Raw genomic sequence first — 144,179 nt, forward strand, 5'->3', positions numbered from 1 at the left:
GCCCTTTGTTTGGTAAGGACTTTTCAGGCTTGAATCACCTGATTATCCGAAAAAGTAAGATGATTCCGTGCTTCGGAGGGCACGTTACGCCGTTGGTCCCGGCTATTAGCCGTAACAACACCTCCACCAACTCATGAATGCAAGTCCGGTACCCATGGACCGACCAAGGCGTGTTCCCTTTTGCTTAAAAATAAAATAAAAAAGCTGGTTAAGTGTGAGTGATTATCCCATCAAAAACATAAATGTGAAATGAGAGCCAAGTTCAATATTATGATATCCTTATGCCTTAGTTGTTAACTTCAACGACAAAAGAAGTGAGACCTAAATGGGTGCCAAGTTCAATGGTCAGTTCTGAAATTTATTTATAACAACATAAAATATAATTTCTTCTTATAACTTAAGATGATAATTATTATTATATTATTATTGTAGCCTAAGGTCTCGGCTAGATTTTACATACGAATTATTATGTTCGATAGTCTTAGGCTACAATGTATTATCTTAAGTCGTAAGAAGAAATTATATTTTATGTTGTTATAAATAAATTTCAGTCCACCCTCTTGGCAAACAGGCGTGATATTGAGTCTGTGTGTCAAATCCCCAATCCACAGCGAACATTACACAAACCAACCGGAATATTCGTAGCGTGCTGACGTTGAAGGCAATAACCATATTTTCCAATTACCAAAATGGAATCCATCTTCATATCTCGACTAAGCTCTCTTGGAGTGAACAGTCACTCAATTTTATGAATCGAGAATTTGCGTGCGTTGGTTGACGCAATGAGCTATTTACTATGTTGTTCCTCGTACTAATACAAATAGTTACGGAAGAGAAAAGACTGAACTGTTTTTTAAGGATGTTATAATTTTATTTAGGTGTAATAATATAAGATTGCTTCACGCCTATGTCTATTTCGTGCCGCGCATTAAAGCTATTGTAAAATAATTAAAACACATAATAACGGGTTCTTACCGCGTTTAAATGGGGATATGAGACTCCCGATATTTCGACACTGTTGCAAGTGCCATGATTACGGGATGACTGATGAAATTATGGATCTACCTACTCCACTCCAATCTCATCAGTCATCCCGTGATCATGGCACTTGCAACAGTGTCGAAATATCGGGAGTCTCATATCCCCATTTAAACGCGGTAAGAACCTGTTATTATGTGTTTTAATTATGATAATAACCGCGTAAACTTAAAACTATTGTAAAATGTTATATACCACACAAGGAATAAAAAATATACATAAAAAAGATTGCTGTTGCAGTGTCATTTCGTCTCCTCAGCCATAACACCTTGCGAAATGACGTACCTAGATTCAAAAATGTTAAATTGACCTTCAACACGTTTATACATGATAATTACGTTGAATAAATGATTGTGATTTCTTTGAAATATTATAATTACTAATTGTATTAAGGTTGTAGTAATTGTAGTAACGTACCTTCCGAAGCACGGATCATCTTACTCATCAGACTGTAATGTCCTAACCAAACTAGGGATCACAAAGTGATTTTCGTGATATGTCTCCACCGGGATTTGAACTCGGGACCTCCGGATCGTGAGCCCAACGCTCAACCACTGGTCCACGGAGGCCGTTGACCCGTTAAACGTAATTTACTATTTTTATATTTTTTCTGTCTTTCTTACTACAGAATAGCGTGTACCTAGACTATTCTGCATGGATGTTTATAAAAATAACACCTCTTTCTACAATCCCATTATAAAGATGTGTCGTGACTATGATGTTCTTAAGCATTGTAATGCTGATCTTGATCTTTTCTACAATAATATTGCGAAGTTTAAACGATTATTGTGGTCTCACTTGCTTCTTTAGCTATCTTACTTAGTTTTGTTTTGGCCTTATGGTAATGTTTTTAGTGTATTAATAAGTACTAAACATGTAATATTTATCCTTAGTTTCTGTTCTTTCTACTATTTTTTTATGCTGTGTACACTATTTTTTTTGGATAGTAGACTAATTCTTAACCTGTTTCGGGTTATGTCATATGTGTATTGTTTACAGCCTCCGTGGTCTAGTGGTTAGAGCGTTAGGCACACGATCTGGTGGTCCGGGTTCGATTCCCGATGGGGACATGGTCGAAATCACTTTGTGAGACTGTCCTTTGTTTGGTAAGGACTTTTCAGGCTTGAATCACCTGATTGTCCGAAAAAGTAAGATGATTCCGTGCTTCGGAGGGCACGTTAAGCCGTTGGTCCCGGCTATTAGCCGTACAAACACCTCCACCAATCCGCATTGGAGCAGCGTGGTGGAGTATGCTCCATACCCCCTCCGGTTGATTGAGGGGAGACCTGTGCCCAGCAGTGGGACGTATATAGGCTGTTGATGATGATGATGATGTATTGTTTACAATTTGTCTGTGTACCTTTTTAATAAAATAAAATAAAATAAGAATACCTAAGTGAGTTTTTCCTTTAGTAAATTGACTGCACTCTAGCCGCAGCATGTTCAAACCACGGCAGTGTCACTAACATTTGCACTAGGTACCTTTTCAAATGTGGTTCTAACAGTAGAACCAACTTTATCAACGACCAAAGCCGTAGACCGCTCAACCAATGTTTGCATGTCAAACGCAGCCAAATCCCGGATTTTAATCACACTTCTCCGCTTTACGTTTGCTCTCAGCACAAAGCGGAGACTGGTTTTAGCAAATTGGAACCTCATGCTCGTTTGTAACTAGTGATTGATTTGATTTGCTGATTTTGGGTTTGAGTGTCTACTTGGCTTGGTTTGGTTTTAAACCAATCTCTATGGATTGCGTAGGATTGGCTAGCCATCATGAGGTAGTATTAAAAACTTCGGTATATGGTTCTCTAGGAACACTATCTCATTATGAAGTCGCGCCACTAATGAAATGTACGCAGTTCGGTAAACGTAAATAAAAATGAAAGCAGTCTCTTCATACAAGTTCATTACTGACGCCAAAACTCACTCAAAACAAAACACAATCGCCGTAGCAAAATCATTGTACATTTAAATTTAAAAAAAAACTATTTGCCTAAAAGGCTTTTTATACCTTTACACCACAGCAATATAGGTTCTGACCTGATTTTGCGTCATTCTTTGTGCCACAAGAATGTTTCCACGTCTACTTCCGTTTACCGATGCAGTAGTATAAACGCTTTGGTGGAACTTTGGTACCACTTTAAGTACTAAATACTAGAGAAAGTTCTTTGGGGCCTACCTTTATAATTTATACAAGTTAGGGCGCTTACAGACCAACGACAATGATGGTGACGACGGCTTCGTCGCTCCATGGGGGGTTTAAAAAGCCACATCGAAACAATATTCCAATTTGACATTTGCGCATATAAAAGTAAGTGCGCAATGCGAACGAATGTCAAATAGCAATATTGCCTTTTTAGATGAATTCCTTCGGTGTGTCTTTTTTAACCCCCCATGACAACTTATGTACACCTCACATCAAGAAAGTTGTGTAACTGTGTACATACTAGCGAGATGTTTGGTTAATTTTCACGGGTTGTAATTGACTCAAGTCGGCATATAAATAATTATGAGTCAACCTGTCCAGAGTAATGTGTAAAGGTCTGTAATTTGATATGTGAAAGTGCATCGATTTGTTCTGTGTGGATTGACTATATTTAGTTGATTATTTGATTGAAACAGAGACATTGAAAGTAAATGGCGATGCTTTTTTGTCTATCATGTAAGTACACATTTAGTAATTAAAAACAATAATCTGAGCCATGGTAGCCCAGTTGGTAGAACGCGTGCCTCTCATTTTGAGGTCGCAGGTTCGAATCCAGCACAGGCCTAAACCAATGATTGTCGAATTTGTTTTCGAATTCATATTTGGATCACAAATTATTATCACGTTCAGCGATGAAGGAAAACATTTAATAAAAATTCAATTTCGGAATCATGTGTCCTAACCTGTATTGGGCTGGTTTTCCCTTCACGGGTTGAAAGGTGAGACCGGTAGTCGCTTACAAACCGGACTTGTCAAATCTTCAGGTTAGGTAAATGAACCCTGTGAAAAACCGTATAATGCGGGGATAAGTATCGTCCAATTCAAAAGTACAAGTTACATCAACTTCGGTTAAGAATTTATCAAGTAAAAATTCTCTCCCATTCCCAGTACGTAGTCAAAGTGGAATAAATTACAAACACAGTAACAATGTCGTAGTATACGTCATTAGATCCCATATAATAGCATAACTAACCTTAGACGTCACATGCAGCGTCCAAAATGATTTGTCACACACGCCATCCCATTCCCGGACGCGACATATGGCATGCAAATTCTATGGGACTTCATAACTACGTGATTTATCCGGTTTACCCCAACCGTTACATCTAAGGGCTAAAGGCATGACGGATTACCTTCATCATAAATTTACCAATGATTAAGTATGTTCAAATAAATGTTTCGTTTTTAAACCTATTCTAAGAGACTAATCACATCATAAATACAATTCATACGCATAAAAATAATTCACACAAAAACAACACATAGAATACACACAAACAAAAAACAATTTTTGCAATAATCATTATAATTTGTAGTTTCTAAGACTAACATTAATGAATATTATGTTTCAACAATATTACACACAAACGGGTCAAATTGATAACTTACTTATTTTTTGAAGTCACACGACACTGACACGAGGATTGATGAGGTTGGTATTCCACCGCACAACCCACACGATAAGAAGAAGAGAAGCCTATCACATAAAATATACATTGCCGGTAAAGTGGCTATGGAGTTTCAGAAGCAGAGCTATCGTTGTTATCTGTTTGCAGGAGTAGTAGTAAAAGAGTGTGAGTGGGGTAGGACGTTAGGACTTTGCCCTTTCTTCTATTCCATGTACAATCGAGAACAAAGAACAATCGATAGTATCGATATCGAGACTTTAATATTTCTTTGTGATGATAGTATTAACCTAAACGAGTTTTAAATACTATCCTTAGGCCGAGTTTCCACTGACGCGGAGATGGGCGGAGAAGAGCGGAGATGTGCGGATTTGCCCAATCACAGCGTTCGAGAGAGCGAAAAACGTAGACGCTCTGTCACTCTTTCCCTCACGGTGATTGGTCGATTCCTGCACATCTCCGCACAGCTCCGCTTCAATGGAAACGCAGCCTTAGTTGGGCCACACTAGCCTGTAAGATTTGCACCGTCTCGAAGCTTCCGAGGTATAATATATTAGATTTGTTCGTCCCTCCGTCAATAAAATCTGAATAATAACATGAATTTAAATAAAAATGTCTTCTAGAAAATAGGGCAGAATATAGAAAAGCGTACTCGTAAACATGTTATTACAAGTCTTAAAGATTTAGATGTGTCGTGGAGACGATAAATGAGCTATTTTCTATGGAAAAATATGATTATGTAAACCGTACTATTAGTATTTTAAGTTAGTATTATGTGGTACTTAATATATTGAAAGGAAAAATAAACATAAGTTCACAATAGCTTTCGTATGGAGTATAGCCCTCTATGGATGTGAAACTTCGACACTGACACAGAAGGACAGAGAAAGACTCGAGGCCTTTGAAATGTGGTGTTGGAGGAGGATAGAAAGAATAAGTTGGACAGAAAGGGTTACAAATGAGGAAATGCTAGTAAGGGAAAAAGACAAATACTGAGAATTATTGAGGACAGAAGAGGCAAGATGATTGGACACCTAATAAGATTATATTCCTACTTACTAAAGAGAAGAAAAAGAAGTTTCTAAAAAGTACTTCTGATGACTGCAGGTCTATAACGATTCTTGACTTAGTCAATAAGTAAGACGGAACCTTCTAAAATTTGCATTTCGTTTCTAACAGATATGAAATGTAATTTTATACACAGTTAACATGACAAGTTACTGTGGTCCTGTGTGTCACCGGTTTGCTTATGAAACGGGGAGCGTCGATTTGAACCCCAGTTCCGGAAGTGCACCAATGATTTATTCATTTGATCTATCACCATCTAGCACGTTGCTATAATAGAAAGTTTGATAAAGCGTGGATATTCAGTTCATCCAGCGATGGTTGTTCCTCCGACTAGCCCAATTGGGAGTATAGTCGTGGTTATCGAATAAATAACACTTTTTTTCTTATCCCACATAATCAATAAACCCGAAGCCAGTCTTGCGAATTTTGACGGAAAAACGACAAGATCCATCTCACAAAACATATTGAGAGTAATCATGTTTACATAACAGAAATAGGATCAGGAGAACTTTGTTTTATTCAGTCTTCTTAGCATTTCCACAGCTTCCAGCAATCCACTGTGATTGGCTTGAATTAAAAATGAACTTCGCTTCTTTAACTCCCTAAAGGTATTGGCAGAAGATTAGGTATAAATTCTACGAAGAAGCAAGAATTCCTTTGTCTAATCAATAGCAACTGGCTGCACAAAGGGTTGGATGAGAATTGCATTGCGACCGATTGTTAATGGGTAGAAATTCAGTCATTTTAGATTGTTCTTTGTAGAGAAAGACAGTGACCAGTAAAGTATTTATTCATTTATATTTATTACACTGTTTCTTCTGTTTTGAACAGCGTGGTGGCATAATTATGTTATGTCTACGACTCTTACGCGGTGTTAACTATTCTCAATCTCATCTTTAAGATCTAATAACAATTCAATTAATTAATGACTAAATTAATTATTAATTCAATTAATTTCATGCCACACGTGCTGGATCTATATTAGTCTAAAGTATTTTAGTAAATAGATTGCATACATGTTGGTTTGGATTATCTGTAATGAAATAAATAAATATGAATAATATAATATAGCATGGGTCCATCACAGCACAAGCTGAGCCATTGGCTTTTGCCCGTATTCGTAATATTTGCCCAGTTCTTATAGCAAACGTAAATTGTTACTGGCAATATTTTTTTTTATATAAATAAATATAAATATATTTTCGTTTCGTGCTCCTGTTACGTTTTGCGAATTTTTTTTCATCTTTAGTTAATGTTCATTTTCTGAACCTATGCGATTTTTAAAAGTTACTTCAGCGCTATCTTTTTGGTCTAAGTTATATTAGACAGAACAATTAGTTCAGTATACATATACATACATAAACAGCCTATATACGTCCCACTGCTGGGCACAAGCCTCCCCTCAATCAACCGGAGGGGGTATGGAGTATACTCCACCACGCTGCTCCACTGCGGGTCGGTGGAGGTGTTTTTACTGCTAATAGCCGGGACCAACGGCTTAACGTGCCCTCCGAAGCACGGAATCATATTACTTTTTCAGACAATCAGGTGATTTTAGCCTGAAAAGTACTTACCAAACAAAGGACAGTCTCACAACTGATTTCGACAATGTCCTCATCGGGAATCGAACCCGGACCTCCAGATCGTGAACCTTACGCTCTAACCACTAGACCACGGAGGCTGTTAGACCATAGACCACTAGTTCAGTATTACGTATTACGGTACGAATTAGAACTTTAAAAGTACGGAAGCCAGTGTTGTGACGTTCATTAGCATAATTATGTATCAGTCGAGACGTGGCCGATAGATTATTTTCTATCTAACAGTTGTGACGTATACAACTCCGAACAAAGAGAGCATTGTCTTGCGCTCGTTGAGGAACTCTTGTCTATATGTAAAATCACTGAATTGACGTATGACAGTAATTCATGTTTCTGATAATCTGCTATCGAATTTCAGTAGCCGCCTTAAGATACTAATTAATATAATCCTCACAGATGACGCCATGAGCCAAGGTTCACGGCCAACTCACCCTCAAGCCTGTCAGAGCCTTCAGCGCTCCCCATTTGTCCGGCCAAGTACTTAATTCCATCGATGCAAATCTGCAATAAATCACGTCGAACAAAATATTATTTTAGTTGGAATTTGATCACTCAAAACATGTGAGATGGAGTTCAAATACAACAGTAAGAAAAAATAATTACCTTTTTTGTACTGTCTATAAAAAGGACGTTAAAATTAATTAAGAAATTTTAACAAACCGTTTGATAGCACAAGCGTAAAATTTACGAGATCGACCCTTCAATTAGCTTTAATTATTATTCACGGCATCCACTGTGCTAACAGCACTTTGAAGTCGGAACGGACAGCATTCGCACTTTATTTTAGTGAATATTTCGATGCTATTTTTTAAGTTTGATTATTTTGGGAGTAAGGTCACGAGCATTAATATGTATACACTTTGGTACCATGTCATATTAACTTTTTTGACTGTAAGTCTCACTAAATGTCAAATATGTTATCTCCGTATTTATAATAGCTACAGTTACGAGAATTAGACAAAAAGAAAGAGAATTTTTTGAACATGAAGTGTGTGCTAATAACTCAAAAGTGATACAACTCGAGTTGTATTACTTTTCACCGACGGTACAGATTTATGAATTTTAATCAAGAAAACGTGATAATAAGTTCGACAGCAACCAGTTCAGGTCCCCGAAACAGCCCATTTCAGGCCGCGTATATATGGAAATACTACTTCAATACGTCCCAGCCTCGTTTTTTTAACGTCCTCGTTAAAAAAGACGTCCTAACCTGAACTAACTATATATAAGTCCAGAAATTCGCTGCAAGTCGTCTGAACTGGGCGCGAAAACAACATAGAATTCGATTAGCTGCTAAGTGTCCCGCATGCTATCACCAGCTGTCACTGACATACGTATGAAGTCCCGCGGATTTTATTGGAACTAAATGACAAGTCATAATAATTATATGCGGATACTGCGACATCAGCGCCGTGCGTGCGGGACGTCCTGAAGCGCTATTACATCTTTCAAACGCGATGCGACAAAGTTTGAACCGACGCAATTTAGGAAAAATCTACCTTATTATTACTGTACTGTGATCGTTATTTGTAAAATCATACAATACATATACACAATTCTTTATACACAATATAATTATTATGACATATTGTGGACTTTTCGGTAGACCTACAAAAAAGGAACAATTCAACCATACGTTGTTTATTCATTGTTATAAGTTTACGTGGTTATTATCTTATTTAATACACATAATAACGAGTTCTTACCGCGTTTAAATGGGGATATGAGACTCCCGATATTTCGACACTGTTGCAAGTGCCATATTACGTTGTTTTGTTATATCTCAATGGGCTCAGACAGCGTTTTCGCCGAAAGCTCCAAGTCGGCTATATTTGTAACGATAATTATGTTTGACATTCATCATCATTTTTGAACCATTTTATACAAAAAAAATTCTTGTATAAATTATATTATACCCTAAAGCACGCCCATGAATCACTCTACTCATTGGTGAAAACCGTATGAAAATCCGTTCAGTAGTTTTTTAGTTAGCCGCATGTTCACTGATGCGATTAATGCCTGTTAGAATTTTACAAAATAAAAAATACGGAAATTACGGAAGGTACTTTAGTGCAAAGTACATTATTGTATAATTATAATATTATTGGTAAAAGTGATACTTTTTGAAAATTCCGTAACAAATAGACGGGTTCGCCAAATTCAATTGTAAAAAAAAATACAAAAAGTAAAAAACAATTATTAAAACATGCACTTGGGTTTGAACCGTGAACCTTAAATATGGCGGCGACTGCTTTACCAAATGCGCCATTTAGAAGTTAGAAGTAGACTTCAAATTATGCATCTCTTTTAATAGCTACCCTAGTTCGCATGATGTGTGTGTGACAGCTTCGTGTTTGTACACAAATTGGAATGACACCAACTTTTGATGCAATGTTTCAATATGATATCTGCAGTAAATACTTCAAAATTGTAGCTTAACTTAAAGATAATGTATGTAAGATTTCGCCACCTAACATTTCACTGGGTCAGAACTCAACACTAAACGAATAAATGGAAAAAACTACGAAAACTGCAGAAGTAACGCCATCTGCTGACGCAGCGTTACCTAGCTGACTGAAACGCATCACCTTAAGATACTTTAATAACACATTGGTGCCAGTCCGGTACTGGGATTTGGACCGGCGCAAATAACACAGGTTGTTTTATCGTGAATCACTACATAGTATAAAACAAAGTCGCTTTTTCTGTCTCCATATCCCTATGTACGCTTAAATCTTTAAAACTACGCAACGGATTTTGATGCGGTTTCTTTTAATAGATAGAGTGATTTAAGTGGAAGGTTTATATGTATAATAACATTCATTAAATAGTGGAGATGTGATGTCGTATATAATTAAATTTTTTCCTCAGCATTGCACCCGAGCGAAGCCGGGAAGGGTCGCTAGTAACGTATATTTTATACAGGTATATTAACTTTCTAAATGGGTACTAAAGCCGTAAGGCATAAGGATGCCAGTAGTCTTCATATCGAATTTCTATGATGCATATGTTGAACCACTTAATTTTCATTAGTTAGGTAGGACGATAACGATATAGGCGAATTTTTAATGACGATAAAAAATAACTTGGAAAATAACTTGCAGGCATAACTTGGAAGTGATTTTCTTATTCTTCTTATAATGTATTATATTATATAAGCTATTTGTATGTATGTTTATGTATGTGTGTGTAAATATATGTGTGTATGTATGTTTGTGATTCTTTTTGCGATTAACGAAATAGCTCATGAAAACCCGGACACAGATTTATGTACATGTTTGTTGGCGGAATTTTCTAATATCAGTATTTTAGTAAATAGTTTGCATACATTGTCGATTTGGTTTATCTGTAATGACTATGTATATGTGAAATAAATAAATAATTGTGTATATATTTATATATTTTTGAAGTATTTTTAATTATGTTGGTATCATTATAATGTTTATTGCACCATCTCGTGCTCCAATGCATAAATTCGTTCAGCCTAAGGTTGCCTGGCAGAAATTGCTGTTTGGCAATAAGGCCGCCTATTGTGCTTATTTTGTTCGTATGTTTATGTTCTTTGTATATGTCGTTGTGCAATAAAGTTTTTATTGATTGATTGATTGAAAAATAGATCGAAAAAAGTCGCATGGACAGAAGAGTCGGAGGTGGCTTGACAAGAACTGTGGGTTCAAGTCCCGTTTGAGTCAGACTTTTTAGATTTAACTAGCTTTTGCCCGCGACTTCGTCTGCGTGGCGTATTAAAAAAGAGAGATCTTTGTGTGTGTGTGGGAGTGCATATCAAATGTCAAGCATCTAACTTATGCAGTTTAGATTTTTTCATACAAAATTAAATGTTTCTTCCCGCTAACTCCCATTTTTCAAAATACAGCCATAACTAAACTTAATATTTACTAAGGTATGCATGCATGCTAGATTGAAAACATCTATCTTACGCGGTTTCGATTTTTTCATACAAATGTTTTTTCGCGGTAACTCCCGTTCCCGGATATTTTGCAATATCCTGTTGCAACTAAGCTTAAAGTTAACTAAGGTACCTGCATGCCTCAAGCGTCAAAACTTAAGCGGTTTTGATTTTTCATACAAAAGGATTTTTTCGCTAATTCCTGTTCCCGTGGGAATACCGGGAATTCGTTTCTTAGTGCACCTCTACGGTACCTAAGCTACGTCCCTTCAAAATTTCAAGTGCCTACGTTTAGCCGTTTAGGCTGTGCGTTGATATGTCAGTCAGTCAGTTTCTTCTTTTATATATTTAATCAAATAAAGATGAAGCAGTGTACGCGCGCATATACTAAATCTATTACTCATATTAATTATGTATCTTTTTATATCTAAGACTGAACGATCTTCAGTCACATTAATAAACCGATCGTCTTGACAAATACACGTTTCATTTCTCTCATATCGAAACTACTTACCTCATGAACCTGCCATATAAGGGTTGCCTCTGGGTTGTAGGTTAGTTAAGGGTTGGGTTTTCTCTTTGTAATTTCAATTTGGTCAGGGCGGTCGTGTTTGGTAACCAGTGTTGGTCAAGAAGGGAGAATGATGATCTCTTACACGCCTGCGAGCTGTGAGATGGATAACCAACTTCTTGGAAGGATGATATTATGATGTGAGAATAAAGAATAGTTTCCAAGAATGCGGTCGCAACACATATAAAAAACATCCTTAACCTTCGATTCTCTATAAACTCGATATGACGAGCCCAATTTTTTTATAACAGAAAGGAAATGATTTCAATATAACGAGTGAAGTAAACGATCCGTGAAGGGTATTGCGATTGAACCGTTTTTTTATGGTTGAATCATAATATTATTAATATCCTTTTATAACGCGTTGGTATTATTATTTATTATTATATATATTATACATTATGGTGGACCGAGGAGCTCGGAGGCGCAGCGGTAAATGCGCTCGGTCTGCGATTGTCGAAGTTAAGCAACTTTCGCAAAGGCCGGTCATAGGATGGGTGACCACAAAAAAAGTTTTCATCTCGAGCTCCTCCGTGCTTCGGAAAGCACGTTAAGCCGTTGGTCCCGGTTGCATTAGCAGTCGTTAATAACCACCAATCCGCACTGGGCCCGCGTGGTGGTTTAAGGCCCGATCTCCCTATCCATCCATAGGGAAGGCCCGTGCCCCTGCAGTGGGAACGTTAATGGGCTGGTGATGATGAAGACTATTTCTGGTCTTCTATCTTATAGGTTGTGAGGTGGAGTACCAACCTCATCAACCCTGGTGTCAAGGTTACTATTGAACTGATTATATGAAACTATCCTGTGGACATGTATTTAATACCATCTGAGGCAAAGCAAGTCATTAATTATTCATGTCAAAGAAAAAAATAAGCCCTGTGACGTCATGGAATAGGTACGCAAAGTACGTATTCGTTACAAACATGAGCCCACTCACACACATAAGAATATAACACTACACACACGATGACCTTCAGTCATAGTAGTAGAAGTGTCTGTTTCGTTGTTTATAATTAATCAAACTAAGGATCACTAAGGCCGCGTTCAGAGATGCGCGGCGCGGGCTGCTGGAAAAACAAATCAAATCAAATCAAATCAAATATACTTTATTGCACACAACATACAAAACAAATACAAACGTATGATAATGTGCCAAGTGTTCACGGACAAGTGTTTTTACAGGCGTTTATATGAATTGTAGCGGCATATACATATTATGGCGGGGGAATTGTAGCGTCATATATTGAGGAGCTCGGTGGCGCAGCGGTAAACGAGCTCGGTCTGCGATTGTTGAAGTTAAGCAACTTTCGCAAAGGCCGGTCATAGATTGGGTGACCACAAAAAAAAGTTTTCATCTCGAGTTCCTCCGTGCTTCGGAAGACAAGTTAAGCCGTTGGTCCCGGCTGCATTAGCAGTCGTTAATAAGCATCAATCCGCACTGGGCCCGCGTGATGGTTTAAGGCCCGATCTCCCTATCTATCCATAGGGAAGGCGCGTGCCCCAGCAGTGGGGACGTTAATGGGCTGATGATGATGATTATTATGGCGGATGACGCCGCGGGCGACGCGGCGGGCAACGCGGCGGGCAACGCGGCGGGCATCGCGGCAGGCAACGTGGCATAAGTAACGTGCCGCTAACGCACTGCTTGACGAGTCGCTTAACGCGCCGCTAACGCGTTGCTTGACAAGTACCTTGGCGCGCCGCTTGACGCGCCACTAATGCGCTGCTTGACGAGTCGCTTGACGCGCTGCTTAACGAGTCGCTTGACGCGCCGCTTCACGCGCTGCTTAACGAGTCGCTTGACGCGCCGCTTCACGCGCTGCTTAACGAGTCGCTTGACGCGCCGCTTCACGCGCTACTTAACGAGTCGCTTGACGCGCCGCTTCACGCGCTGCTTAACGAGTCGCTTGACGCGCCGCTTGACGCGCTGCTTAACGAGTCGCTTGACGCGCCGCTTCACGCGCTACTTAACGAGTCGCTTGACGCGCCGCTTCACGCACTGCTTAACGAGTCGCTTGACGCGCCGCTTCACGCACTGCTTAACGAGTCGCTTGACGCGCCGCTAACGCGCTGCTTGACGCCCTATTTGACGTCCCGCACACCGCACCCTGTGACGCGCCGGGTGACACTCGGCGTGTCCCTGAATGCAACCTAATCAATTTTTTATATGTCCCCACAGGGAATCGAACCCGGGACTTCCACATCGAGAGACCAATGCTTTAACCACTGTCTACCTATATAATAGTATGCATGTATGTAAAATAATACTCGTAGTGCTAAGTCAAACACAGGTAAAGCAAACAGTTCCGAAGCGGCGTTAAGGATAGGTGTTTGTATTAGATGTCAAATGTTCAGGTAAATGTATCATAGGACGTGTCTGGGCTATGTGCACGTTCACATAAGATGACGTTTATTATAATTTATTCGTATTCATTCATTGCAAAGTCACAAGCAGATTAAATATTTTTCGTCAGCGGCGGTTGGTAATGGAGTTCTACAACAACTCTTCTTTTTTCGAGGCGATGGTAGACTTATATCGCGAGCTCCCAGAATTTGGCTACGGAAATGGCATTGTCAGTAGCCAATATCAAGACTTCCCGCGTGCAGGTGGTAGGGTAGGAAGAACACGACATGAGATGTTCCATGTTCATGGAACCGATCCACATTCACACTCCAAGTTGGAATATCCTATGAATTCCCACCTGGACTTTCCTTACTTGCTACGATACCACATTCAAACAAACAAACAAACATTCGTCTTGCCTTTTTATAATTGTTTTAGTGGAAATTTGATATGATGTTGTTGTCTTTTTTTTGTGTGTGACGTCCTTTTTCTATTCTATTCACTTTTTTCTGGCTCATCAAAATTTTCATTCATGTCATGTCATATTTGATTTGGCTTATCTTTAAAACATCCAGAATTTAATTACGGTACGACTTTTAATATTAATAAGCTATCCAAAGTAATGAAGAAACTTTCGTACATACAAAAACTACAGCACTTAATTGTTTCTCAAAAACTCTTCTCAACACTTGTCATGTCATCTTCAATGAATAAAGTCGAAAGCGCTCTTACTTCCTGGAAGTATAGACTTTTAACGACTTTGCTTTATCGGTTGTTCGGAGTACAACGTTTAATTCCACCAGAACAGCAATCGTAGGTGTAATTGAGTACCAAGTCGGGATTAATTGAAGCAGAAATGTATCACAAGTGCAGAACTGTGGCGCAAAGTAACGCACGCGCGATAGCGCCCCTACATCGCAGTGGTAGTCTCGCCGACGTGAAGGACACTCGTCGGCAAACCGACGGTTACTTTTCGAACGCACGAATTTGAATCGACGCGCATTTTCGTCCTAAAACCTCCATCAGTTCCCTCCAAAACTCTTTTGAAATTAAAAAGGACGCTGCAAGCTGGCCGGAAACAATTTTTCAAGTCAATTCGAAATTTCAAACTGCATTCTGTTTTCGCTAAAAACCCTGGTTCGTTACAAGTTTGAAAAGTTTATCAGAAAAACAATAGACGGAGTGACACAGCTTATCTCTTTTGTTTTTTAATCTTGCAAAGTGTTCTTTTTGAAGTGTTCCAAGTGACGTTGAGTTGAAACAGGACGGGTCGTGATTAATTTGACAACTTCGCAACAATTTTTAATTGTGAATCCTTTCTTTTGACTGTTTTGTGACAACGTATTTTTCTGTGAAAAAATATTTGAGGTAAGATTTGACTTCTTTTTTATTTCCTTTTTCCAGTTTCAATAAGTATCAGGGACAAGTATTTTTATTTTACGGTCTGATTTTATGAGGGTGAATTATGATTGAACGAAACAATTTGTACGTTTTATTTGCAGTTAAAATTCATGGAATTTAGTGTTTTCCGATAACGACTTGCTGTTATAAAAAATATTTACAGCTGATAAGGGATGAAACAAAGTGTTGCATAAAGGAATTTGGCTATATCTGAAAATGTAATATATTTTAGAAAGCTGCTGCTGTTATAAAAGCAGAATCATGTTTTTGGAAAATTCATTTTGTTGATATAAAATGCAATCCTGATTAAATTTTCAACTTTAAAATTATACGTACAATTAGGTACGCTCTCGCATGTATATTTTTTTATAAACTTTGTAATTTTGTCGTATTAACGTATCTGTCGTATTAAATTAATGCTACATAGGAACGTACTTCATAGTACTTATATACTTACACCATATTTTTTGACATGAATGTACGGTCACGAGCATTAATATGTATACACTTTGGTACCATGTCACATTAACTTTTTTGACAAATTGAACTGTAAGTCTCACTAAATGTCAAATATGTTAGTGCGACAGAGTCCTAAACTGGGTACATTATATTGCTCATGACTGTACTATTGATAGGCCAATATTAAGTAAAATATTATTTTATGCAGGGCTACAGTTTTCATCTGTGTCAAGGATGTGCCAATGATTCTGCAGAATTATAATATTTTTTAATGAATGTGTATTGAATATTTTATATTTTTATAGGTATTACTGTATTAAATAAGTAACACGGTCTAATAATTATCATAAAGGTCTTCTTTGTATAATTTGTTAGTTTGTGTGAATTCATGAATAGTCTCTCATGACAATGGCCAGAAATAATTTCGTTGACAATAGTCATGTGCTAAATCCTTTCCATGTGTAGGCATGTACAATCAATAAAAGTATAAAAAATGCGGTAGGTCATGTCATGGCACAGCTACTGTCATAACTCCGTTTTATAGCCGCACGTGTTTCGCCTATTTCGTTCTAGAAAATTCCTGAACGGAACACAATGTGAAACTTTTTGCGCGATTTTTCGTTTATGGCCCCATTGCGCTGTTATGATCGTTAGTGTTTTGTTTTTAGGGAGTAAAAGTCCGCCATTTTTGTAGGTGTGTTCTCTTTTAGAATTTTTGAATGTTATTACCTGTTGGATGTTAAAAAAATGCTATCCATAAGAGAGGGTGTAAACGAAGCGGTAGTACTTCAATAAACAATGTTTTTTTATCGTGTTTAGTAGGTAAATGGCACGACCCACGCATGTAAGTCATATAGCAGATTATAACAGTAGGCTAAATGACAACTTAGTCAAATGAGATATTTTTTAAAAACGTCCAAACGGTTTTTTTATGTCAGTAAACGGAGTTAAATTTGTAAAATTTTTTTAGTACATTCGTAAATATGTCAAAGTGGAAAATGGGATCGATTTTTGATGATTTTATACTAGCTTTCATATACGGATTAGCATTTTATAACTTATCTTTAACCCTGTCATCTAATATAACCTCCAAATGCCGAGATTTTCTGACACAATAGTTAAACAATGAAGTTTGGATTTTAAAAGGACATTCCGTCGTATTGTCATTAAAATTACGAAAAAAAGACATCAATTTATCAAAAGGCATTCCTTACGATAAGTTAAAAGCTATAAAGCCATTTCTTTAGAGCACACTCTACCAAAGTTGTTCCACGATGTTCAGAAGTCATTTCGGCTAGCTAACAACTCAGTTGAGGAAGTTTTCAAACTGTCCGTTAGTTTCTTACTCAGAGCTTGACATCAACAGACATGGGTCGATAGCAGGGACCAGTACTTGTCATGTAATTAATAATATTTAAAAACTCAAAGAGTTTGAGTTTTAATTCATGTTTGGATCACAGATAATAGTCTATTTTCCAACTAGTCAAATCTCTTACTTTTTACTAAACGTCAAAACACGAAATTGTTGTGGAATTTTTATGAAAAAGCACACTGTGACGTCATAGAAAAACGTGATAAAACGTCGGACTTGTTATGACGTTTTTCTTGAATAAAATTCATGAATAAGTTAAATAGAAAAAAGGAAATGTTTATCGGTAGTTTTAGATCTGTCTTTATTTAGTAATCAGAATTTCATAATTTATCTTGAACCTAGGACTCGACCTAATATCACGTGTTTTACAGGATTTGTGTCTGGTTAATGGCAGGAAGTACGCCCCCTATCACGTGGGACTTGAACATAGCTGGAAAGGAGTAGGTGTATAAATAATACTATACATCTCAGCCTACCAGTAAGACGTCAGGTGAGAGCCTTCAGCGCTCCCCATTTGTCCGGCCAAGTAGTTAATGCACTCTGCGGTAAGTCTACAATAAGTCACTTCAAAAAAAAAACAGTAGAACTAACATTCGCAACGTGATAAAGAAAACGGTCGCGGTCATTTTATCGATTCTGACGATATCATTATGTCGTTTAGTCGATAGATGCTAATATGTGAACCGAAATAAGTCGTGTTGTTCTGTCAAAATACGAACAAAATCACATGGCACGCATGTTAGGGAAAATAACAGACAAAATTTATTGAATCGATGGAAAATTTTATCATACTGCGCATGTTAGCCCTGCAGATCTCAGATACAGGAGTGGCACTATGTTGTGCCATGTCATGTAAAACTCAAACGCTTAACTCAAAAATACCCCTAATTATGTTGGCAATATAGTTACACTTTGAGCAGGTTTTTTTATATAACCAACCATCTCGCTCTCTTTATTTAAGAGCTGCGCTCTTGTCGGTGGTGTAATCGCCATTACTCCATAGATAGAGCGTGTAGAACGGTGGTTGCCCCAATCGCCTTCCATTCCGCAGTACACTGACCAATTTCTCAATCGGTGATGTTCTAGCTAGAGCCCTACCAAAATCCATTTCCTCGGCCTCCAACCAGTACTGATACCGCTGCTGCCCGGCATCAGGGGTGCGCCTTTGAAGTAGCGGCGCCTACTCGCTACGTCACAAGATCGTCATAGAACCTAAGTAGCATATATATAACCATATATTATATTTTTGTTGAACGTCTCATCTGCACGGCAGCCGAAATGTATAAAGTTCTCTGTTCATAACAATATGTTCACATTCGAAACTAACGGGTAGGCTTCACCCATTAAAAAGGTAATAATAAAATATGAATAATGTCAGATATTTATGGTAATTTATCATTTACTTAACGATAATTATGTATTTTTTTTAATAAGACCATTTTTAAATATTTTATGAAATAAGAATGCGATTTTTTCCTGTGTATTACAAGATCCGAAACACAGGCGGCCATTATTGAGAATAATGTGACGTCACATATCACAAAATAAACAAAAGCTATGTGTCCGATTACAAGTTTACAGTTTGACAGTTTACTGAAATGTAACGTGACTGGGCAAAATATCACGTAACGAACTGTTTTCGCGCGACATTTTAAATTAATGAAGAAAAATATGTTTTTTCTTTTATTTATTTTTAAGTATAGCTGTTTCGAGATAATAAAATATTTTAAAAGGTATAAATTAAGTGTTTGTAATTTTTCAAAAACGGACCCAAAAATTGACAAGTATCCAATTGTAAGATCTTTGTGAGCATTTCTGTTAGGTACTTATCTTAACATTAGTGTCAAGAACCACTTGGTGTCAGCATACCTCGGAGACTACATAGCAAATCCTATTTCTTAAGGAGACATTACAAAGGTGCAGTCTGTGCCACATTACTCCGTGCGTTCGATGAGACCGACAATCCGATTGCTCTTTACTCCTTACGTCTAAATATTTATTATTATTTATTTATTTATTATTATTAAGCCTTAAGTATAACATTAGTTTAAATGCAATGTCCTGCAAAATTGCATAAGCAATTTGTCTGCAGGATCACAGTCTCGCTCACTTGGTTAAATTACAATAATTAAGAATTAAAAAATAGACTAAGGTGGCCCGCAAAGGGGGTGAGGTAACCAAGCTCATATTTGTGCGGGGTGGAGTGTCTTTCCCAGTGTTATTGTTTACTCTATGGTGAGATTATCAGTAAATCGCAGTAAATCGTCGATAAATCCAAGAACATCGCGGGTATTTTTTATTGACGTGACTTATTGTAGATTTGCCGCAGATGGCATTAACTACTTGGCCGGACAAATGGGGAGCGCTGAAGGCTCTCACCCGAACATCGCGTCAAATAGTAAAGTGTAGTAAGTAAATAGTGTACGGTCACGAGTACTTATCTGTATACACTGTGAAACCATGTCACATTAACTTTTTTGACAAATTAAACCGTAAGTCTCATTAAAATGACAAATATGATAGTGCGACAGGGTGCTAAAGTGGGTACATTATATTGCTCATGACTGTACATAAAAATAATTAAGCACGTTTGCATGAACCATAACAACAATGGACAAAAAAGTGTTCGCCCAAAAAACAATCGTACAAATTCATGCAACAGACATTAAACAGCAAAAACGATTTACCTAGCAAGTTTATTTATTTATTAATCGGGCACAAGCAACGAAGTTATTCGTGTGCTTTCCATAAATTTTATGATGTCGAAATAAAGTTAGGCTGCGTTCAGACAGGACATAAATCCAGACCTTAATTTACGGTGTTGACGTACTGGTAGTACAAGTTGTTTTATTTTCGTTTAATGGAAAATAATTTCCTTGGACTTGTTTTGGTTATGGACAGTAATTTACGACATGGTTTTTCTGATTTAGTGTTAAACCGTTCTTCTATCGTGTGAGTTCTGAGCTGGATGACCAACCTCATCAAACCTGGTGTCAGGGTTATTAGTGACCCGTCAATGGCTTATGTCTCATGTAACGACTACTTATTTACATCAGTCAATAATAACCGGCACCAACGGCTTAACGTGCTTTCCGAAGCGGGATTCGAACCCGGGACATCCGGACCGTGAGCCCAACGGTCAACCACTGGACCACCGAGGCTGTTATACCGTTTATGGGCTAGGAAATTGTTATGAATGTAGGTCGGTACTTGTACAATAATAAGTTGTGTGGCTGCGTCCACCGCCTGTCAGTTTGACAATAAACGAGTGCGAATCGAACTGTCCGTCGTTTAACTTGTGTTCCTGTTCGCATACGTACCAGTGGCGACGTGTCGTTTTAGTACCCATTAACATTTTAGTAAAAATGTCTCGAAGTTTAAGTGCCAATTTCGGTATATTAACTAGTTATGACCATAATGTGCATACTTGGAAAACGTACAAGGGGCGAATAACACAATGGTTCATAGCTAACGACATTAACGAAACCAGTGACAGTACAGGAGAAAAACGACGTGATATTAAAATACGCGCGTTGTGCAGGTTGCACTTGAACATTGCGGTCTCTTTTGTATGTTATTTTGTATTTGTCTATTATTTTTTACTTCTTTGTATTTTGTTTTATTTTAGTTTACTTTTAGTTTAGTTATACTTTTACTTATGTCAGCCGCTCGTTTCGTTCTCCCAAATTTTCCCTATTTTAATTACTAGCTGTCGAAGGCTTAATCACACGTCACACCGCTCTCACGTGTAAAATACTACCTACTAGCGACCCGCCCCGGCTTCGCTCGCGTGCAATGCTGAGGAAAAAATGAAATTATTTACGAAATCACATTAAAAACCTCAAAAATAACAGTATTTCTTCACTATTTAATAAACCTTCATCTTAAATCACTCTATCTATGAAAAACCGCACCATAATCCGTTGCGTAGTTTTAAAGATTTAAGCGTACATAGAGATATAGGGACAGAAAAAGCTACTTTGTTTTATACTATGTAGTGATGTAGCTGGGGAGTGGAGACTTTTTAGCGATTTAAAAATATATTAAAGATTTAAATAAACCTCTTAAGTATAACTTAAGAAAGGTGAGATGATTCATGCGATGCGTTCTCACTCTGTAGCAAAAATGCATTACATGATACCTAATTTAAACACCATAATGGTGCTAATTCCTGTAAACACCATCTTATTTTATTTTCAGTTATATCTGTCATTTTCTTATCTACCGAAAAGGAAAGGCCGAAAATTGCCAAAAATTAAGAGGAATCGGGGCCAATACCGGGTTCTTACCGCGTTAAAATCGGGGATATGCGACTCCCGATATTTCAAAACTGTTGCAAGTGCCATGATCACGAGATGACTGATGAAATTGGAGTGGAGCAGATAGATCCATACTTAATTTTCTAAGGGCAAACATATCTGTCTATCCTCTTTCTTTGCTTCTTTTTAGCTCGATAATTATTTTATCACTGTGACTGTCGAGTGAGAATAAAAACTGCCTATTTCTCCCATCAGGTGTCGTTACTGTTAAGTGTTCTTAAATTTTGACAGTTCCCTATACTATTTGAGTAAACAAACACATAGTTTTGGTTATATTAATACACTTTAACCCTTTGCGTAACTCTTAACTACAAAATCATAGTGTTATATTTTTCCCTAAAGATCGAAAAGAGGAAAACTTAGAAAACTTTTTTCAATCAAAACTGCCCCTTTTCCAACTGGCTGATTTTCTTTTTCGTAACTCATACTTCTACGTTGCTTCACATTTCATAGCAATTAACACAAAGTATAGCTGGCCAGTATAGAGAACTGTCAAAATTTAGGAACACTCAACAGTGCTGCCGCCTACATTTTTAGCTTCTAGTTTTTATCCACATTGCAACTTGGCTATCAACCTGCAGGTATCCAAAGAAAACAAATCGATGTCTGGACTGGACTATGAATTTCGAATCGAAAGCGTACAAAAACAAATATTTTATTTTCCAATCCTACAGAGTGATAAAGTGGTACAATTTGCCAAATTGCTTAGCGTACGACTGCGTAGATAAAAGCAGGTTTACACTTCCAGGGTTACAACGAGAAAAACACTCGAATAATATTCTTGAAAATCCAGTGCGAATGAAAATAGGTTTATTCCAGTGGTAAAAGTACTTCAAAGAGTAAAAAATATAACTTTCTAGAACTTACTTCGTTTCAAAACGAGTTTTCGTACTTAAAAGCATTTTTTATTTCATTGCTTTTTGCGGAAATGAGTAAGCTAAGTGAAATTATTTAATTTTCTGATATGAAAGTTTTTAAATTGATTAAAAGTTGAGTACAAACTATGTTATGTGTGTGTTGTTGTTGTTGTTGCTAAGTATTATTGTATTTGTTTCCTGTTAAAGCTGAAACAACAACATATTCAAAAAATAAACAACACAAACAAAAAAAACAACAAAAACAAAAAACATATTCTTATTGAGGTAGTCACAGATAGTTTTTTTTTTTTAAAGTAAGAGGTACATATTATATCACAAGATGAACTAAGTACCTACCTACATAGCGCCGAGCTTAATGTTAGACCAACGTGATGGGTGGTGAGCCGTATCGCCGTCTTTAATGATCGAGACAACTTTTTCAGTGAAAACTGGACTTATAATAAATTAATAACTTATTTGTGTAAGTCCGGTACCGGAGTGCGAAAAAGCCTAAAATGCTTCAATATAGCAGTGCTAACGAATACTAAATAATATAATATTGCCCAGAAATTTATTCCAAAATAGAAAAAAATATTTTGTTCGCCGTATAAAAATGCGAAGTCAAAAAAAGTGCGGCCTTGTACAATATAACTGTGATTGTAAGCAACAGAGTATACGCAGAAGTCAACAAAATCCATTCATTTGAAGTCAACGCAACCCTCTTAGAGTAAGCTTCTTAGTTTTCAAAATGCACCTGATTTCTTGGACAAAGAGCTGCAAACAGAGGTCCATTTGTTGGGCAAGATAAGGACTACATTACAGAACCCCTTTGTGGGATAAAGCGTATCAAAATGGCTTGGCTTCGCCTTTATAGCGATGATATTTTTAGAACGCGATACGGTTATACCATACTTTTACTACTATGTGTCTTTATGCAAGTAGGTTCGGGCTGTGAGGAGGAAAATGAATACATTTTGGTTATGGAAATGTGTGACCCAGTTACCTACTGGTTGAAGTACCGTTTGAAGATGCATCAGTTGATTTTTAACATAACATAAACGTAAGACCCACGCCTCGCCAGTTATGTTTAAGTCTCATGTTTTTTTTTTTTTTGACGTGACTTATTGTAGATTTGATTAGACCCTAGTGGGTCGATAGCGATAAGCGCTGATTGAGGGAAGTCGTCGACCACGCCGGCGGGGTCGGTATAGGGGAGTTTCCAGAGTAAGCACACCTTTACGCAGGAGTAAAAATATGTTTTTCGGTAACAACGATGAGTAGGGTACTTCACATGTAAATTTTGTAGGAAATTCTGTATCTACACGAAAATGGCTAAATGGCTGTTACGTGCAAATCTTATATTCTATGAATATCGAGTGAGAATGGACTTTATGACTGGTGAGAAAGATCTAGATGTAAGTTTCAGGGGTTCGGTGGAATATTTCGCTATTTTAGCAAACGATATTCTGGACGTGATGCCGGATATATAATCTTAAAGCTGTAGAGATTCTATAGAATCTGTGACAAGTGTGTGTTTGTATGTGCAATTTAGTAATTCAATACTTGATTCATTATTATATCAAAAGAACACAGTTTCTTAACATGAAAAAGGAGGTAATTAGTTGATATCACGTGGTTTCCAGAATTTGTGTTCGGTAAATAATATTTAGACTCTCTCCTTTTATATGGCTTAAACATATCCGGCGAGGAGTTGGTGTAGATGTCGTGGCCAGGTCGTAGAATTGATCATTTCATGATGTGTTCGACCATTTCTTGAAATTTGCATATTTCATGAAATAGCCAACTTAAGTTGACCACATCGTTGAAACGTCAACGTTTAATGATATTTCAATTAAAGTTTGACCATATTATAGTTAATGTAGGCGGTGTCCATGCTATGTGGTGTAATAAAAACGCGAATAGTCGATTAATTTCTTAGGTTCAAAATTATGTACCTATTCGAATTATGGTAAATTGTACAATCGATACGATCGATTATAATATCAATCAACTTTTTATATATAATCGACACCAGCACCACTACCTGTGGATAATGTTACTAATTTTACGATACGATTGCCAACGTTTGACCATATCATGAAGTAATCATGCATTTAGTTACTCATATCGTTAAACGTTTTGTGTTCAATGATTTGGCCAAACTACATCATGATGTGGCCAACGTGTGATATTCTATTTCATGAAATAAGACCATTTCATGAAATGATCGAGCACATCATAAAATTACCAATTTTAAGATCTGGCCACGATATAAAATTATACAAACTACAAATACACCTCTGTCTACCTCTTAAAAGACAACAAAGTGAACACAAATTATTACGTTTACGCTAATCTAGTAATTAATACAGAGGTAACTTAAGTCAACTTATTTCATGAGACGAACATCAGAATATAAGTAACTAATAATTATCAGAGAAAACCTGGTGTATATCTTGAAATACGAGAAGCCTGATTAAGTGAATACACGCAAGACTATTGACCTATTCATCATAACAAAAAATCTTTTATATCTTTCGACAAATGACCAAACTACTTATATCTTTTGGTATATATCTTTCTTTTGTTCGATCTTGGCATCCCGCGAAAAGCTATTCTGGGAAACGTTCCAAGTGCTCTTTAAATATGTATAAAGTCATATAAAAGATACATGTTTTGTACGGTACTTTACAACTATCGCGAATTCGCTTAGATGTACCGTTGGGTTTCATTGCTGTTTAGAATAAACTTGCCTATATTGGCTGTTTCAAAGTTGGTATTGTGGTTTTAAAAGTTGAACCAACGTTTTATAACAACAGGCTTTTGTAAAATGGATCTCTTTGTTAAGTAAATATGTCCCTGAACAGACAGCAGCTTCAAAATGGCGGAACCAATAGCGTAATGTTAAAATTACGTATTTATTTATTATTACCGAGAAGACAGAGAAGGACTTACGATGATCAAATTGGAGATATCCTTAGAAAAGGTTCAATACGATCTACTCTGAACCGGCGTGCGTGTATGAAGCGATTGATGAATGTGGAGGAAGCAAGAGAAGTGTGTCAGGATCGAAGCAAATGGAATTCTATAGTCTCTGCTTACCCCGGTGGGAAATAGGCGCGAGTTTATGTATGTATGTATGTATTTATTATTACAAGTAATTATGGCTATTTTATGCCATTATCCAAATCATATTCAAGAGAGCGTTGATGCGACAAATTGATTTTAATGGAGTGTTACAGTAACAACCCAAAATAACCGAAGCCTGTGATAGGTTTAGCTACAAATTTCGTATTATTACAATGTCGTAAAATATTGTTAAAATATTTTTCTACTCCTCTACTTTAATCTGGCATTTAAATAACCAAAAAGTCTAATATAAGTACATACATAATTAAACTCTTTGAAAAAGTGTACGCTCTATGGCCTATAAAAGCATTGTTTACAAAGTGTAACTGTACTATAATGTCGCCAAAAAAGCATTGTTGTTGTTTTTTTTTTTTTTTTGACCTGGAAACTGGCACCTTTACTTTGTTTGGTGCCATAGATATACTATAAAAAAAAAAGTATACATTTGCCGCCATTTTCCCGCGCGTTGGAAAATAAATTGGAAATTTTTTGTGTTTTGTTTAAAATTACGTCGTCGTAGAAAAAGTATTGTATGCAACGTTGTATAACTAGGTCAAAAAATGCTCGTGGCGTCTCTTATTGCGATGTTCGCCAAGGCTCACATCGCAACTCACGCCACTCGCATTTTTTGACCCTTCTTATACAACTGTTGCATAAAATACTATATATTACTTATATAAATATTTATTGTTACATTTTTTTTAATATTATATTATATTTACTTTTAATATAATATTATATTATTTAAATATTATTATTATATTGTTAATCACACTATAATGATGATGTTATATTGTTACTCATTCATTCCTAATGAATAGTGTGTAATAGTGTTAGTGTTTTGTGAATGTGTGTGCAATAAAGTGTTTTATTATTATTATATAATACCGAAACTAAACGATCTAGTGCCTTTATCGTTCAAAAGATATAGGTACACGTTGAACTGTGTATCCGCCATTTTGACGCTAATGTCCAGGTCGAGATTTCTAGACACAATAGTTAAACAATGTTGTTTGGATTGGCGGTGAAATAAAAATGGGTATAAACTGTAGTTTACATATAAACTGTGCTGTAGTACAGATTTTCAATTGAATTAGGTACTTTCTTAATATTTCATTTGTGATATTTCAAATTTATAACTTTACAACCAAAGAGCTCTCGTCTATCTAACAAAAATTTAAGTCCAAAAATAGAACAAATTGAAGAATTGACAAGATCAGACAGATATCAGATTTTTTACCGAAAACTCATTACGATGCTAGAAATATCCCGGCTTCAAAGGATGTTGATTTTAAGAGAACCTTCTGGAAAGGAATAAAATATAAAGAAATAAGAGTCGTAAAAGATCCAATCAACATTTTTAATTACGTGGCATCGTTGTATTAAATAGTCCGCATTCATTGATTTTCGAAACGTCAGCGATTTAAAATAACGATAACAATTTTTGATATTCTGACGAAGACATTAAGTAATTCGTGACCCGTGAAAAAAATGTTATAATTTAGATAAAAAATTTTAGATCTTAAAAGACATTTTTGAATATTATCGATAAGTTCGCGTTTTTTTTTGGCATTAACTACTTGGCCATGAGGGTGCCTAGTTGGGCACGAACTTCGGCGCAGTGCGTCAAAATTAATCGACAAATATCGACCCGATAGCCATAACCGCTGAATGAGGAAAATCGTCAACCACACCGGCGAGGTCGGTATCGGAGTTCTGAAGTTCACGATTGACGACAATGCCAAATGAAGGTAAAGAGGATCTGGGCCATGGGAGGTTAAATAGAAAGAGTAGATACGGTTATTGCTTTGTATAAAACATAACATACGCTCACGACAGTATTCTAATTGGGGTAGTCAGAGGTACATCCATCGGAAGATGCACTAAGTTCCCACACTTCACCGAGCTTTATCTTAGAGCAACGTGATAGGTGGTGAGCCGTATTGCCGTATCGCGGTGTGTAAAAAATATGGATATATCTACTAAGTACCAGTACCTAACAGATAGTAGATTCATGTGAAAACATTAATCATTATCATCATCACAAGGTCCGCTTACCTAAACTGAAGATTTGACAGGTCCGGTTTTTTACAGAAGCGATGGGTATGATATTATTATGAACACATTAATATCATACCTAACAAGGAGATTGAAGGAATCACGTAGAGAAATGAAACATCGTCGGTACCTAAGCCACTTTCAGGCTATTACCAGCTTATTGCCTACAATACATCTACTGTGAGACTTAATCTCCTAATCGACTACTGCGATGTGCCTTGAATAATTACTAGCATTGTATATTACCACGAAATAGAAGTAAGTGGTTAAAAGGGCCAAGTGAAGCTCTGCGATAGTATATTAAAATGTCGTCTTGTGCATTATAGCTTGCAAGGCAAAACTACAAATATCGACTACCATACAAGGAGATCCCTCACAGGTTGAATAGTCAGACAGTCAGTCGCTTCTGTAAAAAACCGGACCTGTCAAATTTTTAGATTAGATAAACGGACCCTGTGAAAAACAGGATAATGCTACGGAGATGATGATACAAGGAGATCCCTCCATATCACAGGAAAGCTAAAAACCTTAGTGTGATCGGTTTCGTCGTGCATTTTTTCCGAATTCTTGTGAAGTTATGTGTATCTTGATTTTTGGACAAAATACTTATAATAAACTAGCTTTTGGCCGCGACTTCGTCCGCGTGGCGTGTTACAAAAGAGAGGTGCACTAAGAAAGGAATTCCCGGAATTCTCAAAGGAACGGGAATTAGCGGGAAGAAACATTTGTATGAAAAAATCGAAACCGCGTAAGATAGATCATGCATGCATACCTTAAATATAAAGACAAGTTATGGCTGTATTTTGAAAAATGGGGGTTAGCGGGAAAAAAATTGTATGAAGAAATCTAAACTGCATAAGTTAGATGTTTGAAATTTGATATGCACTCCCACACACACACAAATATCTCTTTTTTATAACACGCCACGCGGACGAAGTCGCGGGCAAAAGCTAGTTTATTATAAAAGGATACTACACGCAAAAACAAGACAATAACGTCACTTAAAATGTTCACAAAACACTTACAAAAAGCATAGAAGATGTTCATTAGAATGATCATAAGGTGGTGATGGATGTCCTGGGTTAAAGGGCCGCACTCAGCACAAGTCGCGACTTGAACCACGACGAAAAAAAATCGCTAATGCATTATTCGAATTTATCAACTACTTCCACAAATCAGTTCCTTGCACGCGATATTACCAATCAGGGAATTAAAGGGTCAATGATTACGAACCGTTGACAACGATATCACGCGAAATCAGTATTAAATCCCTTTTACGGTGTTTTTAGTAACGGCTTTTGGTCACGAATGTCGTATTATCAATTTTAAGAGATTTATAGATTGACGATCAACAAAATATTATTTTGATAGGCGATATAGCACACTCTGTTATGAATATATGCCTTGTGACTTCAACACGGTCTTCTCTTCTATCGTGTGGGCAGTGAGGCGAATTACCAACCTCATCTACCCTGGGGTCAGGGTTACTATTGAGCCGCCAAAAGCCCCTGACATGGCTCATGTAACGACTACATACTTACATCGGTAATTAGCAACCGGGACCAACAGCTTAACTTGCCTTCCGAAGCACGGATCATCTTACTTTCGGGCAATTAGGTGATCAGCCTGTAATGTCCTAACCAAACTAGAGATAACAAAGTGATTTTTGTGATATGTAGGTACCCACCGGGATTTGAACCCAGGACATCTGGATCGTGAGCCCAACGCTCAGCCACTGGACCACGGAGGCCGTTAACACAACACGGTAAGCACGGGTTACAAAGTCGCGCGCGGCACAATAAATCCCGATGTGATTTCATAGAATAGACACAGACTGACTGCGTTTGTATGGCGCGTCATTTGTGATTGTCACATACCAAAAACTACTATAATAACAACACGTTTGTAGTCTGTACATACACTTACTTATCGCCAGCTTTTTTAAAAGTCCTATTTAATAGTTGGCGAGGCTATCGACACCAGCCGGGCACAAAAACTGGAAACCCCGTGATCAACAATATATATGATCCAAATATGAAATCAAACTCATAAACATACATATATAAACTCATACCTATTTCCCACCGAGGTAAGAGAGAGACTATAGAATATCATTTGCTTCGATCCTGACTTTTCTTGCTTCGTCCACATTCATCAATCGCTTCATACACGCACGCCGGTTCAGAGTAGATCGTATTAAACCTTTTCTAAGGACATCTCCAATTTGGTCAATGTAAGTCCTTCGCGGTCTTCCTCTGCCAGCCCTACCGTCAACTTTCGCTTTATATACCGCTTTTGCAATTCAAACTCATAAAATTTAGTGTAATTCTAATTATGCATACCCCAGTATTATATGACTACCTATTTATACTAAACCAAGCAATAGTGAAGTAGGTACTTAACCTAAATGAAAGTTACAATTACGAACAAAAGGCATATTACATCAGAAGTGCCCATTGAATTAATTGATTATGTGAAAACTGATTAATGGGCTTACAGTTTGACATGGAACTTTGTGGTATAATTATTATCACTTACAACGAAGGCTTACATTGAAATTATATAAATCGGGTTGTTATGACATATTGAATATAATAACTTACGTAAGTAATTTGTTCATAAGTTATGTTTCGATATGAAGCCTGAGTATTTTTTTTTATATTGGCCAAGTATGTTGGCTCAACTATGCCTGATGGTAAAAATATAGAGAAGCCCTAATTGCAGTAGCAACTGAACGCAATGAGTCAGTTTCGAATTAGTTTCGACTACCATACTGGCCTACTAGGTGCTTCTTCACGCTTCGCTTAAAGGACTCCATATTATAAGAAGGATTACACTTGAGCCGGTAACCCGTTCCATTTTTCTTTTTTTTTGTTTTTAATGTTGAGGCAGTTATAGGAGTCAATCGTTGTAGGGAGTTAAATCCAAATAAATAAATTCAAATTCAAATTCAAAAATATCTTTATTCAGTTGGTAACATAGTTACACTTTGAATCGTCAATTTTTACATAGCGAACGTCTCATCCGCCTAAAACTACTGCAGCTTCTCACAACCTGTATAGCCGGGGAAAAGAAGCTGCAAGAAAAACCTCGGCACAGGGCCCTAGACGTTCTTTAAAAAAATAAAAATAAACAAAATATTGGTTTACAATTGAGTAATTTAGCTGCCTAATATCAGTTCTCAAACAGTTAATCCCATGCATTCATATCTTCTAAATAATCACTAACTTTATAATAACCTTTTTTGTAAAGTTTTTGTTTAACTACTGTTTTTGTAAAACAGTTGAAAGGCAAATTTTCTGAATGGCAATAAATACCACTTAGACTACAATCAATACAATCAACTCGACGTCCCCTATGAAAGAAGCGTTAGGTATGTGTGATTGACTTACTAGGGTCTATGAAATAATGGTAACGAATACCTGAGAAAACGGAACACATGACGGAACATAATTATGAAGAAATACTTCTTTAGTAGGGATTTTGCGAAATTCAATCCTTAAGTAGTAGTAACATTTGTATGCGATTTCTATAGTTTTAATAGTAGGATTTTACGCGAACTAAGTCGCAGTGCTCGCGACACCAAACACTTCAGGACCCCGATACCGACCCCGCCGGCGTGTTCGACGACTTTTCTCAATCAGCGCTTATCGCTATCGACCCACTAGGGTCGATTAATTCTTTCAAATATTTTTCCTCTCAGACGACGCTCTGAGCCGAGGTTCGCGCCCAACTGGGCACCCTCAGGCCTGTTGTCTTAAACGTTGTACCGGGTGAGAGCCTTCAGCGCTCCCCATTTGTCCGGCCAAGTACTTAACGCCATCTGCGGCAAATCTACAATAAGTCACGTCAAAAAAAAAAGTCGCAGATAACAGACATCTCCTTATTTAATTTTGACTTATACTCATTATTTTCTTATCCGCTTTAAAGGGACCGAAAATAAACAACTGTTAATTTTAAATGTATGAGTGAATAATATGCAACCCGACAGAAAATTCCACTTGCTATCACCTCAGAATCATGGTCTGAATCGTCCCCCTCAGTATTTGTTACGATGTCACTAACATCCTGTATAGGTAGTTTAATAGTAAGGTTTGACGCTAACTAAGTCGTGGGTAACAGATAGTGGCCCCGATTCCTGAAGGCACCTCCTAATTTTATTTTAAGTTATGCCCGTCACTCTTATCCGTCGGAAAGGAAAGGAACGAATGATTCATCATCATCAGCCCATCATCAGCCCATATCATAGTCGTTTGCAACTTTTCTATGGCTCCGGATAAGGTAACGTTTATACAAACTCAGACATTTTGTTGGTGGGGCCACAATAGTGTCCTGTCCTAGTGAGATATAGTGCATCATCACCATCATTCATCATCACCATCAGCCCATTAACGTCTCCACTGCTGGGGCACGGGCCTTCTCTATGGATGGATAGGGAGATCGGGCCTTAAACCATCACGCGGGCCCAGTGCGGATTGATGGTTATTAACGACTGCTAATGCAGCCGGGACCAACGGCTTAACGTGCCTTCCGAAGCACGGAGGAGCTCGAGATGAAAACTTTTTTTTTGTGGTCACCCATCCTATGACCGGCCTTTGCGAAAGTTGCTTAACTTCAACAATCGCAGACCAAGCGCGTTTACCGCTGCGCCACCGAGCTCTTCATCCGAACGAATGATTGACAACTGTTAATTTTAAAATGAATGAGTGACTGAATGAATAACCCGGGCGAATAAAATAGGCATATCGCTGATAATTATGCAATCCGTTTGACGTGTGCTGTCAACTTAAGTCTGTCGGGTTATTTGCCAATATATTTTTTAGGAGGTAAGTTTCAAGTCTCTGCATAAAAGTGAGGTGCATTCTTTGAATTTCATGCCTGTTGATTACTCGTCCCTTTCCTTTTTGGTGCATGAGAAAGTGACAGATATAACTTAAAATAAACTTAGATGGTGTGTACTGGAATCGACACCAATATTAGTATACAACACAAATTAATCTTGTCACATCGAAAACTATAGACAAAAGACTAAATCAGTACCTAACTACAGATCGTAGCCAACTAAATTGCTTGTGAAACGTTTTACGATCTCGCTATATTGATTGACCCTTGTTTTAGTGGTTTTTTGAAGCAAAGTTAATTCCAACCTTTGATGAAACTAGGGTTGGATAGTGTTTTGTCTGTGTCTTCTAGAATTCCGCAATTACAGTTTAGTCAATTGAGCTCTAAATTGATGTAATTTAGTGTTCATTTTCTAATCGACTTTTCTTACAGCGACATTTGATAGGTATCGCATTGTTCTGTAATTCTTAAGTCCTACTTACATGTATAGTGATCTCTACTTTGTTTTATAAACTTTTCTAAAAATATTATCTCTCCTTACATATTTATTACCAACTGCAATTGGCCTCATAAGTACAACATTAATTAAAAGTAACGCTTTAATTTTTGACGTGGTGTTATCCCAAGTACAGGGTGTTAGTGACATTGTAACGAAAACTTTGAGGGATTTTCCTGTCAGATAATTCATGATTTTTTATTGTGCTTTTTAATAATTATTTTCCGTTCCATACATGTGCGACGGTAAATTCGAATTGATATCAACTCAGAATCGTGGCCTGAAAAAAGTTTTCGTTACGATGTCACTAACACCTTGTATAGGATTGACATAAGGTGTCATACATCACATAAACAGCCTACATAATTTGGTCCTTTGCTGGGATAAGGTGTCCATTCTATATCATATCTGCCACTGTTACTGTCGATTGTCATTATCGTTTGCAACCTGGCTAAGCGCATAAGCACGCATTAGCATGTTGCCTTCAACGCTCCCCATTTGTCCGGCCAAGTTTTGATTGCCATCCGACGCAATACTACTGTTAGTTATGGTTTGATACGAAAGTGATATGTCTATCTTTTGTCTTGTCTAGTCATTTGTGTGTCTTAATTTATTATAATAATTTTACAAAAGGCGAACTTCGTTTTCATCTTCTAACCTAACGGCCTCCGAGGTGGTTGAGCGTTGGGTTCACGATCCGAAGGCCCCGGGTTCGAATCCCGGTGGGGAATTATCACAAGAATCACTTTGTGATGCCTGGTTTGGTTAGGACATTACAGGCTGATCACTTGATTGTCCGAAAGTAAGGTGACCCGTGCTTCGGAAGGCATGTTAAGCCGTTAGTCTCGGTTACTACTTTCTGATGTAAGTAAGTAGTCGTTACATGAGCCATGTCAGGGGCCTTTGGCGGCTCAATAACAACCCTGACACCAGGGTTGATGAGGTTGGTACTCTACCGCACAACCCACACAATAGAAGAAGAAGACAAAAGGCGAACTTCGTTATTATCTTCTAACCTGACCAGCGCTCGTTTCTAACTACTATAAATCTCGTTAAGGAAAAAAATATTGGAGATGAATTTGCAACACTTATAAAAGACTGTATATACCCTACCTTTACCAAAGGCTTTTTAGACCTTACTGTCCTTGAAAGCGTTGCTGATCATAACTGTATGCTTTGAAGTTTTTGGACGACTTAAGCTCCAGTAAGCTTCAGCTCAAAAGCCGTCTTTATGAAGGACAGGAAATACTTCAAAGAAATTTCCTTAATAATGCGACAAAGGTATAATTCTATTCGCCTAAATTTTGCTCTGGTCTGTGAGAAATGAAAAAGACAAAGATCCTCTTTCCCTCCAACTATGCGAATCAGCAAAAGCAACACCAGGTTTGCAAAGGTTAATAGTCCACCTCATAACCCACATGATAGAAGAAGAAAAGTCAAAATCAAAGTCAACGACGTAGATAGTCTAATCTCGGGGGTTAAAAAGGCCACATCGAAGCAAGAACTTATTTTTGAATTTGAATAAAGAAAAATGTAACAATTAGTTCGACATTTTGTCACATTTTTCTATGACGTCACAGGTTATCCAATTAGTCTAATCGGTCACTTTTTACTAAACGTCAAAACACGAAAATACTATGGAATCTGTATGAAAAAGCTCACTGTGACGTCATAGAGAAACGTGATAAAATTCGGACTTATTATTATTATTTCGGACGTATCTTTTGATCAAAATTAATAAATAAGTTAAATAGAAAAAGAAAATGTTTATCGTTAATTTTAGATCTGTCTTTATTTAGTAATCAGAATTTTATAATTTATCTAGAACCTAGTACAGTCATGAGCAATATAATGTACCCACTTTAGGTCTCTGTCACACTAACATATTTGACATTTAGTGAGACTTACAGTTCAATTTGTCAAAAAAGTTAATGTGACATGGTACCAAAGTGTATACATATTAATGCTCGTAACCGTACACAAGCCAATTGCAACAATGTGGCCGTTTTAGCCCACCAGGTCAGGTAATAAAGGTCTAGTAAACATTACTTTGAAAGGAGTCCATGCAGATACATCGTTGCAAAGGCTCGGTAGCCTTCAGTCGGGACTAAATTAGCTCCTAGAGTCATCTAGCTAAACGTTACCTTCTGTTTTATCTTGCGTTAAAACGTTAACGAAGGCATTACCTTTAAAAGAGAAGGAATGGCAAACGAACCGTGACCGGCTGTATAAGGTAAAAATACCGTTTTCAGTACATTACTGTTATTTCTATCTGCTTTTCATGCTTCGTGCTCTTAGACGAGATCCTTTAACAATTTCCGCGAAACATTTAGGAGACTCGGCGCTTAATTCACGGTTTCTTAGACAAAAGAAAGGAATCAAAGATGGAACGCTTTCCAAAAAAAAAAAAAATTTAGAGATGCTTTTATGGAGATTTTAAATTCGTCTTTTAATGGCGTTTTGAACCTTGTATATTTTTTTTTATATCAAAAGCAACGTTTTTATTTTATTTAACAGTTGAATTCTTCTCGTATATTACAATATCAATCATGAAAGTTTTAGTATTTTTTTAAATTATTTTCAGTTCTATACTTCTGCGACGGAAAATTCCACTTGATATCAACTCTGAATTTATTAAGGTATGAATCATCAAAGTTTCCGTTACAATGTCAACATCCTGTATAATTATTATAATTAAATAGGGTGTTAATGACATCCTAACGAACTCTTTGAGGGACGATTGAGACTATGATCCTGAGTTAATATAAAGTGGAATTTTCCGTCGCAAATGTAGGGAACTGAAAATAATTATAAAGACACTTAAATATTCCTGAATTTTCCGGCAGGTAATTCCACTTGATATCCACTTAGAATCATGGTCTTAATCATCCCCCAAAGTTTTTATTACGGTGTCACTAACACCCATACGTGTAAGTGACATCGTAATGAATACTGAGGGAGATGATTCGGCACATGAGTCAAAGTTAATGTCAAGTGAAATTTTCCATCGCTTATCTTAAAATCATGGCCTGAATCATCATATTCAGTATATAGAATCTATTGCCTCTAATTAATTGCAAAGTACATCGCAAGAAATTCAGTGTCTATGACTATTTTTTATCTGGATATCTTTCTACAAGTTTACACAAGGTAGTTTATGGTCCCTATATAATTATTCTCTATCGAAACATCAGATCGTTTATTTGAACAAACAATTTCTAACAATCTTAATAATCCGAGCTATTTTCAAGTCAAAGTCGTATAACTGGTATCGTCGAATTCTTACTGTTCACTTAGCTGATACTTACAAAACAAAAGAAGTATTTCTAAAAACACGCTTTGATTGACCTCGTTTTGTTACGACCAGCATACCTTCACAAATTCCCGTTAACTTTTAGAAGTTCCCTATGTTTTCTAACTTTGACAAAGTTCTACTTATTCTGTTGAGAGGAGAGAGTTTTAGCATCTTTCAAATATATTTCGGAATTGTTTGTTAGATTGCTCAAGGTACAAAGGTTGTCAAACGGCTTACTGCTTGTTTGACCTACCTTTTGTTTGGTTGTTGAGTGATTATGGCGTCTTCTTACTTTAAGAATTTACTGGAATCGGCGTTCGGTACTGTGACGCGTGGAAAAAGTCAACTTCCCAAACAGCATAACATCTGTATCCTTATATACTATAAAGGGTAGGCACAGGTGTTAAATGTATGTACACCTATTCTTCCCCAGGTATGTATAAGGCCCAACAAATAGGTGGCGAGTCTATTGCCATAACCGGGCACAGATCCTAGAAACCACGTGATATCAATTATCTGCGATTCAAACATGAATTCAAAATCATAAAGACGAATTCAGTGGTTGGCAGGGTTATTCGAACTCGAGACTCTACGACATGTAAGTCACCCATTCTCCGAAAAGGGCAAACATGGATTCAATATCAAAATTCAAAATGTTAAGCAATCAACATCATGCTTGGCGCACGGCGATGGAAACACTGTCATATTTAAATTAATATATTTATATAAAAATCGCACAACTCACCTTTTTTTTACGTGACTTATTGTAGATTTGGCGCGCTCAAGGTTCTCACCCGGTACAACGTTTAAGACAACAGGCCTGAGGGTGCCCAGTTGGGCGCGAACCTCGGCTCAGGACATCGTCTAAGAGGAAAAAATATTTTAAAGAATTAATCGACCCAAGCAGGTCGATAGCGATAAGCGCTAAAGATGATTCGGAAACTAACACATTGATATACTGAAAGATCATAACCGTCGTACTTAACGTGCTAAATCTGACAGAATTTATATGCACGACGTTTTAAATTTTGCAGTAAAGAAAGAAACATTTATTACTCCCAGAAACCACAGACACAGACAGACAGGTACATTATAACAGTAATGACAGAACGGTCAATACTGTCTCATCATCATCAGCCGTTCGACGCCCACTGCTGGGCATAGGCCTCCCCCAAGGATCTCCACGACGATCGGTCCTGCGTTGCCCGCATCCAGCGGCTTCCCGCGACCTTCACCAGATCGTCGGTCCACCTTGTAGCGGGCCTACCCACTGAGCGTTGCCCGACACGTGGTCGCCATTCTAGAACCTTTCCGCCCCATCGGCCATCGGTTCTCCTCGCCTGTCTAATAATACTGTCTTATAACACAGATATATTTCGGTGTAAAACGTCACTCATGCTATAGCCGTCAGCATCTATAGCCGTTTGTGTCACTGTGTCTTTACTTTGTTTTAGGTTTACGCGGTTATTATCATAATTAAAACACATAATAACGGGTTCTTACCGCGTTTAAAGCAGGGATATGAGACTCCCGATATTTCGACACTGTTGCAAGTGCCATGATCACTTTAAACGCGGTAAGAACCCGTTATTATGTGTTTTAATTATGTCTTTACTTATCGATACTTGAGCCGATATAACAGTTACATCCGTCTAAACAAAATACTTGTGTCAAAACACAGAGAAAAACTGACCATCAACGTGTTATATAACACACAATTTGCTTGGAATCCCGTTTACTTTTGTTCTATTTAGATTTCCTTTTAGTACTCGTTTTTTCCTTGAAATAAGTTTGTTTCTTAATAACAAGAACGTAGCGCTATAATTTATTTTAAATTAATGTAATGTATAATAATATTTCACGCGCCGTTTCTTGATCTATGTTTAGAAGATTTACGGGAATTACATTCGTGGGCGGGATAAAGAGGCTACTTAATTTAAAATATATTTTTACTTCTTTATTTTTAAACTTGACTTATGTGGCATAATCCGTCACGCTGCTCTTTTGCGGGTTAGTGGAATTGTTTGAGCTAGTAGCCCGGGGCCAACGGTTTAACGTGCATTTAAACGCACGAAATCATCTTACTTTTTCAGACAATCATGTTATTCATGCTGCAGTGTCCTAACCAAAGAATTTCCCAAACCGGAATTGAACTTAGACCTCAAGGACGTGAGCGCAACGCTCTGACCACTGGACCATGGAGCATTTTACCTTTCATTGCATGCTCTCTGTATGCGTGGACGCATCGCGCGCCGGAACTGCTAAAATAAATAAATGATAATTAAAAAAGCAAAAGTAATTTGTGATATATCTCTGTCAGGAATCGAACCCAAGATCAAACAATCTACACCACTAGACCCCAAAGGCAGTTATTTTAAACTTTATGTTTTTCCCTATAAGCGGTTTTCGTGGAATCATTGTTCTAAGATCCGCGTTAATTAAATGAAAGAAGCCTGTGTAAGAAGCTTCATCCTTAATAGGTGCTACTTTGGGAGTTAAAACGATTTTCGGGTTCAAAGGTTCAACACATTCTCACGTTCCGGTACGAGTATTGAACCGAAAAATACCTTGAATAAGTGAGGTACCGCTTAGGGAAATACAGTGAAGGAAATCCGTAAAATACCTACAACAAATACAAAAGAAGTTCAATGGCGTGAAAAATTAAAAATAAGGACAATTGGTATAATACGTATATTATACCAACAATTTGTATTTTACGCCACTCTATGATGTCGCCTTAAATAAATAATAGGTGTTAGTGACATCATCTCTTCTTCTATCGTGTGGGTTGTGAGGTGGATTACCAACCTCATCAACCCTGGTGTCAGGGTTACTATTGAGCCGCCAAAGGCCCCTGACATGGCTCATGTAACGTAACGTACAAGACTTACATCAGATAAGTAAAGTAACCGGGACCAACGGCTTAACGTGCCTTCCGAAGCACGGATCGTCTTACTTTCGGACAATCAGGTGATCAGCCTGTAATGTCTTAACCAAACTAGGGATCACAAAGTGATTTTTGACATGTCCCCACCGGGATTCGAAACCCGGGACCTCCGGATCGTGAGCCCAACGCTCAACCACTAGACCACAGAGGTCGTTACGGAGTAACATCATGATTCAGCTTATGATTGCGAGGTGATATCAAAAACAGCATTTGTTACAACGTCGTTTTATACTCGTAAGTACGTACAGGTGTTAGTGACACCGTAACGAGTAATGAGGGGGAGAATTCAGACATAATATTGAGTTGATACCACGTGGAATTTTCTGTCGGAAAATCCAGTAAAATTTTAGAGTTTTGAAATTATTTACAATTCTTTAGTACTTACTTTTGCGATGTAAAATTCCTCTTGATATCAGCACAAAATTATTTTCTGTATTATCCCTTACAGTTTTCGTCACGATGCCACTAAGACCCTGTATCGATTTAGAAATGATGTACCTACCTCCATATATATTCGTATATATAGTATTATTATAAAAATGAACCTTTGGTAAGTTTATGCTTAAATTACTACTAAGATATTACATAAAACATACATAAACAGCTTATAAACGTCCCACTGCTGGGCACAGGCCTCCCCTCAATCAACCGTAGATGGTATGGAGCGTACTCCACCACGCTGCTCCAATGCGGGTTGGTGGACGTGTTTTTACGGCTAATAGCCGGGGCCAACGGCTTAACGTCCCCTCCGAAGCACGGAATCATCTTACTCTTTCGGACAATCAGGTGATTCAAGCCTGAAAAGTACCAAACAAAGGACAATCTTAGAAAGTGATTTTGACTATCCCCATCGGGAATTGAACCCGGACCTCCAGATCGTGAGCCTAATGCTCTAACCACTAGACCACGGAGGCTGTTACTAGTCTTGCACTAAGATATTATATATTTTTTTAATATTTTCTTAATTGAAAGGCGATTTTCATGTAAAAATGTACCGAAAGTAGATAATATTTACGTACCTTTTCAAACTCCGTTCCCTTTTCTCGGTGCACAGTCTGTTACGGCAGATTGGCTAGGTGATAAATCCAAAAACAAATCATTTTGTCAAAAAGTAGCCGTGTGACGGCAGGATAGTTTATCAACTGTCTCGTTGTAAGCCTCACATACTTCTTTCTACTGTTTTTATATCACGCATTTTCCTCGTATTCAATGTCTATTATATAGTGAAATTGTAATATAATTGTAGTTTTGTGGTACATCGGCTTGCTTCTCAATCGAGGAGTGAGTTATTGAACATACACCTATGAAGCATCAATGTATCTAAAGTGTTGTTTTCATTAACACACTTTGCTCGACCATTATAAACGGCGATACGGCCCACCACCTATCACGTTGGTCTAAGAGAAAGCTCACTGGAGTGTGGGTACTTAGTTCATCTTGCGATGTATATACTCTAAATGAATTGGGCATATAGTCATAAGCTTATTGTTATGTTGGTACATACAACATGGACATATGATAGTTTCCAGTCTAGTTCTAGTCAAATCAGTTACTTTTTACGAAACGTCACAACATGAAATCACTATGGGTATGAAAAATCACACTGTGACGTCATAGAATAACGTGAGGAAATATCGCATTTATTATTACATTTTTCTTAATTTAAATTCATAAATAAGTTTAATAGAAAAATTAAACGGTTTTTAGTCAACTTTAGATCTGTCTTTATATAGTAATCAGAATTACATAATTTATATTTGACCTAAGAAACTACCCAATTGTCAAGAAATATTATATCATCTTTTTTGATCTGTAACACGCAACATGTTTTCTTCAGCCATAAAACAACCGCTAAGGAAAGTTTTTCTAGCCAGCGGAAGGAAGAGAACAACTTTTTTGTATTTGGGTAGCTGTGAACTTTTTCTATTGTTAAGTGTCCGAGTCTTTTGTCACGGAAAAAGAGATAGTAAACGGTGCTTGGTGTAGAGCGAACTTTATTCTGTAAGCGAATTTTATGTGTACAAAATTGTTTTTAACTTGTTGTGTAATAGTTTTATGCCCGCGTTTGACCACAATTTCACCTTACACCAGAGTCGTGCATGCATTCATGTAAGTTTTCACTACATTAATGTACTTATTTACATGCATGTATGCATAATTATAGGTATTCTGTAACAGTATTACTGTACGAGTATTAGGGTTTGTGATCGTCCTGGTAATTGCGGCTTCCGAATACATCCCGCTTAGGTACGATACTCAAAAGTGTCGGCGTCCGAAGGACGTAGTTTACGAGCACTCAGCGCCCCCTATTTGTCCGGCCAGTCAATGCCATTTTAATTGCTTCCATCGTGTAGGTTGGTCAATGACTAACCTCATCAACCCTAGTGTCATAGTTACTATTAAGTCACCAAAGGCCCTGTCGTCGCCCACGTAACAACTACATACCTACTAACATTAAGTAAATTGTAGCCTGGGCCGATTGCTTTACAGTGCCTTACAGTGCCTTCCGTGCCACGAAACTAGCTTACTTTTTTAATCAAGTGTCCTACCCGAATAAAATACATTCATAACACTAATTTTCGACAGTGTCTTGAGAATCGAACCCAGACACCCAGATTGCGAGCACTATGCTCTGACCACTAGACTTATATATACATACATAGATATATTATACTTTCATACATAAGCCTACACGCCAGTTACCGTAAAACATCCGAACACATTTTACCTTGACGGAACAACACTGAGCACGCCAAGAACTCATTACCTTTTCACACGAAATTCACTCAATTCCCAGGGAGTTCTTAAGCAAAACCCCTCATCATCCCAGAAGGAAGTGCACGACACCGTCCATTAAACAACAGTCCCATTCCGTTTCGAGTTGGGGAAATGAAACGATTTGTCCACGTCTCCTACGGTGTAAACAAGACGGATCGTACTGCGATATATCATACTTGGTCGATCTTTGTAAATAGAAACTACCCAATTTATCAATTATCAAGACTGTTCTGTTTTTCTTCTGCCGCATTTGCGGCTTTACCAAATATAATTTGTTTCGAAACGTACTTTGATTTGGTGAATTGAGGGTACTCGATTCATCTTACGATGGGCCATGGGTCATGGGTCATTACGTCAATGGGTCAACTTTGATTTGTGTTAAATTACTTATTTGTAATCTTTGTACTGACTATTCAGAAGACAGCATGGCAATAGCTGCCTGGAAACCAATATTCATCATTAATTTAAGAGCCACGCTCTTGTCGGTGAAGCATTTTCCATTCCTGTCTATTAAAGGCCAATTCTTTCACTTTCTTATAAGATACGACGTTCGCCTTTGAATTGGTGCTGAGAGTTACGGTTCTATACGTAAAATTATTCTTTATTCTATCCGTACCTGCTACCGGTATTTCTGACTGAAAATGTATTACTAAATTTCATAATTATAATTAATGTTTTTTTAAAGAACGTCTAGGGCCACCGAGGTTTTTCTTGCAGCTTCTTTGCTATACAGGATGTAAGAAACTGTTGCTGCTGATAAGTTTTGGGTGAATAAGATGTTCGTTATGTAAAAAAATACTCATTCAAAGTGTCATGTTACTTACTGAATAAAGATAATTTTGAATTTGAAATTTGATGTTGATATATTTTGACTGTAACACCGATACAAATTCAAGCAATATATTTTTGTGTCGTTACTTTCTAGCAAATGGCGTTTCTCTGGAACTTTCGAAAGATAGTATGTTACGGCTACGTTTACTACTTAAGTCGTTTAACATGTAGGATGCAGCGCTAAAAGTTTTGTTACATTGTACCGGAATAGCATCTGACAGGAATGTTTTAGAATAAATAAGAAACTGTATGTATATTGGAGAAGGGAGTTAAGTTGGTTTGGACACTTAGAGCGGATGAAGAATCATAGGATTACGAAAGCGGTATATAAAGCGAAGGTTGGTGGTGGATTGGCAGAGGATGACCCAGAAGGACCACCATTGATTGACCAAATTGGAGATGTCCTTAGAAAAGGTTTAGTAAACGATTAATGAATGTGGAGGAAGCAAGAAAAGTGTGTCAGGATCGAAGCAAATGGAATTCCATAATCTCTGCTTCCGGTGGGAAATAGGCGTAAGTATATGTAGGTAAACGCGCTCGGTCTGCAATTGTTGAAGTTAAGCAACTTTCGCAAAGGCCGGTCATAGGATGGGTGACCACAAAAAAAAAAAAGTTTTCATCTCCAGCTCCTCCGTGCTTCGGAAGGCACGTTAAGCCGTTGGTCTCGGCTGCATTAGCAGTCGTTAATAACCATCAATCCTCACTGGGCCCGCGTGATGGTTTAAGGCCCGATCTCCCTATCCATCCATAGGGAAGGCCCGTGCCCCAGCAGTGGGGACTTTAATGGGCTGATGATGATGATGATATGAAGGTATGTAATTGGAGAAAGGACAGGCTTTTAAAAACCTAATTTTCTGCCAATTTTAATCCTCTTGCACTAAACGTCAGACGTCATGTTAGAAAAGTTGTTCAGCAAATTGTGAGGCTCAAACGGTGGTTTTAGGCTTAAAAGCTTTACTAACAGGGTCAGCCTAGCGCCTATTACCTGTATTTAAGAGCCCGTGGTGACTTACCAAGAGTATATCCCGGACACTTTATACAGAACACCTCGTTTTTCATAGACATTACACATTGACGTTGTCATACTTGCGCATCTGTGAATATGACGTCTAATGCCATACGATTGGAGACTAAAGTAAAACCGGGCGGGTAGGTAATCCTATCTCTTGCCTATCTTTGGGGAGCAGAAAGTTGCCGTTCTATACGTAGTATAATATATTCACATTTAATTCGATAAAGCTCGAAATATTTTTTGTCGAAATAATTACGTGAAACTCTATAGAATTCCTTCTAGGCCGTGAACTAGAAAACTTTAAGTAAATAATTGTCCTTACAACTAAGTATTGTTTTGAGTTGATAAAGTTTTGATTAATTCTTAATTATTCCCCGGGAAGTCTGGGTTACGTTTACAGGTCAATAATAGATTTTCCGCGAATATGTCTATATTCGTTCTACTTCTAGACGCAATCTGTATGATTCTACGAAATAGGTTTTTTTTGTTTATCTGTAATTCTAGACTAAGTAAATTAAATTAATCTTTTTTGCGGTTACGTATACGTTTTTACAATGAAATACCTGACAGTATTTTGAATTCGCAGGAAACAAATTTAAACCTCACTTTATGTAAAAAAGCTTATTATAAGATTAATGATTACCTAAATGTTAAAATGCCTGGTATTAAATGTGTTCCTCTAGAAAATAACTTGTAAAGTATACCTATATTGATTTAAAAGGTGTGTTTCTGATGCAGTTTCTTGCCATTTCTTCTCCTTAGCCATAACACCTTCCGAAATAACGTAGATTCAAAAATGTTAACTCGACTTTCAACAAGTTTGTCTATAATTAAAGCACATAATAACCGCGTTTAAATGGGGATATGAGACTCCCGATATTTCAACATTGTTGCAAGTGCCATGCCAGCAGCAGTGCAGTGTGCAGTGTGTTGTGTGTGTCGAAATATCGGGAGTCTCATATCCCCATTTAAACGCGGTAAGAACCCGTTATTATGTGCTTTAATTATGATAATAACCGCGTAAACTTAAAACAAAGTTTATCTATGATAATTACGTTGAATAAATGATTCTGATTCTGTCACAATGTGACAGTGGGTGCAATCATTATCATCATAATCCTTGTCAGTCCACTGAAGATGATTTAACCAGTATCTGCGAGGCATTTTCGTTTGCGCCTGTATACTGTATAGTCAGATATGCGAGCGGCAAGGTCCGCTCGGCAGGAAAAAGTAAACAAATGAAAACTATCCCAGTAAAAGCCATTGTTTTTAATAGGATTTACGAATAAAAAAATAGCAACTGCAGTATTTAAATATGTTGGTGTTCAATGAAACTGCCATGTCTGACTTGACGTTTTTTTGCGCACCAATTAACGTAGTTTCAAGCGGATTTCCCTTTTGAATATTTTCGGCTAAAGAGCAAAAGCCAGGCCGGCAACGCATTTTTTTTTTCATAATTTGTTCCTTTTTTAAACGTGACTTGTTGTATATTTGCCGCAAATGGCATTAACTACTTGGCCGGATAAATGGGGAGCGCTGAAGGCTCGCCTGTTACAACGTTTAAGACAACAGGCCTGAGGGTGCCCAGTTGGGCGCGAACCTCGGCTCAGTATAATTTGTTCCCTGTACTGCCAAATGGGTACTACATACAAAAAACATAAATAACTTATACAAGGCACATCCCGCCAGGTTTCATGGTGCCTGGAAGAAATCGCTGCATGAGCAATAAAACCGTATGTTGGGCTTTTCTGTATTCGTTTATTTTTGTATCTTGTTGTGCCGTTATACTCATAACATAAATAGTCTATATACGTCCCACTGACGAGGAGCTCGGTGGTGCAGCGGTCAACGCGCTCAGTCTGCGATTGTTGAAGTTAAGCAACTTTCGCAAAGGCCGGTCATAGGATGGGTGACCACAAAAAAAGGTTTAATCTCGAACTCCTCCGTGCTTCGGAAGGCACGTTAAGCCGTTGGTCCCGGCTGCATTAGCAGTCGTTAATAACCACCAATCCGCACTGGGCCCGCGTGGTGGTTTAAGGCCCGATCTCCCTATCCATCCATAGGGAAGGCCCGTACCCCAGCAGTGGGGACGTTAATGGACTGATGATGATGATACGTCCCACTGCTAGGCACAGGCCTCCCCTCAATCAACCAGAGGGGAAATAATATTTAACATTTGACAGGTCCTGTTATTTTACTGAAACCAGTCGCCGGTCTGATCTTCCAATCCGAAAGTCAAACCTGAGCAAATCAGTTCAATTATAGGTTTTCTCACTTTTTTAAGGTCTTTCAGGTTTCCTCGCGATGTTTTCCTTCACTGCTGAACACATAATAATTAAGAAATATAAACAAACAAAATTATAGTCAAAACAAAATAACATTATACAGCGTTGTTTTGAAATATCACAATCTATTCTGATGAGATCAATTAAGTTGTGACCAGTGTGTTCTCACTTTGGGAATATACCCTGCAGTAAAAATGCGCAAAAGTTATGAAAAAATGTATTATCTAGCCTTTCGTAAGAAAGAATTCTTTCAAATATGCTTCCTCTCAGACGACGCCCTAAGCCGAGGTTCGCGCCCAACTGGGCACACTCAGGCCTGTTGTCTTAAACGTTGTACCGGGTGAGAGCCTTCAGCGCTGCCCATTTGTCCGGCCAAGAAGTTAATGCCATCTGCGGCAAATCTACAATAAGTCACGTCAAAGCCTGAGGGTGCTCAGTTGGGCGTGAACCTCGGGTCAGGGCGTCGTTTGAGAGGAAAAATATTTGAAAGAATTAATCGACCCTAGTGGGTCGATAGCGATAAGCGCTGAATGAGGGAAATCGTCGACCACACCGGGGGGGCGGTATCGGGGTCCTGAAGTGTTTGGTGTCGCGAGCTGATTGGCTGCCTCTATGGCTAGAGTAATCGGGTCGTCGGGATCGTATATTACGTCCTTCGGACGCCGATACTTTTCAGTACCGTCCCTAAGCGGAATGTACTCGGAAGCCGCTACTACCAGGGGATTTGGGTGATAGCGATAAGCTGGTGGTTGAGCAGGCTCACTATCTGGAAGTCTCATGTGAAGAAATAAAGCCGAAAAGTTTGTACATTTTGGTTTCTCTCTCTTTATTAAAGAGCTGCGCTCTTGTCGGTGGAGTAATGGCCGTCCCTCTCTTCTTCCCGCCAAATCTTCACCTCCTGATACGACACGTCCTGCAATTAAATTGATTACCAAAGAAAAATATTACGTGCGGTAAGTTATTGGACGGATAACCGTCTAAAACATCCTTTTAAGAGTGTTGGGACCCTCGCTATATTAGAATCTTCACCAGAAATATTTTTTTGTCATGAATAAACTAAGTTAAATGAGCTCTACACCTTTTTGCTATTACTTGGTCTAGAGAACCTACAAATAATGAGCCTCATAAATAATTATAAATTAGAAAAATACCAATTTATTCACGTTATACACTGAATCCGCTATACGTACGCCATCTAGGTAACGGATAGGAACTAGATTAGGGTCCCTACACCCTTAAGGTTCTTTGTGCTGCAGAAATCAAATAAGCCACCAATCTGTCTTATTCACTCGTTCCAGGAAAATCGAGGTTCTTAAATGCTATGGAAAGAAAATGGAGTAATTCGTCTGAAAGTTTCCAAAAACTCATTGTGAGCTACGGTGGTAGCTGATGAATATGAAGCGGACTGTATAACTAAATGAAACGAAGCAATAACAAATACTTAGCTTTGAGAGATATTTTAATATATTTTTACCAACGTCACCAAAAACGCAAATGAAAAGAAGAAAACAAAACCAACATACAAAACGTCAAAACAGAATAAATATAAAAAACAAAAAAATATTATAAAACCTGCGAAGAGTTCGCAACACTCATCATAATACCTTAACGACAAAATAACTTCTTAACGAAATTAATTGTATCCAGAAAGTACATTTACAACAAAGAAATAATGTCGTTATTATCTTCAGCGTAAATTATAACTACTTTTGAAGCAGTTATTTCTTAACCCAATGCAAGATATTTTAATTTTAAAACTTCAACATTGAATAAAATACATAACATAAAGGCAGGTACACTTGTAACTAACGCGACCACAGCTTTTTCCATTTGTTCGGACAAGTATTGAAAGTCATCCGAAGCAAACCTACGTTAAAAAAAATTGTAACTAACTTTATTTGATGGAGCGAACTCACAGCGATCTCAAGCCAATGTCAACATCCAAATTCAATTCTAATCCCGGCTCGTGTTGTATAGTAAACCACTGACGTTGTATTTTTTTAATTTATATTTTTATATTTGGATCATAGATAATTGAGTTGATTTGCAGGTGTAGTGCTGGGTTAATGCTGTTATATGAAAATTAAACTGACGAGGAGTGGGTGTATATACTATACACCTTTGCCTACTCCTTGCAGGGTGTTCTTATATTAAGTGAATATGTGCCCTTTTTGTGCAATAAACATTGATTCTACGTATAATTAGAAATGAGGTCCCATTCACCTCATTTTCGTCCCCAACATCTACCTAACACGATTATGCTAAGTCCAAAAGGAGGTTGGTTGTAAAAACAGAATACTAAGAGCTTTGTTTAAGTAAGTAAGTAAATACAAGGTGTTGGCGAACACGTTTAGGTACCTAAACTTCGTGACTTGCTTACTAAATATCTCATTGTGCGAAACTGTTCAGATAAGGCCGCGACTGGGCGTCAGCGATTAGCGAGCCGGCTATCGTAGCGATGGAAGTTTTGTTTTTTTTACAACACATAACATAACAAAGCATAACATATCACAGCATAGCATAACATAGCATAATATAGCATAACATAGCATAATTTAGCATAACATAGCATAACATAGCATAACATAGCATAACATAGCATAACATAGCATAACATAGCATAACATAGCATAACATAGCATAACATAGCATAACATAGCATAACATAGCATAACATAACATAGCAAAGCATAACATGCATAACATAGCATAACATAGCGTAACATAGCGTAACATAGCATAACATAGCATGTTATAGCATAACATAGCATCACTCCTGTATCGCAAAAGGTAAAGCCAGTGGTATAGCGTATACTATACTGCTCGCTAGCTTGGTTTCAGTCCCGTTACTTGTGGCCGAGCCTATTGCCATTAACCAGGCACAAAATTAAATCCTGGAAACCACGTGATATCAATTATATAAGATCCAAATATGAATTAAATTAGACGTGACTTATGGCAGGTTTGCCACAGATGGTATTAACTACTTGACCGGACAAGGGAAGTGCGATTAGATGTACTTAGTGCAAACTCTCCAGGATTCCGATGCTGGCCCCAGTAGCATGGTCGACGTTTCCCCTCTTTCCTTGACTTCGGACCTGGTTTCTCAGGCGACGCCCTCAGCTAAAGTTCACGCACACCTGAGCATTTAATATCTTCTATAATTTTACCGGTTTTGGAGCTCTCAGCGCTACCCATTTATTAAAAATCTATGGTTCGTCCAAATAGTGAATGCCATCGTCTCCCTATATCGTGCGCTTAATTAACCTGAAGATTTGATATGTCCGGCTTTTTACAGAGTCTTGCCTTCCAACATGCGAAAGAAAGCCAGTCCAATACAGTTTAGGTCACATATGTCCGAATCGCATTTTTCGAATCGGCTGTTAGTGAATACCATTCGAAAATATCTACAAATATGTCACATAGTAAAGAGGACTTAGAGTCTAATTCTGTGAGAAACAGAGATTCAATCGACAGAGATCCAGTAGTGCCGACCCCGCTACTCGCGTTGCTGTCACTGTCGCCTCGCTCATTGCGTCCAGTAGGTACTATAAAGTTAAAAAGCCAGAGTTATTTACAACCCTCCCTCTTAAAGTATTACGGGATAGCCGCACGTGAGAATACCTTTTTATGACTAACAAAAGGTTATTATTAGAGGGGGTATTTTTAAAACTACGTACATTTTATTATATAAAGACGCGTATTTCTTATTTGGTGGCATAAGGGGTTACCCTACTAGGATACTAATAACAAAATGTACACACATCGTTACCAATATCATAGTCAATTGACGTAGTCGTTTGCAACTTTTCTATGGCTCCGGATAAGGTAACATTTATACAAACTCATATATTTTGTTGGTGGCGCCACAATAGTGTCCTGTCCTAGTGAGATATGGTGCATACGAGTATCATTAGGCGTGAATATTAGTATAAACTTAGTTATTGTAGTATCTATCTGTATGTACAGTCATGCGGGATCTTCAAATACAAACAGCTTCAAGCAGTTCATTGAGTTCACTAGGTCACTTAGTTATTCAGTTATGAACAGATTCAATAAAATCAAAAATCAATAGATGGTATCGAGACGAACTTCTTTAGGTTTAACGATATTTGTAAACCACTATGAAAAAAAACACATGAAGTAAAGGAAAATGTGTAATGTGTAAAATTACAGAAATCAACATCGTGCTTGACGCCGTAGCCACTCCGTCATAAGACTTTTAATTTTATTTAGAAAATATTTTTTACAATAACGCGCGTGCAAGCCAAGATGATGAAGCTTTAGAAGAGGTCATATCGTCACTCCTACTTATTATAGATTGAGCGTAGTAGGGAATGCCGCAAGGCACACCTACAGTAGCGAGTACCATCTCTTTTGTCTAAATAGAAATAGAAATAGAAATAGAAATACTCTTTATTTGCTTTTGAAAAGGGTACATTAATAGATGGATGCTCATAAAAGTCTCTCCTTATCAGCTATCAACAATAGCATGCAAATATTGTTACAGAAACATTTCCAATAATTATCATTTATATAATTTACACCACATTTTTCCAATTCAATATTTTTGGGATAAAAATTCTTTAACGCTATAAAATTTATGGTAAAGAATAATTTATGAATTTATGGTAAATATGTCTTTTTATTATTCTTACTCCCAAAAACACTTACCGTTAAAAGCCTCCAACTTCACAATATAGATACCTTAATATCACCTGACATCAAAAGATAAACATCAGGCTTTGAAGGTTCGTAAAATCAAATCACCAAAAAGGGAATGCTACACTGTCGGTTATCGTACGAACACCGTGCCGTAAACAAAGTTAGTAATTTTACCCTGTCTGCCCATTGCCCTATTGACTGACCACGGATCCAATTTTGCAAAGGTTCTTTAGAGGATAGGATTTGGTCCAAGCCATTTACCCGGTTTGACCTAAAATAAATGTCTGGCGTGGTGATGGCGGTTTTTCGATAGATAATGCACGAAGGAGCTCTTTATTTTTTCAATGAACTTACTTTCTCCTGAATCAATTCAGGAGAAAGTAAAAAGATCTGAAGCAATTCTAGCAATATTTCAATCTAACATTTGCGCACATTAAAGTACTCGTACGTAAGTGCGTGACGCAAACAAATTAAGTCAAATAGCAAGTTTTCACTAACATGGATTGACCATACAGATGGCGATACGGCTCACCACTTAACACGTAGAAGTAACAGAAAGTTCAGGAAGGTGTGGGCACTTAGTTTATTTTGCGATGCATGTATCTCTCTGACTACCTCATAGATGAAGACGTGAGGTCATGTAATGAACTATGTGAGACAATATTTTATTTTATTTTCTTAAAAATAAATTATGTAATAGAAAAATAAATAATAGATTATGTTATATCTATGCAGTAAGCTAATTAAAGGTTTTCGCAAATAATAATTTAATATCTATTTGAGTTGAAAACAGCAAACTCGCAAAAAATTTCACGCCCTTGGAAACTGCTTAGACTACTCAAAAAATCCACAGCTCAGCTGTTGCCTATTTTTTTAGGTCTAATATTAAACAGATCCAAATCACTATCAGGTGACAACTCAAAGAGAGATTTACTTGCTCTGTATCTATAAGAATAACCGTATATCCTTCTACTATGGTGTGGGTTGTGAGGTGAATTACCAACCTCATCAAGCCTAGGGTCAGAGTGGGCTACAATAATCTATCATTGATTTTAGATGCTAAGGGCTAACGTAGAACAAGAGCAACTAGGATTGCTTTGTTAGATGAATTTAATTTTGATAGAGTACTACCGGGAAATAAAACAAAACATGATAAACATGAAACATGATGATTTTAGGAACTTATTTCTTGTTGCATCCCGCATCCTAGTTTGGTAAATGTTTGTTTCCTGGTAGTAGTTGCCTGGAAAAAATTGCTCTAGAGCAATAAGGTCGTCCAAATTGTACTGTATTCATGTGTTATGCCTGATTGTTGTGATTTAGTTCTGTGCAATAAAGTATATTTGATTTGATAAAACAAAAATATTCGATATCCAAACAAATAAAACTGAATTAGCATCCTGTGATAATCTCCTATCCAGAGAATTTATTATTGTTTTTATTGCAGCACCAATATTATAATTAACTATAATTAGCACTTAATGTACTATATGTGCAATTCGACAATATTATCAATTGTGGTTCTCAATTTTAATTGACTACGTTCACGTTACGTTTGTGTTTATGTTTTATCTTATTTTTCTCTATTTTGGTTATTGTTTATGTTTTTTTCTGTTGCTTTATTTATTTATTAATAAAATATATTTTTTTTTAACAAAAAACACCGACTTCAAACGCAAAACTAAAAAGCAATAAATAAATTTACTTCGCACAAAATAATAAGTACGTATTTTCAATTAGTTAATTAATTTTATAATTTTGAAGTCGGTGCCAAGTAAATGTAAATCAATAACCAATATATCAATTTGGGAAAAGGTTTGTAATTTCAACAATATTTCTATTTCATCGTCTATACAGTTGTTGCTTTATATGGAAGCGTTCATTTTGTATTGCTTGGGTTATTCTCGGTTCATTTGACCTGCTTTTTGGGGACCGACCCTTTTTTATTATATCTACTTTTCCGGTAAAAGTGGGTAAAAAGCCACCTTACCTACATTATTTATTGTTAATCATCAAAAATCCATCCAAGGTCGAATCCCGAGTGGTTTTCTTTCAATATTTGCGAATAGGTAAAATATATTTTCCTCCTATTGAATGCCAGATACTGAGAATTGAGGATCAATTTGTTTATTGGGATTCATTTTTAAGTGGTAGGTTTACCTTCTGGTAGGGTTATTCGGATACCATAAAAACAACCTTTTTAAGACACGTGAAATTTTGCCAAAAAAATACACCTAAAAATCATAATAAATATTTACGTATGTTGGTTCTTTAAAAAACAAACGAAAACGTTGATAAAGCTTACATTGCACTGTCATTAGTCATTTCTTGGTACAGCTTTTTCTACAGTTTGTATTTCATTTTTTATTTAGTATTTTTTTTTTATTTATTTGAAAGGAGAATGCTGATGCATCAATAAGAAGGAAATCCACAAAGGTAGTATTGTTTACTCCATAACGAACAGTCCATGCAATTTTTCAATCATTGGAAATCAAGATTAGTTATCTACGTTTACGTAGCAATCCTAGTTTACAATTCGTTTGAATCTCCTTTGTCCGTACTATCTTTGTTACCTTTTGCAACGACTTTGCCAATCTGATCTCATTTCTGGGCAAGCATCTCCTTTTGATTCACTTCTTGATTCCGTGTGAACTCCGGGCATCTCAACTAATACTCAGTGTGTTTGTCTACTATTTTACATAAACAATCATCTTTAGTGCCAACAGTAGCTTCAAAGGTAATTACAGTAAGTTAGCTAGAAGTAGTTTCAGTATATTCTCAATCTTGAAATACGGGACATTTGATCTAACAAGCTTGTGCTACGATTCCTCCACATTTGAATGTTGTTTTACTACCACTCCAAAGCGAAACACTATGTACCTATCCCAAAACGTTATTAGTCTGAGTAAGACTTCGAATAAAGTAGACATTGTTGTCTACAAACTTTGTAACACCTGACCTTTAACTTTATTCTCTTAAGGTAAAGGTCTGTGTAAATATACTTAATACTTGAACTACGCTTTGAAGTCTTGACGTGTCAATAAAGTAAAAATGTATGAATTGGAATAATAGGTTAGATACGTCTTCCATTGTCATAAAAATTGTGTTTTCTGATATAAGTATGTATTATTAATCATACAGTTACAAACGACTTTCTATAGTACTTATACCTATTGAAAATATGTTTTTGTCTCTAAAACATAATTATACCAAAGCAAGACATAAAATTTATGAAAGATAAATGTAAAAAATTACGTTTATTAGATTGAATTAAAAGACAGAGATATTAATTCATCAATTAATACAAAAGCTACTGAACCTCAATATAATGCGTGTTAAGTACGCAACTTACCAATTTTTATATTTTTCTCTTTTATTACTCTAGCACACTACCAACTTGGGAAAAAACTTTATTTTTGCGTTAACAACTATAATTCTTTAGGTTTTCATTTATTTAAACTTACGAAGTTTTGTGCTGGCACTTGTTTTTGTTTGTTGATGTCGACGGTCTTTTGGGTGTGCTTTTGAAATGTTAACTGTTTTATATTTCACTTACGAATTTCACAACATTTTCATAAATATTTGAATACGCAACGTCGAAACGCCTTGCTTGCTCTTGGAAGTATTTATTGTTCTAGGCTTTGAAAATCATTTTCCAGCGTCATAATAATATACCACATAAACACAATGAAGTTCATAAGAACAACATCAACCAGCCTTTGAATTTTGCGAAACTTTTCACATTTCTTCTTAAAACGTTTAACTGGTTAAATGAATTCTTTATTTGAAATTTTCTGGAAACTTCCAGTTCCGGTCAAAATTGTAACTCTCATAATTTTCCTTGACAACTTCTTCTGTTCTAAGGGTTAGGTCATTAACCGTTTCTTTGTTTTCAGGTGCGATGACCCGGAGGGGCAAGCTGTTATGAATGATGGGGAGAGCGGCGGCCTGTTTATTCACGGTTCATTTTCTCTCCTGCATTATTGGTGAGTCATCAACGCTTTTGCCAAGCGCGGCAAGTGGAAGCATTGAGTTTGTTTTTTTCTCAGATTTACCATGACGCAATTGCGTCTTTGATTTGTTTTCCATTTTTAGATTCAATGTCTACGAATCTATCATCTCTCTTGGAATGGTATTATTTTATTTATTGAATTTTTATTTGCAGACCCTATGTAAATATTGTATGTCAAATTATTCAAAAGAAAGAAATGGAGAAGATTTCATTATTCATTTGATGTTGTTTTCCCATCTTCTTTGCAAAACTATAAAATTTATTATAAAATATATAATTTTATTTTTTAAAAGGAGCGTTTTTAAAGCGTTTTACCTTTTGTTATTTGACGAGTCTTAAAATATTCCATCACCAACATAATCCTTTCCTATTAAAGTTACGGCTCAAAACAGAATTTCAATTACCTCTCTATTAAAAATTTTCGTGTTTAAAAATGAGCAATTTGGCAAAATTTTATTCGCGGCAATAAAACAGGCTAAACACGTCAATAAAAGTTGTTATCACAAAAACGCAGGCTGTGAAATTTGCCCATCGACGTGGGGACAAAGGACTGGGAACGGCCGGGATCATAATTTAAAATTTAACACTTAATCAAGCTTCGGCTGACAATCAAGATTTACGTCTCCTCGGAGGACGTTTTATTTTCCAAGCCATTTCTTCCCGCAGGTCTTTAGGGCGATAACACGATTAATTTTTAATCTGATCAGTAAGGGCCATTAATCTGCTGGTGGCGGATCTGACGACACACCCCTGCGAGGTCTGCTCCCGCTTTTCATTTTGGAAATGTGTTTCTGTCCTATATAGTAGAAGATCCTGTTTAAAATATACCTTATTTAGGCTTATTTAAAAAAATATGTACAATAACAACGCGATAGCTGTAACTGTAAAAAACAAAACTTGAGAAACGAAAGATAATCTGTTTTTTAATTACTACTCAGAAAAACTAAAACATTGATGACGTAGAAGACATAATTTAATAAGGTATTATTAATAAGTAAAAAATGCATATAACCTCTATTTATATAATCCTATCTACAAATAAAATGAGATTATTTCGTAGATCTTTGTGGGTATATTAAATTAATCACGTTTAGGTTGAAAAAACTTTTGAATAATTCAATGTTATATACCTTGAATGTGAAATTTCCAGCTTAAAATGAGCTTAGATGCAAAGTGACAGTTTCGTGGCGTCAGAAAGAAACGGGTCTGACGTAGGGTAACCTTAGGATGATTATTTGCAAATCCTACCGAGAATAAGCTGACATTGATTATAATTCAGTACGAAAGCTTCAAACACAAAACTGTTAGAGGTTTAAAATTACATACCTAACACATAAATAACGCTGCTCCTTTGCGGTCTGGTGGAGGCATTTGGACTACCAGCTAGAATAAGGAATAATACTACGTATAGAACTGCAACTTCCGCTCCCCCCCAGCGTCTGAGCTAGGTTTACCTCACCCCCTCGGACATAGTTTAGTCTTCAATCGTATGGCGTCAGACGTCACACACTCAGATGTGCGTGTACGATAACGTCAATTTGTCGTGTCTGTGTAAAACGAGGTTGTTTGTATGAAGTGTCTGGGGTGTGCTAGTAGCCCGGGAACCAACGCCATAACGTGCTTTTCGAAGCACAGATATGTTAATTTTTCGAGCAACTAGATGATTTAATCCAAAGAAAAAACAGCCTCACAAAGTAATTTTCGACTGTAGACCCACCGGGATTCGAACCCGGACTTCCAATTTAAAAGTTTAAATTACAATAATCTGTAAAAGTTTGTTATTATTATTTGTATTTTCGTCAGTGCCTGTTATAATCCAGTCATTTTGTGTAAGCTACCCACATTCCACCTGAGCTCTTTGTTAGACCATCATCATCTTTCATTCTAAAACATTAAAATGATGAAACCTTGAGAAGTTTGTACCTGAATCGTGCATTGTACAGAACCGGCACAGGAATTAATTTGAATGTGGGCGTCGCAAAAACCGAAACCTCAGCAAGCGGGAATAGGCCAGTTTGCTAAATTAATGAAGTTGTCGTTTGTTTATATCGTAGCACCGTCTGAATATTCACAATTACCAAGTGATTTACGATTACGTTTATACAGTGAGTTCGGCCCAAGTTAATTTTGTTTTAAGTTTTGTTTTGATTAAAATGTGTTGTTTTGTTTTCCACGCGCGGGCTGCGCAAGTTTTGAAGTTGCGTGAAATGCTGTGTTTTCTGCTCCGCCGAGTTGATATTCGGCTTGACTTGGTTTAAGAATTTGGTTTTTAAACGTTCCAGTCGATATTTAGTAAACATTTAAAAGGAAAATTGTTATTCAAATAGCATCATGCCTGTATCTACGAAGGCAAAGGTGTATACTATACTTACAGGGTGTTAGGTGTGAGTGAAGGCAAATGTGTATACTACACAGGGGTTTAGCGAGTTAATATCAAGTCGAATTTTCCGTCGCAAAATTCATGATGTTTTTTAGTTTTTTTTTAATTATTTTCAAATTATATACTTTTGCGATGGAAAATTCCACTTGATATTAAACCAGAATAATTAGCGGAATCACCTCTTCGGTATTCATTACGATGTCACTAACTAAACTAAACTCTGTATAGGTACACCCGTTCATCGGCAGCTGTTAACAGCAGTCCCACGTAATAGGGAGCCTATTGCCACTAAAGCACAAATCCTGGAAACCACGTGAAATCAATCATCTATTATGCTATCATGAATTCAACTTTATAAAGTCGCGATTCAAACCCGTGACACCGTAAGTTTCAATTAAATGAGTTCCTGACTTTGCAAACAGAACAGCAATAAGATTAAGAACAAAGGCAGCGTACTTATTTTTCGAAACTATTTCCATTAGCAGACTTTTTAAATGAAGCCTGCGCCTAGCCAGTCAAGTGCTTTGCTGGAAATAAAGAATTAAATAAGAAACTAAGGATCAAAGAGTTTTTACTTTAGTTTTGATAAAAAAGAGAGCCATGGTAGCCCAGTTAGTAGAACGCTTGCGTCTCACTTTGAGGTCGCAGGTTCCAATCCAGCACAGGCCTAAACCAATGATTGTGTGGACGTTACTTCATAAAATACAACAGCTATAAAAAATATTATTATAAAAAAATCGTTATGTCCTTTTACCGTCTTGTATTTATTTAACAATGACACGAATTTATTGCATTATGTTACCGTTGATCTATATATAATAAATAATAAAAATATAATGTAGGTTTTCAAATAAAATCCAAAATACCTTATTTTCCCAACTCTTCACTTTCACAGTTAGAAACCGTTATTTACAGTTTGCCGGCAAGATAGTGGCGGGAACACTAGACCTCGAGACCAGAGCACTGTATCCGAATCTTCCAGAAGATTCCGTGCGGAGTTCCTCGAAGACTGGCCGCAGACACCAGGGTCGCCATACTTCGACCCTAGCACTCCTGACAACGTGACCGGTTTAGTTGGACATCCAGTCACATTGCTCTGCAAAGTCAAAAATTTGCAGAATAGAACTGTAAGTATTCTTTAGTATTGTTTTTAGTTAAAGTAAGGTTTTTGTGTTGGAATTTTTCTTCGGTTCTTTGAACCATCCTTGTTTACATTCCACGCGGACCAAAAAAATATTACCAATTTCACCATTTCGAAATTTAATTCCGCCACTCATTCTCTAAATAATTAATTATTAAAATATGAATAGCCAAGTCGCAAGAAACTCAATTATTTGAATTGGCTTCGTTTAATATTTAAAACAAAATTCTAAATCAAATTATCAGTTAAATTTTTAATTTTGTCAACTTTCTTAATTGGTCCAATTGTAGTTACTTAACTGAAATCCAATACAAAACGTTGAATTGATTCGCTCAACGAAGAACCGAAGACTCGTTCAAAATTTCCAAGAAATAATGACGGCGCCCCAATTGGAAGTAAATTACATCGCGGTTGGCAAACAATTAATATTATAGAACGACAAATTGGACTTGGTCCAAATATCGATTCCAGTTGAAACGTCCTGATGGTTTATAGATAAAAGTTTCACTGTAAAAACCGTATTGGTCCCGAGGGTGTGGAGAACTGAAAACAAAGCGATAACGACAGTTGTTGTTCAATATCAGAAGTTGAAGCGGATCACAAACCGCATCCATGGATTGTACAAATCTGTTCAGATTACGCTGCGGTCATAAAAGTTTAATTTGAACAGGTGTCTCAAGATTCTGAACTCGGGTGTCTCATACCATATTGTGTGGGGAATGTAATACGTGTTGGTAATACGCTTGTTGACGCACTGCGGTTTACGACTCGAGATGTAACGATGGTGTCTTGTTATTTGTGTCACATTTCGTCGTTCATTTCTGTTATGAAGCCACTGAACCTCAACTTGGAGTCAATTATGCGAAGTCAACGGCTTCCACGCTTAAGTAGGTGAAATTTGAATTCAAGAGCTCACATTTATCGCATGATGTTCAGCTTATGTTGCTTGTTTGATTAGCGAATGGTTATTATGATTTGATGACGTATTTGTAATGGTAATAGATTATTGTTACAATAGGGCTGATTAAGCCTACAATAGACTTTATAGGAATATTATGTTATCAGGAATCACGGATGTGAATTTGATTTGTGTGTATGTAGTAAAATGCTACACCGACAAGAGCGTGGCTCTTAAATTGATGATGATGATGTATGTAGTAAGAGAATAAGACGTTCATGAAATTATTGATGCTAACTGCTGCTACACATTTTCAATTATAATAACTTTTTAGTAACAATAAAAACGTTACTAATACTAATATAGAGTTCAATAGTTATGAAGAAAGGTGATTAATTTACCTGTAAAACATTTTTTTTATTATTTTAAAGCTCTAATATCTGAAATTAGGAAAATTAATAAATTTTAAAAGTGTAGTACTTATTCTGTTTTGCAGGCCTGTGTATTTTATTTATCGTCTATATATTTTTGTTGTATGAGGAGCTCGGTGGCGCAGCGGTAAACGCGCTCGGTCTGCGATTGTTGAAGTTAAGCAACTTTCGCAAAGGCCGGTCTTAGGATGGGTGACCATAAAAAAAAGATTTCATCTCGAGCTCCTCCGTGCTTTGGAAGGCACGTTAAGCCGTTGGTCCCGGCTGCATTAGCAGTCGTTAATAACCATCAGTCCGCACTGAGCCCGCGTGATGGTTTAAGGCCTGATCTCCCTATCCGTCTATAGGGAAGGCCCGTGCCCTAGAGTGGGGACGTTAATGGGCTGGTGATGATGATATACCGTATATTTATTATGAAATGTCAATATGAAGCACGGAGGAGCTCGAGATGAAAACATTTTTTTTTGTGGTCACCCATCCTATGACCGGCCTTTGCGAAAGTTGCTTAACTTCAACAATCGCAGACCGAGCGCGTTTACCACTGCGCCACCGAGCTCCTCGACGGTATATACGCGTAATGAAAACACATCACAAGGTATATACGCGTTACAAAAATCTATCGACAGGTTTTTCTGTACACCGTAACTCATCGTCTGTGGTTACTTTTTTACCTAAAATGGGTAAGAAATTAAAAAGTATTTTTATTTTATTTTATATCAATGACGTCATCATGGGCAGGTATCATGGGTCCGCCACCGCGACATCCACCTGCTGACGGTGGGCCGCTACACGTACACCTCGGACCAGCGGTTCGAGGCGCAGCACAAGCCACGCTCCGAGGAGTGGGCGCTCCGCATACGCAGCCCGCAGCGCCGCGACTCCGGACAGTACGAGTGCCAGATCTCCACCACGCCGCCCATTGGACTCGCCGTCCATCTCAATATCGTAGGTAAGTCGGATATTTTACTTTTGTGTGCCTTAAAGTATTAATTGTTAGATGTGGCATATTCTAGATTTGTCGCAAATAACTTTAAGTACTTGGTCAAACAAATTGGGAGCGCAAGATCTTTCACCCGGTATAAAATTTAAGACAACAGGCCTGAGCGTGCCAAGTTAGGCGCGAACCTCAGCTCAGTGCGTCGTCTCAGAAGTTTATATTTGAAAAAAAGAATCGACCCTAGTGGGTCAATAGCGATAAGCGCTAAATGGAGGAAATCGTCGACCACCCAGGCGGCGTCGGTACCGAAGTTCTGAAGTGTTTGTTGTCGCGAGCTGAGTGGTGGCCTTCGTAGCTAGAGTAATCGGGTCGTCAGGACCTTATGTTATTACGTCCTTCGAGCGCCATTGTATCTACAGTGTATACAGGTTCTATTTGACTAGGTCACATCAGCCGAAGGTTGAATGAAGTGTGGTTATTTTTTATAAGTAATATACCTATTAATGCCGACGACTTTCTGAAAGAGGTCAACAAAAAGACAAAAGACAGACAAAATTAAACAATGGAACATGTTTTCGCAGTATTTTCATTATGACATTGTGCAGCAAAATATTTTACTTCAGCCACAAAGCCACTAACTAACACCAAAAATGTCTGCACGCGCTTTGATACTTGGCCTTTCGAAATCAAGACCACGACATTAAAGTGAAATAAATCTCAAAGAACAGACTCTCTCTATAGGTAGTCTCCGAAGAACAAAGAAGATTCATTAGTAGAACATTAACTTTGAAGAATAATTAAAAGTGATAAATAAATTAGGAGACAGCGAATTCAGCTCAATGTTTTGACACTTCAAAGGGGAGAGAATGAGACATTGAGTACTTTGAAGGCATTCGTATTCGGTTAAAGTTAAATAGAAAGTAGTACTGTGCCCAACTAGGATTGTTTGCACGCTTACAATGTCACGGCAACCCCAGTACGACCATGTTTGTTTACTGCTCTGCCAATATCAAAGAGCTAATCTAACTGCGAATATTTGCTTTCGTTATCCAAATACCAAATCCCTTTGGATACGACCGCGGATCTGAATTTGTTGGGAGAAGAAATATCGGGAAATCCCTCGCGTGGAAACTAAGTGATCGAACCACTGTCATGAGACCATCTTTTAGCACTTGAGAAATACTTTGGTCTTGGAAACTCGAAGTCCTATTTTTCTTTATTTGGCTACAAGCGAATAATAAAACGTAGAACAGGTTTAGCCCCTTATTTTCCTATTACTCATGTTTTCCTAAGTTGTTCAAATCGACAATAAGTAAGTAAAAATATGAAGCGATAATTCACAAGAAAACTGCTGAATTTATTTGTTAAGTAGATATAATAGATACCACTTTTTGGCGTTACTTATTGTAGTTTGATCGGAGTAGTTACTACTACAAAAACTTGATTAAATTTTCATCTCTTTCATACCTATTAAATGTCACATTTTAACATAAATAACGCGACGTTTGATGTCACGAAACCGTGATAGCTCAGTTGGTAGAACGCTTGCCTCTCACTTTGAGGTCGCAGGCTTACAGCATAGATCTAAACCAATGACTGACGAATTTGTTTTCGAATTCATGTTTGGATCATTAATGATTACTACTCTTGCACCTCTGCCTATTCTTTCGAGGATACAAGCGGGATGCTATCTGATGAGATGTTTTACGTGATATATTGTACATTTCTTTTGTTCACAGAACCAGAAACAGAAATTATGGGAGGCCCAGATTTGTTCATCTATGCTGGTTCGACGATAAACCTGACCTGCATTGTGCGTCACACGCCAGAACCACCAAACACTATAAACTGGACTCATAGGGGAAAGGTGAGTTTGTAGCAGCTTCAAACATTGCCATAAAAGAAAGAATATTAATACGTATAGAGCGGTAACCCTAAGCTAGGTTTATCTTGTAGCAGAGTACAAACTCTGCACATACTGGCCTTTCGTTCTGACCGTCAATCATTTTTAAATTACGAAATTCTCATTCCACATTTCCTTTCATTTTACACTGACTTATTGCATTCCCGACCTTCATAAGAACAACATAAATATTATTATACTGTTTAGCTCTGGCCGTGCCCTCTAGTTTTGGATTTGTTTGTGAAGTGTTATTAATAAACTATTATATTTTCCTGCTTCCTGCTTGCCTGTAATTTATCATCGTTATCACCAATCACTCCTCTACTCTGCCAGCACGTCGGGATACCATCCTCACCGCCCATCGGGCCGCACTATTAGTTTATCAACTGAGAATTAGCTTGTAGGCGCAAAAATATTTTTTTGATGGTTACCGTCAGTGTGTACCAATTATTGACGCTAAATATTTATAAAAACTCTGCGTGATATTTTATGCTAAACTAGTAGGTGACCAGTCAACCTGATATTAGAATAGCTGGTAAAAAAAATAGGCGGATACCTAAAAATCTATCACATGTAGTAGTTTTTTTTTATTATTTATTTAAATTAAAAACTTAAACGGTAGATTTATAAATCATCCCCGCCAAACTTATGAAGTTTGATGGCGAGTAGTATTTGTTGTATGAAGCAAATATAAGCAACTATGTAGCAATTTTATATTTAACTCTCACAGCTAAATGACAGGCAACCAGCCGTTCTGACGGTGACTTTTTTGAACAAGAAGTTTTCGAATATTTTCCTTTTCTTGCCACATGATTCTAGGTCTATGGAAAGTACCCCATATGTGTTGGCTGCAGATTGCTTTGTGTCCAAAGTTACATAATTGTGGCTCGCCCCATTTTAAAACCTGGAGTAAAATTTACATTATCTAGAAGAGCTTTTCTCTTATCCACTCGGCAAAGTGGAATCGGATCTAACAGGTTGCATTTTGGAGCAAGCGCAAAGGGACTTCATGACCCAATCCGTATGTCATCCTTTACCTTCCGGCGTCTAGGCGCAATGCGGTATTTCACCTTTATGTTGACACTAATGTAGCCTAAAGTATGACTTTATTGGAGAACGTATCGCAATGACAATACGGCTAATCGTTGAACCGCTGCATTACAAAACAGCCCTGTTTTTGAAAACAGCTAGCCGAAATGTAATACAGCGGATTATACAATCCGACTGCGACACATACACCTCTGCCTACGCCTTCGGGTTCGCCTATGCGTGATACTACGTTGTATTATGTTAAATAACAGTGTCATTGAATACCAACTGTTAGTTTATTTGTTTGTGTTAGTTGGTTTGGTTGGGTTTGTGGTTGTATAGCATATACAAGTATGCTGTCCCAGAGAATGTCCATACACTTATAGTAGTTCTCCATAGTATTACTACTGTTACTTTTTTTCTATGACAATATTCTGTCTATTCTCACATATTTACTTATGTAACACCTACCTATTTTCTTTCTATTAGTGTTGTCCATAGACATTACATGCACGTGTGTGTTTTTTTTCATTTTCGGAGGTATGTGACCTAACCTGTACGGGGCTGGTTTCCTTCGCGGTTTGGAAGGTCAAACAGGCAGTCGCTTCTGTAAAAAACCGGACCTGTCTAAATCTTCAGGTTAGGTAAGCGGATCCTGTGAAATACGGGATAATGCTAGGGAGATGATTTTTTGACAAAGACACGATCTAAGTCTAATTTACATCATAGAACTGCACGCAAATTCGCGGATGGAAAATTACTGAGTAAAAGTACGAACTCTACGTTAACAATTACTTACGAGCGACAAACATTTTCGGTGAAGCTCAGCCACGTATTTTACTTTACTTTTCCGTTAAAAAATTTAAGCCAAATCTCTGAGCACAAACGCGCAGAGCAAAAGCAAAATAACCATTGAACTGACAACTCGTGACAATTTGTGTCTACTCCTAACAATAGGTTTAAGCGTTTCTCTTCCTCTTGTTAATTATTTCAAATAACCCAATTGTCAGCTGTTCTCAAGCTCCTATCTAAACACTAACGGAATGCAATTCGGGATATCTCAATTTGATTGTAAACTCGGCTCGTCCCGTAGTCCTTTGGGAACGCATTAGTATTCTGATACAGGTCCAAAGCCAGGTTGGAAGATCCATTTTGAATATTGGCGGGAATTAAGTGAATGATATCGATTTCTGGTCAACTTTATATTGAGTCGCCCGAATATAATTTATATACGAGCAGACATATTTTTTCAAACAAAAATTACTTTTTCTATGCAAAATGGCAACCTATGCTGAATTAGTGTGAAGGCTAACTCTTCTAAAGCATTGAGTAATGTAATTCCAACTTTTAAATATCAAAAAATCTCTCAAATAATCTTATTTTTTTTTTCTAATTTTGAATCTAGAGTCTAAGTATGTATCTTTTATCGTTTCTTTATCGTCGCTTTATCGTCGTCATCTTTGAGAAATTGCAAAAATATTGATGATCTCACCAGACCACATTTTTAATATTTCCATTTCTTGCTTTGAAGCTCCGCTGGTGTAAGATCCTCCTCTCTTTAAAAAAGTCACAAAAGCATGGTCTACACTTTTCTTAGCCACATATATGTGGCCTTCTATTCTCTTCTTTCTTATATCCTTTTCCGTTTATCAATTTAAATTCCTTAAACAATGCTTTTATTTTGCAAAAGGGGTAAGTCCCCCTAAGTACACCCACGAACAATCCGGGAATTACAGTGTCGACGGCTCCCATATCGAGATATTGCCAAAGCTGTGCTGTATTTCGTTCATTGCGGCTTTGAATACGGCGCCCTTATTTTGTTTATTTGCAATTGAGACTTGGGGGACGCATATAAAAGGAAGTGCGCAATGCAAACAAATGTCAAATAGCAATATTGCTTTATTAGATGAATTGCTTCGATGTGGCCATTTTAAGCCCTCTGTTTTAAGCTGGTTATTTAGGTACGCTGATGGTAAGCGCGCTGATGACTCGGACAACTGGGAAACGGAACCACGCTGGTAATAAACTCGTTTGGCATCCGTAGGCGCCTATGTGAAAAGGTTATGTCTATGCTGCGTCTCAAGGTCACGGGCTTGGCGATCAGAATCGTGTTGTTTAATAGCAAATTGGTGGATCATCAGAAGCGCGATTTTGAGTGAGTCTAATAACGTCGAATTTCCCGAAAACGATGCGCGACCCCTGACCTTGACGCATAGGGCAGGATGGATTGGCCAGTATAATAAGATACAGATAAGACTAAGTTTATAATGCGTTACTTTTTGTTAAGTTTTATGTATGAACCCCATATAAAGTCAATAAAGCTATTAATATTAATAACCAATTCACTCTATAAGAGGCTACAAGAAACCGATCGAACGTGCATACTATCAGCGATCAGTGTTAGTAAATAATGACATTTAGCAGTTCGAGGATTTGTACTAGAACCGCATATTTCATTTATACTTCATGAAGAATTGTTTAATTTCCAGAAACATTATGATAAAGGCACATTTTTATTTAACTTAGAAACTTATATTTTCAAACAGAGTGGGGGTGGTTTTAAAACGGACACCTTTGTCTTTTATAAAATTACATTATAAAGGTCACAACTCACAAAAAGTCACAAAATCACAACATGGTTTTTTAAGAGGCTTAAAATATTAACAAAACGCCTGATCATCCATAAACAAGTTACCATTTTTTGACGATGAGGAAGCAACTGACTTGGTGGCCATTTCTTATTACTATACAATGTGTTAGTTACATCGTAACGAATACTGAGGGGATGATATCAACTGAATCACCCCCCTCAGAAGTCATATTCTTACACCCCGTAAAAGTACGTACAGGAAACAATATAAGTACGTATGGGTGTTAGTGGCACCGTAACAAATACTGAGGGGGATGATTCAGACCATGATTCTGAGTTGATATCAAGTGGAATCTCTTGTTGGATAATTTATGAATATTTTCAGTTCCATATTTTTGCGATGGAAAATTCCACTTAATAACTATTCAAACTCATGGTCCGTATCATCTCTCAAAATTTTCGTTACAATGTCACTAACACCCTGTATTTGCCGAAATACAATACGTATCTCTACCATTTCTGTATTATCATTTATCAATTTCTTATCAGCGGTTGCTCGCAAAAACAAAATTACTTTCCGAAACAAATCCAATATTCAGAGCTAATCCGCAATCAAGTGTATAAACGTACATAAGCCTCGATAACTTGACAGCTAACTGACTACTCGCTTTCAATGAAGGAAATTGTGTTTCTTTCTGCACGTGTAAAGGCCATTTACATCAAATAAAATGTCAGCAGTCTGGGCTTTATTTAATAAACATTGTAATAGGATAGTTCACACTACTACGTTATTTCTACAACATTAATCCTATTTTCCTTCTTTGTTTACCTTGTCTAATAACGACAAAAAGCGGGTCTATATAAAACTTCGCCCAAAAGTAATAACAAATTCTGATTCATCCGCTTAAAAACCCTTTATTTCATCGGTAAGTGCTGCACTGTTAAAAGTACTTACTTAATCCCGTGTCCGTCTCTGATAGAGTACAAAGCCGACCATTCAGTGGCAGATGAAAAACGATGAGCTGTTTAATTCGGGCACTTTGTTTTTGTTACCAATCGAGTGGTAAACAGGTTTAATGGATTCATTGATTTGGAATTTAGAGGTTCACAAGCATCTGTTTTTGGGGCAATAGGCCTTTCTTTTTAATCCAGGGGCTTTGTTATTTTGTGGGCCTTCTGGCGGAGTTTTAGGTCGATTATACTTCTTGCCTGTTTTATTTTTGGATTTTTGCTTGCCATCCTGAAAGGACAACAGGATTACCAGTTTGCTTAGGCAAAAAAAAATCGCTTTGAACCACAGAACGCTAAAGTAATTTAAAAAAAGTTTAAACTTTAGAAAATTGAGCTCAAAAATGAAACGAAAAATAATTATTATATTTATCGTGTATCAGAATTTGAATTCAGAACTGTTTTATTGTTGTTTTGGTTACCGTAAAATGTAGGCAGATAGTGTATAGTATGTACTTACATTCACTTCACCCCATCTATAGGTAAATCAAAACATAACAATAAAATATATAGTTCAGAATTCAAACGCTGTTACACGATAAATGTAATAATTGTATTTATGTTTTTTGAGCACAACTTTTTAAAGTTAACTTCTTTTAGTTGAAGAACATAGAAGCACTGAACCAACTCATCGTCTACAAATATTATCACCAACATTAGGTATATTATAATGATATTGTAATGTAACTTTGTATACGCATAATATATTCGGTTCTATTCACATTAATATTAATCATGCCTACATATTTATCAGTTGTTAGGAAACATGTTATTATTGATAACCCTTCATTCCTTCGAGAGTATTGGGGCATACCATATTATAGTTTAAAACCATGTTGTAAATACTGTGTTTCCGTTTGCATGATTTTTTGACGCCATATTTGAATATTCATTTTAGAATTAGAATTAAAAGTGGCTGTGTTCTGATTATTTTACTTTTGCTTCTGTGGTACGTGTTTGCCGTGGTAGCCCAGTTGGTAGAACGCTTGCCTTTCACTTTGAGGTCGCAGGTTCGAATCCAGCACAATCCTAAACCAATGATTGCCGAATTTGTTTTCTAATCATATTGTTTGGATCATTAATGATTATTACGTGCTTAAAATTCATAATCAAATCTTGAGTGCGCCGGATTATTTTTACATAAGTATTTATTAATTTATTTTGGTGCATCAACATCAGTTTATACAACGCCTGATGGTAAGTTACCTCTAAACGGTTTGTTTCTAAAATACGTCGAAAGCAATTTTGTCTATACTATTTTATCCATATGACGGGTAAACATTTTATTGATGTGTATATGCGAATAGAAATCTCTCTCTTTGATAGATTTATGGTCGGGACGCCTGTACAGCAGACCCTGGTTGAGTGGCACTTATTCGTTATTTTTTATTTATGTACTCACAAAATTTATTAACGTGTATACATAACCTACAAGTCGTGTAGGCAAATAATCTGAAATACGTTTGCTTCCTTTATGAATTTTAAACAAGAAAAACTTAATAATAATTCCGGCTTTTATCACGTGACCGAACGATTTTGCTCGAAATTTTAAATTAATGATGAAAACTACGTTTTTTCTATTATACAGGATGTTAGTGACATCGTGACGAAATCTTTGAGGGATGATTTAAGCCACGATTCTGAGTTGATATCAAGTGGAATTTTCCGTTGCAAAAGTGTGGAACGGAAAATAATTTAGAAAAACACTATTTATGATTTTCTGACCGGAAAATCCATTTGATATCAACTCAGAATGATGGTCTGAATCATCACGCTTAGTATTTGTTACGTTGTTACTAAAATCCCGTTTAAAGCTTTTTCGAGAAAATAAAATATTTTGAGAGATTTTTTAATGTTTAAAATACTTATTCGAAATACTATCAAGTAGGTACCTAATAGAGCACCATTCCAATTTTAAATGCATCGAGTGATCGTCGATTCGAACGCTTGTCGTAAATCGGTAACCGATTCTAATCTGTGGTATGCTTTAGGCTAAGTAAACCTGTAATTCAAATTAGTTTCATACTACGTGTTCCAGAATTGTTTTAGAACAGGACTTGTTACTAACAAGGCTAAATAGTGGACGTTAATGAATTGGTATCGTGACTAACTGCACAAGTTTGCTTGTTAGTAAAATATTCATATAAATTGGAAAGTAGATGCATACATTGCATGATCAGACATAAAAATAAAAACTATAGCGGTTTTATCATAAAACTGTATTTTAGTAGTTAGGCCAAAGAATTACGGTTAAGCAAAATTGAATCTAATTTTCTTTAAAGGTTTACCGTAAAAATAAATTACTTCCAATTTCTAACTTATTCCTGTCCTATACACAGGCTTCCCTTCATTTACTCGATCAGAAGGTTATAATAGTGCTTTGCTCTACAGTCTCCAGACCTCAAGATGTTCAAATACAGGCATGGTTCATTGAGCTATCACTTGCACTTTTTAAAAACAAAAGCAGAATAATTAGTACCTTCAAGCATTTGAAGAATATTGAATAAATTCTGGCTTACCTGAAATGACGCCGTAGCATAAAATCTCAGAGTTAATAAAAGTTCTATTTCCGGAGCAATCGGCAGAACTCTATTGTCCTGTGTTTCTAAGTCACTTCTCAGTAACGATGTTATAAACAATACATATAAGAACAGGTACAATAGATTCTTGGCAGAATCTGTACCTTTTCTGGAACTGATCCGCTCGCATTTCAAAGGAATTGTCGGCGTCGCGTCCCTGATATAAACTTTTAGCAATCGATACGCATCTTGCCATAACAAGTCGTTGTAATAATCGAATTCTTGCAAAATATTTTCCAATTCCATTATGGACTCGGCTGTTCTACGTCGCTTTACCGACTTACATGTTCATAAGCGCGTAAATCGGTAAAGGGGCCTAAACTTGTTTGATTGTCTTATTTACTCACTAACATAGATACTAAGTTTGTGTAACTACTAACATCTTATGGACAATCTTAGTCTGAAATAAAATATTTTTATTTTTATTTATTTATTTATTATCGCCAGATCACAAAATCCGCACTCAAGTCGCGGTTTGACTGCACTCAGAACACGATCTTAAAGCCAGGCGCGCATTACGTGTTTTTCGCCGCGTGGCAGAAAAAAGCAGCGGCATAATGTCGCACTGTAATACTGTACCAAACAGTTTTAAATTGTATTGCGCGCACTTGACGGCAGAGCCACCGCAGCGGCGCAGTATTACAGTGCGACATTATGCCGCTGCTCTATTCTGCCGCGCGGCGAAAAACTCGTAGTGCGCGCCTGGCCTAAGTGACATCTTGAGATCCGAGTTTCTTTTATTAACACGGCCATTCAATTGATATCGGAACTCTGAACGCGTATTTAAGTTCCGGTTTTTAATGAGAACGTCATCTTCAGAGCTAACTCAAGATAGATCTCAGAGAAGCAAGCCGGTGACTATGTAACACTAGCATACGGTCAAACGCTAATACCCTTGACTAACCACATCGGAAGTTATCCCAACTTTCTTAATAGTATCCACTTGTGAAGTAAAACTAAACACAGCTGCTTCACTGAATATTAACACACGGTTTCGAAATCCCGCCGTTAAAATTCAGGGTAGCGTCTCAGATCCACCGTTTTCCCAAGACAGCTTGGCTTAAACAAAGAACATTTTACTTCAGCACGAAATCCTTATAGTAAGACCGAAATTATTTTTCGTAAAGCTACGCAGCCTCATTCACAAAACTCCCTTTTGGCTAATTATTAAGGTCGTTAAAGGCATTATAAGGTCCCAATTATTTAAGTGCTTGTCTCCTTTTTAGAGAAATTTAAGGCCGTTAGTTTGAATTTTTAGATCCTAATGGGGTTTTAGGGGCAGCTACATAGCACATTTTTCATCAGTGTAAAGTATTTTACACTTTTTACTGTATTTTACACGTTGACTGGGGTGAGATCTGTTCCTAGCAATGGGACGTATAAAATTCGCGTATGGAGAAGCCATTTTGAAAGTGGAGCAGTAGCGATGTTTGTTTTACGACATATTTTATACGTCATTATGTCGTAATTTCATAATAATAATATGTGTAGTGGAGTATTATTCCTTATACTATGGTAGTGGTGGTATGGTATGGTGGTGATCTACTCTGAACCGGCGTGCGTGTATGAAGCGATTGATGAATGTGGAGGAAGCAAGAGAAGTGTGTCAGGATCGAAGCAAATGGAATTCTATAGTCTCTGCTTACCCCGGTGGGAAATAGGCGTGAGTTTATGTATGTATGTATGTACTATGGTAGTGGGTACCTCACTACATCGAATTTCTACGTCATTTCATCCCTAGAAAATAAAGTACTTCAGGCATTGTGTAAGAAAAGATCCCTTTTATAATAAATAACTAAAATAAATTAATACTCCTAATAAAGAATTAACAGTAATTGTTCTTGCTTAAAGCTAATATGTAAAAATATAATAAATAAATAAAGTAAAATTAAATTCATACCGACAAACAAACCCCACCTTACCTTATAGTATTATATAAATCATCCATTTCAATAAAAAGTAAAAATATTTTTGTCTATGACAATTCTGTGACAAGCTCTCGTAAATAAAACAACGCAACGTGATAACAAGTGGTTTAATTTCCGAAATACACTGTAATTCGTGCAAGAAACACCAACAACCCAACATATGGTCGATATCGAACCGGATTATGAAGAAGTATACAATCAGTTTGTGCGAATAAAACGGATTACAAAAGAAATACAGAACACGCGCCCGGCACCAAAAGTGAGGTTATGAAAAATTTGTTTACGAAAGTGAAATAACAATATTTACGACGATTGGAAGAAATAAACTACAAAAATGAGTTATACTAGTGAAGAAATATTAGCAATGTTAGAAGAAAAGGCGGAAATGTTAGTGAAAACGCAAGTTAATTTAAAAAAATGTCCGAAGCAAAGACTGACGAAAGGTTACATAGAAGTTCGAATTAAATCCATTGAAGAAGACTGGCAAGCTTTCAAATCATTACATCAATCCCTAATCAAATGTACAACAAAGGAAAAACGGGCAAATATAACCTATTTTGTGAATGAGGACTATTATCAATATGAAGAACTGTATTTAACATTATCAGGTGATTTAAGAGACATGCTTGAAACTAAAGTAAAAAACCCATTTGTAGAGCCCGAATTCACATCAGTGCCACGTGTCAATCTGCCAAGTATTCAACTTCCTACATTTTTAGGCCGCTATGAAGAATGGACAACTTTCAATGACTTATTTACATCACTAGTTCATAACAACACTTCACTTTCTAAAGTACAAAAATTACACTATCTGAAGACAAGTGTGGGTGGCGAAGCTGAGGTCCTACTGAGACACATTCCTGTAACGGAAGCCAACTATGAGAATGCATGGGAAATATTACAACAAAGGTATGGAAACAAAAGATTGATAATCAATTCTGTGTTAAAACGACTATTTGGACAGAAAAAGATTACAACACCTACTGCAAATTGGATAAAAAACCTATTAGATACAACGACAGAGTGCTTAAACAACTTAGAAAATCTAAAAGTATGTATAGACAAGTGGGATCCAGTAATAATCTATATAGTAGTACAGAAATTGGATGAAAACACACACAAAGCATGGGAAGATTTTGCATATACTACAAATAAAGATGAGTTACCTACCTGGGACCAATTGAAGAACTTTCTAGAGGCAAAATTCCGCACACTTGAATTAGTCACACCCATTATGTCAAGCACAAGAGAGAACAAAGCACCTGTAAAATCATTCCATGTGTCATCTGCAACCTCGGAGAGAACCTGTATCAGCTGTAACGGAAATCACACGTTGTGTCATTGTCCAGAATTCACCAAGCTAAGTCCTATGGAAAGGAGCGAGTTTGCCAAGAACAAAAGCTTATGCTACAATTGTCTGATCCCTGGGCATCCTGCAAACAAATGTAGACTACGAGTTTCATGTAGAGTATGCAATAGACGTCACCACTCGTTGCTACATCAAAATAAGAATTCAAATCAGTCAGACAATCCGCAAACTCATCACAGTCAAATCGAAGGAGAAGTAGAAGAAGACCCTATTGAAGAGAACAATTCATCACCTGCAATTCAATCATATATGGCAATGAAGAAGTCCACTGCACTGTTAGCTACAGCATTGATACCTGTGAAGGATAAGAATGGACAAACATTGATATTGCGGGCACTAATAGACCAAGGGTCACAAGCAAACTTTATAAGTGAAAGAGCCACACAACTTTTGAAGATTAAGAAGAAACCAACAAGTGGAACAGTATCAGGAGTGGGATCTACACAGACAGCAATACATCATGTAGTAGAAATACAATTGTTGTCACAATATGAAGAAGAATTCCAACTCACTCTAAAAGCTTATGTCATGCCTACACATTTATGTTCACAGCTACCATCCAAATCATTGGTGAACTTGCCGCACGCCTGGCCACATATTCAACCGCTCACTTTGGCCGACCCGACCTTCAATCAACCTGGTCGAGTAGATGTCCTGCTAGGTGTAGAAGTATATGCGCAAATATTGAAGAACAATATCATCAGAGGTCCTCCTGGCTCACCATGCGCACAAGAAACAAGCCTTGGATGGATACTTTTTGGTAATATACAGAGCGACACTTCAAATGAACCAATTATGGTAATGCATCACCAGATAGATTTCGACGACATTCTATACAAATTATGGGAAGTAGAGGCTGATGATAGAAACAAATACACAAAAGAAGAAGAAACATGTCAAACAATATATCAAGAAACAGTAAGAAGGAATCAAGAAGGAAGATACATCGTGAAACTACCCTTTAAAACAGAACCACCGAAAAGTACAGAAGGGAAAACAAGAGAAATAGCAATGAAAAGACTAAATCAAATGGAGAAACGACTAGAAAGGAATAAAGAGCTGCAAACAGAATACAACAAAGTCATGAAAGAATACATAGAACTGAATCACATGGAGCTAGTACCGAAAGAGGAAATAGAAAAACCATCTGTTTACCTACCACATCACGCAGTCGTGCGAGAAGCAAGTGACACGACGAAGGTCCGTGTTGTCTTCAATGCCTCTTCACCAGACATAAACAACATCTGTCTCAATGATGAAATGTTAGTTGGACCTCAACTACAAGAAGATATGAGAAGCATAGTCATGAGATGGCGTTTAAGAAAAATTGCATTTGTGTCCGATGTAGAGAAGATGTACCGACAAATTCTTGTCACGAAAGAAGATACAGACTATCAAAGAATATTATGGCGTGATGACCCTGAAGAACAAACAAAAGATTATAGACTGTTGAGAGTAACATTTGGGACCGCTTCCGCTCCATATCTCGCGGTAAGAACCCTGCAACAAGTAGCAGAAGATGAAGGAGAAGAACATCCTGAAGCTAAGAACATAATACAAAGAGATTTCTTTATGGACGACTTGATATCTGGACAAGATACTGTAGAAGAAGCGTTACAAGTAGCAAGAGACATTACAACCATTTTAAAGAAAGGAGGTTTCAAATTACAAAAATGGTCTTGTAACAATGCACAATTTTTAAAAGAATTTAGTCCTGAAGAAATAAGCACTCATATAAAGATGGATATGAATCTTGGTGGCACAGTCAGAACACTAGGTTTATCCTGGAACTTAGGTGAAGATGTCCTCCAATATAACATGAACTTACCACAGCCACAGAAGATAATTACAAAAAGAAGTATCCTAGCTGAAATGCAACATTATTTTGATCCACTAGGATGGCTTGCTCCTGGAATACTACCTGCAAAATTGCTCCTGCAAAAATTATGGTTGAAGAAAGTGACCTGGGATGAGAAAGTAGAACCTGAAATAGAAAAAGAATGGTTAGAAATACGACAAAATTTTGAAGACCTGAAAGTAATAAAAATAGATAGATGGTTACAAACAACAAAAGACAACTTACCTGAAGCAACAATACATGGTTTCTGCGATGCTTCTATGAAAGCATATGGAGCAGCTGCATACTTAAGAGTAATAGATGAGCATGGTGTATACAAAACTCAGCTAATAGCAGCCAGATGTCGTGTAGCACCTATAAAGCCCGTGTCTCTACCAAGGTTAGAGTTATGTGGAGCCGTTCTTCTATCGAAACTTCTAAACCAAATCAGTGAAGCAACTCACATACCTACCTCACAAATTTTCGCTTGGACTGACTCCACGATAGTCCTGTCCTGGTTGAAAGGAGATCCTGGAAGATGGCAAACATTTGTAAGGAATCGAGTAGTTACTATCCTAGACAACATTGGGGAAAAATGGTTTCATGTACAATCTCACGACAACCCCGCTGACATAGCCTCTCGTGGAATGTTACTGAAGGATTTGAAGAAAGAAAAGCTATGGTGGCAAGGGCCAGAATGGCTAAAACAAGGAAATGTAGAAATGCACCAACTCGAAGACACCGATGTAGACCTGGAAAAAAGAAAAAATATTAATGTAAACTTAAAAACTAAAGAAGAGAAAGAAAAAACAATACTTACTAATTTTGAAGACTTTGATACCTTAATGGATTTGACAAAAACAATTCTTTATTGTAGAAGATTCTTGAAATTTAAAAGAATAAACATTAGCGAAGAAAATAATTCAAACACCACAGGAATTAAATGAAGCATTAGAATGTTGTATAAAAATAGTTCAAGATAGTGAGTTCAAGCAAGAAATAATTAATTTGAGAATTGGAATAACTATTGATAAGAAGAATACTATAAGGAGTTTAAATCCATTTCTAAACTTTGTGAACTACCTATTAATAATTAGTTTATATTCATTAATTGTTTTTATAAATTGTGTTCCTTATTCAAATATTGTTTTCAATTTGTACTTAGTACTCACTGTTAGTTAAAAATAACTAAGTCTAATTTGGAGTTAGAAATTTGTTTTGTAATGTAAGTTAAAATTTTATTTTAAAACTTATGTTTAAATGTTGAAGTAAAAAAAAATGATTAATCATTCATAGAAATTAATGTAAAATGTTTCAATTTCTAGTAACTCTAAAAACGTTTGTAAACATAATTCAAATTTCATTTTGTAAACTCATGTAAATTGTTTCATAAATAGTACCAATAGTGTCTAGTAGCTTTTATAACTTTATAAAAATAACTTGATCTCAAATAATAACTGTAAAATGTAAAAGTAAATAAATGTAAGTTGTATAATTAGTATTGTTTAGCACACTTTGTAAGAATGTTAGTCTTGTTTAACAAACATAATTCATTGTATATCATTGTCTAAAAACTTCGTTTTTGGGGGGCGGTATGTTCTTGCTTAAAGCTAATATGTAAAAATATAATAAATAAATAAAGTAAAATTAAATTCATACCGACAAACAAACCCCACCTTACCTTATAGTATTATATAAATCATCCATTTCAATAAAAAGTAAAAATATTTTTGTCTATGACAATTCTGTGACAAGCTCTCGTAAATAAAACAACGCAACGTGATAACAAGTGGTTTAATTTCCGAAATACACTGTAATTCGTGCAAGAAACACCAACAACCCAACAGTAATTTAAATAACAATAATCGTATACTCCATGAAGTATAACGGCACTTCTTCACTTTTAAAATAATTAATAATAAGAATAAATTTTTAGGATAAATATTGTTTATTATGTTTAGAAAATTAAAAGCGAATCTAATTTCTCAGGAAAGAAGGTGAGTATAAAGAAAAAAGCACAAGGTTTTTTAATTTAGGCTGAATGACAGTTCACATTAAAAGATCTTTTGTGTTGGTACATCTTTTGTGAATAAAATGTACTTTTATTAATTTACGTATACGAGGTATATTATATTTACATTGTGGTTGAAGATTGATATAGCGTCGTACGAAAAACAATATTTTCAAGTTATTTTTGGTTCAGATTCTGGCAGACATAGTTTATTTTTATTTTATTTTGACATAGCAAATAAATTCAAATTCAAATTATTTATTTCAGATTAATATCCATAATTATAAGTACATTAATTTAGATTCCATTTTTAAAATTAATTTAAAATATTTTAAAATCAAATAAATTAAAATTATTAATGTTCTAGTAAAAAAAATATAATAAATAAAAATGAAATAAAATAAAATACAAATAAAACTCCTTATATCTCAACTATAACTTTTTTTTGATGCTATAAAGTGTATTTGTATTGTATTATATTGTAATTTATCGCTAATGAAAATCGCCTACTGTCGTGTTTAAAATTATCACACTAAATAAATATAATAGTAGAATTGAAACAATTTACTAGTTAAATAGTGCTTATAAACTTATCATATCCCCAGCGTTATACCGACAGCGTTATTTGACAGATCCGGATTTTTTACAGAAACGACTGCCTGTCTGACCTTCCATCACGCAAAGGGAAAACAGTACAGGTTACGTTGCATACCTCCGAAACGCATTTCTCGGGGATGAGGGTTTCCTCACATTGTTTTCTTCACCGCTGCGCACGTGATATACATTTATGATCCAAACATGAATACGAAAAGAAGGTCAATTTAATTCAGGTTCGTGGTGAGGATTCGAATGCGTGATTTTACAATGAGAGTAAGGCCCTAGACAGACGGACCGCATTTCAACTGCAATCCAACCGCAAATTTCAGTTCAGGTGCAGTTTGAATGCAGTTGACACGACTGCAATAGAACTGCAAACCAACTGTGCAGCACGACTGCAATTGAACTGCCGCTAGAGCCTTAAGCGTTCTTCCAACCGGAGTACCACGGTTGTATCTAGTTAGTTTACATAATACACTAACAATTACTAGAAACACGTGTGAAGTTTAATATTCTCGTAACTTAGTATATGAAACATTTCCCTATCAAAACAAAATGTTTGCGTTTGACCTTTATAACATAAACAGAAATACAAAACCGGTCACTTGTTTGTACAAATAGAGATGTATGTTAATAATGCGTACAAACTAGACGTTTACTTGCGAATAAACAACAGGATATGGCTCTATTTAATTGTTGCCGAACTGATTTTTGAACGCAAAAAAAAACTAGTTAATATATGTAAAAATCAGCGAATATATTCAAATTGAAATGTTTTTTTTTCTGCGAGCCATGTCAAGGGCCTGTGGCGGCTCAATAATAACCCTGACACCCAGGGTTGATGACGCTGGTATTCGACCTCACAACCCACACGATAGGAAGAAAGGATCTGCGATTTGCCGTGGTTTTGTTTATGGAAACTGAATTAAACATAATAATACTTACCGATACATATATGAGGAGCTCGGTGGCGCAGCGGTAAACGCGCTCGGTCTGCGATTGTTGAAGTTAAGCAACTTTCGCAAAGGCCGGTCATAGGATGGGTGACCAAAAAAAAAAGTTTTCATCTCGAGCTCCTCCGTGCTTCGGAAGGCACGTTAAGCCGTTGGTCCCGGCTGCATTAGCAGTCGTTAATAACCACCAATCCGCACTGGGCCCGCGTGGTGGTTTAAGGCCCGATCTCCCTATTCATCCATAGGGAAGGCCCGTGCCCCAGCAGTGGGGACGTTAATGGGCTGGTGATGATGATGATGACATACATATGTCACTAGCGCTGCCAAGGTCGTGCCACAAAATGTATGCAGCAAGGCTTGCATGAAAACCGCGCCACGTGCGCCAATTATATCGAGGGTTTCGACCATTGAACGCAGCGAATGTTATCTACTTAGATAAACGTCGAACGGCTATTGGTCGAAGCCTTCGATATTTCCGTGCCATGAGAGCTGGCGTAAGCATTAAGACAATCATGTAGTAAAAAAATCAAAATCTACTTGAAAGTGTAGACAAAATGGCATTTTATATAATTTTTCTTCTTTTTTCTTTTACCTTGCTTTTTTATATACTTACATACCTATATTTACAAAAACTTAACTATTAAAATGTTATTAAACTTAACAATTACAAATAATTAACACTTGTTCTTCTATCGTGTGGGTTGTGAGGTGAATTACCACCCCCATCAACCCTCGTGTCAGGGTCATTATTGAGCCGCCAAAGGCCCCTGACATGTCTCATGTAACGACTACTTACATCAGTAAGTTGTGACCGGGACCAACGGCTTAACGTGCCTTCCGAAGCACGGATCATCTTTCTTTTTGAACAATCAGGTGATCAGCCTATAATGTCCTAACCAAACTAGGGATTACAAAGTGATTTTTGTATATATCCCCACCGGGATTCGAACCCGGGACCTCCGGATCGTGAGCCCAATGCCCAACCACTGGACCACGGAGGCCGTTAAATTAAAACTAACTAGTAGCGCTAGTGACATATTTATGTATCGGTAAGTATATTATGTTTAATTCAGTTTCCATAAACAAAACCACGGCAAATCGCAGATCCTTTCTTCCTATCGTGTGGGTTGTGAGGTCGAATACCAGCGTCATCAACCCTGGTGTCAGGGTTGTTATTGAGCCGCCACAGGCCCTTGACATGGCTCGCAGATAAAAAAAAACATTTCAACTTGAATATATTCGCTGATTTTTACATATTATATTAACTAGTTTTTTTTTCGCGTTCAAAAATCAGTTCGGCAACAATTAAATAGAGCCATATCCTGTTGTTGATTTGCAAGTAAACGTCTAGTTAAAATAAAAAAAAGTACATAACAACAGACTCAATTCAAAATACTCCCTTTTACCACCTCTCAAATTAAATTATTTGTTTAAGAATTCCTATTTTTCCTCAATTTCACTCAGTATTTTTTAGTAATTCTTGGTTGCTCATTACGCTATTCTGTTTCAGACGATAAACTTCGACTCCTCACGTGGTGGCATATCGCTCGTGACAGAGAAGGGACTTCACAGTAGCAGTCGTCTTCTGGTGCAGTCTGCGCGCACGTCAGACGCCGGCGCATATCAATGCGTCCCGGACAACGCTCAGTCGGCCATTGCTAGAGTACATGTCCTCACAGGTAAGACAGTCTAAAGCGGATATTAGTCTACCAAATCCTTCTAGGTATCCCGATGTGTCTTCTTCTCCTATCGTGTGGGTTCTTAGGTTGAGTACCAACCTCATCAACCCAGGTGTCAGGGTTACTATTGAGCCGCCAAACGCCCCTGACATGGCTCATGTAACGACTACTTACTTACATCAGTAAGTAGTAACCGGGACCAACGGCTTAAGGTGCCTTCCGAAGCACGGATCGTCTTACTTTCGGACAATCAGGTGATCAGCCTGTAATGTCCTAACCAAACTAGGGACTACAAAGTAATTTTTGCGATATGTCCCCATCGGGAATCGAACCTGCCTCTGGATCGTGAGCCCAACGCTCAACCACTGGACCACGGAGGCCGATCCCGTTTCCGATGTGTCAATGTCACTGATGAGTCATGTCAGTCTTTGGCGGCTCAATAGTAACCACCACCAGGGCTGATGAGGTTCGTATTCCAGCTCACAACCCACACGATAGAAGGAGAATGTCACTAATATAATACATACATAAACGCGGTATATAAAGCGAAAGTTGATGGTAGGGCTGGCAGAGGAAGACCGAGAAGGACTTACGATGACCAAATTGGAGATGTCCTTAGAAAAGGTTCAATACGATCTACTCAATCCAATACGATTGATGAATGTGGAGGTTGCAAGAGAAGTGTGTCAGGATCGAAGCAAATGGAATTCTATAGTCTCTGCTTACCCCGGTGGGAAATAGGCGTGAGTTTATGTATAATATAAAATAAAATAAATAAATATTTTTTTAACGAGTAATAGTCTTCTGAATCGCTTAAAGTTACTTTTACCGACACGTTGAACATGTAAGCTTGCACCTACGAGTATAAACATGTTTTCAAGTATTTTTTTTTTGTAAACGCCAAATTTTATTAAAGCGGAAGCTACGCTTTATAAGTTCGACAGAATAAGCCAAGTTTTTTTCTTAGATATTATGCTTTGTCAGGCGCTTCGACAGGTGTGAAAATAGACGTATCTATATTGAAATCAGATGTAAATGGAATTGCAAGCACTTTTATAAGAAATAGGGAAATTCCACGTAAGACATCGTAAAGGCCAAAAAAGAGGCTTCTGAAGGTTTGCGAGACTGACTTGAATAGGTAAGGTATTTTTTTACCCGGCTTTGGCGTAGCAAAAAGGTGGGTTAAGTGTTTGAACGCTACGTATGTAAAGAAAGAAAGAAACATTTATTACTTCCGGACACCACAGACACAGACAGACAGGTACATTACATTTAACACAGGACAGAAACCACACGGAAATCAATAAGTACATAGACAAAAAAATAAATAAAAAAATACCAAAACAAAAAGAAAAACAAACCAAAACCATAAAAACAATAATAATAAAACTAAGTATTCTAAATGCAACGCACTATATGTATGTATTTATGTATGGATGTGTGTATGCACGTTTGTTCCAACCTAACTTCTAAACCACCTATCGGAATTCAACAAATGAGATATCATTAAAAGTGTCTTGACTTTTGGCTATGTGACGTCAGGCTTAATTCAATGTAACGCCCTCTAGAATGTCACTTTTATAATGTAAAATAAAATAAATAAATATTTTTTTAACGAGTAATGGTCTTCTGAATCGCTTAAAGTTACTTTTACCGACACGTTGAATATGTAAGCTTACGTCTATAAACAAGATTTCAAGTATTTTTTTTTCTAGAGGACATAAACTAAGTCCGAATAGTGATGTTTAGTATGATTTTAGTTTTTAACTTTTATAAAGCATAACAACTGTATCCGCGAAGAGGTAGGGAGAATCGTATAGTATACACACCCACCTCGCCAGACATGTATTGTTTAAATTCCATGTAATGCATGGGATTAACTGTCTGAGAACTGATATTAGGCAGCTAAATTACTCAATTGTATATCAATATTTTATGTTTATTTTTATTTTTTTAAAGAACGTCTAGAGCCCTGTGCCGAGGTTTTCCTTGCAGCTTCTTTTCCCCGGCTATACAGGTAGTGAGAAGCTGCAGTAGTTTTAGGCGGATGAGACGTTCGTTATGTAAAAATTGACGATTCAAAGTGTAACTATGTTACCTACTGAATAAAGATATCTTTGAATTTGAAAAATTTGAATTTAATAGGAGGTGAGCCTATTCCCACCCGGGCACCAATCCTTGAAACCACCTGATATTAATTGTAATGATCCAAACATGAATACAAACTCATTAAGTCGAATTCAGTGGTTTATTGCTCCAGCCGATATTCAAACCTGTGACACTATGATGTCAGCCATGCGAATATTAATATTCAAATTCAAAAATATCTTTATTCAGTAGGTACACTTTGAACCGCCAATTTTTACATAACGAACGTCTCATCCGCCTAAAACTAGTTATAGACTGTATAGTCGGGGACAAGAAGCTGCAAGATAAACCTCGGCACAGGGCCCTAGCATTTCTTTAAAAAAAAAAACAATATATTGTTATACAATTGAGTAATTTAGCTGCCTAATATCAGTTCTCAGACAGTTAATCTAATCGTATCTTCTAAATAATCACTAACCTTATACATATAATAACCTTTTTTGCAAAGTTTTCGTTTAACTACTGTCTTATAACAGTTGAAAGGCAAATTCTGAATATAAAAACGTATACATCAATATATTCCATAAGTAAGTCCTTACGACAATAGTAAAAAAAATATCGGTCGATCTTTTATAAATACTTACACGTGAACGTCTAATATCCTGAACTGTTCATGCTTTGATCTATGATTTCAATTTCAAATAATAGTTATTATTTTTTTCCAAGAATTATATTTTTGTGAAAAACTCAATAATGTCATAGTGAGTAGGTCAGCTTTATAGAATAGAAATAGAAAAATAGTCCCTTAAGTATTTGTCATCACGTCACCAATTTAAGAGCCACGCTTATGTCGGTGTAGCATCCTTCATGCTACTTTAAGTTTGTATTTATGTAAATTCAAATTCAAATTATTTATTTCAGATTAATATCCATAATTATAAGTATAAGTACATCAGATTAGATTAGATAAATTAAATTATATATAAAATCAAATAAAATTAATATTATTAATAAAAATGAAATTACACAAACTAAAATAAAATACACGAAGTAAAAAACGCTTGTAACAGTTTATAAATATGTTCCAAAAACTTCAAACAAAATCTGATGAGGCCATAAATATTTTATTTTCATCATAACTTTTGCTACATCGGACCCGTATTTGAATAGCGGACCAAAATCCGCGCCGGTCACTCGGCCACACGTTTCATTGAACAATATTTTTTTTTGCTGGCCACAATCATTTTTATTAACTTATACCCACTTTTGGACGTGTACTGAATCCGGTCTGGGTACGGGTCGGCAGAGAGTTGTGACAGGAATTTCATTGCATTAATATTGTGGCTGTAATAGTTATAGGCACTATTTCTAGGTGTATTTTTATCCGACTTCGGCGAAGAAAAAAAGGAGGGTTATGTGTTTGATCGCTATGTATGTATGTATGTGCGTATACACATCAGTTCCAGCCTAACTTCTAAACCACCTGTCAGAATTTAACAAATGAGGTGTCACCTGAAGCGTCTTGACTGTCCAGTGGTTACAGACTATGTGACGTAGTTTATCATCCTGTCTTCGTTTTATAATAACACTGTGATGTAGTCGAATTCATAATTTCGTTTAGCCCAAATAGAAAAGGACATTATGACAACTCCAACCTATACGTGTTAGCGATTGTGTAAATCTGATAATATTAAAAAAAAATTGGGACGTTGGCGCCATCCCGCGCAAAGGAGCATTATGTAGTTGTCGCATAGATTTACTACAACCGTAGATTGAACATCAGCGCTCAAAAAGTGGGACGCATAGTTACTGTTTATATAGCGACGTTGACAGTACTTTACCTAACCACACTGTCATTTTGAATCAGGCTTCTAATAATATGGCTTTTTTCTTTTATTCGGATTCCATTTTTAAAATTCCTTATCTGAAATCAGTCCGCGTTTAGATTCGTGACCAGAACTCGTAAAACGAACTTTGACGTGTGGTTTCAGAGTTAATTATATTATTTCGCTGGCACCCAGTCTTTATTTTTACGCTTTTGATTCGTGGTCCTATTATAACTATTCTATCAGCCTCTATTATTAATTTGGGACATAATTTCCATTCTGACTGCCGAACGAGTGATTGATAGGAAACTCAAATTTGTAATTTATAATCATGTTGGTTTAAAACCCTTTATCGCTTTACCCCAATAACAGGGGATAAATGAGTAATTAATGATAACGTTGATATACATCTAAAACTTAATGAATGGGGTGTGCGATGTTGTGGTAAACACAGGACCAAATTTTTTAACACAAATATGTTTGTCTGCCTACCCCAAGAGGTAGTAGGCGTGAGCTCTTAAATGTGTGTCTTTGAAATATCATCATCAGCCGTACGACGCCCACTGCTGGGCCTCCCCCAAGGGTCTCCACGACGATAGGTCCTGCGCTGCCCGCATACAGCGGTTCAGGGCTTTGAAATATATAGGTTACGTCGTACAGTCACGGATTTTAATCCCGGTTCGAGCTCTAAATCACTATTTTCCACTTTCTGAGTTTGAATCCATATGGATCATAATTATTGGTGATATACCTGGCCTATCTTTTGGTGAGGTGCGACACCCATATACCTTTATGTTTTCCAACTAAATATTAATGTGTGTAACTATATTTTAATGTTGTAAATGTATATGTGTGACGTAGGTTTTACCTAAATAAACTTTTTTATTCTTATGTCGTTTCCATATCTCGGGCCTATGGAGTCCCGGACTTTTGGAAGGCGTGCGTGGGGCCGAAGCTAACACGTAGAAGCCCCTTTAGACATTATTATTATTACATTACGTGATTTCCAGGATTTGTGCCCGGTTAATGGAAATAAGTTCGCCCCTCTGTCTACGCCTTTGGGGATATATAGTATTGATGGATATATAGTAGTGGTCATAATATAATTGACGATGTCACCTAAAGTAGAGCACACTTACTTTGTAACTTCTCTTGTTGATTGTTATACATTTGTCATAGTTTTTATTATTACAGGTAAGAAACCTCTAAAAACATAAACAGCCTATATACGTCCCACTGCTGGGCACAGGCCTCCCCGCAATCAACCGGAGGGGGTATGGAGCATACTCCCTCCATTGCGGGTTAGTGGAGCTGTTTTACGGCTAATAGCCGGGACCAACAGCTTAACGTGCCCTCCGAAGCACGGAATCACTTTTTCGGACTTAAAAACCAAACCAAAGAAACCTCTACTTAAGTTAAACAGTCTAACATGACTTCGTGCTATTGAGCAGTTAGTAAATAGTTCTTAAGATAAGTAGTAAGCTACTAGAAGTATTCTTCTTCTTCTATCGTGTGGGTTTTGAGGCGAATTACTAACCTCATCAACCCTGGTGTCAGGGTTACTATTGAGCCGCCAAAGGCCCCTGACATGACTCATTTATAACGACTACGCACTTACACAGTAAGTAGTAACCGGGACCAACGGCTTAACGTGCCTTCCGAAGCACGGATCGTCTTACTTTCGGACAATCAGGTGATCAGCCTGTAATGTCCTAACCAAACTAGGGACCACAAAGTAATTTTTGTGATATGTCCCCACTGGGAATCGAACCCAGGACCACTACAAGAAGACTACTAGAAGAACACTACTAGAAGTATTAATAGTATAGGACAATCTGCTCCCCTCCATTTCTCCTTAGCGCTATAAAAATGGCCACGACTCGCTTTGTCCCAATGATGTATAGTTCCATTTACGTTAGTCACAAAACAGATGACGATGTTTTACTGTCCTTGGCATTGCTCCAGGATCGTAGCTAATTGACGGAATAGGCTCTGACATGGAATGCTTTCATCACCACCCGAGGGTTCGCTGCCAACTATATTTGGCTGGATTCTTAGCTAATTTGCTCTTATTCTGAATTTTGTTTGTTTAAGTATGTAGCTTGGTTTAATTAGGGGATATTTTGATTGGTATTTGTAAAGGTGGATACAGACTGCCTCGCTACGTTAATATCGTCGTCTTGCAGTGAAAACCATGTACAGTCATGAGCAATATAATGTACCCACTTTAGGACTTTGTCGCACTAACATATTTGACATTTAGTGAGTCTTACAGTTCAATTTGTCACAAAAGTTAATGTGACATGGTACCAAAGTGTATACATATTAATGCTCGTGACCGTAACTGCCATGTTGAAAAATAACATTCGGATGTTATTTTTATGCATCTTTTTCTATCGTGTGGGTTGTGAGGTGGATTACCAACCCCATCAACCATGGTGTCAGGTTTATTATTGAGCCGCCATAGGTCCCTGACATGGCTCATGTAACGACTACATACTTACATCAGTAAGTAGTAACCGGGGCTAACGGCTTAACGTGCCTTCCGAAGCACCAATCTTACTTTTGGACAGTCAGGTGATGAGCCTGTAATATCCTAACCAAACTAGGGATCAAAAAGTGGTTTTTGACATTTATCCCCACTGGGATTCGAACCCGGGACCTCCGGATCGTGAACACAACGCTCAACCACTGGACCACAGAGGCCGTTATTTTTATTCATAAAACCTCGCAATGGACACGCTAGTTTGAATGTAGGTTAAAATTTTTGGTGTCAATTTAGAAATGAAATGATGGATTGAAATGAATTGATAGAAATCGAGCTTGTGTTGAAGAAAAGGACATCAGAGTACACATTGCAATTGACAACATTTCAAATTTTTAAGCCGTGGTTTTTTTTGTGCTATTTCGAAAGTACTTGTTTAAATAGAAGACACGTATTTTTTCTTTTCAAGATTTTTCCACCAGAAGTTACAAAACATATTTTTTGAAACTTGGATTCTGCCATTGATAGAATGAAGGCAGTATAATGTAATTTACCTTTGCATGCGTATTTAAAACAAGTCGCAAACAAAGTGTCATGTCATGTATGACATTTACTTTTTTAATAATAATAATAATAAACGTTTATTGCATGAAATCAGGTTAGGTACATTGCAGATTACAGTGCATAAAAATAGTATCACCAAATTCTACTTTTTCAAGCATACACAATGAAAGAACGGAACAAGTTACATTACGTTAACTACTGCCTATATAATAAATAACAATTAATAAAATATCTTAAGCTAACCATATTCATAAAATATTAAAACTAAAATAACAAAACACCAAAATAAAAAAATCTAAATTAAACATCAAAATTTACAATCTAAATATTCTTTGACGCTGTAAAAGCATTTCTCCACAAGCCAGTCTTTTAACTTAATTGTAAAATCTTTAAATTTTATAATTTTTATGTAAAGGTCTGAACTTATTATGCCTTCCTCTTCTGACCTCGTGGATTTTTCAATATATTTCTATTATTACTGAATTAAAAAATCTGAAAAAATGTGTTTTGTGTAAATCATAGAAATATCTCGAAATGGTTTTCGATTTAAGGCACCTTAGTAAAAATGAAATGTTGTCAATTGCGAGGCATGTGGCTCAAGGCGTGCGGGGCGAATGCTTTGAAACACAGAAGTCGGGTTTGAGAATGTACCTGAATACTTCCAAAACAGGCCAACTGAATTTGCAGCCAGTACAGAAACTTTGGCCAACTCTTAGTTAAGAGCGAAGTGGACTTTCGGTAGTTCCTTCGAACATGGAATACTGGTTGCGATTGTTAGACAGTATTATAACAAGTTTACTGTCCGGCAGCGGTTAAACTTGTTGCTTCTTCTTCAATTTCTAAAGATGTAAAGGAGAATGGGCGAAACTGGTCCAAGAACCTCCACTGATGAGACTTATATGTAATGAAAGCTTATACTTTCCCTATGATTCTGGCAAAGTTCTATCAGATTCTGTCCCGGGATTCTTTTTCTACGGCCGTGTTTGTCCTGGCTATGTAGATTTAGTTACTGAGCAACAAATCTTGAGTCGATTTTAGTCCCCCACTGTATTTTATCACATTTTTAGCCAGGACAAACATGGCTGTAGAAAAATAATCCCGAGACAGAATCTGATAGAACTTTGCCAGAATAATAGGGAAAGTATAAGCTTTCATTGCATATAAGTCTCATCAGTGGAGGTTCTTGGACCAAGTTTCATACAAATGTGCCCATTGTCATTTGTAATTTCAGCTGTTTCATGAGTGGTGATGAATAGTGATTCATGAGTGAGTATATTTCTCTCAAAGAGGAAATTCTGAAGGAAAATGTTATGATTAATACCTCCTATGCGATTTTTACAAGACACCATTAAGTACTTCTTCAACTTAAGTACCTACACGTTATTCGCAAAATACACATCTCTCGGCTAGACATCCAAACAAATCCAAACACCATTCAAGATCAGGAATATTCAATTTAACAAAACAAAATCAACCATACAGTCCACAGCGTAACGCACACGTTACTTCTGAGACTTTAAATACCTTAACTATTTTAACATTTTCTATTTTGCTCCACAGGAGAAACGCCAGCAGCGATGCAAGGCAGCGCAACTTGGGCTGCAAGCTTCAACTTCCCCACTCTCTTAGGTCTTACAACTGCTCTTCCTCTGTTCTTCTTATAAACCTGAGAAAATGGGATAGCTATCTCTTATTGAAGACCAAAACTTAGTAAAGACCTCAGATCATTTTTGGGGACATTTGAGTGACTCAAAGCTCGGACGCTCGCGTGACCTGTACATAGCTTAAGTGTGAGAAATATGTGGACGTTTCTTCGACACGCACTTCAACCGGATGGATGACTTGAAGTAGAGAAGATGGATGTCAAGCTTCTCAACCAAACTAATTGAAGAGTCGAAGAGTGCAATGTGCTGGTAAATCCTGGCTGTAGATCTGTAAACTCGATGGACATAAAGAGATTTCGGAGAAGCAAATTTTCCAGATGATAGAAATAGTCTAAACGAACTTTGAACTTTGAGGAGTTGGACAAAAAGGTTGAAAACCGAGTGATATGAAGTAATCTCAGTAAAGTGAAAGTTAAAAGACACTGCAAGTGCGTTGAAAGACAAGTTGTGTTTATCAAATTTTAATAATTATAGTGTAAATATGGATGTGAGACATCGAATGTAAAAGTCTGGACAGAAATGAAATGTAAAGACGATCTGTGCCAATAAGCATAGAATATATCCTAAGAATCAGGGTAAAGGTAACGTTAAGGGACGATCGTATTTGTACCAATAGATCTTTAAAATAAGAACCTTTTAAAGTCGTAAATCGGAATGTCCTTTTAAAATCTAAACCACATTGTTTAAATAAAATCAAATATACTTTATTGCACAGAACTAAATTACAACAATCAGATATAATACACGAATACAGTACAATTTTGGTGGCCTTATTGCTCTAGGGCAATTTCTTCCAGGCAACCACCAAAAGGAAACAAACATTTACAAACAACTTGGATGCGGGATGACTTGGACGAACTTGGATGTTTAATTGATTTGTCTGGAAATCTCGGCCTTAGGAAGTTAAATACGGACCTAATTAATTGAATAAGGAGATACTATAAGTACACGAATCTATTACATCCTTCATGGGAGGAAAGGCGATACACGGTGTCGATAAGTACTTTTAGTGGTAGTTTTGCTTCTGCATTGTCATTTGTTTGGAACAAGCAAACGGGATCGAATTTATAATAAAGTAATACATTTTCTTTATTCAAACTTTATTACATCCATATTTAGAATTGACACTTATAAATATATTTATATTACCTAAAAACATAAAGAGACTTGAGTTACTTTTGAAGTTTAATAAAGGTATATATTAATAATCTTTGAAATATATTTATACTTAGATCAAAGCGATTTTCGAGATTCATCGTTCAAAGCCGATACCTTCATTTAATTGAACAATTCAACAACCTGAGATTATTCTACGAATTAACGTACTTTATCAAATTGTTATTAAGTACAAAGTTTATAAAGACGCATTGAAGGTATATTTTGCAACAAAATATGCTCAAGCTCGTAACTTGGTTAAAAGCAGCAGACATATTTGTCTAGGCCTTTATTTATTACAGTCGTAAGACCATTCTTTTGAAATCTACGTATAAACCCCTTTAACTATTGTGTTTGGAAATCTCGGCCTTAGGAGGTTATGGTGGATACTAACTCGCGTTATGAGGCGTAATTTAGCCAGCGAGCTTGATAGGTTACGCTTTCTAATAAAGTGAGGGAGTTTCTTTTTATTTTTTAAATTCTGTTTCCTAGCTACTGGATAGATGGCGCTGAATTTGTTAGGTTACTTCAACGAACGGAACGTTATATTATTTCAGATTTTCTGCAGATGTATTTTTTTCTGACGTCATTTCGAAGTCATAAATCAAATGAAATCAAATACACTTTATAGCACAGAACTTAATAATGTTCCAAAAATGAACAAATGACAAGGAAAAAAGAAATCAAACTCTTATTACTTTGTGGCAACTTGGCAATAGCCCACTAACATAGACGCGGAAGCGCCATCTAACGAGTTCTTGAGAACTATTTAATTTTTTAATTCTAAAAAAGAAAATCTCCCGTTAGTGTTGGTGCTCATTACGAGCACCTTATTTCCCTGTACTGACTGCACGATAGCTTCTTGTGTGACATATTACAAAACGCCTCGTAACACCAGTCAGTACCCACCTTTAAAAAGAAACTGTTGGCACAGCCCAGACAATTCGAACAAAAAACCTCGTTTAACACAGACACTACACATTGACGTTATCGTACACGCGCATCTGTGTGTGTGTGTGACGTCTGAATAAAACGGGGGAGGTGAGGTAAACCTAGATCAACCACTGGTGGGGAGCGGAGAGTTGCCATTCTTTACGTAGTATTATTCCTAGTTCTATGCTATTGGTACAAATGACGATAAACTCGCATTAGAGTGAACACATCTAATGCCCCATTCAAATCTTAAAAAAAATGTTCAGACATGACAAAATGTAGCGAAACCATCATAGATAATACTAATCTAGTCACATTGTTTTTCTAATTCAAAGTTGGATTAAAAATAAAGAAATGTTTTATAAACTGTGTTTTAATTTATCTTCTTGAATGAAATTTACTTATCTAGCTACCACAAGTGTGGTTGGCATGAAGAAACGCATATTTTTTTACGAAATAATAGTGTCAGTAACGCAGACATACTAAAATAAAAATAAAAAATTGCGTTTGTACTCAATATAATTATATCCAGTACCCATTTCTCGCTTCTTATCTATAGGTGGCTGAAACAAAAAGTTTTCTACATTTTTTTTGTCACACTACCGTCACATGTCATGTAACGGTCAGTTGATTGTCGGACGCGCTCGAGTGCAGACGTTTGCATTTGCACTAGAGACTTTTTAACGCAATGATCTCGACGCAATGATCAGTGCCGCAATGGAGGCATACTGTGAACACAAACGTCGAGAACAGCTCAACTCTAAACTCGACGAGCTGAAGGCCCGACCACCTGCGGCCATAACTTTTAACTATATCAGAGGTGTGCTAACGTGCAGTGGATGTGACCGTACATTCACTGCTAAGATCGGTTACGTCAGCCATATAAGAGAGTCATATTATGTGCTCAAGCTGTGATAATATTGTGAACTCTGTGACCATCCAAGAACACTGTTATCCATGTTCAACCCTGTTGTAGTGCAGGATATTACCAATTACGTGCAGCCAGCGCCGTTCGTGACTTCGTTGAGCTGGTCTGCTGTCCATGCGAATTGTGGGTGGTAAAGGTAGGTGGATGTTTACTTATTCACGCATTTTAGGATACATAGCTTTCTTTTATATTTTGACTGTTCATAATATTATAAATACTTCGTCTTCATCTACCGTGTATGTTGTGAGGTGGATTACTAACGTCATCAACCCTGCTGTCAGGGTTATTATTGAGCTGCCAAAGGCCCCTGACATGTCTCATGTAACGACAACGTACTTACATCAATAAGTAATAACCGGGACCAACGGCTTAACGTGCCTTCTGAAACACGGATAATTTTACTTTCGGACAATCAAGCGATCAGCCTGTAATATTCTAAATAAACTAGGGATCACAAAGAAATTATTGTGATATGTTCACATCGGGATTCGAACTCGGGACCTCCGTATCGCGAGCTCGTGCTCGCGACCACTGGATCATAATGGTCGTTATATCATGGGATAAACAATACGGTACAACATCTTGATGGTGGTAACAGTGGCTGTGAAGCTGTCACGTTTTTCTGTAGTTTATCTTGTAGCTTGTCAAACCAATAGCAGCGCAGCGATATAAAATTATATCGCATTTCTCAAAAGTGAAACGAAAAATGTTTCATATATCGAAGGATTTCTCTCAGAATTAAATTTCTGCAAAGATTACGTCTACCTACACAGCACTTCGTAAATCGTAATTTACAATTTATTGCACAGAACTTACGGATCTAATTAACTTATTCTGCCGAGAACTGTGCTGGAAATTAATTAAAGAGGGGACCTCTGTTCACTTCCAGTGCATTCAATGAATAACAATTTTACAATCTTAATTCAAAGCCAACTACGTCCATTTTCCTTGAAAGATTTAATAATTAGTAATTTCATTTTATAAAATACTGACGACTTAGTCCAGGCTCGCCTAACATTCACCCTATAGTTTTCTTGGGAAATTTCAGATCGTTTATTTTCAATAACGTTACAATTATTGGTCAGCAAAAATTTAGCTTCGATCGCCATCGACTCGCAAAGAAGAAGAAGATACAACCTTTTTTTATAAGTAGTTCGAATTACGGGATTTCTGCCGATGTCTAGTCTCTTGTAAAGTTACATAATCTTGTCTGTTCATGCTCGAGAAGTAACTCTAATTGTACAGGGTGTTAGTGACATCGTAACGAGAACTTTCAGAGATGATTCAGACCAGGATTTTGAGTTATGAAATATAATTTTTCGTCGTAAAATTTATATTTTTTGGTGATTTTACACTCTGTATAAATATACAAGAGGGCAAAGAACTGCAGAAATTCCGTACTTCTATCTTTTATGTAATTCTATAAAGTGAACCACTCTCAAGATGGACTTAAGAGACACGCTTATGTCAAGATGTCTTTTCAGTCGGAGATATTTGTGGTTTAAATATTTTAAGGTACTTTACTTTGAAACGCCGGAAAATATCCAAATATAACTAGTTATTATAATAATATAATTATATTTGACAAAATATAATTATATTTCAATTTATTTTTTATTTTCAATTATATTTTATTTATAATTATTTTTTATAATTATATTTATATTTAACAAAATATAATTATATTTATTGCAGTAACATTTATTACATAGCATAAAGTAAGGGTTGGAGCCTCCTTTTAAGCAGACATTAGTGCTGATTCCTGTAGACACCAGGTAATCGACAGGCATAAAATTTATGGAACACACGTCAATTTTAGGCAGGAATTATAAAATCCCTCCCAAATTTATATATTGGCCAATAACCCAACAAAATAAAATTGACAGCACATGTCAAACAGGTTGCATACAAGCGAGATGCCCATCTTATTCGCCCGGGTTTTTCATTTCAAAATTAACAGTTATCAATCATTCGTCCCTCTCCTTTTCGGCGGATAAGAAAATGTCAGTTGTAACTTATAATAAAATTAGAAGGTGTCTGCAGGAATCGGGGCTATTATGCGTGTATTAGGTGGCTTCGCTCTTCTATATGTATATACCTGGTTTTCTTTTACCATGGACCCATTCGGGGATTCAGACGTGACGTTGATTCTGCTAAATCACGTATCTGCAATATTTGATATGCACCTCGGTATTGGTTTTCGCGGGCAGTTTCCCGCAACTCGACGTCTGAGCGCCTATTTTGCGTGATACCTGAATCGGCTGTATCCAGCCAGCCTAATTCCTCCAAGGAAATCTAACAAGCCTCTAATGGTGCTGACCACGTCGAGGAAGAACCCTGCCAGGCCAAGGTGCCTGGTCCAGTAGGCAACTCCTTCCACACTCCAGTTGCACGTGGGCTGCTGTCTCCTCTGTGACACCTAGTCATAGAATAAGGAATAATACTACTTATAGAACGGCAAATCTCCACTCCCCACCAGCAAACGACTTTTAGGCTTAAATCGTATGGCGTCAGACGTCACACACCAACTGTGTGTACGATAACGTCAATGTGTAGTGGCTGTGTAAAACGAGGCTGTTTGTATAAAGTGTCCAGGTGTGATCAAGAGTAAACAGATTTTTGTTAAAAGCACCGTGTCCAGTAATAACAGCTGTTGCCTGTGTTAGTTGAGATCTCTTCTTTAGAAGTCTCGTAAGACGCAAATTACTTAAGCGTCAAAATGCAGATAAGTACGTCAATTATCGAGATCAGCAAACTGACATAAAATTTGCGGTACGGTGCGGTACGTTTCGGACGATACGTATAATGATATATTTCTTAGATTAGAGAAGTGAAGCAGTGATTTTAGCGAAGCCAAGTTCAAATATTTGAACAACTCGTTTGTCCGCCGCTAGTGTTGACGGTTTTCTGCTCTCGTGGTCTGGTCAAATAATGTTGTTTTTCGGATGTGTGCTCTAGTGAGTGTTTATTGCTATACTGGCTATTAAGAGCTTTAGAAAAATGCGGACATATTGGACATTTTTAAATGTCGAACTTTGCAAAAGGTATGGGAATAGGTCGTTTGCTTGATTATGCTAAAACAATTTCAGGTGTTTTTCTTGTCCGAAATGTATAATTAAGATTTTGAATTTTTGTTGCGCGAAAATGTAAATCGAACAACGCGTATAGTCGTGTTGTGCGATTTATAGCGTTGTTGTTGTCAAAGTAATAGTCCGATCCACATATTTTTTCTCTTATTTCTCATTCGCGTCACCCCATTTACCTATACCAAAACTAGTATAAAAAGCAACTGAACCATTCCACAAAGCCGCACAACTCAGAGAAATCACAAAGAGACCTCGACTCAGCTCTATAGAACTGAGCTCGAACTAATTTTTAACCAGTTTTTTACTGAACGCTTTCCACCTCTGTCCTCACCACAACACCGTGCCAACGGCGATGCACGGTTGAAGGGAGCTAATCGAAAACAAGTCCAATGGAAAAGAGCTCAATAGCCGTAGTATGGTAGGCGCTACGCGACAAATATCGCTGACTCGATCGACTGATATAGTTCCATAGTTAAAAAAAAAAAAACATACATTTTCAATAGTACAACTAGGTATCTATTGCGTTACAAACAATATTCTAAAGCTATACTTTCTTTACATTATATTGAATTTCATTGGATGGAACTGATAGGCAACAATATGACTCAAAGCTACTAAAATATCAACTGTACTACATAAATATATACCTAAGTGGTTCATAACCTTGAAGAAGATATTTAACTATTAACTTTACAACAGCACGCACGTCAACGCTGCGCTGCGAATTAATATAATCGAACTCTGCGCTTGTCATGCTACGGCTATAGGGTTGTCTAGTTAGTCGCCTCACTGCGCTTAGCAGAGCTAGACGGATTAATGAAGGGGTTGTCAATGATATACTTCAACAAGGATGTATTTGCATAAACAGGGTGTTACAAAAATGGCCGTGGGGCAACGACCTTTTTCTAGCAATTGGATCATAGAAACTTAACAATATCGTGCAAAAAATATACTGTCACATTATAAAATGTTAAAAATTTAATTAATATGTGTATTGCGAGGAAATTAAATTGAGAAAAAAAGTGAGTAATCAGGCGTCTATTCATTTTTTAATGTGCTTTTATGAACAAATTTGCTTCGTACGCCGGATAAAAGGGAAGCTTTGCCCGAATCAACGAATCTCACTTCTGAAATATAATAAAACTCACCTTCTTTAATTTTATAACATATGTATTTTCCTCTACTTTTGACAATTAAAATGCTGGTAGTCATGGTGAAATGAAATTATAAAAAAAATAGTGCCGAGCCGACCCTAGCATTAAGTGCTGCGAGAAAGGTCTTTAAATTAGCGCACGGTAAGCAATTAGAACTCCGATGCAATAAAGCCGCATTTCCAGAACTGACGTAAGTTCTCATTTTTAAGTTCTCATTATCACGTCGACAGCTAAGTCCTTTTTTATTTTTTTTCATAATTCCGTTGCCCTAAGGGCTCGACCAAATTTCGCACGACATCGTAACGTGTAAATGCATGTTGACGTTATCGTAAAACTTCGTGATTTGGCCACGTTGCGGCACTGGGAATTTTGACGTTGGCTCTAAAGTGCCAGGAATTAAAAGTTCTTCAGCATAGTACGCGCTGTAAGAATTTTCAGTATTATATGGAATTATTTACAAAATCACGAAACACAGTGGTGAAATTGTGAACCATAATTGTCAAATTTATAAAATTGATATTTTTTTGGGTGTTTGTGGTCTATTACAGAAACGATACGCAATCAGAAGGTCTGAAGTGCAACCAGCATGCAAGAAACTGATTGGACATTAAGAGCCGTGGTAGCCCAGTTGGTAGAAAGCTTGACTCTCAATTTGAGGTTGCAGGTTCGAATCCCAGCTCAAGTCGAAACCAATGATTAGAATTTGTTATAGAATTTGTTTTCGAATTCACCATCGGATTTTAAATGATTATCACGTGCTCAGCGGTGAAAAAAAACATCGCGTTTCCACATTCCCGAGAAATGTATTTTGGAGGTATGTGACCTGACCTATATTGGGCTGGTTTTCCCTTCGCGGACTGGACGGTCAGACAGGTAGTCGCTTCTGTAAAAAACCAGGCTTGTGTTATCTACAAGTTAGGTAAGCGGACCCCGTGAAAAACGGAATGACGCTAGGGAGATGATGACGAGTACATTACGCTGTACATTAGTCTGTCTAAACGAAACGGATAACCGTCCAAATCAAGTTGAAATTGTCGCCTATAATAATACCTGAATTTCAGAAACTGACGTCGTAGAATTTCAAATTACCCCAAATATTGGCATAGATTTACGAGTTAGCTAAGACAGTTAGCACCTCATCTCCACGTAACTCTACCCTCCCTTGGTGGCAATTCAATATTTCACTTCACTCAGGACTTGAGGCAAGTAAGGTTCGAAAGTACGAATTTAGTTTAGCTATAGAAGACTGCTACTGGCCTTTGTTAGGTAAGGACTTTTCAGGCTTTGAGTCACCTGATTATCTGAAAAAGTAAGATGTTAAAAAAAAAGATTACTAAGGGGGATGAAAGAAAAAAGATTCAGGCCATAATTCTGAGTTGATATCAAGTGGATTTTTTAAATTGTTTTCTTGATAACTTAGAATCTTCGTTACTATGTCACTGACACCCTGTATAGGTAAGTATATTATTTAATTTTGTTTGTATAATATGTTTATAAATGTATATTATGTATTTATTTGTAAGTTATACTTAGCTTGCAGCTGCAATCTTTTATTTCCATATATTTACATATTTCCTTGCCCAATGGTTGGCTGGAGAAAATCACTGAGCGATAACGCCGCCTTATGCCATGTACCTAGTTTAGTCTCTTTTGTAACTATTTTGTTTTATTTTGGTGCTAATGTACTTAAATTAAAACCACTACATCGAGATTACCTAAACTAAAAAAGTTACCTCTACATTATTAAGTAAAATCTCGAAACAGAAAATACTAATAAGTACAAATGACATTCCCTAGTTGGCGTTCCTAATAAGAGCAAAATGTGGGTGGAACATCTGTGGCCATCCGATCTAGACAACTAACAGTGTTGATCCCTAGATTATTTTTTTCTACGTATGTAACGCCGTAACATAACAAAAAGTATTAAAAAAAGGATACATACATAATCTCACGCCCGTAATCCCTAATGGGGTGGGCAGAGCCACAAGTATCGCCCATAACATTAGTCCATCATGTTAGAGGACACAATCCCTCTGGCGGTTTTTACGACATGCCCGGAAAGACAAGCAGCTGAACGTTTTATACGTTTTTTTTTTTGCTCCCAGAACAGCATAGAAGCAAAAAAAAAGGATAATATCATAAGTATACTAGCTATTGCTTACGGCTTCGCCCGCGTTGAATGGGGGTAGCACAGTACCTTTTCCTAATGTACCCTTTTTTAGCTTCCTACCTTGAAAACTGCGAAAAGTCCCATATAAAATTTCCCCATATTATCAATTTTCGGGTAGAATTAAAAAATGACGTACGATTGCATTGTTAGTCACAAATAGCCCGCATACCAATGTTTAGCTTCCTACCTTGAAAATTGCGGAGGGAAGTGATAAGTTAGAAAGAGACAAAAAGTCGCCTATGTCACCCTCCATCCCGTCAACTATCTCCACTTAAAAATCACATCAATTCGTTGCTCCGTTTTGCCGTGAAAGACTGACAAACAAACAAAGAGACACACACATACTCTTTAAAATTGTATGTATTCGTTACATGAGCCATGTCACGGGGCCTTTGGCGGCTCAATAATAACTCTGACACCAGGGTAGATGAGGTTGGTATTCCTCCTCACAACCCACACGATACCAAGAAGACTTTCCCATTTATAATAATAGTATGTATCCAAAGTTTATTTACATCTAAAAGAGTCATGGGTTAATTAAGCGATCATAACCAGAAACTAAACTCTAAAGAGACATTGAAGGGCTATCGCTAACTTTGGAAGTTAGGCCAAGTTTATGACAACCAATTCCAGGACTATGTCGACCGTCATCACTGGCCGGATCCAGTCGCTATCTCACTTAGGCGTTTCGCAAACGATGGACAGCGGTCAAAAATAAATTACCTATACTACGGCGCAGCATCTTCGAGATTTACATTCACGATATAGCCCACTCATCAATGTACACAGGCACCGAACACATAGAGATAGAATTTAAAAAACAAGCGGGAACTCTCTTCTTTTTAGTATCCCTGGCACCCGCTAGGTGGTGCGCCCGCGCACCACCGTATATGATCCCGCGTCCCGCGCCCGGGCGCCCTCTTGTTGTCATTCGCATTTTGTGTTCAGGCATCGAAACGCCGCCGATAATAAATAAATACTTCTAACGAGAAATACTTACTAAATCATTATTATAACAGTGTTGTTAGTGTCCTGTGTTAGTGTGTGTTGATTTTTGAAGGGGATCTATGATGGGTTGACAAAAATGTAAACACAGGAGTAGTGACTCGGATAAAATACTATTATCACTACATAGTATAAAACAAAGTCGCTTTTTCTGTCCCTATATCCCTATGTACGCTTATATCTTTAAAACAACGCAACGGATTTTGATGTGTTTTTTTTTTTTGATAGAGTGATTCAAGAGGAAGGTTTATAATAATATGTATAATAACATCCTTTAAACAGTGGAGAAATACTGTTATTTTTGAGGTTTTTAATGTGATGTCGTAAATAATTTCATTTTCTCCTCAGCATTGCACCCGAGCGAAGCCGGGCGTGTCGCTTGTAAAATGATAATGGAGAAATAGAAGCTTTCTTTCAATTAATTTCAGTCCGGCTAAATTGAAACTGCATTTGAAATTTCTTTACCTGGATTGAAATTAGCGTGTTATGTACCCTAACAGTTAACCACCGGACCGAACTACATTTCTTTACCCGAATTGAAACTAGCGTATTCTGTGGGGTTAAAATGGCCACATCGAAGCAATTCATCTAAGAAAGCAATATTGCTGTTTGACATTTGTTTGCATTGCGCACTTACTTTTATATGCGCAAATGTCAAATTGCAATATTGCTTTCTTAGAATTGCTTCGATGTGGCCATTGTAACCCCCCTGTACCCTAACAGTTGACCACCACCGGACCGAATTGGTCGCTTCTATCATCCTCCGTGCCGCTATTTACGGTTATAAATGTTTTTGTCTTATATTGTTTTCTATACCCGTAGAAAATTACGATATTTTTCAATATTCCGAGGAGCAGTGGTAGCCAAGTTGGTAGAACACTTGCACAGGCCTAAACTAATGATTGTCCATTTTGTTTTGAATTCATGTTTGCTTCATAAATGATTATCACGTGTACAGCAGTAAGGGAAAACATCGTGAGGAAACCCACATTCCCGAGAAATGCATTTTCGGAGGTATGTAACCTAACGTGTATTGGGCTGATTTTCACTTCGCGGGTTGAAAGGTCAGACAGGCAGTCGCTTCTGTGAAAAGACCGGACCTGTCAAATCTTTAGGTTAAGTAAGCGGACCCTGTGGAAAACGGGACAATCCTAGGGAGATTATGAGTCGCAGGAAAATAATACCTACCTAACTTATTTAATAATACCTAATCTTTTCTTAATCGTATAAAATGTATCCATTACCAGACGAGCTGGAAGAGACCTGTGAGAAACGGGATAACGCTAGGATCACGAACAAGGTTAAAACGTATCTAAGAACAAATAACTAATATCGAGATGATTTTTCAATATTCTAATACTAAAACACTGAATTACTTAAGCTTTCAAAGCCGAAATTGGGATCGCATCATTAAATTTAATCTATATTCTAAGCCTTTTAGGCTCATCTGGGTGGCGTTTGTGCGGGGATTAACCGGGATTACCGCTAAGTGGTGCTAATTTTGCCAGGGAGCCCCCTTGACTGACGTTGACGGTGCTTTTGACAGCGGTTGGATTGGATTCGACGATTATGAAACGGATAAACAAGAGAAGTGAATGATATAGACCAGTCTGGAAGGATTTTGTCGGTTTCACGCGGTGTAGATTTTTTGTTTGAATTGGAAATTTAAATGTGCTGTTTTTGTTGTCAAATGGGTCGTTACTAAATAAAGACCTAATAGTCGGTGGATCTAAATGTGACAAAAACGTTTCCTTTTTTTTCTATTTAACTTATTTATGAATTTAAGTCCGGCCGGTCATAGGATGGATGACCAAAAAAAAAGAAAGTTTTCATCTCGAGCTCCTCCGTGCTTCGGAAGGCACGTTCAGCCGTTGGTCCCGGCTGCATTAGCAGTCGTTAATAACCACCAATCCGCACTGAGCCCGCGTGGTGGTTTAAGGCCCGATCTCCCTATCCATCCATAGGGAAGGCCCGTGCCCCAGCAGTGGGGACGTTAATAGGCTGGTGATGATGATGATGAATTTAAGTAATGAATTTAATAATAAGTGCGAAATTTTTTCACGTTTTTCTGTGACGTCTCAGGTTCGTTGTTTATACAAATTCCATAGTAATTTCGTGTTTTAACGATTAGTAAAAAGTAACTGATTTAACTAGTTGGAACCTACCCAATTGTTGGTTGTAATTAATAGATATCGGATGTATATTTACTTACTTAGGCAGTAATAATTAGATGTCGAATATTTTGATGTAACATCGGGTAGGTATATTGTATATAAAATATAATATTAAGTGCAATTAAAACACTGATTATTTTGTACACATAAGAAACATGCAAATAAGTGGTACTAAAGAGAGTCTTATGGCTAAGGTGACAATTTCTTCTAAGCAATCTTTAGATAAAGAGATAAGCTCAGAGCTCTTTGCTTAGAGATATTGCAAAGGTGGGCGCAGGAAAAGAAAACAACTTGCTCGTTTAACGAATTATTTTAAAGTGAAAAGAAAAATACAGTGTGACTGATGGAATGAATGATTGAGTTATGAACGAGTATTGAACAAGTGAATTTATGATTGAATGACAATGTTTGTTTTTAATAATATTTAGTAGGCTTGGATATTTGCAAATACCAATAAGAGATGAGCTTGCCTGTACTATCTGTTTTCTTTGTATGTTTCTTGTGTCTGTTTTATTGTGTACAAATAAATAAATAAATAAAGACATAATATCAATTAAAGCATAACGGGACGGACGGTACAAAAAAACAGATAAATAACTATACCTACATAAACTAAAATAAAGTTGATGAAACATTTTGTAACAATTTTAATCTTAGCAGGATTTTTGACGGTCCTTCATGTGGGTCAAATCCTTTCAGTGGTTTTCGAAATTAGCCTGAACATACATAATCTTCTGTTTGTATCTACTGTGTACAATCATGAGCAATATAATGTACCCACTTTAGGACTCTGTCGCACTAACATATTTGACATTTAGTGAGACTTACAGTTCAATTTGTCAAAAAAGGTAATGTGGCATGGTACCAAAGTGTATAATACATAATTAATCTCGTGACCGTATTGATGCTTGTTAAGTCAAGTTCATTGGCCGCCCATTCTAAACCCTAATTAATTCATTACAATAGAAACTATTCACTTGATAGTATATACTAATTAATTCTCATATTGCCGAAATACTAAAATACCTCTCCATTGAATGAAATGGAAACCTTACATTCCGTAATAAGTACAGCCCATTCATTATTCAAAAGGTTTTTGACCTAAGTACAATACAATAATACTAAGTTGTAAGTCGTTGTTCACAAGGACTTCTGAAAGTCTTATTATAAATATTGTGGGAGCGGTGAAGTTTTTAAAAAATATGAAATGCGAGAATAAATAAATTCAAACTTAAATTCTTAGTAAAGCACTGTTTCCCGCAGCCACCACCTAATTTTATTTTAATATGTACGTACACCTGTCAATTTCTTATACGCTGAAAAAGAAAGGGACGGGTTTATTTTTATTTCATTTATTTATTTGGTTCACAAACAGTTAGTACAATGTGCATTACAAAAACATGTACAAAATATAAAATAAAAATATAATATAATAATTATGATGTGTACAATCATACCGAATATATAAAACTCGCTTCTTTTACGATCATTGACCTCGTATGCAGTGTGTTAATGACATCGTAACGAAAAATTTATGAGATGATTCAGAACATAATTCTAAATTCATTATAAGTGGAACTTTTCGCCGCAAAAGTTATGAAACTGAAAATACTTAATTTACAAAAAAAAACAAAAGAAGACGAACATTCCGACAGGAAATTCACTTGATATATACACAAAATCGTGGTCTAAGTCATCCCCCTCAATATTCGTTACTGTGTCACTAACGCCCATACATACTTATAGCTACCAGTACGTACTTGTACGGGGTGTGTGTAAGGCTGCGTTTCCATTGACGCAGAGCTGTGCGGAGAGGATCAGAGAATCGACCAATCACCGTGAAGGAGAGAGTAACAGAGAGTCTTCGTTTTTCGCTCTCTCGAACGCTGTGATTGGTCAAATCCGCACATCTCCGCTCTTCTCCGTCCATCTCCGCGTCAGTGGAAACCCAGACTAAGTGTCATCGTAACGATTACTAAGGAGAATGATTCAGCTCATTATTCTGAGTGAATATCAAGTGAAATGTTCTATCGCACAAGTATAGAATTGAAAATACCAGAAAAAAAAAAACATGAATTTTGCGATGGAAAATTCCACTTGATAATATCTCAGAATCCTGAGCTGAATCATCGCCCTCAGTCAATTACCTGTATAAACAAGTATAGACTTCCACTTTCTGTAAAAAAGTGTTCACGGCGTGTCTTGTTACTAAGCAACGACGCGTCAAGATTGAATTAGTCGCAATGGGCATAATAACGACACTGAAAACCGATATTGTTCTTTATTTTAATAAACATAACATTTTAATTAAATAAAATAAAAAATAAATAAAATAAGCCTTTATTGCTGTAACTTGCAGTGTAAAAATTAATACTTATTTTTAAATATTTTTAAGGGGAACCGGTTTTTCTTTTACAGCTTGTCCTTCGACAAAGTCCTCCTCTAAGGATTTCCATTTCGTTCTGTCCTTTGCAGTGCGTGTCCACCCTGAACCAGCTATCTTTTTTATGTCGTCTTCCCATCGCTTGCTTTGTCTACCTTTGCTTCTTTTACTATGTCGCGGGTACCATTCTGTTACTATTCTCGTCCACTTCTCTTTTTCTTCCCTTAGCATGTGTCTTGCCCATCTCCATTTCAGCCGCTTATAGGTGGTGTGTATGTTTTTAAATTTAGTTTTGTTTTTTATATTTTGTAATTTCACTTTATGTTTTATTTTTACTCCGACATTTTAATTAGAGTGACCTAACTTATACTATCTACATAATTAAATATATTTGTACTTATTTACAACACGGTTATCTTTTTTAGAAAAACAAAACTTAGCGATTGTGAGTCTATTTCTTTATAGCATGTCAATGTTTACGATACCCAATTTCGGCGGAAAATTTTCTGGAACAAATTGAGTGGATCAAAATACGCTGTCAATTTATCAATGGAGTCTGATGATATAATTAGACGATGGATTAACGAAGTATTGTTGAGAAATGCTTTAATTTACTAAAAGAAAATAAATTGGGCGTTTCAATTTGCTTTAATGTAGGTACATTAAAGTATCATGAAGGATGCTACACCGACAAGAGCGTGGCTCTTAAATTAGAGATGTGTTTTTTATCGTGTGGGTTGTGTGGTCAAATACCAGACTCATCAACCCTGGGGCCTGTTTAATAAAACTTACAATTGTAGATTACAATGACAATTTGATGTACATTGTGGAGTTAGTGATCACAGATATTTTGCAGTTTCATATTAGCTACGTAATAAACAATTGTAAGTTTTATTAAACAGGCCCCTGGTGTCAGGGTTATGATTGAGTCGCCAAAGGCCCCTGACATAGCTCATGTAACGATTACTCACTTACATCAGTAAATAGTAACCGAGACCAACGTTTTAACGTGCCTTCTGAAGCACGGGTCATCTTACTTTCGGACAATCAGGTTATCAGCCTGTAATGTCCTAACCAAACTAGGGATCACAAAGTGATTTTGTGTGATATGTCCCCACCGGGAATCGAACCCAGGACCTCGGGATCGTGAGCCCAACGCTCGACCACTGGATCATGGAGGTCGTTTCTCGGTAATTACTCAGTATTATAATTTCGGATTTACTGCTCTTCCTGTTAGCACAGCAGTATATTTTCTCAAAATTTCAGTCAATTGGGTCGTGTACTAGGTTCAAGATAAATTATGAAATTCTGATTACTAAATAAAGACAGTATTAAAACCAACAAAAAACTTTTTTTTTTCTATTTAACTTCTTTATGAATTTTAATCACGAAAAACGTAAAAATAAGTCGGACATTTTATCACGTTTTTTATGACGTCACAATGTGCTGTTTCATACAAATTCCATAGTAATTTGGTGTTTTGACGTTTAGTAAAGAGTAACTGATTTGACTAGTTGGAAACTAGCCTATTGAACTGAACGAATAAGATTCTGAAGTCGGCCAAACGCCCGTGTGGCATTTAAAAAACATCAAAATCAAAAATACTTACTAAATAAAACTAAGTCGAATTTTGAACAGGAATATAAAACGCTTTAATCGCTCATCGAATAGAATTTTGAAATAATTCACAATATGTCTGTAATTTTGAATCCGCTTTTAAATTGTTTCCATTCCTTCCTTTAAAATTCCCGATTTCAAATTCTTACTTTCCACTTTTCAAATTATTTTATACCATCTTGTGTACGTGGGCGTTGAATCCAATTTTAAACCTTTTCTTTCCGGCAGAGCATAGAATAAACAAAAATACTTACATAGCTTATATTGTGTGGTATTCCCATGCAATTGGAAAAAAATTGTCTTCAGTTTATGTCCTCTAGAGGGCGCCACAGTCATTTTAGCCTTTAACCACCGGACAATCAAGACGTTGATGACAGCTAATTTGTTTTTTTTTTGATGATTAATCAAATGATGAAAGCCCCCACGCTCGGAACAGACTCAAAACAAACGAATTAACTCAAAAGTCCGCATAAACTTTCGGGTTATAAAGCGGCTTATTGCACGAAGCGAAAGTAAGTAGGTACTGTCACGAGCATTAATATGTACACTTTGGTACCATATCACATTAACTTTTTTGACAAATTGAACCGTAAGTCTCACTAAATGTCAAATATGTTAGTGCGACAGAGTCCTAAAGTGGGTACATTTATTGCTCATGGCATGGCTGTACACTGTAAACCATCTGCAAACTGTACCTACCATTTTTAAGGCGAATAAATGAATTATGAATTACACTTTGTTTATTGAAAGAAAACTTTAAAGAAAACTCGAGATGAACACTTTTTTTTGTGGTCACCCATCCTATAACCGGCCTTTGCGAAAGTTGCTTAACTTCAACAATCGCAGACCGACCGCGTTTACCGCTGCGCCACCGAGCAATGTCACTAACACCCTATATTTTATGTTTTCACGACAAAGATATCGCATTCTAACCACGAGTACAATCTACATGGCCAAATAAAAATAATTTGTATCCAACCTAACCTTTCGACCGACTTAGTCTATCGCGGTTCGTCAACCAATACGTGTCATTAACCTCAGGTTAGTGAACCTTGGATATATCGGAATTTACGAATGAAACGCAGGAGCTTTTATCCTGTTTTGTAAATTGAATTTCACGGAAAATCGTTAGACCGTGGTACTAAGTATGTCCATAAAACTGCGATTCTAAAAGAAATCTTCCTATACATACTTTTTCTTATCGTGTGGGTGGTGATGTGGAATACCAACCTCGTAAATTCTCGTGTCAGGGTTATTACTGAGCCGCCTGAGGCCCCTGACATGACTCATGTAGCGACTACATACTTACATCAGTGATTAGTAACTGGGACCAACAGCTTAACGTGCCTTCCGTAGTACGGATCACCTTACTTTCGGACAATCAGATGATCAGCCTGTAATGTCGTAACCAAACTAGGGATCACAAAGTGATTTTTGTGATATGTCCCCACCGGGATTCGGACCCGGGTCCTCCGGATCGTGAGCCCAACGCTCAACTACTGGACCACGGAGGCCTTAAAACATAGTACTGAAAGAAAGAAACATTTATTATTTAGGACACCACAGACACGGATTACATATATATTATATATACATTACAATGACATCACATCATGAAAAGACAAATAACGCACACGTGAAATATTTTCTATATAGAACATGGAGAACGAACACAGAAACTTATACCTAAATTAAATGTGACGTCGTGTCGGCTTACCCATGGGTAGCGGATGGTGTCCCGTATAAAAGGTCCTCACTCAGCTTATGACGCGGCGTGAGCCGCGACGCTGGTATCCTGTGAGACCTGTAGTACTGCTGGGCACATACCTCCCCTCAATCCCCTCAGCAGGGTAAACATAACATCAGCATCGTGGATCACGCTGCGACTTGTACTGAGTGAGGCACTTTTGTTTCAGTACATCCAACACTACCATTACGACCATTTCCACGATTATCCTTTTTATCCTCTGGTTATTCTGAGAAAAATTTAAATGATTAATTAAATAGATCTAGCTTGGTCCAGAATGCCTACTCTACGGCGAGCATGTGTTCAACCCGAACATGTATCCGAACTCCAAATATGATATTACTTGTGGTAGGGATAAACAAAAATAAACGACTTGCTGTTAAACCATATAACTATAATGGTGGTTTTATTATACGTAGTTCTCCTAATTAATTAAATTCAGTGAAGTTCATTTCATAACTTATCTTTGTGCTAAACAGCATGTATGAAGTCTTTGATGAGGTTGGAAGAAGCGAAGCTGGTGTATCAGGATTGTAGTCTCTGCCTACCTCTACCGGAAATAAGCGCGAACTTATAATAAATAATTAAATTATTTTACAGAATAGAATAGGAATGTTTTATTACAAAAGGGCGCCACACACACAAACCAGACAATAACATCATATCAAATTTCCACAAAACAATACAAAAAAGCAAGACAGATGTTCGTCGAAATCATCATAAGGTGGTGGTGGACGTTCTGAGATAAAAGTGCCTCACTCAGCACAAGTTTTATAATAAACAATTTCCATTTTATCACATTTCAACAGGAAGGGTATGGAGTATTCCCTACCATACTGCTTCGCTGCTCCAATCCTCTTCAAAAAACCAAACATCAATTTAAAACTAAACTTCCAGACCGTAACAAATTTTCCTTCCTTCATAAATAATTCAACATCGAAATAATAATTACATCGAAAGCCTCTAATGACCTTCCGGCCTAACAATTACGGGGCCTGTATTCAACACAAAATCGAAAAACTTTTAATTCGGTTTTCGTCCTTCCACGGACTTGCGTGCAGATTAACTCGCTATCTACGTCGAAACACAATTTTACGAGTTGTCGAAAGAATTTCGGAAACTATTTAAGCGTTGTCAGATAATGGATTAAGGGTTTATGACGTATAGACAAGTTTGGGGCAGAAGTGGTGGAAAAGACAATCAACAACGTTTCCGTCTGAGTTATTTTATTTATGTTGTAAAGAGATACGGCAAACTAGTTTTAGGTTTAGTTATCTCAACCGTGATGATGGTATGTTTACTACCAACAGTTTTCTTTCTTCTTTATTTTCCCTGACTATACAGGTTGTTAGAAGCTGCAGTTTTAGGCGAATGAGCCGTTCGTCATGTGAAAAAATACGATTCAAAGTTATAAGTTAGGGTTTGCTCTTGACCCCAGACTTGCCCGAAGGCATTGACAAGGCCTAAGATGGAGCTCGCCTAGAAGGTGCCTGTTCACTCTGGACTTGAAAGCACACGGGTTGTGTGCATTCGGAAATACAGAAGACGGCAAATAATTCCACTCCTTGTAACTGATAGAAAATATCGTCGTATACTCCCTTCGATGCACTCAGATAATTTTCTTTCGAGGTATATTGTAAACTTTAAATGTTTTGTACATTGTAACTATGTTACCTACTGAATAAAGATAGTTTTGAATTATCATGTGTGTGATCTCTAGCCGGATACAGACAGCTTGACCTTGATATCTTAATTTCAGTTCCCGGTCAGGGTTTAGCAAGCAAAATTTATACTAAATTGCATCAACATTATTTAACAGGTCCGGTTTTTTACAGACGCGACTGCCTGTCTTGACTTTCCAACCAGCGAAAGGAAAACCAACCCAATACAGGTTAGAACATATACCTCCGAAATTGCTTTTTTGGGGAATATGGGTTTCCTCACGATGTTTTCCTTCATCGCTGAGCACGTGATAATCATTTATGACCCAAACATAAATTCGGAAACAAATTCGACAATCATTGGTTTAGGCCTGTGCTGGATTCGAACCTGCGAGCTCAAACTGAGAAGCTGTTAATTTATGGTTCTGCCTACCCCGAGTGAGATTACGGGCATGAGTTCTATCTATCTGTCCAACCAATATTTTTCTGCAAAGTACTAAAGTAGCACAGTACAACACCTAAGGGATATCAAGTTTTATGAAATTCAAAACTTTTAACAAAGTTCCATACAACTCCTCCGAGACTTGAAGCGTATTTTGAACGCCAGTAGATTACAAGTTAGTTGACTTATTTCTGAAACATCATACAAGAGCTCGTCTCTGATCTCTTATGCGAAGGGTAGAGCTGCAAGTAATAAGAAGACAACTTGCAGCCTATTACTTCTTCTTTAATGTTAGCATAGAATAAAGCGTCCTCTCCACTAGGCAACAAATAACGCGCAACACGTAACGCTCAACATGTACGACAACGTTGCACAACAGCGACGTTGCCAGCTGGAACGCAACATGTGGCGTGGCTTATTGTTTATTAAGACATCATCGTGAGTTGAGCTTCAATTTTTGTCGCGTGGAGACGAGTGCGACGCGCAATAACACAAGTTCCTCTGGTGATATGCTGTTGATGACGGATGTGTATTAGATGCATAGACAGACAACGTTGTTAAACAAAAGTTCCGCCCTCACTTTGTTGTTGTTGTTGGTCAACATGTTGTACAATAAGTGACGCGCCAAATGTTGCCAATTGGAAACGCGGCTTAAACAATAACACTACATATCGAGTCACTGTGGTCTTGTGTGGCAAAGGCATGCTACGCAAAGGGAATTTGATTATAAGTTTTTAATTTAATATACATACCAGACTCCATGGTCTAGTGATGAGAGAGATGAGGACACCGTCGAAAATCACTTTGTGTGAATCACTTGAAAGACCAAAAAAGTAAGATGATTCCGTTAGAAGGCACGTTAAGTCGTTGGTTCCAGGTAAGACCAAACGGCCACACCTAACTCGTACTGGAGCAGCGTGGTTGAGCATGATCCATTGTGAGTATGAAGCATACTTCTAGAGGGTCGTATACTGGCCGTCGAATACTGGATTTGCGCTGACGTGCGCTGACCATATTTTAATTGCTACCTTGTTTTTATTTATACAATTTATATTTTATTACTTAACAATGTTATTTCTCCAATTAATTCATAATTCTACAATGTGTACTCAGTGCTAAGTGTCCACAATATCTTATTAAATCTACCAACGTAATTTATTCTACGTAACAAGCATGTTTTATGATATAAAAATAGTGTATGTTTAGTGTTGAAATGTGTTATAAAGGTGTTTACAACCTGCAAAACATATGTAAGTCTCATTTATCTGTTTATTCTAGGCTAGTACTAGATCTAAACTATTTGTATACCTTACTTTCTATGAATAAAGATATTTTTAAACAAACAAACAAACTGGATTTGTATTTTTTAGGCGCATTGTAAGTTGAAATTACCACCCCGATACCAACCCCGCTGGTGTGGTCGACGATTTCCCTCATTGAGCTCTTATTGCTATCGACACGCTAGGGTCGATTAATTCTTTCAAATATTTTTCCTTTTAGACGACGCCCTGAGCCGAGGTTCGCGCCCAACTGGGCACACTCAGTTGTCTTAAATTTTGTACCTGGTGAGAGCCCTCAGCGCTCCCCATTTGCCCGACTAAGTTGTTAATGCCATCTGTGACAAATCTACAATCAGTCACGTCAAAAAAAAGCATTTATAAAAAATAATAATAAAAAAGCACATAGTACGACCGACCGAATACGATTGACCGGCCATTCCGACGTCTCTTATCTGATACCTGGGTTGATGTGGTTGGTAATCCACCTCACAACCCACACGATAGAAGAAGACTTCTATTCCGTGTTCTGAAGAATAATGAAACGTAAATAAAATAGGGGCAGACCTAGAAATATAACTTTAATACAGTATTAATTCTAGCATTGTTATTCGGTCCATTGTTCTGCGTACAACGACATTCAACCTACATTGTTTGAAAGAAAAATGTAGGTAAAAATACTCGGTATTTTTCATTGATATACCCATAGTATTTTCATTGCGTGAAACTATTTTAATTAATTTGCTTAATGAATGTAGATACTTAAGTAAGTATATTATTATTAAAAATAATAATACACTTACTTAAGTATCTACATTCATTAAAAATAATAATATACTATTATTTATAATAATATATTATTATTTTTAATAATAATATACTTACTGTTGTGTCAGGGTTACTATTGAGCCGCCAAAGCCCCCTGACATGGCTCATGTAACGACTACTAACTTGCATCAGTAAGTAGTAACCGGGACCAACGGCTTAACGTGCCCTCCGAAGGACGGATCGTCTTACTTCCGGACAATCTGGTGATCAGACTGTAATGTCCTAAAACTAGGGATCATAAAGTTATTTTCGTGATATATCCCCACCGGGATTTGAACCCGGGATCTCCGGATCGTGAGCCGAACGCTCGAACCACTGGACCACGGAGGCCGTTACGGAATAGAAGTAAAAGGTTGGAAATGTCCTAAAGCGCTTTTTGTATGAGACCCGCTTTCGCGGGAAATCCTCACTCTCTTTTACTATTAACCTGCAAACAGAAAATGAACCAAAAATGCAATTATTTCAGTGGAAAAAATATTATTTTAATTAAAATTTAAACGTGAATAAAATTGTGTTTTGAACTGTACAATACATGCAAATCATAGTTCAAAACACAACAAAGTTAGACTCCCGCTACGGCGAGTCTGCGAGAATCGCCGTTCGGAGAGTCGCTGTCAACGATACAATTCGATAAGTACGGTAGCTCTGTACTGTTTCTCAAACTCCTAAGCTGCTATACTGGCAATTTATATTTTATGTAATACGCTGCAATTTTACCATTAATTTTCGTCATCTTTGTTTGATATATTTATCAAATATGAATTCTAGAGGTGACTGCAACGCCCGTTCCAATAAAGAGACGTCAGATATATTGACTTTTATCAAAAGAAACTCAACACCACAATAACAAAGTTGCCGAGGCTTGAGAAAAACAGTCATTATCATAAAAATATTACATTAAATATTGTGCTAAATATTTAATGTGCACAGACATTCTTTATTAAAACATAAGCTTACATTTATTTCCAAATGGGGTAGCCAGAGGTACATTCACGCCACACCGAGCTTTCTGTTAAGTGGTGAGCTGTATTGCTTCTATTATCTTCCGACCAAATAGTAATGCCATCTGCGGCAAATCTACAATAAATCACGTCAAAAAAAAGCTTCTATTATCGAGTGAGCCAACTAATTTAGTGACAATTGCACTTGAGTACTTCTCTCTACGCTGAAGTACGGTAGTGAATGTTGGGTATGGCAGAAGAAGCATGAATGTAGGATTAGTGCCATAGAAATGAGGTCGTTGAGAAGCATCTGCGGTGTTAAGTGGAGTGGTAGAGTGAAAAAGAAAGTGAAAAGAGAGAGATGTGGTGTAAAAAACGATATTAGTCACTATAGATTCAGAAGGGAATGTTAATTTGGTTTGGACAAACAGAGCTGATGAAAGACAATAGGATTTTGAAAGCTGTATATAGTGCGAAGGTTGATGATAGGGCTGGCAGAGGAAGATCTAGACGATCGGACATTGACCAATTTGTAGATGTCCTTAGAAAAGGTACGATCTACTCAGAACCGGCGTGCGTGTATGAAACGATTGATGAATGTGGAGGAAGCAAGAGAAGTATGACAGGATCGAAGCAAAAGGAATTCCATAGTCTCTGCTTAGCCCGATAAGAAGTAAGCGAGTTTATTTTGTGGTGTGTATGCATGTGGGATAAATTAATAACTCAAGTCCGGTACCGACGTTCGAACCGGCGGCGCTTCCTGCTTGAGAAGCAAGTCGGTGGGACAGTTAGTTAAGTAAATAAGTTACTGCTTACCTACTCAAAATTGTACACTATCATAACTAAATATCATAATCATAACTCATTAGTGCATTGGTGCAAGTCCGGTACCGAAATTGGGAAGCAAGTCAGTGGCACAGTTAGTTAAGTAAATAAGTTACTGCTTACCTACTCAAAATTGTACACTATCATAACTAAATATCATAAGCTCACAACTATACTCCAGTTGAGGTAGGCAGAGCTTAGTCTGTTGCAAGATGAACAAAGTACCTCACCTCACCAAATAAAATTAAAATCATTTACAATGAGGGATTTTCCAGGCTACGTCCCCCAAACATAATATAGACGAAGCTGTCGAGGTATAAAGTGATAATTAGATACCTATTTTCTTGTTACTTTTGTCCATAATTACTCAAAAATATAATGTAATAGCAGAAGCATAGCAAGCTCATCATGTGTAGAATTATTTTGCTACCTATTAGTTCTCTTTGTTTTGATCAGAACAATAATATGTGGGGGATGAAATTATGCCTGGGTGTAATGAAAAGGTGCATAAGTCTGTTATCTATGAAATTAGAAGATTAAACGGAGGAAAACCTTTACAGTGCCATCTATATTGTTTTTGAGGTACGTAGCCTTGAAAGTTCCTCATACGATAAAAAAACTTATCGCACTCTGAGAGTGCGTACAATGCGGACGGAATGTTGGTCTGATTTGAGCTTTATATAGATTAAATAGAAGTATCACATTTATCTGAGTAACATAATAATCGTTTTAGGAAAGTAGTAACAAAAGTGGGACAAAGTGATTAAGGATTTCGGAATATTCCCTGCTTAAACTTTTAACTCTATCCTTTTGTTTATGTTTAAAATTCGTCCAAACTTTCTGTTTCCTAACAAGAAAATTAATCTTGTACTTTAGGTCGCGAATTAAATTTCGGTAAATAGTTTCAGGCAGAATTTCGTTTAAGACTTTCTAGATGAAGTTACCTTTTAGCTTTGCTTTATTGTAAAGGATAAAGTTTCGCGTCTCTTCTTATCCTCTCGTAAAGTTTGTAAAGTCAATGACCGACGTCATCAATCGGAACGGATATATTTAAATTACACAAGACCGTAGTGCAGCTTGCAGAGCACTATTGTATAATAATGATATTGACTTACTGTTAATTTTGTTTCAAATTGTTATGTACTTATCATAGTTTCGTACCGTATCGTGCCGAGTGCTAAGCCGTGCCGCGCCATGCCGTACCGTGCCGTGCCGTGCCGTGCCGTGCAGTGCAGTGCAGTGCCGTACCGTGCCGTTCCATGACGATCCATGCGGAGCTTAGCCGTGTCGCACCGTGCTTTGCTGTGACGTGCAGTGCCGTGTTGTGCCGTGCCATACCGTGCCGTTCCATGACGAGTCATGCCGAGCTTAGCCGTGGAGTGCTGTGCTGGTGCCGTGCCGTTCCATGACGAGCTACGCCGACCTTAGCCGTGCTGTTCCGTGCCGTGCCTTGCCGAGCCGTGACGAGTAGTGTATGTTAATGCGACAGGGTTCTAAAGTCCTATACTTAAATATTTTTAGACATGACTTTCGTAGATAACCAAATCCGAACCACGACGTAACCATAATCGACCACTAGACCAAAAACATAATTATCCCTCAACACTTTCCATAAAAATTTAATACCTACTATTTGTTTGCTTAATACGCCCATTGGGCATTGTCTTTTCTTTACTACCGCACTTGATATCATTCTGTACCGTCCCATAAAAGATTATTACCGAGGAACACGCAACAATACAGCCGGTGTGACGAGATGTGCCCGAATTTTCATGCAATAACCAAATTAGCGAAAATTTCAGAATTGTGTTTTGTCCCAGGGCTGTTGTTGTTAAGCCTCGCGTCCATTATCTAGAGCGGGTTTGGTGCGGATGGAGCGCCTGGATTTCTTGCTTTGTATTGATTGCCGTAGAAATGCGTTCATTAGACAGGCTATTATGAGTAGGACACGCCGCGAATGCTCGAATTATCACCCTAGTTTGAATTCACGTTTAGATCACGTTTAAAAGTATCGAACTGAAAATAATTTTTAAAAACAATAAAATTTTCACGTTCTCGTAGTCGCAAAAGTATAGAATTGAAAAGAAAATTAAAAAAGAAAACAAAAAATAAATAAATTTGGCGACGGAAAATTCCTCTTGATATTAACTCAGAATCATGGTCTGAATCATCCCCCTCAGTATTCGTTACGATGTGTCTAACAGCCTGTATAATAAATATTTATTTCTTTCTAGAACTACGAAACAATGTGTGTGGGAGTCTATATTTAAATAAGTAAGTCAAATTTATACTCGGATGGGTGACTGCTACTAAATTATGTTTACGTTGTTAGGTACATAATATATCAACGGCAAAGCTATTATTTATTCTGTGGCCACACGTTATGTTGTAAGATTTCCTATTTAATCGTTCGTTGCTTTTTACATTCATTATGTAACTGATATAAAACATTATTTATTTTTATAAATAGACCACGTAAAAAAGTAATAAATTAAGAGCCTGTACATAAACATTTTAAAAGAGGAGATTACAAATATAGTCCCTTTTAATTTATTTCAAAATAAAAAAAATATATTAAAAATGCGTAATCTTGCATTCACGCCGTAGCCGAGCGAGAACAGTCTTCTCCTATCGTGTGGGTTGTGAGGTGAAGTACCAACCTCATCAATCCTGGTGTCAGGGTTACTACCGAGCCGCCAAAGGCCTCTGACATGGATCATGTAACGACTACTTACTTACATCAGTAAGTAGTAACCGGGACCAACGGCTTAACGTGCCTTCCGAAGCACGGATCATCTTACTTTCGGACAATCTGGTGATCAGCCAGTGATATTCTAACCAAACTAGGGATTACAAAGTACTTTTGTGATATGTCTCACCGGGAATCGAACCCGAGACCTTTGGATTGTGAGCTCAGCGCTCAACCACTAGACCACGGAGGTCATTAGGGAGAACAGTAGACTAAATTTATACAATTGATTAGCTCGGTGAGTTGTGTGTACTCTGTTCATCTTGCGATGGATGTACCTCTGACTACCCCAATCGGGATATAGTCGCGAATTTATGTTTTGTATGATTAGCCCATTTTCATTTGAGAATCGAGTCGGAAGACACAAATCACGTCGGTAAATCCTATGGGGTTAGACAGAACCACAACTAATTAGATGATAACTTGTAGGGCAGCCACAATAAGTACTGTTAAAAGATTAGGATTCCAAATATAAAGATCTTGTCTTGTCTGGAAATGAAATGAAATGAAATGAAATTTATCGTCATAAATGTGGTAAGTATATCGATGGAAGTAAAGCTTATAGCGCTCAGCACATTTAGTCATGTTGTGACATACAATAATAAATGCTAAAAAATATTACAAAAACACTTATCTATATAAAAAAAAAGAAAGAAAAGGAAAAAAACCTATCTATACACTGAAAAACTCACTTATGCTATAAAACTGCTTCCCCTTTAACCACTTTTTGAGTTGGGATCTAAACTTTAGATGGGGTAGCTCTTTAATATAGGATGGAATGGCGTTATATGTTCTCACACACATAGAATGACAATTTTTATAATAAACTGTAGTTCTAGGAGTAAACTCCTGTCTTAGTTTATTTGGATTTCTAAGATTTAGCCTATGGATCTCCCCTGATGTCTTAAACAAATCTTAAGCCTAAGGCCTAAGGTGTCTTGTTTGTCTGGCCAAGTAGTAGCAACAAATCTACAATAAGTCACGTTAAAAAAATAAACCTAAGTTGTCCCACTGGTTGGCAAATATATGGATATTATTTTTTAAAGATTTACGCTAACTTTGGCTTTGAATATCCAGAAAACCCTTCTAAGTTCTATACGCTGCAATAATAACGTAACCACAACTACAAATTCACGTTTTATTTTATGCTAGACCCACTGTTTTCTTTTTGCTGTGCCCGCACGCCGTATCAGATAAACACCTCCCCTAGTACGCACCCCCTTACGAGCTGCTAATTCACTAGATTATTATCCGACTAAATAATGTGAGACTGGGGACTCATTTCCAAAGGTTGGGTAGGCACAACGGGTAGGCAGTAGGCACAACTTGGTAAGTTACAGATTTTGTTACTTATTTACTTTGGGTCCGGTTTTTTGTGACGGGCTAATGAGGTAGCGTGTGAAGAATAGGTTTTGTTCTAGCGTATGAATAAATTGATTTTGAAATTACTTAGCAAAGGCGTTCATGTTTTTTTGTCATGCAACGCCGCTATAGCCTCGATATAGAAATAGAAATAGAAATAGAAATACTCTTTATTTGCTTTTGAAAAGGGTACATTAATAGATGGATGCTCATAAAAGTCACAAAGAAGTTATATACAAAGAAGTTGGAGGAGCTCGGTGGCGCAGCGGTAAACGCGCTCGGTCTGCAATTGTTGAAGTTAAGCAACATTCGCAAAGGCCGGTCATAGGATGGGTGACCACAAACAAAAAGTTTTCATCTCGAGCTCCTCCGTGCTTCGGAAGGCACGTTAAGCCGTTGGTCCCGGTTGCATTAGCAGTCGTTAATAACCACCAATCCGCACTGGGCCCGCGTGGTGGTTTAAGGCCCGATCTCCCTATCCATCCATAGGGAAGGCCCGTGCTCCAGCAGTGGGGACGTAAATGGGCTGGTGATGATGATACAAAGAAATGCGAAACAAGCCCGTAACCGTTGAATAAAATAATCTACTTCTACGCTTAGAGGCTGCAAAAATCACAAGGAGTGGAAATCTGTTATTTGAGCCCTACATCCCAACAAGGGATAAAAGGATTAGAAGAAGAAGAAGAGACGCTTAGAACGGACACTCTCTGCCCCGCGCAAATTTGTACCGGTGCCGATATAGACTTCCCTCCCCCCACTGCCTCATTTTAGTCTAAGGGTGGTATTAATAAACTAATCTCAGCTTCGAGACTGCCCTCAAGATCATGTCAAGATTCAGATTCAGATTCTTTATTTGCATTGAACATAGGTACATAAAATTGGTGTTACAGGTTTATGTTACAGTTAGTTCTCTATGTTCCACCTACAGAACGTCATGCGTCAATGTGACAGTTCTCATATAAAAACAGAGACTTGAGCATGATCTTGAGGGCAGTCGCAGCTAAGATTCGTTTATTAATACCACCCGAAATTGCCGTAATCATTTAAGGAGTGAAAGAGCGCACGCTATTTTGTTGTGTAATAAATTACTATTATAAAGTCTCCTCTTTCAATGTCTCGTGACCATATAATATACATATTTATTTATTTTAAGTTCAATGTTCAAAAAAGACTGTAACGCAAAACCAGACAGCATAAACGAAGAAGGTATCTAAATAACATACAAAAATTACATTTAATGACAGTAGAAAGTCCAGACAATTGTAGCAAAAGCAAACATTGCTCAGTGCCCTCAGGATACGTCTGCGTGCATCCTTCACTTTGCAAAAAAAACTATATGATTTTACACTTTTACATGCACATTTTTCACAAACTAAAGCTAAATAGAGAAGTATTTTCACAAAGACTCATTTAGATGCTCGCTATGCAACATAATGCAGAGTTTTTTCAATAAAAAGACAACAAAGATGCAGCCATGAAATGCATATGACGCTCCACATTACGGGGAAGATGAAATTCTAAATCGTTTTCTAATATCCTTTAGTACTATGTAGAATTTCTCATAAGACGTAAGTTCTGTGCAATGGAAAATTTGTTTGGCTTAATACTGCTTCAGTAGGTCAACGTGAAATATACTTCGTACACCATGTTTCGATATACACAGGGTATTTTATTTCAGTTTACGTAAAGAGCTGCAAGGGAATTGCGACGGAAAATTCCACTTGATATCAACTCGGAATCATGGTTAGAAGCATCCTTCAAAGTTTTTGTTACGATGTTACTAACACCTGTATAGGGAGACCACATTAAGAAATATAACGCAAAACACCGAATAATACATAACTTACAATTAAAACTCATCACCTCATCAACTCATCACCTCGAAGGTGAGATAAGCAATAGGGGAGAGAACGATAGTGCACGGACGTGTGTACACGGCAGAAATGCGACTAAAAGAGTCATTAGTGTGGAAGAAATCATGAAAGGCTTAAAAAGTATGAAGGATATGACAGGATTTCACTGGAGATGCTGAATTTTTACATTAACAAATAAACAGCTCTATCGCGTGTTTTTTTTTTTCATTTATTGTACATAACATAAACAGCCTATAATTATGAGATTAAACGAACTTACCTGTAAGTGAAGTTCTATCTCATTATACTCGCTCCTTGTTCGAGAGTATTTACAGTGTAGATGTTCAAAGCTTAGTTGGGAATGAAACATTTAAATTGAAACAAGTACCAATAATAATGATTATTCGTTAATGAATAAAGTACATTATTATCACAAAAGATAATTAAGCTGCCCATGACTTTAATCCCAATAAAGACAGTCAGAGGCACAGCGGTCGCCTGATAAACTCAGCGCGGCGATCCACCAAACGTTTTGATATTGTCATCTAAAAAACAATAAGAATAATTATTGTTCGCTAAACAAGTGTCACCAGTTCTCAAGAATGAAATCGATATTATGTATATTATATATGGTTATACTATACTGTACTAGAATAGATACATAGTTCTAAATAATAATGACATTAGTTGACAGTTGCGTTCAGGAAGCGGGAAACTAACTTTTTTTTTAGCTTTGGATATGAGCTTTGAAAATTGTGACGATGCTGGAGCATAAGACGTAGACTACACTGTAAATACTCTCGAACAAGGAGCGAGTATAATATGCGTCCCACTCGCTCGACACAGGTCTCCCCTCAATCAACTATAGAGGCTATGGAGCATATTCCACCACATTGCTCCACTGTGGATCAATATTATAAGAGTACATTGGATCGAACCCCTTTAAATTTATTTCAACGTCGTCCGAAAACTCATTAAACCCATACAAACGGAACGAAAATAAACAATTATCATTGAAAAGAAAAAAAAAACAGGGAACCGACATTTCGTTAACGAATACCAACGTTACCGAATGTTAATTGAAAATGCTATTTTAATTAACATAGCCGAATGACCCGATAATAGGAAGTGGTAATGAAAACTTGAAATCGTTTAAAATGTAGGTGCGTTCAGTTTTTTATTTTATTTGGAGACCTCAAATAGCTTTCAATATTGCGTAGCTAAAATTGAGTTCGTAATAGAGTGGTAAAAGAATATTATACCAGTATGACAGAATATTGTATAAGTTAGGCTCACAATCTGGAAGTCCAGGTTCGATTCCCGATGGGGACATTGTCGAAATCACTTTGTGAGACTGTCCTTTTAGTTTACCTGATTGTCCGAAAAAGTAAGATGATTCCGTGTTTCGGAGGGCACGTTAAGCCGTTGGTCCCGGCTATTAGCCGTAAACGCACATCCACCAACCACCAACCCGCAGTGCAGCAGCATGGTGGAGTAATATCTATACCCCATCCGATTGATTGAGGGGAGCCATGTGCCCAGTAGTGGGACGTATATAGGCTGTTTATGTATGTTATGTTATGAATAGGTGTTAGTGACATCGTAACGAATACTGAGGGGAATGATTCATACATCAAGTGAAATTTCCGATCGGAATTTCATTGAATATTTTAGTGGTTTTTGAAAATTATTTTTTTACGGTGAAAAAAAACCACTTGATATAAACTCAGAATCATGGTCTGAATCATGCTTCAAAATTTTCGTAACAATGTCACTAACGCCTGTATAGCTTTGGGCACCCCGATATCTAGTACTGGTGTGATTCATGTATACACGTGTTAACAACCTTACACTATACCGTAAACTGCTCATTGACAAAATTAATTACTTAGTAATTAACGACTAGGCGTTACCGTCGTAATCGATTCCAGTAATATTGGAATCGATTGCTGTAGCTCGTAGCTGCGTAGCTCTCTGCTACGCCGTAGCAGGCTGTTACGCTGTAACTATTCATAATAATATTCATATTCATTTATTCCTTGTAACAACTTTATATTGTGTTGGAAATTGGAAATAAAAAATAAATAAAAACAAGCTTAAACTACATACCTAGAATAATTACTTGCATTTGATGTTATTAGCGGATGTAACTTAACCTTCAAAAGTTACACAGCGTTATAAATCGATATTCAATACATAAATAGAAACATACCCTGATTAGTTTAAAGGAAAATATTTACCGCTTACTCCAGTTTGACGAACAATCAACATTTGTCAAATTCTGGCGAGTGGTTTAGAAGTTGGGTGGTAATAGACGTCCATACACACATACATACATTATTATATACATACAAATATAGCGGTCAAACACATAACCCTTCCTTTTACTTCGTCGCAGTCGGGTAAAATCAGTCGTGAGCTTTGGCCACGTTTATTAAATTAAATATTTTTTCTTTCATTTATCCGTCTTAAAGTCGCCGTTATATAAATAAATGTAAAAAATAAATTATTGTTCGTGCATTCGAAATGATCCCTTTGGAGAAAGTTATTCTTTATTCTTATTTGTTTTGACATTAATTTCAGATGCAGATCTCCAAACTGCCACCGAAAGCCAAAATTTATGGAGATTACATTAATTCCCAATTTAATTTATAAACGAAAATTCATCAAACTCAAAATATTCTAAATCAAATGCAAATTACATCTTTGGGGGTGATTCTGGCTACGCACGATAATATTTTACGATGACGATCAGTCTGGTAATATTCGAATTGCGTAGAAAAGTTTATATTCGGATTGGGATTCCCAATTTGATTGAGTTTTCAAGGTAAAAACGACCACGCATGGATTTAGACACAGAAAAAGGAACAGATAAAGCTCACGCCCGAAATACCTATAGGGTGGGCAGAACCACAGTTCATCAGAAAGCATTTTGATATTAAAATCATGTTATGATAGACCTCGTATAACGATATTGCACTTTATTTGAACAGCCATAACATCTTCATTTAAAGGGAACTAACTTGTACTATATAACTTTAACGTAGTACAGACGTAACATCGTAACGAAAACTTTGAGAGATGATTCAGGCCATGATTCTGAGTTGATATCAAGTAGAATTTTCCGTCGCAAAAGTATCGAACGGAAAATAATTTAAAAAAAAAACACTAAAATCTTCTTAAATTTTTCTACAAAACACTTGATATTAACTCAGAATCATGGTCTAAATAATCCCCCTCAGTATTCGTAACGGTGTCACTAACACCCATACCTACTTGTATGGCTACAGTATGTACTTGTGCGGGGTGTAAGTGACATCGTAACGAATACTGAGGGGGATGATTCAGCTGATTATTCTGAGTTAATACCTTGTGGATTTTTACATCGTGAAAAAGTAGGTAGAGAATTGAAAATAATTTAAAAAAATACATTAATTTTGCGACGAAAATTTCCACTTGATATTAACTCAGAATCATGGTCTGAATTATTATATATATATGTATTTATTACACATGTATTTATTATTACCAAGCACCTAATAAGCACCAAACACAAAAACCCAGCAATATTCTTACCTGCTTTATGACAAAATCCTAAATTAGACCAACTAAAATTAAACGTAATGCAGCACCTACAACGCCACTCACGTTCCACAACACATTATTATGCACACCTCACACCGCACTCTAATTGCATAAAAAAGAATAAACATTTTAGCAAATACGCCCGCAATATCCAGCTTTTTGTTTACTGAATAAACGAGAAAACGAATAAACAGATGGTCTATTATACAATGGGAAGCAGAACAATGAATGGGCATAATCACCGTCGGGAAAAGATCACGCGATGCCCGCGGCTTGAAAAGCGTGAAATATGAGCTGGGGACGCTAAGTGCGATTAGTCGCAAACGCAAATTGGAAAGTGTAAAAACGACAGTACACCCTCTTAGACTCTTGACGACAGATGATCCGTGCTTCGGAAGGCACGTTAAGCCGTTAGTCTTGGTTACTACTTACTGATGTAAGTGAGTAATCGTTACATGAGCCACGTCAGGGGCCTTTGGCGGCTCAATAATAACCCTGACACCAGGGTTGATGAGGTTGTTAATCTACCTCACCACCCATACGATAGAAGAAGAACAACAGGCGATCGGGTTCTGTTAATAAATCTGATTAGTATATCAGTATATCGTTCGACCGATCGCGACTAATTCCGCGTTTAGACGTGTGAATCTTGAGGGAGCTAAACTGAACGCATTTCCCCTCTTTTCTCGTCCCCACTAACAACATGCAATTGATAGAATGGATTTTATGCAAAAAAAGTAATACTTAGGTGTCTATTCTGTTCTCAAGTCGATGGTGAAACGCAATATTGGGAAAACAGGCGAATTTGACGTTGAATAAAATTGGTAAACGAGAAAGCAGACATAGTCTTAAGTTACGGAAAATAGGCTGTTTTAACAAGATTGGTGATTTGAGATTGTAAACTCATTTCGAACGGAATGTTTTGAGTTTCCGCCAGACTAAACAATTGCATGCGTAAGTAAGTGGCTTCCTGATTTCCTCCACGAATACGAGAATTATGTCGTTGACAGCAATTCCCCGTACGCCGATTTGCACTACTGTCTCTTGGGACGCTAACAAACCAATGATACTTGATCGACATGCTGACGACAGACACTCGGTTGTGGCGTGTAAAGTAGTTGTCAAATCATGTGTATCCTCTTGTTGAACATTATAGTGTATTTAAATATTTTTTGAAGAAGAAGAATTGTTGCTTTTATAATTCGCAACAGCAAATACGTCATAAGTAAACATGTCATACGTACTTAATAGTTTTTTTTTTTAATAAAATTTTCCCGTACCCAAAGGTTGCCTGGAAGAAATTGCTGCATGAGCAATAAGGCCGCCCGTTGTGCTTTTCTGTATATGTTGTCTTTATCTCTGTTTTTGGGTCCATTGTGCTCAATAAAGTATTTTATCTATCTATCTATAAACCTACAATGATATGAATAATCTTTTTGATATTATATTGAAACTTATCTCTGATCAAAACATGCATTCAAACTCTTGAATTCAAATTCAGTTTAAGACCACGAGCCGGAAATCGATCTTGTGATAGCAATGTCCGGGCCCTATTCTATATTTTATAAGCCCCATCTCCAGAAAATATGATCTGTTATAAGTGTATGATTTTTAGTATTATTAGCGGAGAGTACAATTTGATTTGATTTAACGTAGAACCCTTGCCCAGGGATACAGGTGAAGACTTCAACGGTTGCAGAGGGTGAGATGGGAGTCCTCCGGTTCTGAATAGTACTGTGACTCGCCCCTTCCATCCTGCATTGCCGTACCGATGGCTCCCATCTCACCCTCTGCAACCGTTGAAGTCCTAGTACGGCTTTGAAATAGACTACTCTGGGCGCCATCCCACTCGCGTCAGAGTACTGCGGGGCGGAAGGCGAGAGGGAAACCACTGCCTATTTTTCCCTAAAAAGTAGCACCGAGAATGCTACACCGACAATTTGATTTATTACCTACTCTGTGATTACAGTAAATTACCTTCCTTTTCCATACCGATGATGAAAGAGAAAATTTTCCACTGCTCTCAATGAAAAAATAAATCTGGAATTCTCATTAAGATACATTTTTTTTACAGATCATATTTTATTATTTTATTAATGTGACGTATTTCACTCTTTTCCTCGCTGATCTGCGGTTATCGATTTAATTTAAATTACTGTAGTAACTGCCTGTGCTCAGCAGTGGGACGTATATATAATATTATGTAGGTTGTTTATGTATTTAGGTACTATAATAACATCGCGTCTATATTGCCACTTACGCGCATATGTATCTATGCAAACACGATACAGTATCGATGCTGCATCTGTATTTGCATCGCTGCAAAAGATTTTTTAATAATTAATCTAATCAAATCAATTATACGTTGAAAGTCTCTCTTGTCACGTAGGTCAGCTGGAAGAAATCTCTTTGTTTAGAGATAAGCTTGCCTGTACTATCTGTTTTCTTTGTATGTTTCTTGTGTCTATTTCATTGTGTACAAATAAATAAATAAATAAATAAAAATAAATTGTAATAATAATTATATATTTTATTATAATTAGATTAAAAAGTAAAATGATAAAAATAAATAAATTGCTTAAATTAAAACGATGAGTAATTCCCTACCCTTATTAATTCATGTGTTCTGTATTCATGTGTGATGTCTGATTGTTGAAATTCAGTTCCGTGCAATAAAGTATATTATTATATAGATAGACATACATACGCGTACAAATTATTTAGAAATTACTTATACTAATATAAGACACAATATTAACCTAAACCTACAAACCACATTTAAATAAATTATAATATATATTTCATAAATATATAAACATATTATATACTTTCTATATTGGTTTATAAAAATACACACTATATACAATATATATATACCTAAATAAATAAATAAATGCATACAAATACGACTAATGCAACTCAAGCAAGACTCAAATAATAATCCTTCAAGTTCCTTTTAAAACTACCCACCGTGTCACATTCCCGAGTGACCCTGGGTAGCGCGTTCCACAGTTAACAATTATTATTATTGTATGTCTTTTTATTATTATAATTATTATCATTTTTTTTAACTATAGTTTATCTCCTCTTTCGGAGGGTATTTACCTTATTATTATAATTATTTTATTTTTTTTATTATTTGATGCGTGAAATAATAAATCATTATACTTATTGTTATTTACTAGTTTTTATGAAATGTCCGATATAGTAAAAAGCTGACCGAGTTCTATTTTTTATTCGCTATATATCCAGCATAGAAGTTATTATTATGTAAATATAATTGTTTTGATGAATAATTTTCATTCGAGACTAGACAAGTAGGTGACTCGGTACTGTCCTATGAATTTTGGTGAAATCCTATTCGTTTATTATGGTGATTTAAACATTGCAATTTTCAGTTGCAAATGTGGTGTGGACTTAATTTGGAATGTTTTGTGTAATAATGATGTACAGTACAGTAGTCTGTAGGTATAATATCTGTCAGGTCCCATATGGTTCATAGTATCTGCTGGAACAGGACACAGTTATGAGAAGAGAAGTCAAATAATATCGTGAGCTCGCCTAAGAAACATAGCATAAACATTACCACGACCTACTGCTGGGCCACAGGCCTCCCCTCAATGAAGCGGAAGAGGAATGGAGTATCATACTGTACCACGATGCTCCACTGCTTTTTTTTCCTATTATGGGTTTGCTCTTGGCACCAGACTAGCCCGAAGGCATTGACGAGGCCTAAGATGGAGCGAGCACGCCCAGAAGGTGCCTGTTCACTCTGGCCTTGAAACTGCGCTGTTGGTGGAGACTCTTGGTCTAGTAGCCCGGGACCAACAGCTTAATGTGCCTTCCGAAGCACGGATCATCTTACTTTCGGGCAATCAGGTGATCAGCCTGTAATGTGCTAACCAAACTAAGGATAACAAAGTGATTTATGTGTTATGTGGGGACATATCATCCAAATTCGAACCCGGGACCTCCAGATCGCGAGCAAAACGCTCAACCATTGGACCACAGAGGCCGTTCTGTGTACTTCTATAAGCGAAATAAAATCCGTTGTTACAGATTGCTTGAATGTGGCGTTATTGGCAAGCGTTCAAACCATGTTCAAGCTTTTGATTTTCATATTTGTAGTATACTTACTTCCATCTTTCATACAAGCATTGTTTGACTGGTAGACTGCGCTGTTTATTGAATACAAATAATATATGACCATGGAACTTTCTTTTATGTCGTTGGAGATGTTAATAATTTTGATATGGACTTGGATTTATGCCCAGCTAATGGTAGTAGGCTCACCCTCTATTACATGGGGCTTAAACATACTTTGCGTAGTTTGCATAGCAGCGTGTATGTAGTATGTTCTAGAAACCCCTGCCTACCTCTTCGGGGATACAGGCGTGATTCTGTTATGTTCATCAAGTCATTAACACATTCACATGTTCACGTGCAATGTTATTTTTCTATAAACACATTGGAATTTATCTACATAGGCACACTATAACAAAGTATAATTTACTTATGATCCGTACAGATCTTCCCTAGAATGCAGATGAAAATTGTTTCAAAGCATCCGAAAGGTGTAAATGCCTTGTTTAAGGCTCTGTCAGTCCCTAAATGTATGTCATTATCCCATTTTTCACAACCTGAAAATTTTACCGGTCCGGTCCTTCACAGAAGCTATGTTAACAACGATCTCGAGCGAGTTGGTGTGGAGTAACCATGGTAACAACGATCTCGAGCAAGTTGTTAGAGAGTAACCATGGTAACCACGATCTCGAGCGAGTAGGCGGGGAGTTACCATGGTAACCACGATCTCGAGCGAGTTGGTGAAAAAATTAAAATTATTCTGCAGGACATAAATATAGATATATCTTTTTCTAAATTTTATTATTATACTGTCTAGTCTAAAAGCGTCGATTTCACTTATTTCGATGTGACCTTGACGCATCGGTTTGGGTGGATTTATCATGTCATTTTGAAAATTGGCAGACATTTCCAGTTACACTTCTAACAAACCAAACTCTTTGACTTAAATACTGACTCCGAGTCTGACTTCAAGTTTAGTTTTCCTCTCACGTATCTTGCCCAAAGCCACTACAACGTGTATTTTACACTACGTAAAGGGCCATCTTATAAAAACAGCGGGAAATATGCTGCGAAAAACAAAAGACTATCGTTTTTCCTCTTGGACCTCTTAGTATTCAAATCGCATTGTGTTTCTTCAATTTGTGTATTCACACAAACGAAGTGGTGAAAGGTTTAATATAATTTTAGGTGGTGGTGTCCTCTTTAACTTGTTAGTATGAATACTGTCTTTAAGGGCCCTATCTCACTAGTAGGGCAAGCTTGCGCATTGTGACAAAATTTTTTCACGATCATTTTATCGATTCTGACGATATAATTATGGCATTTTGTCGATTAGTGCTAATAAATGAACCCCAAATAAGTCATTTGGTTCTGTCAAAATACGAACAAAATCACGTGGCATGCATTAGGAATAAAAACGAACTTATCAATTTCGACAAAATTAATTGAAACACAATAATATTAATAATATTAATTGGAAGCAAGAGAAGTGTGTCAGGATCGAAGCAAATTGAATTCTATAGTCTCTGCTTACCCCGGTGGGAAATAAGCGTGAGTGTATGTATGTATGTATGTGATTGAAACATGTTGCGCATGCCAGCCCTATAATGGCGCGAAAGTGGTTGCGCGACTTTTAATTTGGAAGGCACATAAATGAACTGCTTGTAACCAAATTATAAAAAACAAATTCGTTGATCGAATTTTTCTAACATTAACTCTTAAAAAATTGCTGAGATCGTAAAACAGCTATAACTTCTGGTCGGATCGCGATCTGGTTTACAAGTGTTTTTATATCAACTAGAATTTTATGCGACAAGAAAAAGTTGGAAGGTCATAAAAAGTCACCAACACGTAATAAGAAAGGAGACAATAACATGTTTCGTACCCCTTTTGGTTACTTCTGTGTTGGATTAATAGTAAAAAAAAACAAGTGCGTGCAGCGCCTTGTCATTCTCAGCATATAATTGAAATCACAGAAACAAGAAACATCACTAGTTTGGTTAGGACATTACAGGCTGATCACCTGATTTTCCGAAAGTAAGATGATCCATGCTTCGTAAGGCACGTTAAGCCGATGGTCTCGGTAACTATTTACTTATGTAAGTGAGTAGTTAATGACGCTGGTATTCCATCTCACAACCCACACGATAAGAAGAAGAAGGAACATAATTTGCCCTCAGCACAAAATTACACAAGTCAATGTCTATTTGTAGCTATTTAAAGGCAATAGGCTCGTCCCCTATTACAGGAGACTTAAATATAGCTAGCGAGGAGTGGGTAAATACCCCATACACTACTGCCTACCCTATTGTCGATATAGGCGTGTTGCTGTGTTATAAGAGGAGAGCCTATTTGCCATTAATCGACCACAAATCAAATAATATACTTTATTGCACAGAACTAAATTTCAACAATCAGATATAACACATGAATACAGTACAATTTGGGCGGCTAATATATAAATTATTATTATTGTTTAAATATCTGGGCAATTTGGTAATATATTGTGGTCTGATTGATTTCTTTAGCTCTAGATGTTATCGACGACGTCGCCAAACAATTATATTCAATTGGCTTCATTGCCAAAGCGTCGCCAAACGAGTTTCATGCCATAAGATAACTCATAACATAAGCACACGAGTATATCCCAATAGCAATAGTCAGAGGTACATTCGTCGCAAGGTGAACTAAGTACCCACACCTCGCCGAGCTTTCTGTTAAACCAACTTGATACGTACGTACATACAAAACCGCCCTATTCTTTTATTCTAACGCAACTTGATATTTTAAGGGAGACATAATCCCTCCACTTTTCCCTAAGGGGCAGCAGAATATCCTTTTTACTCTTTTGCCGTCTCTAGGAAACGACAAAGGACTAAAAAAAATAAATACGCCCCATTTTTTTAAATCTGTAAGTACATACAAATTGGAGATGTCCTTGGCAAAGATTTAGTACGATCTGATACGGCGTGCTGAAACAATTGATGAATGTGAAGGAAGCATGAGAAATGTGACAGGATCGAAGAAAATGGAATTCCATAGTCTCTGCTCATCCCGCTGGGAAATAGGCGTGTGTTTATGTATGTATTTATTATGCATACAGTCTTAGTGACATTGTAACGAATACTGAGGTGTATGATTCAGGCCATGATTCTGAGTCAACATCAAGAGGAATGTTTCGTCGCAAAATTCATGATTTTTGTTGTGTTATTTTTTAAATATTTTCAATTATATTCTATGTGATGAAAAATTCCACTTCATATCAACTCAGAATCATGGTCTGAATCATCCTTCAAAGTTTTCGTAACGATGTCACTAACGAGCTGTTTATATTCATACATAAACTCAGTGAAAATAGTTTATTTTTAATAATAATAATAATAAAAACACTGTACTGCACACAAATTCACAAAACATTTACAGGATACATTTATTCTAAGGTGGGCAAAGGCGGCCTTATCGCTAAGAGCGATCTCTTCCAGACAACCTTCGGCGAAGGATTAATATGCTTATTTTATTTAGGTAACATTTAAAATTTATAATTAGAGAGATGTCAAGATTTACTTGAATAAGCTGAGTAAAATAGGGCTTTCATCGATAAGTAGCTTTAAAGATATTGACTATAGATTATATTAGTCTATTTTTAGCATTAGATAAATTTAAAAATATCTTTATTCAGTAGGTACCTAACAAAGTTCTTTTAATCGTAGTTTTTTGCATAACAAACGACTCGTCTGCCTAAAACTACTGCAGCTTCTCACAACCTATATAGCCGAGGAAAAGAAGTTGCAAAAAAACCTTAGCACAGGGCCCTAAACGTACTTAGAAAACATATTTTTTTTTTACTATTTAGTAATGTGGCTACCTAATGTCGGTTCGCAGACAGTTAATCACATGCATTAACTTGATTCACAATTTTTTTTTTTTTGACGTGACTTATTGTAGATTTGCCGCAGATGGAATTCACTACTTGGCGGGACAAATGGGGAGCTCTGAAGGCTCTCACTCGGTACAAGTTTAAGACAACAGGACTGAGGGTGCCCACTTGGGCTCGAACCTCGGCTCAGGGTGTCTGTCGTGTGAGAGGAAAAATATTTGAAAGAATTAATCGACCCTAGTGGGTCCATAGCGATAAGGCCGACTGTAGCATTTCCACACTTCAATACCTAGGTTTCTTTAAGGGTAAACTAATCTGAAGTAGCATCTAAGTCGAAGTTATGAACGGATGATGAGGCACGACGGTTGGTGCAGTACGCTCATGTGTGGTTAGTTGTTAGTCTGTTATGTTCTGACAAAATTAGTGACAGTCTTACAAATTGTTTTTTTTTTCACCTAGAATCGAAACCAGGACATCCGGATAACGAGCCCAACGATAACCAATAGACCACGAAGACCGTCAAAAAGTCTATTAACAAATGGTGCTCCCACTCCCGGACGGGGCTCTGGCGACCGAGCAATGGCGGTATAACCATACCACCGGTCGGGCAACCGACCGTAGAGGCAACAATGACCTTAGAGTTTAAATAACTTCAAAAATATCTGTAGCAGAAAGCAATGGGAAACCACTGCTTCTATTTTCTCAAGAGAGTCAGCATGAAGGGTCCTCGCAACCCTGATGCTGACTGCGATTCTCAGATGTGAGGGACCGACCCAAGAGAGAGCCTTGCTATTAACCCTTCGAATGCGGGAAACACTGATCAGGGCCAGACACAATGTAAAAACTATTGTGCCTCTTATCTTAGCGGATGAGAGATTAACAATAATGTTGGCTTCGGCCCCAAGCACGATTTCCCAAAGTCCGGGCCTCCATAGGCCCGATATATGGAAATTATAATAGAACAATAGTATGCGAAAGAATCCAATGGAGATTGCTAGTTTAAAATACGTTCGTCGCGTTTGTAAGGTTGTGTTCACACAGTAGGGATACGTGATGCTTTTACATAATTCCTGAGCATTATCTTGCCTTCAGGGAGTTTGGTCACGGGTTGGAACCTTGCCATGTGCTGCGCCTTGAGCTCAGGAATTGTGGGCGTAACTTACATTTTTAGATTTTTGAGGTTGGTACCTAGTTTTTTTTTAGTTTGCAATTATATAAGGTTGGAGTCTGAAGTACAGTCGTCACCATGATGAACAAACCGAGTTGTATAAAACCAACGTGATAGGTTGAGAGCTGTATCACCGTTTTTATGGTAGATAATACATAAACGGGCATTAACTTTACTGTCAGGTTTAGACCGTAAAATAATAAAACAATGTAGCAAGGCAATTCAAAGTATTTTAAGATTGATTGACACACATTTTTTTTTTCTAAATTTGAGTACTTTTTCAAAACATTTTCTTTATGATGACAATAAATTAATGTATTCAATTTGAGTATTCAACAGTTGTTGATTCGCATATTAAACACAGCCAGTACCACAAACCCCGTTTTATGGTTATACTGTAAGTGAATCTACAAGCACAATTTTTATTTCTTTGTTTATGATTTTAGATAAACGTTTAGACTGATAGAAACGGAAAAATATGGCTCTGTATCTGTACTAAAGTTTATGACGGCAGTAATATTAAAAATTGCAATACGAACTACTATAACAAATCTACAAACGAAATACTAAAACGGCATAAAATGTATTTTTCCATAATCCTATCGGAATATAAAAGCGGAAAGAGGATTACAACATAACTCCTTCAAACACGTATTTTTGGAGTTACGCCGTTTTCCCTTGAAACGTGAACCGAAATATGCGAACATTATTCTGTAAAAAATATGTGTAAAAGTGCAAATACAGGTGTTCCATTTATGAGATTAAAAATTTTGGATTTATGTTTTTTTTTTCTGGATTTATGTGTGAGTATCGATGCTTCGACATTTTTATGACACCCATCTATTATGAGTGATGTGGGATATCGCGAAATATAGTGAAATGGTGTAAGTACGTATATAAATAAAATGAGGGAGATTTTTGAAATGACTTATTGTAGATTTGCAAACGCCTACATTACATTACATAAACAGCCTATATACGTTTCACTGCTAGGCACAGGACTTGTAACGAAATGTTAAGTAAATTTCTGTATTTCTGATATAATATATTATATATGAGACGTGTATAACTCAGATACAAGCGTGATCAATAGTAACCCTGACACCAGGGTCGATGAGGTTGGTAATCCACCTCACACCCAGAGAAGCGTGATGCAATCATCATCTCTATCATTATCCCGTTTTTCACAGGGTCTGCTTACCTCACCTGAAGATTTGACAGGTGCTGTGTTTTACAAATGCGACTATCTGTCTGACCTTCCAACCCGCGAAGGAAAAACTTGCCCAATATAGGTTAGGTCACATACCTCTGAAAATGCATTTCTCGGGAATGTGGGTTTTCTCACGATGTTTTCATTTATGATCATTTATGATCCAAACATGAATTCGGAAACAAATTCGGCAATCGTTAGTTTAGGCCTGAGTTGGATTCGAACCTGCGACCTCAAAGTAAGAGACAAGCGTTCTACCAACTGGACTACCACGGCTCTTCAATGCAATGTTAACGTTTATTTTCATAGCTTTAAGAAACAAAGTGATTATTACACCCACAAAGGTTTTGTTTGCCAGTATTCGCTTCACAAATACAATGCGGCTTAAAACTTCCATGAATCACTTTAAAGAGACAAGAAAAAGGGGCCGTTATTTATAATTTACAGAAAATACCGCGACAAGAAAAGTGTATGTCATGCCATGAATAAAGTGAAAATGTAACACGTATATACAAACAGTTCGACAGCTTAGATATCTAAGGATCAAAGCAAATGGAATTCCATAGTCTCTGCTTACCCCGGTGTGATTTTATTCAATATTACTCAAAAATGTCAAAAGATATCAACTAGCAATACATTTTATATATATATATTATATAGTATTAGAATTGCTAGAACTTAGAATTGATTATTTCATGATGTGTTCGAAAATGAACTGGGTAAGCAGAGACTATGGAATTCCATTTGCTTTGATCCTGACATACATCTCTTGCTTATCCTGATGGCAAATAGGCGTGAGTTTATGTATGTACCTATGTGTATTTAATAAAACCATCAACAATATTGTCAAAAGGCCGCCTTATGGCTAAGGTAGCAATCTCTTACAGACAACATTTGTTTCTTTCTCGCTCTTTCCTCACCGCCGAGAATCTTCCTTCGTCTAAAGTAAAGTCATAATACCAAGGAAAGGAGGAGGATGGTGGAAACAAAAGTAATAAATAATCTGTAGGTACGGTCATGAGCATTAGTACACTTTGGTACCATGTCACATTAACTTTTTTGTCAAATTGAACTGTCTAATCTCACTCAAATATCAAATGACAAATATTTTAGTGCGACAGAGTCCTAAAGTGGGTACATTATATTGCTCATGACCATACATAATTATTAATAATAATCAAAATAAAATATAATATATAAATACTATGTGGTACTAGGTGGGGATGGTTCAGATCATGATTCCGAGTTAATATTAAGTGGAATTTTCCGACGCAAAAGTATGGAACTGAACACATTCATTACTATAGAAGAGTGGAGAGAACTTAACAGTTATACAAAATTTAATAAAGAAGAATATAAGAGGAGAACTTTTAATTATTTTAATATTTATGTATCTAAATCTTAGCCTAAATTTTCTCAAGCTAGGTAACCGTTGAAGTTACTACATTGTGTGTATATGCATGTTCAGACGAAACTATGGAAGGCCTTTTGCAAGTCACGCGAGGCATATTAGGAGAACATTACGCCGACTTACAATGCAGAGATGAATAGGCTTTTTGTTTGAAACTGGTGATATGGTTATTAGATGTTCGGTTGTAAAAAGTTACTGTTTTAAGCACGCGTTGTATATAAGACACCGCGGCTTTGACTACTAATTCTCCGTGCTCTTAATACAAACTTAAAATACTTTTAATACATAATTGAAAATAAAACTGTGTGAACGCTTGCCTCACTTTGGGGTCGCAGGTTCGAATCCTAGTACAGGCCTAAACTAATGTATGACGAATTTGTTTTCGTATTCATGTTTGGATCATAAAATGATAATCACGTGCTCGGCGGTGGAAAACGTTGTGAGGAAACCCACGTTCCCGAGAAATGCATATTCGGAGGTATATGACCTAATCTGTATTGGGTTGGTTTTCTCTTCGAGGGTTGGAAGGTCAGACAGGCAGTTGCTTCTGGAAAAACCGGACCTGTTAAATCTTCAAGTTAGGTAAGCGAACCCTGTAAAGAACAGGATAACAATTTACGAGATAAGTAGATATAAATGGTGAGGGAAGAAGTATGTTGATATTATTTAGATAAATAAAAAAATGTATAAGCAACGTGATATAATCTACAAAAATAATATACTTAAAAAGAATGTGAATAAATGGGCATACCCAGTAAGTGCCAACTTGACGCGATCTAGATTATAACACTAGGCTGCGGTTAGGGACGCGCGGCGCGGCTCGCGTAGCGGATTGCCTGAAATACAAAAGTATGTAATCTACTGAGCGGTCACGGAGATCGTTATTGCAGGCGTTTGTTTAAATTGTACCGTCACATTATGGTGGGTGACGTCGCGGGCGACGGGGCTGGCATCGCGTCGTGTGACGCGGCGAGCGACGTGGTAGGTGACGCGGCGGGCTACGCGCCAAGGAACATTATCAAGTCAAATAATTTATTGTATGAATTTGGGCACATAATTTGGTCTTAAAATTAATCTTATGGCTAAGTCCCACCTAACTCTATCTTAGCAGACGTATACAAACATAAATATTTACAATATGGGAAAAGTCACACTCAAAGATACAGATAAATAACAATACGTAGCCTCATAAGAACATTTTTCTAATTAAAGCACATAACAACGGGTTCTTACCGCGTTTAAATGGGGATATGAGACTCCCCATTTAAACGCGGAGAGAGCCCGTTGTTATGTGCTTTAATTATGATAATAACCGCGTAAACTTAAAACAACATTTTTCTATTTACAAATTACAAATTATGAGTCTATTATTTTACTTCAACCGGAGGGGTTAACCGGGGGGGGGGTCCGGGGGGGTAGAGGGGAGGCCTGTGCCCAGCAGTGGGACGTATATAGGCAGTTTATGTGTGTTATTTTACTTATTTGCGCGCTACACTGCAGCTGTTCAAATGTACCTTATCCTTTGCCGAAGGTTGTCTGGAAGAGATTGCTCTTAGCGATAAGGCCGCCTTTGCCCACCTTAGAATAAGTTTATCCTGTATTTTTTTTTTGTAAATTTTTGTGCAATAAAGTGTTTTATTATTATTTTAAATTCAATAATATTCATATTACAATTACTTGAACATAACGCAAGTTTTTTAGGTGGCTGCGACAAGGTGTATTTATACTGAGACCTCAATTGTCTTGTAGATTCATAACTATACTAGATTTTGCCACTGAACTGCGCGCGCCGCTTGACGTGTCGCTTCATTATTATCGTAGAAAACATTTCGCGTGGACGCATAACGCTCCGCTTGTCCTGAAATGTGGCCTAACATCCTAATAGTGCTTTTACAACCTACTGAAACTAACGACTTCAAGAACGCTTGTCAGTTTGATTACAGTAATTAAATTTATTTAACGATGTTCTAGACACTTCCAGGAAAACTTAAGTTTTTATAACAGACTCACGTCGAATGATGATAATTCAGACAGTTATAGCAGGAGAGTCTGCTGTTAGATTAGCCTTTTAACGATATCACATCTAGGGTTAACAGTGAGTTTTCTGTATTTTGCGTACTTCGAATGGCGGGTCAAATGTTTTAATAACTTGCCTTGGCGTGGCTGGTAATCTAGTCGCTAGTCAATTTTGGGACTTGGCATAGCATAGGACATAGCTGGCAAAGAGAGGGTATATTACTATTCACGTTTAGGTAAACGTGATATATTATAAGAAGGGGTAGGTCTTCTGGGATACATACGACAGGCGTTACCCCGACCCCGCCGGCGTGGGCGACGATATCCCTCATTCAGCGCTTATCGCTATCGATAAGCTTGGGTCGATTAAATCTTTCAAATATAAACCTTTCAGGCGAAACTATATTTACCCGACAGCGGCGAATTAAAAACAAGGGTTTTGTGTTTGACTGCTATATACATACAGACATATATTATTATGACTGTATGTAGGTATTTTAATATTTTCACCCACTCGCGAACTTTGTTTACTTGCTTTATCACGGTAAGTATATTAGTATACTGCGCAATCCCTATACCTAACTTACGACAATCTAGAACCCTACCTCAAAACATAATATATTGTAGAAATTACGACAAAAAAGTCAAACTTATTATTTGGAACAATATAATATCATCAACCTTGATACACAGACTTCAGCCTAGAAAAGTTTCAAACTATATTTCTTCAGATTCTGATAAAAGTTCTTCAGAACAAGGGCAAAGAGTGCAAATTCAGGAAACTGGGTATGACGCTAGAACTTCTTTATTGAGCACGAACGCGTTCTAGGTCAAATATCAAGAATAGTTTATCTTCAGTAAAGGATCAAACAATGCAGAACACTGCGGCGTTAAAAAGATCACATTGTAGCAATTCATCTAAATATTCCAAAGTGCTATTGGTGTTTTCTTTCATATTGCACACTTGCTCTTATATGCGTCAAATTGCAATATTGCTTTTTAAATGAGTTGCTTCAATTTGGCCCCCTTAGATCCTACTTGCTATTTATTATAACGACTAATTGTGTTATATCGTAGGTATCTACATGTATTTTCATATCTTTTTCTAGACGCGGACGTCATTAATTTTAAGGAATACTTACTTTTTATAAATATATTTGTTGTTTATTTTACTTTCAGTCAATCACATATTTTTATTTTTTTCGTACATTATTTTATTAATTGACAAAACATTATAAGTGAAAATTGGCAAAAACGACTCCTAATATCATACAGAAATCGAGGAATTGGTTTTGTGGGGTTTTTATTATATCAATATTTTTTGTGTCCTTATGAAGAATAATCATTTTACTTACTTATTGTAAAGAATGAAAGTGTTTATCAAATTAATTTGTATGATGAGCTACCCCACTTAGATGTTACATGCAAGAGAGATTCGTGTGTAATATCATCGACTCCCTAGCATTATTGAGTTTTCCCAAGCTCCGCTCACCATTTGTGTTCGTGTTTGTATACAAGAATGAAATTTTTATGAACTGTGTCCGTCCCTAAGCAACATTTTCCGTTATCTTTATTTTACTGAAGAGCCTCTCAGCGCTCTTCCTTTGTCCGGTCAAGTGTCTAATGCCCTCAGAAGCACCACTATAATAACTCATGTCACATAAACAAGGCTACTTACTGGAAATAAGATTATTTTTAGGGTTCCGAACCTCAAAAGGAAAAACGGAACCCTTATAGGATCACTTTGTCGTCCGTCCATCTGTCCCATGATTCTGAGTCGATATCAGGTGGAATTTTCCATCGCAAAAGTATGGAAGTGAAACTAAAAAAATACAATACAATTTTCATGAATTTTCCGACAGGAAATTCCACTTGATATCAACTCCGAATCATGAATCATTCCCCTAAGTATTCGTTACGGTGTTACAAACACCCATACGTACTTGTACGGGGTGTAGGTGACATTGTAACAAATTCTAAAGAGAATGTTTCAGCTCATTATTCTGAGTTAATATCAAGTGGAATTTTTCATCACAAAAGTATAGAATTGAAAATAATAATAAAAAAAAACAAAAAAAAAATAATTTTGCGACGAAAAATTCCACTTGATATCAACTCAGAATTATGGTCTGAATCATTGCCCTGAGTATTCGTTACGGTGTCACTAACACCCTTTATGTACATCTAAGGTATACAGATAATTTTCTATATAATACGTGCTAAAAAGAGCGCCTGTTATATTATTATACAAGTTCTTATTTATTTCTTTTTTACATACATACATACATACATAAACTCACGCCCGTAATCCCTAATGGGGTGGGCAGAGCCGCAAGTAATCAAAGACAACTTGCAGCCACTGTTGATACGATGTCGTAAGCTGGATATGATGAACCTTATGGTGATAAGGGATCAGCCTATCGCCCATAACATTAGTCCATCATGTTAGAGGACACAATCCCTCTGTCGGTTTTTACGACATGCCCGGGAAGACAAGCAGCTGAACGTGTTCTATGTTTTTTATTTGCTCCCAGAACAGCATAGAAGCTTCAGCAGAGAATTTCTTTTTTACATTTAATGGGTTTGCTCTTGGCACCAGATTTAGCGACTGATCTTACTGCCTTTCGCTTATTATGCCCGGTAAATTGGATTAAACGTAACATAACATAAGCTCATGACAATGGGGGTAGTGAGAGGTACATCCATCGCTATATTAACTATAGGTAGACCGTCTAAATCAGACTTCGCCTGCGCGGTGCAGGGACGCGGGGGTATGGCGACAGCGGGGACCGAGAGGGTGCGGGCGGCAGGCGCATTTTTGTTTCAATTCAGTTCAGTTTTCATTTTTTCTATATGAACTAGATACCAACACCTCACCGAGCTTTCTGTTAGACCAACGTCCATGTTTAAACCTAGTACCAAAACCTGGTACTATTTTTGTCTTCGTTTTGTAAGCGGCTGTAGTATTCGTGTTCTTCTGTAAACGAGGTTGGAAAAATCCCATTTAATTACACGGTTGCTACACTTTGGTAGCCGGCCAAAACTGGAGGCGTTATGTTTGAAGAGTTTAGCACTATGCCAAGACAACTTAGTACTTTTGGGTCTTATGAGTGTTTTATGGCTAAAATTTTATTTATTTTATACTTTGACCGGAATCATGGTTAATACAACTAGTCATCATCATGTCCATAGCGTCGTCTCGTTTTCACAGGGTCCGCTTACATACTAGGTGTTAGTGACATCGTGACGAATACTCAGGGGAATGATTCAGACCATTCTGAGTTAATATCAAAGGAAAATTTCGTCGCAAAATTCATAATATTTTATTGCTTTTTTAAAATTATTTTCAATTCAATTACACTTTTGTGGCAAAATTGTTTTCCATGCAAGCTTTTTTATTTATTTATTGTAGATAAAACTTTTAGGAATGTGTAATAGCTAAATAGTACAGTAAATATGTGATACCTACTTTGATCTTTTTTTTTTTTTTTTTTTTTTTTTTTTTTTTTTTTTTTTTTTTTGACGTGACTTATTGTAGATTTGCCGCAGATGGCATTAACTACTTGGCCGGACAAATGGGGAGCGCTGAAGGCTCTCACCCGGTACAACGTTTAAGACAACAGGCCTGAGGGTGCCCAGTTGGGCGCGAACCTCGGCTCAGGGCGTCGTCTGAGAGGAAAAATATTTGAAAGAATTAATCGACCCTAGTGGGTCGATAGCGATAAGCGCTGAATGAGGGAAATCGTCGACCACGCCGGCGGGGTCGGTATCGGGGACCTGAAGTGTTTGGTGTCGCGAGCTGATTGGCTGCCTCTATGGCTAGAGTAATCGGGTCGTCGGGATCGTATATTACGTCCTTCGGACGCCGATACTTATCCTACTTTGATCGGAATCATGGTTAAAACAACTAGTCATCATCATGTCCATAGTTGTCGCGTCTTCACAGGGTCCGCTTACTTAAACTGAAGATTTGACAGATCCGGTTTTTTACAGAAGCGACTGCCTGTTTGACCTTCCAATCCGCAAAGGGAAAACCAGCCCAACACAGGTTAGGTCACATGCCTCCGAAACGCATTTCTATGGATTTGTAGACAACTGATAAGCTCAGCAGCACAAAGTTACACCTGTCCAAAGTAGTTGTATTGCTACAGGAATTTTCCTCCGCTAACTGGAAGTTACTGGCGTTTGGACAAAGTTCTTGGTTGGATCTCATACTATATTGACGCAAAAGCCTAAGTATCTATTCCTGGAAGGTTACACATTTGCTAACACGGATATTTGTTCTAGACCCAGGCAGGTTTTCATAAGTACATATCTCGGTCTACCTGCTCTAGAAGAACATAAAACAAAGTTATCATCATCTACCTAGCAATCTCTAGTTTTTTCACAAGGTCCGCTTACCTAACCTGAAGATTTGACAGGTCCGGTTTTTTAGAGAAACGATTGCCTATCTGACCTTCAACGCGCGAAGGGAAAACTAGCCCAACAATGTTACACACACATAAAACAAAATAAGTAATAAATAATAATATAAAATAATAATAATATAAAATAATAATAATATAATACAGGGTGTTAATGACCTCGTTAAATTACATAACATGGCTCTTTATAAGCCCACGTACTTTAATTAGTAAGTTAGTAACCAGGATCAACCGCTTAACATGCCTTGCGATGCACCGATCGTATTAATTCTTAACCAAACTAGGGCTCAGAAAGTGATTTTTGGGATATGTCTACATCGGGATTCGAACCCGGACCTGGGAATCGTGAGCACAACGTTCAACCACTGGACCACGATATTCGCTAGTTTATATTAGGTAACTTTTACTTCTATTTTCTTTTTTCTTAGGTTCTTGCCTTTGCAATAGATGAGATATCGGTTACATACGAGTCTTTGAGATTTTTTTAAATAGTATATGGCGTGGGCTTAATGACGATACATAGGTCGAAAGAATTTCGCATGGACAGAAGGAGGACCCGGTGGTGTAATGGTTAACACGCTCGTCCCGGCTTGACAAAAGCTGCGGGTCCCGTCGAAGACCCGTCCGAGTCAGATATTTTTTCGATTTAGTTTTCTCTTTAGAAAGAAAAAGAAAGAAAGAAAGTATTAAAGAAGAGAAAGAGAGAAAAAGAGAAAGAAAAGAGAGGGGGAGAGGGGTCTTTAAGAGTATTAAGAAAGTTTATTATAACATACACGCAGGTTTTTTCTTATTCCTATAAGAAATATGTTGATTATGATGATGATGATGTGATCTCCAGCCAATTTCGGCTTTGGTGACTGCTTCAACTCCTACGTTCATCATCATCTGTCTAGTATTATTCTGTTTTTCACAGGAAAACCGGCTCAATACAGGTCACATGTCTCCGAAAATGAATTTCTCGAGAATGTGGGTTTCCTCACGATGTTTTCCTTTGCCGCTGAGTACGTGATAACCATTAATGATCCAAACATGAATTCGACAATCATTGGTTTAGGCCTGTGCTGGATTCGAACCTGCGACCTCAAAGTGAGAGGCAAGCGTTCTACCAACTGGGCTACCATGGCTTCTCAACTCCTACGTTCATGTACTCGCATAATAACGATACGTCACAAGGGAACCTTAAGCGATCATAAAGAAGGTCGCCAAAAAGTCTTCCCTAAGCGAAAAATTCGTTCAATTACAGACACAACACCCTCAAAGTATCAAAACGCTAAAGTCGACAAAAATGTTATTGTGTCAAGAAGACGAGTCATCTATCCGTTTCATTGTTACGAAAGAAGGAGTGCCTTAAAAAAATGTTTCCTTATTTTTTTCCTCTTTTTCACTGATGTTAATCTGTGCCATTACGAGTTTATTTTTTGTTACAACATCGGATACATTTAGCCACTTTGTCTGAATTGTGACGGTTTGGAAACTGTCTAAGCATTACAAGTTACCAATTAGCTTTTTAAAGGTTTCCACTTCCAATTCCTTATAATTTACACCAAGAAAGTGTGGATAGATCATGTGAAGAAGGATATGTGTGCTTAAAAGATTGGGATGACGACTTACAGAAATGAATGGAACAGGAATACATGTTATACCGACTCTAAGTCAGATAAAAGCAGGATGATGTAATAGAATAGAATAGAAATTGTTTATTATAAAAGGACGGCATACAAAAAAACAAGACAAAACATAATTTAAATTAAACTAATTACTAATGTAAGTATGTAGCCATGTCAGGGGCCTTTGCCGGCTCAATAGTAACCCTGACACCAGGGTTGATGAGGTAGCTCACAACCCACACGATAGAAGAAGAGAAGATTGTGTTTCTGATAGTGAGGTTAAATAAAACAAAATCTTTTTTGAAAGTAAACAAAAATATTACTAACTAAATAATTAAGTTTATTTTAGAGATCATCATATTCAAAACAAATCGTACAGCACTCAAAGAACTTCATCCAATGCCGTCAATATCCTATGGGATCTCGTCATATTATTCGGGATTGATTCCGAAAAATTTGACGAGATGTCGCAAGATCGGGATCCCGCGAGATCAGGATTGCATTCCCTAACGTGATCTTGTGTATTTATGTATTTGATTGATAATGGCCCCGATTCCTGCAGACACCGCCTAATTTTATTTTAAGTTATATCCGTCAGTTTCATATCCGTCGAAAAGGAAAGGGACGGATGATTCACAGATCTTAATTTTAGGAAGAATGAGTAAATGAATGAATAACCCGAGCGAATCAAAAAGGTACGTCACTGGTATGCAATCCGTTTGACATGCTGTCTACTAACTGTGTCGGGTTATTATAGACTGATGTAAAATTTTTAGACGGTTGTTTTAGATTTGTGCTTAAAATTGACGTGTGTTCCATAAATATTACCCGTCCCTTTCCTTTTCGGCGGATAAGAAAATGACAGATATAACTTAAAATAAAATTAGATGGTGTTTACAGGAATTAGCACCAATATGTAACTAGAGTTTCTAAATTATCATATTGATAACAAAAAGATATATTAATTATATCGATATTTTTTATCGAGAGAAGGCGAACGTCGTGTCTTATGAGGAAGAATTAGCCTTTGATAGACAATGACAAATAAGGCCGCCTATTGGCCCCGATTCCTGCAGACACCTCCTTGTACGGCCCATACCGCACTGTAAGTGGAGGTGTCTACTGTCGTGGCGTGGTGCTGGCGGTGGTGAAAACCTTAACTCCTTTGTTTATTTAGTATAGTTTCATAAAATTTGTTACGAATTAATATGCTTGCCTCGTGACGCTCCGGTAGGAACATAAGTTTTTTTTTTGTATGGCAATACTTACTAAGTAGTAACTTATGTATATTGTCAATTAATATTTTAATGTTTCCAACACTCCTAATTTTACTTTAAGTTATACCTGTCATTTTCTTATCTGCCGAAAAAGAAAGGGACGGATGATTGACAGTTCTTAATTTTAGGAAGAATGAGTAAATGAATGAATGAATGAGTAAATAACCCAGGCGAATCAAAAAGGTATCTCGCTGGTATGCAAACCGTTTGACGTGTGCTGTCAACATAATTCTGTCGGGTTATTGGCCAATGTAAAATTTTAAGACGGTTGTTTTAGATTCGTGCTTAAAATTGACGTGTGTTCCATAAATTTCATGCTTGTCGATTACCTGTCCCTTTCCTTTTCGGCGGATAAGAAAATGACAGATATAACTTAAAATAAAATTAGATGGTGTTTACAGGAATTAGCACCAGTGTGCTTATTTTTTTATTCGG

The 144,179-nt window shown here is 37.0% G+C and overlaps 1 protein-coding gene across 2 annotated transcripts; it reads left to right on the forward strand.

The window, feature by feature from the left end:
* Positions 1-15,075: 15,075 nt before the first annotated feature.
* LOC126368474 (hemicentin-1-like) lies at positions 15,076-91,190 on the forward strand. 2 transcript variants are annotated; one of them, XM_050012493.1, is made up of 8 exons: positions 15,076-15,509; positions 29,416-29,501; positions 54,784-54,873; positions 58,195-58,406; positions 60,488-60,698; positions 62,426-62,553; positions 80,001-80,169; positions 88,693-91,190. In XM_050012493.1, the coding sequence occupies exons 3-8, from the start codon at positions 54,816-54,818 to the stop codon at positions 88,794-88,796; spliced, it is 882 nt and encodes a 293-aa protein (XP_049868450.1). In that variant the 5' UTR covers positions 15,076-15,509; positions 29,416-29,501; positions 54,784-54,815; the 3' UTR covers positions 88,797-91,190. The 2 variants fall into 2 exon arrangements, with proteins under 2 accessions (XP_049868450.1, XP_049868451.1); XM_050012494.1 differs by lacking the exon at positions 29,416-29,501.
* The last annotated feature ends 52,989 nt before the right edge of the window (positions 91,191-144,179 follow it).

This window comes from Pectinophora gossypiella, chromosome 7 (assembly GCF_024362695.1).
Source record: "Pectinophora gossypiella chromosome 7, ilPecGoss1.1, whole genome shotgun sequence".
Taxonomy (NCBI): Eukaryota; Metazoa; Arthropoda; class Insecta; order Lepidoptera; family Gelechiidae; genus Pectinophora; species Pectinophora gossypiella.

What these genes read in the sequence shown, in the direction of transcription:
- LOC126368474 (XM_050012493.1), top strand. Translation starts at nt 54,816, where the DNA reads ATGATGGGGAGAGCGGCGGCCTGTTTATTCACGGTTCATTTTCTCTCC. An exon ending in AAAATTTGCAGAATAGAACT is followed by an intron (nt 58,407 to 60,487) that starts GTAAGTATTCTT and finishes CATCATGGGCAG; the next exon opens with GTATCATGGGTCCGCCACCG. An exon ending in CGTCCATCTCAATATCGTAG is followed by an intron (nt 60,699 to 62,425) that starts GTAAGTCGGATA and finishes TTTTGTTCACAG; the next exon opens with AACCAGAAACAGAAATTATG.